Source organism: Neolamprologus brichardi, chromosome 23 (genome assembly GCF_056152115.1).
Source record: "Neolamprologus brichardi isolate AB-2024 chromosome 23, ASM5615211v1, whole genome shotgun sequence".
Taxonomy (NCBI): Eukaryota; Metazoa; Chordata; class Actinopteri; order Cichliformes; family Cichlidae; genus Neolamprologus; species Neolamprologus brichardi.
Genome location: NC_142125.1, coordinates 18,524,640 through 18,668,818, shown reverse-complemented (window position 1 = coordinate 18,668,818; position 144,179 = coordinate 18,524,640). Strand labels below are relative to the sequence as shown.

Here is a 144,179-nt window from a genome sequence, read left to right as displayed (position 1 = left end):
TCAGGTCTCCACCAACCTTACTCAAGAAGGACAACGTCAAGTCCTTGTCCTGGATTTCATGGAGGAGACACAGAAGCTGCTGGAAGCTCTCTTCACTCAGTCTGCAGAGATCATAAATATAAAATAAGATTTAATGTAAAATTCTACATTTTATTTGGCCTGTGATGTTCAGGAAAGACATTTACTTGACTGTTAGAGGACCATCATGGAGCAGCAGTGTAATCAGACCCTGAGCAGGGATGCAGGTCTCAGTCAGGTCTAACCGTCCGACTGTCCAGTATCTCAGCAGGGAAGCCAAACTACTGACAGCCCTCAACAATACTCTCTGTGATGGTCGGGCTTTCTTAGGCACAAGAGAAAGCTCTTCCACAGCCAGCGGACAGACCACTCTGCCTCTTCTTACCCACTGAAACAGGAGCAAGGACATGTCGATGGAAAGCCTGAAGATCACAGAGACAAAAGAGCAGAAATGATGAACACCAAGAACCAAAGATTCAAAGTGAACAGCAGATAAATGGTGTTAGAAGAACAAGAGAGTCATGATTTCACTTCCTGCCTCAGACTGTGTAGTTGTGTTGTCATCTTGCTGGGTGTGAGGATGAGATCCACTTTAGAGCCACACAGTTTGAGAACTCTCCCCACAGACCAGCAGCTTTTCCTGTGTAACTCTCCTGTTAACAGCAGCTGGAACCCCAGGAGCTGCAGCAGAGACTCCAGCTGCTGGGCCTCCTCTCTGGATCTTACAGACATGGATGTACACACTCTCTGGAAGAAGTCTGGATCACAGCTGAAACACAGTAAAGATGAACTCAGAGAACATGCTGGAAAAATTCTGCAAATGAAAATATTGCTTAACATCTGTCTTATTTACCTGAGCTGTGAGATATAAGGCAGACACTGCAGGAAACTCCTCACTTCACTCTCTTCATGTGAGCAGCCTGTCAGCTCCACTTGTTTCTTCTCTGGTTGGAGTTTCAGCACTTCCAGGAGGATGGAGGTCTTTCTCTCTGAGAGGTTTATGGACCAGACTGCAGGAGCTGAAAAAACTGACTGTAATGATGGAAGGACACTCAAGCCTGTTTTAGTCTCACAGTCCTTCACGTCAGAGCACATCAAGGAGGAGATGGCAACGATATTTCTCCAAATCATCATCAATGGCAACAAAAGGGAATTTATCAAATCTGCACACTGATGATAAAAGCTCCAGTATCTTCTCTCCTGTCTGCTGTTCTCTCTCTGCTGCTGCACAGAACAGATTAACAAAGAACCTCGTTCTGTCTTCAACACTGTTGTTTGTTGGATCTGACCTCCAAAAATCAACACTGTAACAATAAGAAGGTAACATTTAGTGATGATTTGATGTGAGCTGCATAAAAACAAACACACACTACTGATGGACTCCATCTCGTCCTTCCTGTACATAATGAAGCTCCATGTTAAACACATCTTCCATCAGAGCAGCTGAACACTGTTTTACACTCTTACAACACAAACACTCATCCTGCTCTAACACATCTGCTACATCTGCAGGTGGACACACAAAGTGATGAAGACTCTCTGCTGTCTGAAATCTTCATCTGCTGCTCACTATAGAGCTGCTACCATCATCATCATCATCATGCTCAGTAAAGAGATTATTCACTTGATTTCCCTGTATTGTACTTGTGGAAGTTCTGATAAAATAGGTCTCTTTTTATCAGTACAACAGATGGTTTACAAGTTAAATAATCATATTTTAAAGGCATTGTGATATTTAACAGCCACAAACAGTTTGAACTTTGACTTTAAACATTTGATGTCACGTTGTTGTTGTTTTAAGAGCAGCTTTAAACAGGACTGACTTGTTAGCACTGAGCTACGTTCTTCTTCTTCTTCACATCATTTCATGATTCTGCTGCAGGTCAAACATGCAAGTTTCCATCAAACACATGTGTGCACTCCAACACTCTCCTCTCTGCTGCATGAGCTCAGTCACATGCTCACCTTCATTCACACAACTTACATCAACTTATTGAATTTAACATGAAATCAATTCATTTCTTCACCTATCAAATCTAAATCAAATTCAACCTTTTTGATGAGAAACTTCTTTACTTTGGATCCTGTTTCATCTGAGAGTTATAGAAAATATGAAACTTCATAGCAACAAACAGCTGAACAAGTCAGTGAAACACAGTGGTGCACTGAGCACGTTTCCCTCTGAAATATGACAGAGTCTGAATACATTTACAATATGATCCATGTAGATAAAGTCACAAATATGAAGCTGATGACAAACAAACAGCACAAGACAAAATCATCACTTTACCATTTATGGAGCTTCAAATATTTCCATCATTTCTTGTCACAGCACATCTTTTCTTACAGATATTTGACTCATGTGAAGAACATTTCATTTACCTGAGCTGTGAGATATAAGGCAGACACTGCAGGAAACTCCTCACTTCACTCTCTTCTGTGAGCAGCCTGTCAGCTTCACTTGTTTCTTCTCTGGTTGGAGTTTCAGCACTTCCATGAGGATGGAGGTCTTTCTCTCTGAGAGGTTTATGAACCAGACTGCAGGAGCTGACTGGAAAACTGACTGTAATGATGGAAGGACACTCAAGCCTGTTTTAGTCTCATAAGAGTACAGATCCATGAGGAAGTCACACTGTTTCTCTTTCAGAGGACTGTTTTTGTATCTGGACACTGATGATAACAGCTCCAGTATCTTCTCTCTCTGCTGCTGCACAGAACAGATTCACAAAGAACCTGATTTCTTCATCTGGATCCTCAAAATCAACACTGGAACAATAAGAAGGAATCATTTAGTGATGATTAGATGTCAGCTGCATTAAAACATATATAAAGCAAAGCATATTGCTTTGCAAGTCAGCAAAGCAATAAATTGAGCAGAGGATCAAATAATTATTTCCCGCGCTGTAAAAAGTTAGAATACTCTGTGTGAGAATAGCTGTGATAGTGTTGTATCAATTCATTTATTTCAGAGTATTTTGAGAGTTGTCCATGTGTGTCCTGTATATAATCAAAGTCCATTTAAAGCCATCAGAGCAGCTGAACATTTTTTTTAGACTGTTCCTGACTCACAACACAAACATTAATCCTGTGTGTGAAATCACTGCGTGCTGAACTGTAACTGTCATTTTATTTGCTGTCTGACTTTAGACAGTAAAACACTAAATATCAACAATATAGAAACACACGGAGGGGAACAACAACATCTACACTTCATATCTTGTACAACAGCAGCTTCACCTGCTGGTCACAACACACACGTGGAAATCACATATTTACTAACATTTGCTGAGACATTAATTAATTTAAATTTTGATTCATTTACTTTTGAAAGTTTGCAAAATTATATTACATTAATATTTTCTGCAGCCAAAGAAGAGTCTTAAACACAAAGTGGATCATGTTGAGCCTCCTGTCAGAGTGTTTAGTTTCACCAAACCAGCTCTCTTTGTACCTGGCTATATCACCATGGTAACAGATGCTGAACACACAGCGTGGTTTAGATCAGGTTATGTTCAGAGTGTCAGATTAAAATCAGCTGTAAGTGCCACATTTTCTCTGATTCTTGTATTTCCAGTCTGCTCTGAGTGTGATGTAGAGTCTCTGCTGAATCAGTACGTGTTATATATACAACCTGTTGATCTGTATCAGTCTGACTAACAGCACTGAATGAAGCCCAGCTGTAAAGTTACAGCAGCACAGTCTGTGTGTCACATGGTCACACAAGTTTACATGTATTCAGCTGCTGATGCAGTGTGAAACAGATGTGGAGCCTAATCTGCTGTTTAGCCCATTTATCACAGAGAAGATCCCACCAATAACATGAACTTCACTTTGATGTGATGACAAACTAAAGAGGTTTCCTCGTCTCCCTCATCAGATTGTGTGTCAGACCTGAATGCAGCGAGTAACCTTTAATGTTTAAATGGATCAAGGTTAAAGTCTCACAGCTCTAATGTGAAGCTGTCAGCTTACAAATAAACTGCAGCACAGAGCGCTCAAACACATATATTCATTCATTCATTCACTTCATCATAGAGCTTCATCATCCATTCATGTGATCATGTTTCTTACTGATGAAGGCAGCATTCGATTGGTCCATTTAGTGTAGAAGAAGAGAGAAATAACAAATCAAACTCCTCCTTTTATGTGAGTGTGGACAGAGACTGAAGCTGAGTGAACACAAAGTTTTGAGCCCACATTGTGACAGCTGTTATCTCTGACTGCAGCTTTAGGTTTCATCAAGCCAGCGAACACAAAGAAAGCCTGGTTATGATGAACCTGCTTCATAGTTCAGCCCTCTGTGCAGCAACAGACGCTTGATCCTATTTTATCTTAAAGTTGATGTGACATGTTCTTCTTCTTTTAACATGGCTGTGTTATTGTTACTGTTTGATTCTTACTAAACATCATTTCATTATTGTCACACAGACAGAAGACTGTCACATGTTTCAAAGTGGAAACTGATTGATTTAGTAAGTCAGACAGTGAAGCTTCAAAAACAGCTCAGCTCTTTCATTTGACGGGACTCACGGGACTAAAAACTCAAGTGAGTGTTAACAACAAGTCAGTAAGAAGAAGAAAACATTGAACCCTGATCTTTAGTGAATTTACAACATTTGTGTGAAATGAAGGATCAATTCAATTCAATTCAATTTTATTTATATAGCGCCAAATCACAACAAAAGTCGCCTCAAGGCGCTTCATAGATACAGAGAAAAACCCAACAATCATATGACCCCCTATGAGCAAGCACTTTGGCGACAGTGGGAAGGAAAAACTCCCTTTTAACAGGAAGAAACCTCCGGCAGAACCAGGCTCAGGGAGGGGCGGCCATCTGCTGCGACCGGTTGGGATGAGAGAAGGAAGACAGGATAAAAGACATGCTGTGGAAGAGAGACAGAGATTAATAACAGATATGATTCAATGCAGAGAGGTCTGTTAATACATAGTGAGCGAGAAAGGTGACTGGAAAGGAAAAACTCAATGCATCATGGGAATCCCCCGGCAGCCTACATCTATTGCAGCATAACTAAGGGAGGATTCAGGGTCACCTGGTCCAGCCCTAACTATATGCTTTAGCAAAAAGGAAAGTTTTAAGCCTAATCTTAAAAGTAGAGATAGTGTCTGTCTCCCGAATCCAAACTGGAAGCTGGTTCCACAGAAGAGGGGCCTGAAAACTGAAGGCTCTCCCTCCCATTCTACTTTTAAATACTCTAGGAACAACAAGTAGGCCTGCAGAGCGGGAGCGAAGTGCTCTAATAGGGTGATATGGTACTACAAGGTCATTAAGATAAGATGGGGCCTGATTATTTAAGACCTTGTATGTGAGGAGCAGGATTTTGAATTCAATTCTGGATTTAACAGGAAGCCAATGAAGGGAAGCCAATACAGGAGAAATATGCTCTCTCTTTCTAGTCCCTGTCAGTACTCTTGCTGCAGCATTTTGGATTAACTGAAGGCTTTTCAGTGAGTTTTTTGGACATCCTGATAGTAATGAATTGCAGTAGTCCAGCCTGGAAGTAATAAATGCATGAACTAGTTTTTCAGCGTCACTCTGAGACAGGATATTTCTAATTTTAGAGATGTTGCGCAGATGGAAGAACGCAGTCTTACATATTTGTTTAAAATGTGCGTTGAAGGACATATCCTGGTCAAAAATGACTCCAAGGTTCCTCACAGTGTTACTGGAGGCCAAGGTAATGCCATCCAGAGTAAGAATCTGGTTAGATACCATATTTCTAAGCTTTTCAGCGCCGAGTACAATGACCTCAGTTTTATCTGAGTTAAGAAGCAGAAAGTTAGTGGCCATCCAAGTCTTTATGTCTTTAAGACATTCCTGCAGTTTAACTAATTGGTGTGTGTTATCTGGCTTCATGGACAGATAGAGCTGGGTGTCATCTGCATAGCAGTGTAAATGTATGCTATGTCTTTTAATGATGCTGCCTAAGGGAATCAATGTGGATAAAACTAATGTGGCACTATAAAACTGATAGCAGAGAAATATTATATTAAAAATCCTAGAACGGAAAATATTTTCACTGTTGATTTCAGTAAGCATCTCATCTTGTGTCGATTTAATCATGTGAAGAACATTTCATTTACCTGAGCTGTGAGATATAAGGCAGACACTGCAGGAAACTCCTCACTTCACTCTCTTCATGTGAGCAGCCTGTCAGCTCCACTTGTTTCTTCTCTGGTTGGAGTTTCAGCACTTCCAGGAGGATGGAGGTCTTTCTCTCTGAGAGGTTTATGGACCAGACTGCAGGAGCTGACTGGAAAACTGACTGTAATGATGGAAGGACACTCAAGCCTGTTTTAGTCTCATAAGAGTACACATCCAGCAGGAAATCACACCATAGCTCTTTAAGAAGGAATCCTTTGTATTTGTACACTGATGATAACAGCTCCAGTATCTTCTCTGCTGTCTGCTGCACAGAACAGATTCACAAAGAACCTGATTTCCTCTGAATGTTCTGATAACTGAGGAACGACACTGAAATCATATGGAAAATAAATATGCACAATATTGATGAAGGCACACAATAATTAGATTGAACAGCTGCTAATAAAAATAGATATCTAACACATGTACCTGAGCTGTGAGATATAAGGCAGACACTGCAGGAAACTCCTCACTTCACTCTTTTCATGTGAGCAGCCTGTCAGCTCCACTTGTTTCTTCTCTGGTTGGAGTTTCAGCACTTCCAGGAGGATGGAGGTCTTTCTCTCTGAGAGGTTTATGGACCAGACTGCAGGAGCTGACTGGAAAAATGGCTTCAAAGCCATTTTAAAGTCACTTGAAAACTCTTTCACGTGTTCAAACAAATCAAGAAAGATGTTGTCTATGTCCGTTTTAACTGGAAACAATAGGAGGAGCCACTTCAGTATATGTTTGTTTTTTTCTTTATATTGAATTGCTGCTTTCAGGCATAAATCCATGAATAGCCTCTCCTGCTCCCTCTCCAGTGTCCCATGGTATTTCTCCTGCCTCCATGAAACTGGACCTCTGAAGCTGAAAAACAAAATTTCAGATTGCTGTTAAACTTGATTTGATCAAACTTTAAGCACCCAATGTATAGCAGGGAGTAGACACAGGGTCAGTGTCATGCTGTAATACAAAAGGGGAAAAAACTTATTATAAAAAAACTTATTATAAATTTAGAATGCCCATGCTTGTACAAACCCAATTCTGAGACAGCTATGATACTGTGTTACATATAAATACAAATGTTAAAGTTAAAAGTTAAAATTAGCTACCTGTTAAAACATGGTATTGAAAATAAACAGCAGAAAATAGCCACCCCTGAGGGTTTTTTTTTGTGTGTTTATGGTTGTAATTGTTGACCCTGGAGTTGCCCACCCCTGCTTTAAACCCTAATCTGTCATTCAAACATTCTTGTTGGATTATGGTAGTTTCAGGTATTAAAATGCTATTACATCCGGACATAAGAGGACGCATAGCATAGTTAGTAAATATGCTGAGCGGTGATGCGGGGTCATCCAACACCAGCTCCAGGGAGGAGCATATGGCAGCGTGCTCCACGGAAGATTTTTCTATTGGAGCAGTCTTGAGATGACAACCTACGCTCAGCCTTCGACCAAGTGATAAGAAACGATGGTCGGTGTATTCACAATGGTCAGCCCTGAAGCGGTGCTGGGATTTTCTCCCTTTCAGTTATTGTTCAGCAGGAAACTGTGGTTGGCGCTCAACCTTATTAAAGAAAACTGGGGTTCCAAGCCCGGCTGAAAACGAGATTCAATACGCCCTGGACCTGAGAGCAAAGCTACAAGCGTTGGATAGGTTATCAGGGGAGGATTTAGTTCAGGCCAAGGAACAACACCAGCACCTGTACAACAGACCCAGGCAATTTCTACTGGGAGATAAAGTGCTGTATTACTCCCGTCTTCTAGCTCAAAGCTACTTGCCAAGTGGCAAGGGCCCTTCGTGGTCACATGGCAAGTGTGGGACGTGGACTACAAGGTGGCATGGTCAGACAGGGGCGGAACCACACAGATCTATCACCTCAATCTCCTTAAAGCATAGATAGGGGCTGAAACCGTTGCTCTTGTGAGCCTGGTTAAGGAAAGAGATGAATTGGGGCTGGAGGTGCCAAATTCCACCATTCCCACCTCCCTCCATTGTGATAACCATCTCACACAGGCCCAGAGAGCAGCGGTTAACACCCATTTCAACAGCGGTTTGTGGATGTGTTGTCTCCTCTGCCTGGCCATATAAATCTCATGGAGCATCACTTTGAAATGCAGCCTGGCGTGACGGTGCATTCACAGTCCTACAGGTTATCTGACCACAAAAGACAGACTGTTCAAAAGGAATTGGCAAAAATGCTAAAGATGGCATCAACAGAAGAAAGGTAGGTCTATACAGTTCTGTGTGGACTATTTCAAGGTGAATCAGGTGTCAGAGATTGATGCTTATCCCATGCCTCGGGTCGATGAGCTCCTGGACCGGTTAGGCAGTGCTCGCTTTTTTTTTGCTTTTTTACTTAATTGGATTTAACCAAGGGCTACTTGCACATTACCTTATCTTATTTGAAGCCCTGACCACTTTCCAGCACCTTATGGACCGGGTACTGTGTTTAAAAGCTTCATATGCTGCCGCTTACATGGATGATGTCATTATCCATAGCAACAACTGGGCAGAGCACGTGCAGCGGGTGGCCATGGTGCTGGAGTCCCAGAGGCAGGCGGGGCTCACGGGGAACCAGAAGAAGTGCACTGTTGGACAGAGGGAGGTACAGTATTTGGGGTACCACGTGGGAGTTGGGCAGGTGCATCCTCAGATGGATAAAACAACAGCAATTGCCCGCATCCCAAGACAAAAACGCAGGTGAGGCAGTTCTTGGGACTGGCCAATTACTACCACCGGTTTGTGCCCGGCTTTGCGAAGCTGACCAACACCTTGACCAATCTCACCCGAAAAGGTGCTTTGGATCTGGTCCAGTGGAGGAAGCAGTGCCGGGCGGCATTTGTGTGGGTGAAAGAAGCTTTCTGTGGGAAACCCCTGCTCCACACACCTAACTTCTCCCTTCTTTTTATTCTGCAGACAAGCACCTTGAACAGAGGGCTTGGGAGTGTTTTAACCCGGGAAGTAAGAGTCAACCACCCCATCATGTACATCAGCCGGAAACTTTAAGAGCAGGAGGCCAGGGACAGCACCATGGAAAAGGACTGCCTGGTAATTCAGTGGGCAGTAGACTCCCGTCATTATTACCTCCTGGGCTTTAAGGTTACACCATTATTTCTTAAAGAAGCAAAACAGTAATAAAAAAAATGGAAGTTACATTGTCAGTACATTAGATATTGATATAAATTATTTAGTTCTGTAACAAGTATTAAAATAGTTGAAAACAAGTCAAACTCTATTTTTTTCCATTTTAACAGTCATAATTATTTGAAAGCAAAAGCTACATACCTGAGTGAGCTGATGAACGGCAAAGCCTTTAACAGAGACTCACACTGACTGTGACAGGCAGGAGTTTCCTTGTCCCAGTAGAGGCAGACATTAACCTTTGTATGCATCCTCTGCATGACTTCCACAGCACTTTCAAAAAGCTTCTTTTCACCATCAACTAGAAGGTGAAGGTTTCCATCTAGGCTGAGTAACCTTACAAAGTCCATCTGCTCTTCATTGATAAGAAAAATCTCCCAAAGCTGTCGAGGCAGAGGGCCAGACCTACAATTGAAAAAGAGACCATTACCTCAGAGTAAAACTAACGAAGAATATGCGTCTCATTAAAGGATCTAACCTAAGCAGTAATATAAGCCTAAAAGCGCATGTTCATTCTTACCACTGAACATTTTTAAAGCATTCAAACAGCTGTCTCATTCCTTGTTCTGATATCACAACATCCTCGAGGTTCAGACATATTTTCTTTTTCTCTGACTGAGTGACCACATAGGCCACAGCACAGCAAGGGTAAGGATCCACACTCACTCCACTGAGGTCAAGATGGTAGTCCAGTTTGTCTAGAAAGTAGATGCACGCTTCAGGACTCTGGGACTCATACAAGCACTGACATAAGAACAGTATGTCAACATGGAGACCACTGTCCTCAGTATCAGCCTCTTCTTGCTCACACATGAGGAAGAAATGTGTTTATCAGCTCCTTGAAGAACCAGTTAGATGTATTCTTCAGGTCCTGATCTGGAATCAGATGCTTCATCAAACTTGGGCTCTTCTCATTCAACAGTCAACACATGAAGGGGATCAGATGTTTCATGTGTTTCTTCTCCTCTGTGAGGCACTGCTGAAAAACATCTCTGATTTTATCAGGATTCGTCAGGAGCCACAGTGCTGCAAAAAACTCCTGCACTGTGTAATGGAGAAATGCATATGTGGTTATTGTTTCAGTCGGGGCCTCCTTGATGAGAAGTGGTTTCAGGAAGGACAGGACACAGCTGTCTTTGCAGGGCAGGTCTGTCAAGTTCACAGATTTTTGTTGAGTTGCAAGAAAAGCAGCTTCAGCCAGAGACAGAACTTTTTCTTTCTTGGTGCTGATGAACAAATTTAGATCTTTGTTCTTTGTTTTGCTGTTTATCTGAAAGCAGAATCGAACAATATTGATGTAGATCTCAGTTACTGTACATGGCTGTGGAAAGTCATCTGAGTTAAAGCAAGCAGCCACCATCAGTGCATACATGGGAACATGACAAAGAGTTACCAACTCCAAGTTACTCAAAACCTTCTTCTGATCTTCACCAAGTGTTGCAGATAAGTATGTTTTTATAGTCTGCTCACTAAAGCTTTTCACCTCCACTCTGTCAAAGTCCCCAGAAAGGAAGTCTTCATCCTCATCATCTGGTCTGCATGTTATGATGATCTTTGCAAGAGGAAGTAGTTTCTTTGTTAAAACTTTCTTGACCACCTGTGAGGAGAGATCTGTGATCCCATCAAAGATTATTATGACATTGTCAGAGTGTGTCTTTATATCCTGTAAGACCTCATCTTTGCCTTCATCAGGTTCAGAGAACACACCAAAAAGAAGTTCCTCTAAGTTTTTGTCCCTTATGATGTCAGATATTTCCCTCATGTCAAAGTAAAACATGTAATCAAGCTCTTTGCTTTCTCTTTCTGCCCAGAGTCTCAACATTTCATGAGTCAGTGCTGTCTTTCCAATTCCAGGTTTTCCAACCAAGAGAATGTTTTTATCTGTTTCCAGCAGCTCACTGGGGGAAATGTCTGGTTTCTCCTCAGGAATGTATTTTCTCATCTTTTTAGGGCGACTCAGCTTGCTTTTCTTTTTCTTCACTTTCTTTATTTTAGACGGAGAAACACTTTCGTCTGTGTCTAATACAAGTGTTGTGTACGACAGATCAGGCTTCTTGTTTCCTCCAAACAGCTTTTTACTTTCTCCCCAAAACTTATTTGACATCTATTTTGCATTTGACTTTAACTTTTCCTGATATCTGTGGCATGGCCTTGGTCCTGAAAACAGTGAGAAAACAAAGTGACTTTGAATCAAATGTAGTTTTCTTACAAAATAATGGATACATATTTATACCAGCATATTAAAGCACATTTTATAGAATCAGTACATCAAAGATAACAAATAAAATGAAATGTAACAAATATTTAATCTGGATCTTTGCTTCAGAATACCTTGTAAGTAGTTTGCATTCGTTTCGGTGTCTTCCTTGAAGGAAAAGCAGCTGATCCAATGATGCAGGTCAAATGTCTTGGTGCCAGGATGAAGAGGATGTCTCACTAAAGTCCTCTTCCTTGTCATGTCAATAATTTTGAGGAACTCATAGCAGGCTTTTTCCCCTTTGTTTGTGACTGAGTCCAGTATTTTTCTGGTTTTGTCGTAGTCGTCCTTCTCTGCCTGTATTTTACTGACCTCTTCATCACAGAGAACTCCTCGCTGATATAAGTTCTCTAAAATCACAGTTAGATTCTTTAATTCTCCCACAAGGTGGCGTCTTGCACTTCTGATATAACCTTCAGCAGACTGTGATGTACAGGCCATGTTTCACGGCTTCTGTGTGTCCTGCACACTGAAACAGCTTCACTCATCTAGAGAACAGGATACCAGGTTAGAAATGTTGGAAATAATTAACACACCTCTGATGTATTTGAGATAACTAACACAGAATAAAACTGAACTAAATACTGTATATGGGAATGTAAAATAAATTAATAAACACATGCATAACATATAAATAAATCAATATAAACAATAAATAAATTGGGGAGACAGTTGTTTTGGGGGGTTTTTGGTTTTTAATCAACCTGTCCTGTCTGGCAGCTTCAGTAAAAAGAATCATGTTGTAAATGCCCTGTCCTTTTTGCTTTATTTTATTTTATTTTATTTTATTTTATATGTGTAGTGTGACGATGCCAGAGTTAACAGGCTCAATATAAAAAACTATTTAAAGACAAAAAAGGGGAAGAAATGGGGAACAGACAAAAAAGGGCAAAGCACTAGTAAAGCACAACAGGTCACCCACTGCTGCATCTGTAACAAAACACATTCAGAAAAGAAACAGCACCTAAAAGAGAGAGATTTTGATTTTTAAAAAATACTTTTATTTCTCAATAGATAATCGACATATTACCACACCCGTTATATTGAAGTGTAACACAAAATCAATCAAAAAAAGCACAATATATCAAATAATTACATTAACACCTGCCCAAAAACTAGGTGCCCCTCCACCACACTACAGATTGCCTCTCTGCAACCCCAGACCTGAGGAAAAGTGTGTAGGTCTGAGGCTGCCTTATAAACTTCAAATTCTAGCAGCAGCCTAGACTTCACCATGTTGACAAACACAGAGACCACCTCAACATTCGGCCCTTCTGCCATCTTCCTCCTCCTATTCATATACACTGGCAAGCAGTGTTGGTGAGTAATGGAATACATGTACCGGTGTTGCATATTTAAAATACAAAATATGAGTAACTGTATTCCGTTACATTTACCGTTTAAAAAGGTGGTATTCAGAATACAGTTACTTTGTTGAAATAAATGGAAAAATCACAGTGGTCTTCCTGTTTAATATGTTAGGCTATGCCCTCTCTATTTCTGGTAATTCCTCGCTGGTGGAAACTCAAACAAAACACTCATTAAGAGGCTCTAATGCCTGTGTCTCAATCTCGCGGCCCATGTCACCTCTACTTGCGACTTGCATAATGATGTGAAGAAATATTTTTTTTAATTATTATTCACAAAAATTATTTAATATGAAGGCAATAGGCAGAGTGTTACAGGCATAGCTCTAAAGAATGTAGCCTCATGGGCAGTGTAGTCCGTGCTGCAGGGAGAATGGACTGCCATACACGTTATGCGTCTGTTAGTGCGAGGGAGGGAGAAAAAGGAGAGTCGACCAGAAACGGGAGCTGGAAGCATGTAAATAGAATTATAACCACCGCAGCCAAAAAGAGTGCCTGACGAGCCCAGTTGTAAGTAAGCTATTAAGACTCGACTGTACACTGTGCTCGTGTTTTCTCTCTCTGTCTCTTGCTAGCAAAGTTGACCCAGACAACAAAGTAAAGCTAGTTTTTGGCTACGAGCCCAACACAGAACTCCATGTATTAGCCAGAGGTCCCTTTATGGTTTTACGGTGTGGCGGGGCGTGGCCTGCAGTGCCGTGCAGGGAAGGCGGATGCATCTGCACAGCATCCACAATCACGCCTGCCGACTTAAATATTGCACTGGGTCCTGTGGTTGGGGTTGTTGTTGTGTGTTAGGTTGAGCTGGCAGTGGGAGAGCTGCAGCTCTGTGTCCAGCAACCGTGTCCAATAAAGATGATCAAAATGCCACTGGGTCTGCCGGCTTTACGGTTCGGAGCCGCGGACCTGTTTTATATATTACATATATATTTTCTATAAAAGATTACTGCAAAAAGTGCAGCCTTACCCTACTGTTACTCATTGTATATTAAGATTTAAAAATCTAGTTGGTATTGGTATGGCGAGTAACCTTAAGTAATAGTAATAAATCCTGCAGCAATAGTACATTCATGTAGTTGTAAAAAGCATGATAATATATTAAGTAATCAAAAGTATTCCGTTCCGTTACTCTCATTGAGTAACATAACAGAATATGTTACAAAATACATTTTGGGGCATGTATTCTGTATTCATGTATTCATTTTAAAAGTAACCTTCCCAACACTGCTGGCAAGTTAATGTGAAACCACAAATAAAGACATTCAGTGTAAAACCTTCCCCACATCTAATGAAGATAGTGCTCAGAAGTACAAACAGAGCTGAGAGGGGAACACATTCAGAAAAACAATGAAACAGCTTCTCTCTCTGCTAGCAGATTTGTCTTCCACAGCAGGGTTAATAACAGAAACAAAAGAGTTTACAACATTCAGTGTTTACAACATTCAGCTCCACCTAACTTGTGTTTCCAATGATCCAAAAGCTGACCACCAACTCGAGTAGAACTTATTCCAACCTGGGCAGCGAGTCCATCAGGATTATCCAGCCGAGATCCAGCCAGCTCTAACACCCACTTCAGAGAAAAAAAACCTGTGCAGTGTGGAGCTGTCTGGATAAAGTAGTCCTACCCCAGACAGGGGAATTCAGCAAGCTGCCAAACTGTACAGGTTATTCCAGCAACCAGTACAGAGAATCAGCCTGCTGTTGCCTCCCTTTCCTCAGCAGAGCCCATACAGCTTGCTCGAGTCCATCAGAAACAGAGATGGGTCCAAACCCACGCCCCCAAGCTGCTGAAGAATACTGCACGATACCCTCCTCCACACTAGATCTGGGAGTCCTGTAAGTAGCCTCTGAATAAACTGAAAGCAAAAATCAGCACCTCTACTGCCCAAATGAACCAGACCTTGTCCACCTTCCTCCCTAGGTAGAAAAAGGACACTTTGAGGAATCCAGTGAAGCTTATCCCCAAAAAAGTCCGCCAGGATCCTTTAAATATAACTGGGGGATCAACACAAGACCACCGGTGCCATGGAGCGTCCGGGCAGACTGAGCTGATTCCCCAGCTGACCTCTCACGGTTATAGCCTCACTCTTTCCCAAATTTATTTTGGCAGAAGAAATACAACCAAAAAGAGAAACTGTGTTCCCTAAAATCTCAATATCTTTCTGTGTGTTGACCAGAACAATTAAATCATCGGCATAAGCTGACAACTTTAGAGATACATTGCACCCACCACACAAGACCTGTCTTAATTTGTGAAGCAAAGGCTCAATTGCCTGGGAATACAGCATCCCTCACAAAGAACAGCCCTGCCTCACCCCCTTAGATCATTGAATGGACCACTTAAGACTTAGTAGTTTCAGTACACTTGTAATGTCACAGTACAGAACCTGAATCATTGCTACAAATCCTGGGCTGAAGCCAAAAGCAGTTAAAGTTTGCCACAAATATTGGTGTTCAACCTATTCAAAAGCTTTTTCTTGGTTTATAGAAATGAGACCAATATCTATGCCCAAAGCTAGGGAGGTCCAAAATATCTCTAATCAAAGTGATGTTTTCACTTATCAGCCTGCTGGGCACGCACTATGTTTGGTCTCCATGAATGACAGAAGCCATCACGTCTCGAAGTCTGGTGTCCAGGACTTGGAAAACATCTTATAGTCTATACAGAGCAATGAGACTGGTCTCCAGTTCTTCAAATTGCATAACAGAGTGATAACCTCCCTTCTACAGCTCAGAGGTAGCAAGCCTCTCTGCAGACTATCCGTGACAACCTCCAGAAAATCCTCACCCATCAAAGACCAAAAGGCTTTGTAAAATCCAACAGGACCTCTCACAGTTACTCATCCATGCCAGGAATTCTACAGTCTGAAAACTAATCAGAGCAGTATAAAGTTCATGCAAAGTTGGCTGAGCCTCCAATTTTCGATTGACTTCAGCCGCCACCTGAGGGAGTCCCTTGAAGAAACTATTGCACAAACTGGGATTTTCTGAGAAATCACTCTTAAAAAGGTCCTTATAATAGCTGACAGCAAACTTCCTGATCTCAGAAGGATCTGAGATTGTGGAGCCACTGTCAGACATTAGAGAGTGAACAGTCTTTCTTTGCCCAATCTTCTTTTCCAGTTCAAAGAAGAAGTGAGACGGGGCATCCATCTCTGTGACACTGAGGAAACATGACCTGACCAAAGCCCCTATCTGGTTATGTCTCTCGTAACATTACGAGTGAAATGTTGACACAATTGTTTGACCTGACAGTTCCCAAAATCCCACGACTGCTGGATACAAATAAAATCTGATTTAGATCTTTAGTGACTGAGCCAAAAATACTCAAAGGTTGTTCTAAAAGCTTTGTCATTCAACAGGGCTGTATTGAAATGCCAGTAGGCACTCCATACATTACCATTTTTAATGAAAACAGAACAATAAACCAGACAATGATCAGAGAAACCAACAGGGGTTGAAAACCCTCCACACATCTGACAGATGCACAGCTGCAGCCAGCTGCCTGAGCCTGTGAGAGGACACAGGATGAGGTTCTGTGTGGTTCCTATCCAAAGGTGGGTTTTCATTACAATTGAAACCCTCACATAAGAACAAATACTCGTCATCACTAGAATCCTTAACAGTATCACACAGGACATTTTAAAAATCCATCCACTCCTTTAATTGGAGCATATACACTGAGAAAAACAAATTTCATATTTTCACATTTGACTTTAACTTTCAGTAAACACCCCTTGATCATTTCATTTTGAACAATTCAATAAAACAAAATTCAACAAAACAAAAAAATTCTTAGAGAACACAATCCCCATGCCTCCACTACAGCTCAATTTATTACCAAAAAATACCCCCCCCCCCCCCCCCCCCCCACACACACACACAGCCCTTCCTCCAGTCACTGTCAATGTCAACAGTACTCTGAGTTTCTTGAACCAACATCATATCTACGTTCTTTAAATCCATAAGCTTGAAAAAAGCAGTTCTTTTCACCTCATCTCTAGCACCATTCAAATTTAATGTGCCCATTTTGAATTCACACATGGAAAAGGAGAGACAGAGAAAAAAGGAGAAGGGACATATAGAGTATTTTCCTAAACATCATCACTGTTATCAGCAGTAAATGCTTGAGCTCTCACTTTAAAAATCAGTTTCTTTAAATGATAAATCTCCTGGTCTGTCAACACATCATCAACAAAACTTCCAGATTTTTTTGTCAAGACCCAAGCCGATTCAACAAAAAGCTTCAGGTCTGGAAGGTAGTCCTCCACTTTCACCATCCTGAGGCCTTTGGCTTTCTGTAAGAACCTCCTGATGTCAGCAGGAGAGCACAGATTCTGGTGTTGAAATCCTCTATTTTGAAACTGAAAGACAGGTTTGGCTCACTAGCGCTATCTTTGAGGATCATAAAAACCTGCCTTCTGTGACACACAACATGTTTAAGGAGCACAGTTTGCACCCCAAAGAGACCGTCTTTATGGGCGAAACTAGTTGGCCACACTGTGACAGCTCCTTGGATAAAGTTTCCTTTTTAATAAAAGGATGCGCATTAGAGATGGTAACCTTTTTAGCAGGGCTAACCAACGGTAGAACGGGCGTGAAAGTGAATAATGACACCTCTTTCCACCAAATCATTAACTTTAGTTACCTTATCAAGAAAGATAACAATCGCACCATTCATACGAGAGGCAGATTTCACACTGTCATAACCTGCCACCTCTCCTACAGCCAAAACAGCTTCCTCCACCGAACACTTCACAGTCAGTATGAGACAGCATGACAGCGTGTCAGCTTCTCAAACTCTGCACCATCCTCAACAGCGGGCATATTGCCAAGCCAAGCTGGCCGCAAAAGCTACAAAACCAGCCGGCAACAAACAAACCAACAACTGTGTGTTGACAAAACAATCACACTAATAGTAAAGAGAGAAAAAAGAACTCAAAAACAGAAATCCACTCATTCCGACACTCCCGTCCCCAGCTCCATTCACTTCGCCATTCACTCAGAGAGAGAGTGAGAGTGAGAGAGCCTTTTAACACAACTTTATTTACACCACATTAAAAAGAAAAACGACAAAACAAACAAACCAACCTAACACAAAGTTGCTACTACATTATCAGCAACATCAGTATGCACTAACCATTTACTAACCAAACACACACACTTAAAAATTAAGGACAAGTGTCCCATCTGCTCCTATGGAACACAAAACCTGTCCAATCCCCCACATAGTTGTAAAAGAGTCCAGATTTTTAGTCAAGAGAGTAAAAAGCATGCTCTACTCTCAGACGGGATCTGCACACAGCTGTTGCCACGAACGTCACACTCGCTTACGTCACTGTCATGAGACACTCTCACAAACAAAATCATGGCTTAGTAACGCAGTACTAAAAGTAACGGGAAAGTAACAGTAATCTAAATTTTTTTTAGCAATAGTAATCCCTTACTTTACTCGTTACTTATAAAAAGTAATCAGATTACCGCATTACTGCCCATCTCTGGTCCCGACTCTGAGTGTTCACCATTGAGCCCCACTTAAGTTAAGCTGCACCATCAGTTGCAAAGCCTACAAATTGTGCATCTAACTTTTCTTATTATTATTCTAACTAACTGAAACAACAGCTCTTGTGCAAAAACCCAGAGCAGTGCATGCAAACATGTGGCACAGTAACAGTATCTTGATTAACAGTTGGATGGCTCGGGACATAAGGCTTATATCATAAGCATATTATTCTCCTTCAGTTTCCTCTCATTAATCTGAACTCCCACTCTTTTTACTTTCAGAAACAAAAAAACATTAAAATTTATGGTTCAAATGCACAGGGCAGGTCAGGAGAGAGCAGTAAAACAGTGAGTGTCTACAGGCATCTGTAAAATACGACAGGCTCTGTGATGGTTTGGCGCTACATTTCAGCCTGTGGTGTTGGAGATCTTGTCAAAATTGAGGAATTATGAACACAGAAAAGTATCATCAGACTTTCATCCACCATGCAAAAGAGTCTGATTGCCAGTGGTTAAAATTTTCAGCATGGCAGTGATCCCAAACACAATGCCAATGCAGTAAAATCATACTTTACTTACAAAGTGTAACTATTCAATTCAATTCAATTAAATTTTATTTATATAGCGCCAAATCACAACAAAAGTCGCCTCAAGGCGCTTCATAGATACAGAGAAAAACCCAACAATCATATGACCCCCTATGAGCAAGCACTTTGGCGACAGTGGGAAGGAAAAACTCCCTTTTAACAGGAAGAAACCTCCTGACTATCAGTCATGGATTGAACTCCCCAGAGCCCAGACCTCAACATTATTGAAGCAGTGTGGGTTCATGTTGACAGAGAACAGAACAAAAGGCAGAAACATCCAAAGAAGAGCTTTGAATGTCCTTCAAGAAGCCTGGAGAACTATTCCTGAAAACTACTTAACGAAATGACAAGAAAGCTGCCTAAGAGAGCTCAGACTGTGCTGATTGTGACCTACACCCGTGGTCACACCTAATATTCACTTTCAAGCTCGTTAGAATTGTACAAACTCTAGTTGTCATACATACAGTGTTTCCAAGTACATTTTTACGTTTCGGTAAATTGCAGCTCCTATTTCTGATTTACTTAGAAAAATATAAAGAAAAGAGTCAGTTCAAGACTTTTGAACAATACTTTATGCACATTGTAATATTGTAGACCAGCTAGTCAAAGTGTTACGCTAACCACTCCCAGGTCATTGGAAGTCATGTTTATGGATTTTGAAAGATGTTCATACTGTTTATATGTTTACATTTAGCCAGCTAACAGTGTTTTGTAGTTATATAAAAACTTTGAATTGCACCTGATTAACTTTGATTTGTAGTTGGAGGAGGAAACATCTGTGGTCCCTTTGTTCCCCCTAGTTGCTGTCATCACACAGAGCTGCTGAGTGTCAGATTAATGCTCTTCAGCATCTGTGTTTTTTCCTTTGTTTGTTTGTTCCCTAATATGCTGCCTTCTACACTCAGGCAGAACTTTAACTGAAGATTTAATCCTTCAGTTAATCCTGGGTGGAGGTGGTGGCTGTAAATACTTTAACTTTGCATAACATCAAAAAATGTGCTTTTAGAATCTTAACTTGTCCTGAGTGTTTCCTTTATTTGTACATACTGTTAGGTTCACAACAGAGTTTTTAAAGGAAAGTGTTCAGTGTTTGTTCAGCTAAAAGATTTAAAGGGCAGAATAAACTACATTTATATTTCATTAATAAACATATGTAATAGAGCATTGAAGAGAAACATCAGTTATCTGATACCTGTAGACTTCAGAGTATCAGAGACACACTTACACATCAGCCTCAAAGTCTCCACTGATGAGAAACTCCATCAGCTCTTCAGCATCTTTGTGCTGTTATTTTCCTGATCACAAGAAATAAAAATCAAAAACTGTAAGACTGTTGTGTTACTGTGAGCTCAAAGACTGTTATTGTCTATTATTACAGTGGCTTTAATCCTCACACAGAATCTCACCTGTTCCTCTCTCCACCACATCACATCATGCTGAGTGTGAGCAGCTTCATTTTCTGTGACAGAGGAGTAAATTTCCTGTTAAAGCATTGTAGCAGGTGACATGGTCTAAAGAGTGCAGCAAAACATGGAAAATGTCAATAAATTAATTGTAACAGATTTATTTATTTTGTAATGTTTTTTTATTATTATTATCAATGTGCTTCTGCTCTACTGCAGTTTAATCCGAATTTAAAGAGCTAAAAAGAAAGAAAAAAGGCTGTGAACATGTACATTTAGTCACACACACAAACAGTTATCACAAGAAAAACTAAACAATAGGCAGCCTACTTCTTCTGTTTAAAACAACTCAAACTGCCCGTTTGAGCCGGTCGAGTTCGCCAGACAACCTATGTGAGTGTCGAAAACGGAGAAAAGAAACACACATGGATGTACACGACAATAAAGAGAGACGAAACACAAGGACATAGTACTAGACACCCCCCCCCACCCCCCCCACCCCCCCCCCCCCCACACACACACACACATAAAACATATTAAGGATTGTTCATTAACATAAAACTGTTGTCGAAACTAATTGATAATCTGTAACATAATGTATTGTTTGAAGTTTAGTCTGTTACTGTTACTATTTTTACCATTTGTTTTTGGAGCAACTGTACTCCACATTATTTCCTTAGGGATTAATGAAGTATTCTGATTCTAACTCTGATTGTTTCAGGATGACTCACCATTATCCAATGACACATCTGCTTACCTGCATCTTTTGCTCGTTTCTCCTCCTCTTCTTTTCTATTTTTTCTAAACTGAACACCTGATGGCTTTGAACTTTTCTTGTCCATCTTCCATGTGTTTTAATTTTGCACTCCAGTATGAAGACAAATCCCCCAACTCGAGGATCGCCACAACATAACCTAATAGACCTACACCGTAGGTCACATATTCACTTTGTGGTTTATTTCTGGGATTTCGCACAACCCGGGATTAAAATCATGAATACATAATGGGCTTGGATTTACAACATTATGAATGAAATGTGCTCTATTTGGAAGCAGCCAGCCCCCTCCCCTTTCGACAGGTTGTGTGTGAGATCATTAAACTGTAAATTATAAATTTTAAATTGTTATTGATCCCTTTACCCCAAGTCCTAAAGTGTATATTTATTTTCTTACTCTTCTTATATATATTGTTTGTTTTCTTGCACTGCTGTAACTGGAGCCTCGTCGTCTCGTCTCTCTATATACTGGACTGTATGTAGCGGAGATGACAATAAAGTTTACTTTGACTTCAGCAGCGAGCGGCGCACCGAGAGCTCTCGCGCTCACTTTTCACGTATAGAATTTAGAAAAAACATCTGTGCAAATTATAAGTCTGTATCATGATGTCTGGTGTTTTCGTGTTTGTTGTTTTGTTTTTATTTTGTTTTATTTTGCGAGTTGGTTATTAGATGCTGCTCCAGCCAGTCAGAGAATCCCCCACCGCCCCGCCCTGTCCTCCCTGTGCCGCAAGCAGCAGGCTCACCTCGCAAATGGAGGGCGCCCTTACTCCCAGCAAATGGGCGGTAGAAAACCGATTGGGACCTATGTCAACAGGCATAGGCCCCGATCGGGCAACTTTTTATTTTTTTTTTGCCGATGTCTGTGATGCCGCCCCCCACCACGATGCCGCCCCGGGCAACTGCCCGTGCTCACAGGGCAAGCGGATCCAGTTGACTCTTTACAATCTTTACAATCCAACCAACTGGACGTTTTACTTTAGTAAAACAGTGAAACATGAGTCTTTCATCACCGTTCAGGTTGTGGGTTACAACAGAAAGTGATACATTTATCGTTCTCAAGTGGAGTCAGACTATTTCAACAGAGGACGTTTTGCTGAATAAGAGGATAATCACGTCTGTGTGAACTCGAGTCATAGAAATTTTAACAAACTAAACCACGTTTGTCCATAATTTGGACTGTGGGGAACAGGGGGAAGAAATAGTGAGAAGGTGATTAGGGGATCACTGAAGGTGGGGCAGCCCCTGAGAGTATAAGGAGGTAAATAAAATGCATTAGCAGTGACTGAACTTTGACCTCTAACTTTTGTTATGGTAAATATAAATGGTAAATGGCCTGTATTTGTATAGCGCTTTTACTAGCCCCCCCTAGGGACCCCAAAGCGCTTTACACGCCCAGTCATCCACCCATTCACACACTGGTGGAAGCAGCTACAGTTGTAGCCACAGCTGCCTTGGGGCAGACTGACAGAAGCGAGGCTGCCATATCGCGCCATCGGCCCTTCTGGCCAACACCAGTAGGCGGTAGGTGAAGTGTCTTGCCCAAGGACACAACGACCGAGACTGTCTGAGCCGGGGCTCGAACCGGCAACCTTCTGATTACAAGACGAACTCCCAACTCTTGAGCCACGATCGTTATGTGGTATCATTTCAAATTACAGAGAAGTGTGCACAGTGTTTAAACAAATAGGACTGTGACAGGAGAGGGATTAACTAATGAAGAGGTTGTTTGTTTTATTGGGAGGGATATAGAAACAGAACATAGAAAGTTACATGAAATACACGTGAGCTGCTGGACAGACAGGTGAGATCCATGTGAATGACTTCACTAAGTTCTTTCTTTCGTTCTTCTGTTAAATCCAGATGATTTTTGTCATGGTTAGTGATCAGGGAAGGACTCAAAAAGCAGAATCTTAAATCTTCAGTACAGTGTGTTTATTTACAGTCACACATGATCACACAGAAAAGCAACAATCTTTGCGACTGGGTTCTGAGACAGCTGGATGTCCTGAAGGCTCCAACCCTCGCCATGGGCCTGGTCAGAAGAAACACCAGAAAAAAGTCCACAACTCAGTGAGAACATTTACTCAGCCTGGGATTCCTGCACAGACACAAGCAGAAGGTAATTATCAGGGAACACACAGGCAATGGAGAAAACTGATCATATGTTGGCAAACCAACTTTACTAACTAGCTTAGTCAACAATCCAGCATTGAATAAATGCCTTCCTCCGGCTTAAATGGGAACTGGCTGATGACCAAATCTCTCAGGTGCAGATTGGCTGTGACTGGAGGAAGACAGACGTCTACAGATAGAGAGACAGAGAGAGAGAGTAGGCAAGAGTGAGAAGGAGAGCGAGAGAATCATCACATATGAATAAAAGCAGGACAAGAAATCTATCAGCTCAGCTTAACACTATATTGTTGCTCAGTGCGATGTCAATACTGCTGTTTATTTCTGACATGGCAGCTGCACATTAGAGATCTGAAACTTTCAATTGCACACACCTAAATATTAAAGGTTACTCAGTGTGTTCAGCTCTGGCATTCTCACATAGCTTAATAAAAGAGTGTGAAAATCACTTCAGTGTAATTTTAATGTTATTTATTCACAGATATTTAATAAAATAATAATAATAAAATATGGGTTTAGCAGATTTGTAAATGATTGCATTCTGTTTTTATTTTCCACAGCGTCCAAAGTTTTGTGGAAATGTACGGAGCCCCGCAGGGGACATGGGAGAAAAAAAAATTAAGACGGACTTTTGCGAGATCTCGCAAAAGTTTTGTGAGATCTCGCAAAAGTCAAAGGAGCTTGCAAAGAAAAGCGTCTGGACTTCTTTAAGTTACTTGAAGACGTTTCACCTCTCATCCGAGAGGCTTCTTCAGTTCTAAGGTCAAATGGTGGAGAGTCCCAGATATAACCCTAGTGGGAGTGTCCCCCCACAGAGGGACAAAAGGACCCCCTGATGATCCTCTAATCGCCTGAGCCAAGGTGTGGAACTGGGTGTGGGTCCCAATCAGCCAGAGTTTCGGGTGGGTTCATTGTGAAACCTGGCCCCACCTTATCATGCGAATTCCTGAGGTCAGATGGCCCAGGGTGTGAGTGGGCGTTAAGGCGTCTGGGAAGGGATCTCAAAACTGGATTATAGATGGCAGAGAGTTGGTGTCGTAAACCACCGCCTCTGTTCAAAGATGGTCGCTCACAGTGGACATAGATGGCTTCTTTCACTCCTCTTTCAAACCATCTGTCCTCTCTGTCCAAAATGTGAACATTGGCATCCTCGAAAGAGTGTCCTTTATCCTTAAGATGCAGATGGACAGCTGAATCTTGTCCTGTGGAGGTCGCTCTTCTGTGTTGTGCCATGCGCTTGTGAAGTGGCTGTTTGGTCTCTCCAATGTAGAGGTCTGGGCATTCCTCGCTGCACTGTACGGCATACACCACATTGTTAAGTCTGTGTTTTGGCGTTTTGTCTTTCGGGTGAACCAGTTTTTGTCTGAGTGTGTTGCTGGGTCTGAAGTACACCGGGATGTCATGCTTGGAGAAAACCCTCCTGAGTTTCTCTGATACACCGGCTACATAGGGGATGACAATGTTGTTGCGCCTGTCCTTCTTATCCTCCCTCGCTGGTGTCTGATCTTCTTTTCTGTGCCTCTTTGCTGACTTTAAAAACGCCCATTTAGGATAGCCGCACGTTTTGAGTGCTTCCTTTACATGTGTGTGTTCCTTCTTTTTCCCTTCAGGCTTAGAGGGAACATGTTCTGCCCGGTGGTGTAGGGTCCTAATTACTCCAAGTTTGTGTTCCAGAGGGTGATGGGAGTCAAACAGGAGGTACTGGTCCGTGTGTGTGGGCTTCCGGTAAACTTCGATGTTGAGGTTGCCATTCTCTTCAATGTGCACAGCGCAGTCCAGGAAAGGCAAACAGTCATCCTTCGTGTCTTCCCTGGTGAACTTGATGTTTTTATCCACAGCGTTGATGTGCGCAGTGAAGGATTCCACTTCTTGTGTCTTGATTTTGACCCAGGTGTCGTCTACATATCTGTACCAGTGGCTGGGTACTCTTCCTTTGAAAGAGCCAAGAGCCTTGCTTTCCACTTCCTCCATGTAAAGGTTGGCTACAATAGGTGACACGGGGGAGCCCATGGCACAGCCATGTTTTTGTCTGTAATAGCCTTCGTTGTATTTGAAATATGTGGTGGTGAGGCAGAGGTCTAACAGTGTGCAAATCTGATCGGGTGTGAAGTTGGTCCTGTCCTCCAAGGAGTTGTCTTCTTGTAGTCGTTTTCTGACAGTCTCCACTGCCTCCGTGGTGGGTATGCAAGTGAAGAGAGAGACTACATCAAAGGACACTATGGTTTCATCTGGATCCAGGGTAGGTTTCTGGACCTTGTCAGTGAAATCGGTGGAGTTCTTGATGTGGTGTGGGGTGTTCCCCACGAGAGGAGCAAGGATGGTAGCAAGGTGTTTTGCAATGTTATAAGTGGCTGAGTTTATGCTACTGACTATGGGTCTGAGTGGGACAGCTTCCTTGTGGATTTTTGGAAGTCCGTAAATGCAGGGTATGGCATCCCCTGGGTAAAGGCGGTGATAAGTAAGGCGGTCAATGATTTTGTCCTTTTCCAAGTCTTGAAGGCAAGCTATAACTTTCTTTTTGTAACTGCTTGTGGGGTCTCGCTTTAAGGCTTCGTAGGTATTGTTGTCACTGAGGAGAGTAGTGATCTTTGTATGGTAATCTGTAGTGTTTAGGACCACGGTGCATCTTCCCTTATCCGCTGGTAAAACAGTGATGTTGTGGTCTTTGCTCAGGGAAGCGACGGCCTTCTTTTCCTGTATTGTGAGGTTGGACGGAGGGACTTTGGCACTGGAGAGGGTGGCTGAGACTTTCATCCTGATTTGCTCTGCTTCTGTCTGTGATAATTTATTAATCCGAATGGCAGATTCTGTGGCTGTGATGAGGTCCACTATGGGCAACTGTTGTGGAGAAATGGCAAAATTGAGACCTTTGGCTAATACTCTCTTTTCAGGTTCAGTGAGATTCCTGTCTGAAAAGTTCTTAACCCATTTCTCCTGACTGTCTTCAGGTGTGTTTTCTTCTATGGGTTGTGTAGGTTCAGATTCAGAATGAGGAGTGTGTGTTTTTGAAAGCAAGGTGTGAAATTTCCTGCGTTGTCTTTCTTTTCCTTTCGAGTGTTGGGCCCACTGAGCCTTGTCCACAAACTTGTAAACCTCTTCTAAGATTGGAGAGGGTAGAAGTGTTTCCAGTTCCTGCAGAGTCTGGCTGATCTTGATCTGGAGGGCATCTATAGTGAAATGGACCTGTCTTATCCTTTCACTATCCTTTCAACCTAAGATGCAGACAAACCAGAGTTGTTCCCAAGAGCCTGCGCCTGCGCCTTGGATCCACTGTCAGGGGATACAGAGCAGACTTGATTCTACAGAGAGCGCAAAATCACCTTTTAAGTGAAAGGATAAGACAGGTCCATTTCACTATAGATGCCCTCCAGATCAAGATCAGCCAGACTCTGCAGGAACTGGAAACACTTCTACCCTCTCCAATCTTAGAAGAGGTTTACAAGTTTGTGGACAAGGCTCAGTGGGCCCAACACTCGAAAGGAAAAGAAAGACAACGCAGGAAATTTCACACCTTGCTTTCAAAAACACACACTCCTCATTCTGAATCTGAACCTACACAACCCATAGAAGAAAACACACCTGAAGACAGTCAGGAGAAATGGGTTAAGAACTTTTCAGACAGGAATCTCACTGAACCTGAAAAGAGAGTATTAGCCAAAGGTCTCAATTTTGCCATTTCTCCACAACAGTTGCCCATAGTGGACCTCATCACAGCCACAGAATCTGCCATTCGGATTAATAAATTATCACAGACAGAAGCAGAGCAAATCAGGATGAAAGTCTCAGCCACCCTCTCCAGTGCCAAAGTCCCTCCGTCCAACCTCACAATACAGGAAAAGAAGGCCGTCGCTTCCCTGAGCAAAGACCACAACATCACTGTTTTACCAGCGGATAAGGGAAGATGCACCGTGGTCCTAAACACTACAGATTACCATACAAAGATCACTACTCTCCTCAGTGACAACAATACCTACGAAGCCTTAAAGCGAGACCCCACAAGCAGTTACAAAAAGAAAGTTATAGCTTGCCTTCAAGACTTGGAAAAGGACAAAATCATTGACCGCCTTACTTATCACCGCCTTTACCCAGGGGATGCCATACCCTGCATTTACGGACTTCCAAAAATCCACAAGGAAGCTGTCCCACTCAGACCCATAGTCAGTAGCATAAACTCAGCCACTTATAACATTGCAAAACACCTTGCTACCATCCTTGCTCCTCTCGTGGGGAACACCCCACACCACATCAAGAACTCCACCGATTTCACTGACAAGGTCCAGAAACTTACCCTGGATCCAGATGAAACCATAGTGTCCTTTGATGTAGTCTCTCTCTTCACTTGCATACCCACCACGGAGGCAGTGGAGACTGTCAGAAAACGACTACAAGAAGACAACTCCTTGGAGGACAGGACCAACTTCACACCCGATCAGATTTGCACACTGTTAGACCTCTGCCTCACCACCACATATTTCAAATACAACGAAGGCTATTACAGACAAAAACATGGCTGTGCCATGGGCTCCCCCGTGTCACCTATTGTAGCCAACCTTTACATGGAGGAAGTGGAAAGCAAGGCTCTTGGCTCTTTCAAAGGAAGAGTACCCAGCCACTGGTACAGATATGTAGACGACACCTGGGTCAAAATCAAGACACAAGAAGTGGAATCCTTCACTGCGCACATCAACGCTGTGGATAAAAACATCAAGTTCACCAGGGAAGACACGAAGGATGACTGTTTGCCTTTCCTGGACTGCGCTGTGCACATTGAAGAGAATGGCAACCTCAACATCGAAGTTTACCGGAAGCCCACACACACGGACCAGTACCTCCTGTTTGACTCCCATCACCCTCTGGAACACAAACTTGGAGTAATTAGGACCCTACACCACCGGGCAGAACATGTTCCCTCTAAGCCTGAAGGGAAAAAGAAGGAACACACACATGTAAAGGAAGCACTCAAAACGTGCGGCTATCCTAAATGGGCGTTTTTAAAGTCAGCAAAGAGGCACAGAAAAGAAGATCAGACACCAGCGAGGGAGGATAAGAAGGACAGGCGCAACAACATTGTCATCCCCTATGTAGCCGGTGTATCAGAGAAACTCAGGAGGGTTTTCTCCAAGCATGACATCCCGGTGTACTTCAGACCCAGCAACACACTCAGACAAAAACTGGTTCACCCGAAAGACAAAACGCCAAAACACAGACTTAACAATGTGGTGTATGCCGTACAGTGCAGCGAGGAATGCCCAGACCTCTACATTGGAGAGACCAAACAGCCACTTCACAAGCGCATGGCACAACACAGAAGAGCGACCTCCACAGGACAAGATTCAGCTGTCCATCTGCATCTTAAGGATAAAGGACACTCTTTCGAGGATGCCAATGTTCACATTTTGGACAGAGAGGACAGATGGTTTGAAAGAGGAGTGAAAGAAGCCATCTATGTCCACTGTGAGCGACCATCTTTGAACAGAGGCGGTGGTTTACGACACCAACTCTCTGCCATCTATAATCCAGTTTTGAGATCCCTTCCCAGACGCCTTAACGCCCACTCACACCCTGGGCCATCTGACCTCAGGAATTCGCATGATAAGGTGGGGCCAGGTTTCACAATGAACCCACCCGAAACTCTGGCTGATTGGGACCCACACCCAGTTCCACACCTTGGCTCAGGCGATTAGAGGATCATCAGGGGGTCCTTTTGTCCCTCTGTGGGGGGACACTCCCACTAGGGTTATATCTGGGACTCTCCACCATTTGACCTTAGAACTGAAGAAGCCTCTCGGATGAGAGGTGAAACGTCTTCAAGTAACTTAAAGAAGTCCAGACGCTTTTCTTTGCAAGCTCCTTTGACTACGATGACCTGGATGACTGAGAACCTTCACAGACAGATCTCGCAAAACTAACTCAGGATCTCGCAAAACAAACTCGGGATCTCGCAAAACTATTGCGAGATCTCGCAAACATTTTAGCCACATTCTTCGGACGCTGGCTCGAAGCCGACCGGGCGGTCGAGGCACGATGTGCCGGAAAAGACCTCCCGTCAGCTTCGAGCTAATGGGAAGAATGCGGCTAAAACCGAGTTTGTTTTGCGAGATCTCGCAAAAGTCCGTCTTAATTTTTTTTTTCTCCCATGTCCCCTGCGGGGCTCCGTAGAAATGGGGCTGTACTATAAGACTGTGTAAAATTGTATTTGTTTAACCCTTTCATGCACAGTGGTCACGCAGTGGACAGCTATTCAAAGACTGTTTTCTTGTATTTGTGTCAGTGTTGATGGTATACTTGCACATAAACCACTACATTGGACACTGATGTGTCACTCCCTGCCACTCACATTATATTTGTTATATTTGTTATATATATTGATTGTTACATTGTTATAATGTATATATATATATATATATATATATATATATATATATATATATATATATATATATAGATGCGAGTGCATAGCAAAAACACATAAAAATGCCTGACACTTGTAAATGAAGCAGCACATGGCTGCAGTTTAAAGACTTTTTTGTCTCGTCTCGACTTTGTCTTGGTCTTGACTCAGTCTGTCTTGGTCTTGTCTTGGTTTCGATATCCTCTGGTCTTGGTATTGTCTTGGTAATGTAATGCCTGATGCATTAGTTGTACATGGGAGACATCATGCTTTCTTTATATTGCCAGATAAAATAATTTAATAAATGATAATTAAAAAAAAAACTTGTATTAAATAAGAAACATGTTGAAAAATGATGGCGGTCACAGTGGCATCATCAAAATATAAAAACTAAAAAGTACGCAGAAAGTGATGGGATCTGACTACTTCCTGAAATTCTTCTTTAGCTGTCATTTAAGTGAACAGTCACACAACACATGGCCATTTTTATGCATAGTTCCCTGTTTTAAAAGGCTCAAAATTATTTGAACAATTGACTGAAAAGCAATTTAATGAGAATGTGAATAAGCCATACTTATAACTATATTTAGCTCTAAAAATTATTTTAGCGAGAAAGCAAAAGCTTCAGAAGCCAAGATTAAACTGGAACTAAACTAAAGGAGAGAAATAGATCATGATCTGAAGTATAGCATATCATCTGCCAAGAATGCTGGAGGCTATGTTAGGGCATAGGCATGTATGGCTGCCAGTAGAACAAGGTCACTAATATGTATTGATGATGTGACTGTTGATAGAAACAGGAATAACTCTGAAGTGTACAGGGTTATACTCTCTGCTCAGATTCAGACAAATGCTGCAAAACTGGTCGTACAGTGCTCCACAGTGCAAATAGATAATGTCTCAAAGCATACCTCTAAAGCAGGGGCTGGCAACCCTGGGCACCCGTGCCACAGCTGGCACGCGAAGGGTTAACTGATGGTACGAGACGCAGTGAATTAATCTGAGGAGGTGCATAAAAATAAATGGCCGAGCCAGCGCTGCACATCGCAAATTAGCTCGCATAGACACATTAGTTGTGCCGCTTCTTAATGACGGTATCTTAGCTAACAACCCCAAATACCAGATTCAACTTATAATTGGTTAAAAATAACCTACCAGTGAGAGGGACGCTGCTAGCTCGCAGGTTTTTCAAGCGATGTTGAAATTTCCACATTTCAACACTTCAAATGCTTCAGGAGCTGTCCGCTCAGCACAGCATCAGCACCGCGGAAATACATGGATACATCCGTAGACTCGAGACAGAATTCACAATGTGTTTTCAGTACTTTCAGGTTTATGGACCAATGTTTTCTTTTCTGATTAAACCAGAAAGCTTTAATGAGCAGCTGGATCTGTCTCGCATTAACTGGCTGGACACAAAGGACATCGAAATGCAGCTGATTGAATTGCACATTGACTTCTTAGGAAATTTTAGATGGCACTCATCATCAGAAAGGTTGCCGACAATCACCCACACATGCAGGGCTTTGGGGTAAAGATGTGTCACCAGGGTGCAGGGGAGGCACCCCCCCACCCCATCCCCTCTGTCCCCTTCTGGCTGCCTGTGCCTCAATTTTACATTACTCACATTCTCATAACACATACATATAGGATCTTGGGGGTGGGCACGCTACACGGAATCCAAACGACCATCAGGGTGTACAACCTCACCCCTGGCATCGTTGCCCACCTCTCAATTTTAAATACACGTAGACATTGAGGGCTATCAGGAGGGGCTATGCGCTTACCTGCTGCTCTCTGGCAGGTAGCTCCATTCCCTCCTGGGTTTTAAATGCACCTTAGAACACACATGCATCAACACTACATATGAGCGGGCGGAGGGAGGTTTGGAGTCTTCACACACCCCCGTTCTCTGCGGCCTGCTGGAGCGGGGGGGCTAGGAGGAGGAGTTGGCCGTCCGACTGGGGTCTGGAATGTGGGGCCTCCCTGCTGCTGCCAAGCCGGGGCGGTCTGCTTCTCCCCACCGCAGGGAAAAGGGTAGCACCACCTGGGTCTGGGTGCAGTTTCCCCCTCCAGGGGCAAGGGTACCTAGACCCGGTTCTTAGAGTACGCTTGGGGAGTGTGATTGTGTCTCTCTATGTCTTTCTCCACGTTGGGTGAGTGTTGAGTATTTGCATATGAGAGCATGACGGTGGGAATGGATGTTTGTATCTGTGTGTGCCTGTTTTTCTGTGTCTATATGTCAGGTTGGGTATCAGACCCCACCTCTCTGGGGACATCCCAGGTCCTCTATCTCCCCCACCACTTCCCCTACCAGTGGCAGACGCCCTGAGACATTGGTGCGTTGGTGGTTCTTTGTGTCCGGGGATGGGCATCCAGGTACACACCGGCTCACTCCTTGGTGGCTGCTTGTCAGGGCCTGGAGCCTGGGGCTCGCTCGGGCCACTTCGGGGGTGGGGTGCCCTCGGCCTCTCGGCCTGGGGCTCGGTCACTCTGTCACAGCTGGCTGCCGGCGGAGCTCACGGGCACGTCACTGCAACCCCCCCTGGCTTCTGCTCCGCGGCTGCTGAGTGACCCCTCATCTGGGACTCTCCTCAGCTCTTTCTGGGATAGTGGCGCGGCTGCCCCTCTGTTGGTCTTCCTTGGTCTCTTGTGTTCTGGGGGCCTCTGGATGTCTGGAGTTTTGATCTCCTCCATACCTGCTTCATGCCCTGGAGGACAGGGCTGTGGCTCCCCACACCGTCTAGCAGATCATTACATGAAGGAACCTTTTAAAAACAAGCGCGTTCATGCTCACAGGTGTTCACACGGGTGCTCACACACACAAACGACACCCTTTTTGGCTCCTACCTGAAAGCACACTGTGCGCTGTCGATCTTGCGTGCTGCACAATAATGTTTAATATTTAGTATTTACTGTTATATTCCCATATATCATCGTGATGTTGTTTATTCTATTGCTCTCGTTTTCTTCTGCTTGTTTTCTTTTTTCATTCTCAACAGGTGAAATTAAAAAAGTATCTACTGTTATCTACTGTTAGCTAGTTTATTGTGATGGTGCTGTTTTTATTATGTTGCTCTTTGTTGTTTGTTTTCGCTTCAGTTTTTTTTTTTTTTTTTTTTATCTCCATACAGGTGATCCAGGTGTTTTGTTTGTTTTTCTTTTTTTTTCTTCCCCCCTTTCTCACCATCTCTTCTCCCCTCTTTTTTTTTGTAGGTAGTACGTCTTCTAAGGGTGTTCTACGACACTGTGGTGGCGTCTGCTGTCTTTTATGTTGTGGTCTGCTGGAGTGGTGGAATGGCAGAGAGGGACAGGGGGAAACTTAACAAACTGGTCGGGAGGGCCGACTTAGAAAAAAGTCAGAATTCTGACTTTTTTTCTCAGAATTCTGAGAAACTGTAATGAATGTTTATGCGGATATTTCACTCAGAAAAATGGGTGGCGTTTATACACAGCCACCGACACAGCCCTGGTTGTTGTTCTGACGGTGGCCGACTGACGATCCCCTCACAACATGTTAGCTAACACAAACTAATGTAGTGCATGTAACTGTGTATATGTTAGTGGTACAGTGTTGGAAGAAATGAGCAAACTGTTAACTGTTTATAATGTCAGAATGACATCATCGTTCTCCTGCACTGTGTATTGTATGTCAGCTCAAGAAGGAAATGATATCTTATACTCTGAGCTGCCCAGTGCACTTAACGCCTACGTGTGGAAATGGTAGGCTACACTACAGTTCACTACCGGTAAAAAATAAACTTAATACAGTATTTGATTTATTTTTATAGAACAATAAAATAAAAAGTGCTGGCTGAGGAGCGTTGCCGCGTTGAACTTTGACCTCGGAGTGACGTGACGTTTTTTCGCACAACCAATAGAAGTGCAGAAAGTCGCAAATCAGGCATATTGTTCGCATAAACACAAAAATAAATAAATAAATAACGAAATAATCCCGATATTGTGCCAAAGACTGATTTACAATGTTAGTTGGGTTCTATGTGTAATACCTTTGCTTAAATGACTAAATGGACTGTGTATTTATGACTCTGCGTTATAGTTCTGCATACATAAGTAACATTCATATGTACAGATAAAAATGTACAGAGATATGTACACAAGCGTGTACACAAAAGTCTACTGCTGATCGAGCTGCTCAGTGGTCGTACAGTCTCATGCAGAGAGCGTGGAGGTGTTGTCCATGATGGATGTTAGCTTAGACAACATCCTCTCCTCCCCAGTCTGCTCAGTGGGCTTTAGCGGACCGCTAAAGCTGGCCCTCCCGACCAGTTTGTTAAGTTTCCCCCTGTCCCTCTCTGCCATTCCACCACTCCACCAGACCACAACATAAAAGACAGCAGATGCCACCACAGTGTCGTAGAACATCCTTAGAAGACGTACTACCTACATCATAACCAATCAAGTCCTCCTTTTTTTTTTTAAATACAGAAGAGGATTTATTATTTACTGAAAGGCTATGCCTTAGTTTGCTTCTTTCATTATTGTGTTTCGCCCTGCATAAAATAGATAGCTTTTCTGATAACTACAGTCAGTACTCTCCTACTGGCATTAGCGGTGACCTAAGAGGCTTAACCGTAATATTGCTTTGCAGTGTAAATGTTGCAGAAAATGACTGTGTGCAGATTGACTGTGACGTCATAGCACTGATGGATGACACAACTTTGGCAAACTACATTCCCTCGTACGGAGACCGAATTGCCCTCTTAAATTTCTGCAAAAGCAAGCAACCACTGTCAAAAAGAAAACTAGGACTTCTGCAAAAAGTTCACCTCTCAAAGTGAGAGAAACAGTGGCTGACATGTCAGATTTGGATGACTTAGATACACGGGTTTGGTTAATTCCACAAACATTTCTTCCATGTTTTTTTTTTCAGGTTTGCAGTATTACACAACCACAGTTTGCAAAACATAAACAAATGGACTACTTTCATAACCTTATTCTGGCTTCTGCTCTGCAAGACTTTGAAACACACTTCAACCATAAACTCTCCGTTTTTAATTACACCTCAAAACACATTTGTTCACACTTTATCATTACCATGGTCATGCATTTGTTCCCTTGATAAGACTTTTATAGTTTTGCTTTGTGGTTTTATTCAGTTATTTTATTCCTTTGTAACTGTATGCATTTTTAAGTTGTTGTAGTAATGTAATATCACTTATGGAGTCTAAATTGTGTCAAGGACACGTGTTTAAATGTGTCCTTGATTTAACCCACAAATAATTAAGTTATACGGTGATTATTCACTTTTTGTGTAGCTCGGCACACGCAGAGAAATCATTCAGGGGTCATGACTGTGAAACAGGCTCCTTTTCAAAGATATACACATCACAAATGTCCCTGGATACAAAAACATCAACAACACAAGAAAGAAATATCTGTTTAGAAACATCTGGAAAAACACAAGAAGACTCTCACTCCTCTTTAACTTTCATAGCTGAAAAGACTCAGCTGAGCTCCAGGTTTCATCATTTCCTCTTTTCTTAGTGGATCCTGTTTTTGTTTTTTACTAAATCTTTATTGCTTTGTGGTTTTCAGTCCATCGTATAAGTGAGGGACACAGACCAGAAACAGAGGGGAGCAGGTAATCATTATATCTGTGAGCTGAAACATGACTAGTTTAAATATTGATAAGATACTTTGAATAGGAAGAAGAAATCATCTGTGGTTCTCATGTCATAACATAATTTAATATTTAAAGAAAAACCTGACATTAAATTTGTGTATCAAACAGGTATTGTGATTTTTTTTTTAAATTTATTTTACAGTCACTAACTCATCCTGTAAAATAAGACACAGAAAAAACTGTCGGTTATGCAGCACAATGCAAAAGTTTTGAACCACCCATCACATCTTTATATTTTGCTTCTAAGGATTCAGATGTTTCTTTAATTTTTAATGTAATAATTCTCCAGCTTTCTTTGACTGGTGACCTAAATATTAGTATTAAAAATTAATTTGAATTTTTGAAGCAGACTGGGGCAATGTTTTAAGTAATATTCACTCGTCCTCCATGTGTGCAAGACATTGCCTTCTGCAGTTTTAAATAGTGCAGAGGGTTCATCTTAGCAAATCAAAATTGGCAAAGATGTATCCCCAGATTGACCCAACGTGCGAAAGATGTAAATTGGCAGAGGCGACCTTGATCCATATGTTTTGGTCCTGTCCCAAAATACAAAAGTTACATACATAACCTTTATTTATTTATCAATTTTTAATTATATTTGTTTGTTTATTTTTTCTTTCTTCTTATTCTGTATACCTTGGCTGGTGTTATTTTGCACTGATTGTAAGTTTTTCCTTTTAAACTTTTGATTACTTGACAGCGAGTAGGGGTGTTGTTTGTTAGGGTTTTTTTTATTTTTATTTTTTCCCCTCTTTTACTTTTATTTGATGCTTTGTATTTTTGTATTTCATTGTGGAAAATAATAAATATATTAAACACTAAAAATTAATTTGAATTTTAAAAGCTCCTTCGCTCTTCACTTTAAAGTAGCTTCTATGAAATTATCCTTCCCTGTCATTTATAAAACAGTGATGTGGACTCTGGCTGCTATACTGTTAGTGATGAAGACTCTTAGTGAACACATCTGTTTTATTTCTGCGTTTATTAAAAAACATTCTGGGACGACAGTTGAATAATTACTGGTTGATCTCCAGGACTTCACAAACAACATAAAGCATGAACTCTTTCTTTATTGTTGACATTTTGTTTTCATATCTTATTCTGTAGTTTTTATTTATTGATCTTAAATCACATTACTTCACTATTTAAACTCTTTCTGCACAAAGTTTGAACTAGGAAGTCAAAACCATCCGTGTTTGGCCTTCATAAAGGATTCGGTCGCTTCCTGTAATCATGACGGAAAAAATACAACAAACTCGAACAGCTGTGTCTGTTAGAGACCCTGCACTACTTTAATAATGGTTTTTATAAATGTATTAACTGATTATTATTATTCTTATAAACTGTTACACTGTCTGCTGTAATTTTACAATAATCCTTCCGCTGAGTAAATTGGGTGACACATGGGATAAAGAGCTACAGCCATGACCTTATAATGACCTATAAAAAAATCACGTATATCACATAAGTTAACATTTGTGTCTCTCTTTAAACGTGTACAGATCAGGTCATGGTTTCCATGTCGGCACAAACAAGTGTTTTTAGGTGATTACCGTGTAACGTTAGGGTCTCATATCCTGAACATATACAGAGAGTTTACTGTGTGGATCCGTTTTAAAGAGGAAATAACTAGTATCACCTTCTAACGCAGCGATGTTCCGTTATGAAACAGACTCGAAGTAACGGAGGAAGTCTAACTTCAAACCATCTTTTTAAAAAAAAAAAAAGTCGTAACATACCTGAGCAGCAAAGCAGGGCCTCCCAGCTGAAATAGCTTTAAGCAGACCATTCCTCTCTGAACCTGTGGAGCTTTCACAACAAATAACCTGAATTCAGCTTGATGAAGAGTCTCTCAGGTCGCTCGATCTGCTGTTTATAAAAGAAACGCTTCCAGCGGCTCTGTTTGTAGGTTCTGCTGGTGTCCACAAGATGGCGAGCTCGGAGCAGCAGAAAGATGACACGAAACACTTCTATGGATTTTTATACAATATTTTTTACTGAGAAAGAGAAATTATTTAAAAAAAACATGCAAATCACATGTACATGGTTTGGATACAAATAGATAATCTATAACAAGTTGGCAGCAGAGAATGTAAAGAAATATAGCAAAAATATTTATATAAAATATTTTAAGTGGTTAAAAAGGACTGGATTGGTTTTACTGTAGAAAACAGAGTATGTACAGCAACGCAGTCATAAAGATCCTAACATAATAGGTCAATTCTTTATTTGATATATAAATACATCTTAAAGCTTGTTGACTGCAGACTATTTATCAATATAAGCAAAGAGATGAGATATCAAGATGTAGAGCAACCATCACACTAGCCGCTGTTGTGCCAAAAAGTGATTTCCAATGTTTTTTGATTTTTTTTTTTTTTAATTTATTTTGTCATGAATTTGCTTATATTGTTAAACAGACAGCAGCCAACAGGATTTAAGAAAAGGTTATATATATAAACGAGCTGTTTTAGAAACATTTTTATGATGTTTTATTTGTCACAATATTGTGACTCTTGTGCACATCAGTCTTTAAAACAAAGATTTTCAGCTGGATAAATAAAGTCACTTTCACAGATTATAGAGCAACAAGTCATTTACAGAAGTTTAAATATGGAAATCGCTTTTTTGCGCACACAAGCACTCTGCACAGAAAGAAACTGAAAGAGATTTGTGATGAAATAGTTAAACGAATAAAGACTCAAACACTTTGTGGAAGCATAAACACTAATGCAAGAAAAACAACATCCATTATTTACAGGTGACCTACTCATGCCCAATTCTCATAAAGAATTAGATTTTCCAACTGCTTTTTTTATGCTTCCTGTGTAATTATCTCATAGACAGCAGGACAAAAACATGCAGGTTCACTATAGTCAGACCATCAGGGCAGCTTCTAGCTTTTTCTGACAGTGTGACAAGAATCTCCAGAAACCTTTGCTGTTATCACAAACACAGCAGTCTTCTCTCTGTGTGTTTTATTCTGTAAGTAAGTCTGTTGTGCATTGCATTGAATTACCAGTAAATGAAACAGCCTCATGTTTCCTAACAGAACAGGGAGACATCAGTATTATTAGGTCTGGAGTCATTACAGTTAACAGCCTGCTGGTTGTAATCATCTTAGTGCTTTTCTGTCCCTGTTTCTATGGAGATGTGTTAATCAGCAATAGTCTGGCACAACAAGTAACCTTGTGCTCAATTATGCAACTCTTTTCTTGTTTCACAGAGGATCCTTGTCAAGATATGACGACAGCAAAAGTTTTGATAAAGTGTCACTGTGGAGGTGGGTATCCATACAGCTGTGTTAGCTGAGCTGTGATGTCACACATGACTGTTTTTAGTGGTGGAGGTACATTGCACATAAGGTATAGATCACAAAGAGAATGTAGGATGTCTGAATACATATACTGTATCACACTCAGTATTTCCTGAATGACACAATCATTGAGACACAATCACATCAATTACAGACATCTGGCCTCTTATTATTTATTCCCTGAGTCCATATGCAGCTGTACATTGATGTGACAGAAAAAATCTTTATTTTAAGCAGAGAAAACTTGAATTGAATTATAAACGAGGTCCATTAACGAGTAAATTTTCATTAAAGTGTAACAAAGAGAAGAGAGAAAATTATAAACTAAAACTGATAGATATGTTTATGATATTTTCTTCCAGTTATCTCAACATACCAAACATGGTTTTATCCAGACTGTTTACTCATTACATCTTTACTCTCATTGGTCATTACAGAGTCTCTCTACTCTGTCCTGACTGAAACATGCAGACCAGAATAAATACAGTTATCACAGAAGTACAAAAAATAAAAATAGCTGACTCCCTGCATTGATAAAACAGTTGTCATCTTTGTTTTGTCTTAATAAGAAAATAACTGAATAATCATCATTACACAAGCATCAGATGTAAAACTGAAAAATTAAAGGAGTGAGACACAGCTGGGAAACAAACAAGACAACGAGGCACGGAAACAAATGTAAATACAAAGCAAAGAGACAAATGACTATCAAAATAAAACAGGAAGTAACTACACAGAGGATCACGTACCCAAGATGAAAACATGACGAAATGATACAAAAGGACACAGGTGAGGCTGTACTGAACTGAACCACAAATCAGTAAAAATAAAGATATACTCAAAATGTAAACAGAACACGCTGGGTGCTCTTTGTCTCCATATAAACTGTCCTCTTAATCATCAAAGATAAAAAGAAAAAATCTGACCTAACATCAAAGCTCATTTGATTTAATGTTGGTGTGTCCTTCACTGCTGACTCCATGAACAGTATCACACTCCACCCAATATTTTCACAAGCAGAGTAAAAACTACGATTCTCTGACGATGACAACTGCTTCAGATCTGCTCTGTGCACAATGTTGTTGGACTTCCTCAGTCCAATACTCCAAACCAGTAAAGTCAAAAAAGTCTTAATATTCACAAAACTGTGGTCACCTCACTTCATGTGAAACATACACAGTTCAGTTTATTCTGGGAGCTGTAGCAGAAAGAAAGCAGCATGAAGCTTCTTAGCTGCTCTTTACTCATGTTGGATCTCAGGGAGCTCCTCCGTCTTTTACACACATTGGTACTTATTTTTACCTCCAATACACTCAGCCCAGGAGTATGCATGAAATAGAGTGACCACACACCATCTCCGTATTCACTGGAAAACTAGCTTCTCTGTTCACACATAGAGAGCTGTGTACAGTCTGTGTGAGAGCACATATTTAATGTCTGAGGGTTGATAATTTCTTCACCAGGTCGTTCCTACATATCGTCTTTAAGATGTTCTCCATCACCTGCACAGCTCCAGTGATCTCATATGTCTGCACCATCAGATCTACTGTGTCATTTCTGTCTGCTTTGGACAAATTGTTTTCTTTGATGGGTGATATGTTGTTCCACACTTCAGTCTTCAGGTGCCATTTAAACTTCTTGAATTCTTCATCGTTTAAATCTTCGAGGATATCGGGAAGCATCACCATGATTTTCTGTTAAAATCAGAGCATACTGTCAGTCTGTAGAAGTCTGTAGAAGAGGCTTTGCAGGTCATAATGAAAGGAAGTTGAAACCATAATGGTGTACACAGTGAATAGAAGATAGCCTTACAGAGAGCAGATATAAGAAGTATAGTTCTTTAGTTCCTCACATGATCCATATCCTTATTGATAACAGCACACTCATTGAGTCTATACAGAAGTTAGCTACAACAGATTCAGACACTGACAATAAACTTTGTCTAAACTGAAATCAGCCTCACCTCTGCTGGGATTCTCCCATCTGCAGAGAAAGGTAGATGATCTGCAAGGAGCCAGGGATAAGAATTATAACACGCAAGCATTTAAAAGAATTGACGAATCTTGAAATTAAACGCAGTGTTTTTGTATTGCAAGTCCAAAATATTTACTGTAAATCACATGTCCTGTGTTTTTTTGAAAAAGGGTAAGTGACACATTTGGGAAAAAGAAAATAAAAATCTCCTACAAACAGCTTGTATTAAAAATGTGTGAATGTGTGAATGGCCTCCTGAAAATGTCTGACAGCCCTAGAGTCAAACAAAAAAAAGTTTCTATTAAAGGCATTTTAAGCCATGTTAACCCACTCAGATGTTTGGACAAGGTGCTGCCAGTCCTGCCATAGAACTGCTAAGTCTTGCTTTCCAATCTAAGGAACACTTAACTTCATGGCTTGTCTCTATTTTTTCTAATTTGTGCCTCCTTGTCTCCTCCTGCCTGTGAATCTCAGTTCATCATGCTCAAGGATGTCTAACGTCCTAAACTGCACCTGGACAAGAGAAGAGACTTGAAGGATGAACACATCTAATTGATCCTTTTACCTGTGGATATAGCCTAAAACTACAGCATAACTGTTGCCTTGTGTGTTGAGATTCGTGATCAGCAAAAGTGTGTTTAAACATTACTTGCAGACCTGCACATCTTTGGAATCAGCTTGTCAGGAAAACTCAGATTCGGCTCAGTGCTTCAATATGTTCACCACCTTCTCACTAACTGCTCTGCAGTTTTAATCATACATTTTTTTATGTGTTTGACCAAAAATGGTTTATTAGATAGTCACCCTGTTAAATTACAGCTGGCCATTTTTCTTCTTCTTCTACATTGTATTGGTTTTTTTTTCAGTGTTGATATTATATTGTTTTGTTTGTAGGTTAATTGCAGGAATTTCTTAAAGATAGAAATACCTGGATGACTTCTAGTTTTTGGGTTCTAAATTCAGATGAAACTGAGGTTATTTTACACGGCCCTAAAAATCTAAGAAATATGGTATCTAACCAGATTCTTACTCTGGGTGGCATTACCTTGACCACCAGTAACACTGTGGGGAATTTGGAAGTGTTTTTTGACCAATATATGCTCTCCAATGTACATATTAAACAAATATGTGGGAATGCTTTCTTCCATCTAATATCTCTAAAATGAGAAATATCCTGTCTTGGAAAAACACTGAAAAACTAGTTTATGCATTTATTACTTCTAGGCTGGACTACTGTAATTTATTATTATCAGGATGTCCTAAAAACTCCCTGAAAAGTTAATCCAAAACGCAAGAGTACTGACAGGGACTAGAAAGAGAGAGCATATTTCTCCTGTTTTGGCTTCCCTTCATTGGCTTCCTGTTAAATGCAGAATAGAATTCAAAATCCTTCTCATCACATACAATGTCAGAACTGGAACCAGCTCCTAGTTTGGATTTGGGAGACAGACACCCTCACTACTTTTTTTACCCTTAAAACTTTCCTTTTTGATAAAGCATATAGTTAGGGTTGGATCAGGTGACCCTAAATCCTCCCTTAGTTATCCTGCGATAGGTGTAGACTGCAAAAGGCCTCATTAAATACAAATAGGCATCACAGCTTCTTAAACACCTGGAGCTCAAAAAGTGCTAAAATATGAGGAAGAACTCAAAGTCAACATGGATTAGTCAAGATGAATATTCTGCTCTATTCTTTTCTAACATGTCCAAAGAAATTTCAGGATAATGACCTGTTAGATCTGCTTCATGCTCCCAAACCTCTGTGTCGGTTTGGTCTCGGATGGTTAGAGTCACTTCATCTGTGTTCATTGGAAGGCGGATCACAAATGTTGGGGAGTAGTTTGGTCCAAACTCCATGTCAAACTCAGCTCTCTGAAAAGAAGCATAGCATCAGTATCTTTAACTATGGCAGTCTCATTAAGTGATTGTAACCCCATTCCTCTTATCATCTCATGTCTCAATTCATGTGGATGACATGGTTTTGTACACCTAAGGCCCAGATTCTGTTTATAGTTTCCTCCACTGTAGACACTGATATTTCTGCCAATAAATCCTTACATGGTACCCACATGAACATAAAACGTACAACATCTTGATTCAAAAAGTCAAATTAAATGTTAAATGTAGAAAATATCTGCATTTCAGACAAAGGCTGATTATTTTTGATATTGCTGGTATTATTTTACACACAGCTTAATGCCTCCATTTCATTAAAGTACTGGACAACTTTTCTTCAGAGTACTTACTTTGGGTTGGATTTTATTGGCCACGGGACAGTGAACGGTGTAGGTCGTATTTTTGATGAGGTTACACGCAGAAGGCACCAGGATGAAGTGGGAAGCTTGATGATGCTTGCTTACCTTAAGAGTCATCAGAACATTTTATATAGAGTTTTATCCCTACATGAAACTATTTAGACAATGACACCAAATAAAATCTACAAATTTTAAGAAGGGATACACTTGAACCAGCAAACATTTGGCATTTTAATTGAAACTTCTATGATTTGTTATCATGACACTATTTTTCTAATTAACTTTTGTTTTTCCAGAAAAAAATGCAGCTAAACACAGCTAAAAGGGTTACTGAATAGCTAAGGGTAATATAAACAGGAGTTTATATTTAGGAGTTTGGTATTGTTGTGCCGTATACAGTAATGGATGCTTATAATCACTGCTTGGTTATGTTCTGGGTAGCAGTAGAGATATTAGAGAGAGAGATGAATGCAGTTAAAGTTCAGTTGTGACTCATTTGTCTGCATTTGGGTCCGAACAACACAACCTCCACGCCATCTGCCATCACACATTGTGACAGTTGGCGAATTTTGGTAAAGATGGTGGATAGAAGTTTAGATTACTGGAGAAAGTTTTTAAAACCTTACATGTGGGCAAAGTCAGCTAGCTTTAATCAGGTGCAACTACTGGTTTCATACAAGTGTTTCTTTTAATTTCCAAAACATTGAATTAAAGTTTATTTACATAAAGCTTTAAAGTAACTACCAAAGTAAGGAGCCAATTGTCTTTTAAATATGGCTGCTATGTAACACACTTGCTTTTACAAGGATTTTGATAGAAGTCATCAGTTTAAGATGACAATGTTTTTTTAGTAACACTTTAAACTGGCTGTTGGTTGGTGGGCAGCCATAATGTCTAAACACCATGTGCTCCACAAAGAAGGAAATGCTACAACAGCAACAGCACAAGTCAGCTTTTCATAGCCTGTCCACAAAGAAAATCAATTATTATTACCAGAAATTATGATGGGACTTATTTGTAAGTGATTCATTTCTCCCACTGCACATCTACACTGGAACACATTGTGGTTCCACATGCCACATCCAATTTTAATCAATGTCACACATTCTTTGTTGGTAGCTACAACTCCAAGTGAATATAAAGCTACAGAACTATGCACTAAACTGGATTCTATTGACACAATGAAAAAGATGAAGCTGTAACAATAATGAATTTTTACCTCAACCAGGGGGATGTTTCTTGGCAGAAGAAGCACATTGATGTTTTGAGTCTGTTTTGTATGGTTTGGTGGACTGAGGAACAATAAAACTTGCCCCTTAACTTGCTTGTTCCAAATGCCCATCAGGAAATCCAGGACAAGGCCAAAGGCAGAGAGGTGGGGGTTATCGACAATCACATGAGTATCTGTGATCTTTAGTGGTTGGATGAAGCTCATTGCATCATCAGTGAAGTGGGCAACAGACAGGAGGCCATCAGAGAGCAGAGCTGTGAAAACACAGAGTCAACAGACATGTATTTATCTGAACACCCACTGATCCACTCATTTTAACTACCCACTCTTACAAACAGCCTTTTTATCCCTTTTCTGACTCTCTTATCTCTTCTCTGTTCCTTTCTTTTCAACATGCTGTCTGGAATGAATTCATATTACTAAGATCATCATCAATCACTTCAATATGACCATGCACTTTCACTTTCTCCATTTTCAGTGAGTCAGCTCATGTGCACGACTATGTTCACGTGTGACTCATAGTGAGAATCTGTATGCATATTTGTGCCCATTCATATACACATATAGCGACACATACACACATAGTTGAGTACACGTAAAAGTCAATTAATATGAATTATCAAGGCTGAAGAAATATATTGGGGAAAGCAGAGAGCATGAAAATAAACAGCCTGCTCTCCAAAGATCTATCCAGCATGTACTCTCAGCTTCAAGAGAATAACAACACAACACAGCTGGAACTGAGCAATATTAGAAGAACATTTGGGAGAAAGAGGTGTCACACAACACCACTGCCAAGTGGCTGGTGGACCTAAGAGCAGACTGCAGCAACCACCCAGAGCAAGAGCCAGTCAACATCACAAAGGCAGACATACAACAAGTCTCTGGGGTGAGTGGGTGATTATTGTGGGCATTACTGTCAAAAATAATCTGCTCACCTTCCTGTGTTGCACAGTGTGGGAAGTGTAGCTGACGGACAGCATCCTCACAACATTTGATGTCGAACAGTGGCCCTGCAGCCACCTTTCCAGCTGGTTGGAGGACGCTCTCATCCCACTGGATGATTTTGTACAGGAGCTCTGCCTCTCGAGTCATATCAAACACCAGTCCAGTCAGAATACAGAGGAACAAACCTGAACCAGGACACTTGAACCTGCAGGATATAACATAAAGGTTGTATGACCTTAAACAGACTCCGCCTCACGATCACTGACCAAAAAGGGGAAAAAAAGAGAGAGAAATACTAAAAAAAAAGACTTTCACTAGTTTGTATTATTCTTTCAAACTGTAGCACACAGACAAAAGTAAAATATATATCAAAGTTAACGCAGGTAACTCCAGGAGCATTTAGTCCTGTAGCACCCTCCACTAATGATGAAAGAATGAAACAGAAATTGTAGTAGTTTCTGTTGGTTGTTCAAAGGAAAGCTTGTTTTATTTTTCTACATTTCCCTAATTTTGACTTCAATGAGATGAAAAACACAGCCTTCTCTTTTTTTTCTTTAGGTCACGAGCAGTTGTCCAAGCATTTCACTGCATATCGTACTGTGTATGACTGTGTATGTGACAAATAAAAAATTTGAATTTTGAATTTGAAAAGATTTTCCTGTAGTGTGCATTAAAAGTATTATCCAAAATTTAATGCTAAAATGCTCCCAGAGGTCTGCATAATCTGTGTTGTTCTAATTGTGAGACATGAGAACAACAGAAATTTACTGAGAATGTGACATGAAAGCTGTTACAGCTGTGGATTTATGATGTTGTTACCTGTAGGAGATTTGTGCACATTCATTTTTTACTTCAGGTATGAAGCTGGATGGAAGCTGGAATTTAGAAAGAAACATTTGTTAATAAATGGTGAAAACTTAACTTACGCATGCTTTACAGATAAATTGTACGTACAGTGTGAGAATACAGGGCTATAGAACCTGACAGTAAATTTACTAATCAGGATCCCACAGAAAGGGTATAAAGCTAAAGCTTGATGCAATATGATAATTATTCATGTGTAGTGTAGTGAAGTTTGTTAGTTTCATCTTACAAATTCACAACAGGCATTCAAAGAGTTTGTTAGGATCTACCAATCTTAGAATCTTCAGCTTATTCTGAAATATAAATATAGTTTCTTTTCTCACCTTCTTCACATCTTTGGGATTTATGTCTGCTGTATTTGGACCCGGTTTGACCTTAGAGTCATCTGATGGGAGAAGACAAAGAGCTGTTGGCAATATAAACTATACTCTAGCTCTCTTCATAAGATCTGAGTCAGTCTGACTTCAGCAGCTCAAGGTTTCCTGCCATCATTTTTCTCTCAGAAACTTCTGCATTCCACCTGTGGAAATACCTGCTGCTGTTTCCCCATTTAGTTAGTTAGCTGGGAGCTGTCCAATGCTGAAGCATGTTAGCTACAAACAATTTAGTTGAATATTTGTATTCTCTAACATTGTCTGCTATGTGGATAGACTCACTTTTCAGTTAGACTCTACAGCTACAGCCAGCGTTTTTTGTGTTTTCAATATAGACCGAGTGGGCTGTTGTGGTAACTGTTACTCTCAGGCTACGTCCACACGTACACGGGTATTTTTGAAAACTGAGATTTTCTGTTTTCGTTTTAAAAAATAATCCCGTCCACACGTAAAGGCAGAAATGAAGGAAAACGCTGCTAGAAACATGCCAAAGCAACAGGTGGCGATATATTTCTAACCGTGTAGAAATGTTGGCCAATCAGAAGTCTAGAAGCCTCGGTGGGAAAAAGTAAACAAGGATGGGGCATAGAAGCAGAACCGAGTCGTATGTGTGGAGGGACAGTAACTGTGTGTGTATATGTAAGCATTTAAACACTGCAGAGAGTACAAGTAACAGTAATAGTATTGTAGAAATTCATTTCACTGAAACAATAAAGTGGCGCACAGTGTGACGTCAAAAAATGCGCACACCTTTGACGCTGCGTTTTCTCCGTTTTTCTTGTCCACACGTAAATGCAAAAACGGAGTTTTCAAAAATATCCACCCTGGCCGGAGTTTTTAAAAATCTCAGTTTTCAGTGACCAAAAACGCTGTTTACGTGTGGACGAAAGGTGCAAACGCATAGAAAAAGCTGCGTTTTCAAAAATACCCGGGTACGTGTGGACGTAGCATCAGTTTCAAAAATAATGGTCTACTTACACTACTGTGGAAAAGTCTCATTCCAAACCTAATTTATTTATATTTGGCTAGGAAATGTGAGAAAAAGGTGTAGTGATTTATTTAGCTTTTTTATTTTTATTTATTCTTTTGCAATTTTAATTATTTCCAAAGTCGATATTTGGTATTACCAGTTTTATTCTTCAGCACAGTCTGAGCTCTCTTAGGCAGCTTTCTTGTCATTTCTTTAAGTAGTCTTCAGGAATAGTTCTCCAGGCTTCTTGAAGAACATTCAAAATTCCTCTTTTGATGTTTCTGCCTTTTGTTTTGTTTAAGATGACCCCACACTGCTTCGATAATGTTGAGGGTCCAGATTTGGGAGAGGTCAGTGTATGGCTGATAGTGTTCCACTGGGATCACAATGGAAAACACAATGTTCTCACACACTTTCTGTGTTTTCAATTCCATCAAGTTTGAAAAGATCTTCGCCACTGGCTGAATTACAGCATCAAACCATGACAGAGATTCCACTGTTTTACAGATAGCTGTAGACACTCAGTGTTGTCATCTCTCATGACCTTCTCCAAACATATTGACAATGATTTGAAACAAAAATTCTTGTGTAATTGAGCATACAGAGCCTTTTCTCTCCGTTTCCCTTCCTTAAGAATGGCTTCTTTACACCCATCCTTCCACTGAGACCATTTCTGATGAGACTTTTGTAACCAGTAGAATGATCAGCTGATGGTCCAGACACCTCTCTTAGGTCCTGTGTCAGGTCTTTGTTGGATTCCCTCCTATTTCTTAAGAACATAACAATAAATAAAAAAATAAATAAAAATGTATTTATTTATTTTTAGGAATGATGAAATATGCTAAGTTTTCTGGGAATAGCTGAGAATCCCCATGCTGGTACAAAAATACTATTTTTATGCCTGCCAAACTGTGTTATCTTTGAAAATTTTAATAGATTCAACTAAAAAAATGGGGAAAAAATATGTGATTTTGCAACAAGCTATTAGAAGAAATTGCCTAAAGATACAATTTAAAACTTTTTATTACACAAATTTGTCTAGTATGTGTAGACAAAACACTGGTTTATTTGTTGTTGTTTTTTAGCTTAAATACTTCATTGGTCAGTCTTAACTGGCTTAAAAAGAAACCCAAAAAATATTATTGTGAAAGTGTGTCACGGTTCTGGGTCATTTTGACCCGTTTTTTGCAGTTTCTTAATTTTGGTAAATTTCTGTATTATGATTTATGTTCTGGTTCTTTACTTGTGCTATTTTGATTATTATTCTAGATTTAGTTCAGTGTCAATCTGTGTCTTTGTAAATTGTTTCTTGTTTGGCTTTGAAGGTTCATGTCTGATGTCAGTATGTTCAGTTTTACTTCCACCCTGTCTCGTTAGCCCTGATCTCTCCCAGCTGTGTCTCCCTCCTGTTTCCCATTCCCTGATTACTCCCTGTGTATATAAGCCCTGTGTTTTCCTTTGCCCTCTGTTGCGTCGTTAATGTCTGCTCACCCTTATTTTCACTGTGTGTTCTGTTTGCCTGCCTGTTAGTTTATTTGTTTTCTCAGTTTAGTTAGTTTTCTGTTCTTCTTATTTTCCTGTAATAAACTGAGTATCTTAAGTTCACTTCTGCCTCCGTGAGCCCTGCGTTTGGGTCCAATCCTGCCTACCTGCACAGCACACAGCCATGACAAAGTGGTCATGGAAGCAGAATGAAAGGTGGCTGAAGATTTTTTGCATAGTGCAGTATTTTAGTAGTTATTTTCCTTTGTGTATCTGCTTCCTTAACAGTGGCTGTGTTTACAAAGATTCTAATATTCCCATTTATTGGCTATAAGACTAAACAAAATAAAAATGTAATAAATAGATACAAAAAGTCAGGATGAACACTGCCAAACTCAGTTCTGAGGTATGGGACCTTTTCATAACATAATTCAATCTTAATAATTGGTTGCTTCAAACTTGCTGGACAATGTTGCCATCTCGACATAAATGCACAGCGACATAAGCTTCAACTGTTTAAAATATGAGAGCGGCAGCTTTTAAAATTTCATCTGAGTAGAATTTAAAACAAACCTTTTGATGGTTTAATGTTATGTTTTATTTAGAGGTTAATCACATAAATATGGTGTTATAGATAGCTAATATTAAGGGCCTGTTCACTAGTAAATTTGAGTAAAGGCTGAAAGGGTTGTTTTAAAAGTTATAAAACACTTTTTTGGCTCCAAGGTCACACATTTACAAGAGCAGATCAAGTAATCTCTCTCTTGGGATATTTTTGTTGATGTTGTTACATTTTTCATAATTCAGTATAGCGCAAATCATGAGAAAAGTCACCTCAAGGAGCTTTATGTTGTAAGGTAAAGACTAGTGTTGGGCAAGTTACTTTGAAAATGTAATTCAATATAGGTACTAGTTACTTCTTCAAAAAAATAACTGAGTTAGTTACTGAGTTACAATATTATAAAAGTAACTAATTACCAGGAAAAGTAACTATTGTGTTACTTTAAAAACATGTAAATATGTAAAAGAACTTGAATCCCCTCTTAATGGAACTTACTGAAATACTAATATATAAACTAGAAAGCGAAAATTTCAGAAGAAATTTTAAGTGTGCCTATGCCGCTGCCAATGAGTGTAGTTTGCCATTCATACGGCTACAAAGAAAAACGCAGCAGAGCAGCCATTCTCCACCATGAACTATGGTAAAAAAACAAACACCGCTCGCGCCTCACAGATGACAGCTTACAGTTTTGTGTAAAGATGAGGTGACTTCGTACAGCCCCGATTTGCAGACGCTGTGCGCAGAGATTCATGAGCAGAAGTCCCATTGTACCATGGCAGACCCGACGATGTTTGCATGAACACGCTTTGTAGCATTACTTTATTGACCACTTTTCACACATGGTTGCTGTACCCACACAGTCGGCTTTAGCTTATCAATTCACAGCCCGACACACATCAAAACAACAGCCGAGAGAGCACAGACTTTACTTTACAGGCGTGATTGCAGATGCCGCTCAGGTGGGTCCGCCTCCCCTGCAGTGTCACTGCAGACCACGCCCCGCCACACACATCAAACACGTAAAATAAATATTTATGCACTTCTTATGCAATTTTTGTTATTTTTACAGTGTTCTGAATGATTAACAATGGTCTACAGCCAATCTTGTGTATTATTATACAAACTTTGGTTGTAAGATTCAGATAACTATTTAATAAAAGCTAGACATTTTATATGACAGTAAGAAAAAAAAAAAAGAATATCTTTGTGCCCCCCTTTGCCTGTTAATGCTTTGCTAGATCCGCCCCTGCACAGTTACCAGCTGTCAGCTACACAGAAAAGGATCTTGGTGTTATTTGTCTCTCAGAAACAGTTCATAACTTCCCTTCAACTCATTCATGTCACCTAAAAGGTAAACCTGTTTCTCCATCACCTGTTCAGCTCTGATGATTCAGTAAGGACATCTCCTGGTTTCATCTTCACCACATATCCACCCTCTCACCACATATCCAAACCAATATCACGACCAGCAGCTTTTACAGCTGTGGCTCCAACAAACATCAGCTGATACTAGAAAGTAATATTAAATAAATTCTAACAACAGCTTATCAAGCTTGAACGTGCTGCTGTTGTTTAGCGCGACATCTGCTGATTTCCTCTTTCTGGCGCAGAGTGGGTGATAAACAAACAAGAGAGATGATCAGCTGATCATTGATCAGTTTCATGATTGAAGTAGCAACAGGAGAGGGTGGGGAGAGAATGAGGGGAGAAGAGGCAGCTGTGCAGCTGTCAATAGAAAATTGTACTTAGTAGTCAGTATAATCTTTTAATAATATAAGTTTACACATGGTAGTGATAGGATGTGCGATCCTTAATAGTCTGCAAAAGCTTTGCATGCATTCCAGGGTGTTCTGGCATTCACACCCACATCCTGGGAGCATGGGAAAGGTCGTACCTTGTCTTATTGTTTTACAGTAGGATAAACGTAGCTATGTCAGTTTTAGTCTAAGTGCCCTTTTTTACATATAGATGAACTGTTTGATTTTCCAGACCAGCAGGTTAAGGGAAGTCGTTTATGGGGTCACACTCTGACACACACACACACACACACACATACATATACACCTCCACATTCCAATGTAAGGAACAAACACCCACTGATGTATAAATAAAGACCAGGGCAGTCTCAGAGTTGCGAGTCTCTGAGCCCTCACTCTCTTGTGCGAGCGCTCTGGTGACTGCCCTTGCTAGCAAGAAAACCTGTGTGTTTTTCCTCTCTGATTCTCTGCTGAATAAGTTTTTTAGAATACATCTCTCGACATTATTTTGGTCCTTCGTAGCCGGAGCAGAAAACATCAGAACTGTTATCTGCGACTCTGTTCCAAGATCCAGCACTGATTCCTGACGCCGTGGGAAGCCAGCACCGAAGTCTGTCGACAGCCCTCTTAGACGAGGAGAGAGCCCCAGGACGTGAATTTGGGTCTGGGCCGGTAGGTCTGGGCCGGTAGGGCTGGTCCACGGCGGTGGGATTCAGTCTGACGATCCAAACCACCAGTGAGACGTCCGAGGCTGAGAAACACTATTTTGGTATATAAAACGGCCGCAAAGATTTAAAGTAACAAAATAAAATAGGTTAGGATTCGCCGAAAGGAATCAAATTAAACTTAGGTTTCAGAGGTAGCCGTAATTACTTCGTAACAAATTGTAAAAGCGCGCAAATGTCTATGTGTGTATGTGTGTTAAGAGATATATTCTAAAACACTTCTTCAGCAGAGAATCAGAGAGGAGAAACACACAGATTTTCTTGCTAGCAAGGGCAGCCTAGAGTGAGACTCAGAGACCCGCCCTGAGGACTGCCCTGGTCCTTTATTTATACACTTCAGTGAGCGTTTGTTCCATACATTGAAGTAAGTGTGTGTGTGTGTGTGTGTGTGTGTGTGTGTGTGTGTGTGTGTGTGTGTGTGTGTGTGTGTGTGTGTGTGACCCCATAAATGACTTCCCTACACCTGCTGGTCTCGAAGTCCAGCAGTTCATCAAACCAAAAGGCACTTAGACTAAAACTGACATAGCTACGTTAATCCTACCGTAAAACAATAAGACAAGGTACAACCTTTCCCATGCTCCTAGGATGTGGGGGTGAACGCCAGAACACCCTGGAATGTTACAGACCTCCTAGGATGAGACATTCTTTCAATATGCCACCAACTATATACTTCTAAACACAAATGATTACATGCAGTATTCTACCATATTCAAACTTATATCATTAAAAGACTATACTGACTACTACGTACAATTTTCCATTGACAATGTGTCTGGAAGTAAGTTGATTTTACAGCACAATACGCTGCTGAACTACTCCCATTTTTGTTTTCTTTGCTGAGGCTCACGTACTGGTGACAAAGGAGAACAGTTGAGTTTCATCTCATAAAACTGATACCGCTTCACGTTTAGGGTGAAGTAGAAGGCCGTATCAGTAAGCCACTCTGAAGTCAAGCGTGCCGGTGACGGCCCAGCAAAAATCTTTGAAAATGGAGAATAAACAAGCAAATTTAACACCTGATGAGAAATGTTTAGAAAAACAACAAGCCGGAGCAGGACTAATCCAGAAGAAAGGGAGAGGAATGCATAGTGGAAGAGCAAGAGGTAGAGGCAGACCTACACACACACACCAAACAGTGGCTTTAGCACTACATGCTGGAGGTGTGGAAAAGAGGGACATTTTGTATGTGACTGTAAGAAACAAAGAAGACAGTAACTCAGAATAGGATAGCAGCTCAGGTGAAGAGAGCAGTTCAGACTAGGAAGAACATAATAATTCCTCACCAAGTGAAAATTAAAGATCAAAGTAGTTTAAAGTAGTTTAAAAAGGGTTGGAAACAGACCCGACTGAATAGATATAAATACAAGAGGAATAAAGTAAAATAAACAAAAGGCTAAATTAAATTAGAACTTATCTTTAATGTATTTAAACTAATAATAGCAAGGATAACAACCTGTAAACTGGTATTAATAATGAAACATAGTTGGGATGAAGACCATGCCCAGAATGAATAGAATGAATGAAAGCAGATAATTCACACAAACACATATTAAATGAAATAGAGAGATGCATAAGGTATATTAAGGTTGTGTCATTGTTCAGCCAAGGAAAGTGTGTGAAAAGGAAAATGTCTCCAGCTTGGGAAAGGGTGAAACTGCAGATCACCCGAAGCCCTTGGTGGATACAAAATAAAATATAAATAAAATATTGTAATATACCATTGCTGTTATATAAAAAAATAATAGCATTAATAATGAAATAATATTAATATGAAGAGGCACCTCAGTCAGTTATGATGTGAGGTGGATAACTGTTAAAAGCAGTCTGCATTAAGCTTAAGGTTAAGCTCAAATTCAGTACAATAATATGTGAGATGAAGAAAATAAAGAAAATACCTAAACTAATTAAGTGCATAGAGGCACTTGACCTGGTTGAAAACCTGTCATCCTAGATGAGACATTGCTGAAATATAGAGCACACCTATACTAACAACTAATAAGCTAAACCCTGTATACAACATCTAAAGCTACATGATTGAGAAGCTGAATTAAATATGTGGTCACTGCTAAGCTGATGAGCAAGTAACACGTTTTTAGAGCAGGAGCTGCATGAGAGCTCAAACATTCAGCTGTCTGTGAGCTCAGTTTTTTCCCCTCATACTTCTGATTTGTTTTTGGCAGCAGCCTTTTTTGCATGCTGACTCATCTGTGTAAAGCATTCATGCCATCAGCAACTTGTTTTTGTTTTTTTGTTTGTTTGTTTTTTGTTGTTCTGTTTTGTTTTGAAAAATAAGTAAATTTGTGATCACACTCGTGGATCACAGTGACATATAATGATTAGGCATATGATTTACTATTGCAGTTTTTGTTTTTGACGTGTTGCTTGAGTGAGGAGTACTGTGACTTCTGAAGTGGCTCTCACCATGTGACCTTGATGATGATAAGTTCAGAGCCAGCTGAGAGCTGGGTTATCTGCTTTGTTTTAGGTGACAAATCAGAAAAGTTAAAACTTAGTTTCTTGTCTTGGAAAAAAAAAAAGAAGGGGTTTTTGTGTTTCTCAGCAAAGAACAACTACAACTTCATTTTCTGTTTTTGAGAAAGGAGAATTTGAAATAATAATAATAATAATAATAATAATAATAATAAAACAAAGAGTGATGTTTTGTTTAAGTGATGAAGAAAGCTAATACTGCAAAATACCGTCTAGTGCATGATCTGCGAGCAATAAATGAAATCACTGAAATGATGCCACCAGTAGTAGCAGATCCCCACTCTATACTGAATCAAGTCACTCCAAAAGAACAATGGTTCTCAGTGATAGAATTAGATTATTGTATAAGATTATCAAACGCTCAACTCTAACATAGATGACATTTTAGTGACTGGCCACAGAGTGTAAGCAAATTACTATGGCTATGTTACGTCACTTGGCTGAGTTAAGGCCACAAGGTATCTTTAAATAAACTCTAATTATGGAGACCTGAAGTCACATACTTAGGGAACACCCTCTCAGGTGAAGGCAGAAAGCTACTAAACAAAAGAAAAGAAGCTATACAAAATGCGCCACAGCCATAAAACTAAGCATTCACATTCTTTCTGTCGGTGAGCCTGAGTTATGACCTTGGCTCCCTGTTTTTCTGCATCCAACAAAGGTGGAGGTGACAAATGTGCTCTGTTGTCTCTACTATCAGAAAACAGTGTAACTCACTCACAGTAAGTCAGCAGTATAGGATAATACAAACTTATCTAATGAATCTAATGATTTTCACGTTCTTTTAACTCAGAAGTATGATGCAAACTAAAACTACATACTGATTACACAAGAAGTATGATGTGGCCTACAGCAGTATCAGTACTCATTTTGATTACAGGTATAATGTAATATATAACAGCATACTAATCTCACAACTGCTACAAGCACATTTGCCTTTCTTAACACACGCGAGAGAAAGGCAACTGTTAAGAAAATGCCCTTTTGGGTGAGACAGGCCTACAGGCCCTGCATGCAAGCATACTAACACACATACATGCAATGAAGAACAGCTTACACTATAGCACACACTATACATGCGCCTATATCTCCCATTGCTGTTAAAGCAGGGAAAACTTAACAGAGTTTTGTTATCAAATGTTGAATTTATCCACTGTTGACATTTAACTCTTTAGCTTGACAATAGCTGAAACGTTTGTGAAAACAGAGAAGGATAAAATAAAGACAGAGAGAGTCTGGTATGACCAAGCAGTAATCAGACAATAAATTTAGTTGGTAATACAATAAATTGTGAGATGCTTTCTGTTTGATTGATGCAACACAAGTAATTTACTGTATGAAGGAAATTCTCTTTTGTGATAATATTTTGAACGTGCATTTCTGTTGACCTGTCAACTTAGCGCATTATAAGTTGATATGCAAATTAGTTTATTGATACTAGATTTGAAAAAATTACTGGATTATAACATAAGTGAATAAGATGTAACAGAGGGTTGAAATTAGTTTCTTATTTCTAGTGTGTGGAGGAAAGTTTTATCACGGCACACATGTTTACATGGGAGGAAACTCCTTATGTGATGCGACATTTAGCAATTTGCAAATGTGCAGCACATCAGAAGGATGACTCTGAAATTACAAAGGGAAACAATTTTGCTGATAAAGCTGCAAAAAGCAGCACCATCAAAAGAACAAAAGCAATGGCTAAAACACGGAGCAGTACTAGACACTGATGACATAATGAAAATAGCAGGAAAACCCATTCTTCCAAATCATTACACGAAACAGCTGCTCTAGTGAGCCATGGTTTAAGCCATGTCTCATCAGGAGGGATAATCTGAGGGATGGTCTTTATAATAAACCAACAATTCTACACTGTAAATTTTGAAACTTTAGCAAAAGAATATGTGAGAACATGTATGATCTGCCAAAAAAATAATACCCAAGGTAACTTAAGACCAAAAAGAGGACATTTTCTTACTCCACCTGACCCATTTCATACAATTCATATGAACTTCATTGAATTGAATGAGTGGCAGGGTTCAAAATACGCTCTAGTAATTATAGATGTTTTCTCAAAATGGCCAGAAATATACCCAGTGAAAAAAGCAGACGCAATCCCAGTTGCAAAGTGTCTATGCAACCATTTCATTCCAACATATGGAATTCCTACTCTGATAAGATCAGATAATGGAACCCATTTTGTAAATGACGTGATCAGCAAAGTATCTGAAGCACTAGGTTTCAGTTTGAAACATCATTGTGCCTACCATCCACAGAGTGCAGGATTAGTGGAGAGAACAAATGGCACTATAAAACAAAGGCTCAGGGAAACAATGGAAGAAACTGGCAGACCATGGCCAGAATGTGTAGGCCTAGTCAAGATGTGGATGAGAATAACACAAGGAAATAATAAACTGTCCCCATTTGAAATTCTACATGGGCGACCTTTTCCACTACCAGTTACTAGCGAGCCACTAGATAAATCAATAAATCAATAAATCGGATTGGATGACTCGATTGTCGATAAACAGAGTAGTTGTTTTGAACAATAAACTGCCGCAAGACTCTTTTTCACCCATTCCTTGCAGGTTGAAGCCAGGTGATTGGATCCTTGTCCGAGTACTCCAAAGGAAAAATTGGAGCTTGCCATGGTGAGAGGGTCCATACCAAGTGCTTCTGACCACTCCAACTGCCTGCAAAATAGCGGAGAGACCCTCCTGGATACATCAGAGCCACTGCAAAAAGGTTGAGGTCCCAGAGGATTCCACTTCCTCCACAGAAATCAACTAGTAGGGGAAAGTTTCACCCTCACTTGGTTGCTTCAGTGGTGAGGGGGAAGTGCTGATTGGGCGCCCGTAGGGAATTGCTCGCACTTCAACCTCCAGCCATTGGCCAACTCTAGAGTAACCAAGTGGGGCGATCGTGGCTCAAGAGTTAGGTGTTTGTCTTGTAACCGGAAGGTTGCCGGTTCGAGCCCCGGCTCGGACAGTCTCGGTCGTTGTGTCCTTGGGCAAGACACTTCACCTACCGCCTACTGGTGTTGGCCAGTGTATGAGTGTATGAATGTGAGAGTGAATGAATAGTGGAATTGTAAAGCGCTTTGAGGGGTCCCGAAAAGCGCTATATAAATGCAATCCATTATTATTATTAGTAGTAGGGTGTGACGGACCTGTACGTAGCCATGGACCCTCCTGGTTACCTTGACTACAACGCTCACCCTTACAGGACTCCAGCTGATGCCGGAAACAGCTGAACCACGAGGCAGACAGAAAAGATGGACACACGACAACTCTCACCTAAGAGACATGACGCAAGACCACATCCATCCGTGGATGAACAATGGCTGGTACCGTTATATTCACGACAGAACAAAGGCAGAATCAGCAAATACAGACTGTTATGTCTGTTCTCATATGCCCAGCACGTCGACACACCCCACACTATATGTGTTCCTGGACCAATTGCCAGGGAAGAACCACTCCATGTGTTATCAGCAAGAGAAAGGTAACAGACCCCTTGGAAACACCACAAACTGTGTCCAAACTGCAGGCCACGGAGAGGGCGCCCCTGTGAATATGAGTGGACCCTCTAATAGTACTGGGTGCAAGGAATGGCCTGGCTATGTGGACAACGGGGATATTTCATATTGCCCCCAGGCTGGACAGGAACATGTGCTCCTATATTCCTGTCAGACCACACTTTCAGGATGACCGCAGTAAACACCACTTCTACAGCACGCCGGAAAAGAAGATCAACGTTTCCTAAACTTCAACCACATGACCTGATATGGGGAAGCGACGTGCCCAAGGAATTCAAATTATGGACTACTGGAGAGAAAGTACTCCATTCATTGTTCCCCTGGGTGGGAGCTGGAAAAAACATGCTGAGGATTGAAACTCTGGACTACCGTTTTGGACGCTTCTTGAACGCTTCGTGTAAGATCAACGAACAGCAGAATCAGGAAATCGATGCATTACGGATTGCAGTGATGCAACATCAAGTAGCTCTGGACATGATATTAGCAGAGAAAGGGGGACTTTGTGTCCTGTTCAACAACACCTGCTGCACTTACATACCAGACGATGTACACTCATCAAACATGACTGACGCCCTGAACACCTTGAGACAGATCCAGCAGGCCCAAAATCAGGACTATGTAAGTGATACAAGTGACTGGTTTTCTTGGCTTTACACTGGCTCCTGGCTACAGGTGCTAAAAAGACTACTCATCGGAGTTGGGATATTTTTACTTTTATTTTGTGTCTTTGTAACATGTATTCTGCCAAGTCTAAAACTCATGATTAACCGCATAATATTTTCCACTGTTGCTGCATACATAGCCGTGACAAATGATGATGATGACTCCGACCTGTTGGAACATGAAGACTTTGTGTGATTAATGACGATGTGACAGAAAATGTAAAACAAGATGTTACATACTGATATCTCACTAAAAGTTATACGTGACAACAGGAGGAAATGTCAATAGAAAATTGTACTTAGTAGTCAGTATAATCTTTTAATAATATAAGTTTACATATGGTAGTGATAGGATGTGCGATCCTTAATAGTCTGCAAAAGCTTTGCATGCATTCCAGAGTGTTCTGGCATTCACACCCACATCCTGGGAGCATGGGAAAGGTCGTACCTTGTCTTATTGTTTTACAGTAGGATAAACGTAGCTATGTCAGTTTTAGTCTAAGTGCCCTTTTTTACATATAGATGAACTGTTGGATTTTCCAGACCAGCAGGTTAAGGGAAGTCGATGTAAGGAACAAACACCCACTGATGTATAAATAAAGACCAGGGCAGTCTCAGAGCCCTCACTCTCTTGTGCGAGCGCTCTGGTAACTGCCCTTGCTAGCAAGAAAACCTGTGTGTTTCTCCTCTCTGATTCTCTGCTGAAGAAGTGTTTTAGAATACATCTCTTGACAGCAGCAAAGACAGAATAACTCCAGCTTTGTGTCTTTTTCATTGTAGCTGAAGTCCGGGACGAATCGCGTTCCTTTTCCCTTCAATACGGATGTATTGTAATTGGTCCAGCCCAGAGTTGATCATGACCAACTGGCTAATCCACCGCCTTTCATTGTTTATACCGTCACAAAGACAAACAAACAAACATAAAAATAAAAAATCACCATCGGCCCACCGGGCAAATGTCCAGTATGCCCAACGGCCAGTACAGCTATGTGGTCAGCTGGTGGGTAACAGGCATCTCCGAAAACGTTAGAGCACATATGTGATGTCTTGATAACTCGAGCAGATATTAGAAGTTTACATAGCACCATTCTCGCATGAAAATATCTTAAAAGTTTATTTTGTGACCCAGACAGAGAAATAATTCAAACTCCGCCACTCTGTGTTCCTCCGCCACTGCCTCGTTTGAGTTTTGGACGAAATGGATTCTGGGATATTGACGAAATGCAATATCCCAGAATCCATTTCGAGCTGATTGGACACCAAAACAGCCAATCAGATTTTTTTTGCATCCAAGTCTGTGATTGGCTGGTTTTGTGGCACAAATATAACAGCGTACAGAAAGAGTTGAGCGCGCACGGGCAGAAATGTTGAAAGCGCAAGCAACACATTGCAAGCGAGCGCAAGTGCAAAAACTGAGCGACAGGGGCTATTGTGTGTGTGTGGATAATAGCAAACACTGAAATACATTTTTTGCACGCAGCAATGAATTTTGTTCACTCAAAATAAATTTCTCCTCAAAATGCAACACTTGCACCTGCAATTTTTTTTTTTTTACGCGCGCTCAATTTTTTTTACGTGCGCTCAGAATAGTGGCACAAAAATAACGCCTTAAAGATTGAGAATAATAATAATAATAATATGAAGAAGAATAAATCTGATGAATAGTAATAAGTCTGCCTCTTGGCATAGGCACACTTAATTACTAAATATACTTGAACATACTAAAATATATATTCAAATGTTTGTTATAATTTGAATATATAGTTGAAATAAATGGGCACTTAATAGAAGGGACTAACAGGAAACACTGTACACTAATCTAAACTATTCAAATGTTACCCTGTGATAATATGAAATAAAACACCAATCAGATAAAATTTTGTAATTGTAGATAGAGCTATTTTTTTCTATTTGCAGTAAATAATACAGTAAAACACAATAGATGTTTTAAACCTTGTCTTTGATCTGTTTAAGAGAAAAATATTTTTTTCTACTTACTTCCACTTAAAAATTGCTACCTTTGAATTATCCAGGCTCTCCATGACAGTGTCTCATCACTGTGCGTATGTACAGTGATGAGACACAGTTTGTATGTGAACACCCGCCCAAGTCTGCCTCTTGTGGGTTCACCAGGTCTACTTTACTCTTCCTCAGCCAATCAGCAGCACTTGTGCGAAGAACTGACATTTGTAAGACTCAGATACTCGTGTTTGTTCCTTACTTATCTTCTGAGAGAAACTACTGAAGTCGTACCTATTGATGAAGCTGCCGCCTGGATTTCCAGCATCTCCACTTTCAGTTCCTTTGTTTGCTCCCCCTCTGATCTACAACAACACAAGAAAAGCAAACTTTAAATGTGCATACATTAAATGGCATCACCTTGTATGTGAGGAGACTGATTCTGGATTTAACAGGGACCCAGTGAAGAGTATCCTGTCCTACCATCACTTTGAGACAGGATTTTAGAGATATTATGGAAGAAAGCAGTTGTGCATATTTCTTTATTATGTGCACTGAAGGACATATGCTGATCAAAAACTACTTCAAGATTCCTCACAGTGTTACTGAAGGCAGAGAAAATGCCATCCAGAGAAAGTATCTGGTTCGATATAACGTTTCTAAGATTTTTAATAACCAGTTTAATCTGAATTTAGAAGCAGGCAATTTGAGTTCATCCGGGTCTTTATGACTTTAAGACATTACTGGAGTTTAAATAATTCTTGTGTGACAACAGCAATCTAACATTAGTACAGAGCAAAGTGAGTTGGATAGTTATGCCATAGAACCTGAACAGGAGCTTTTAAAAGGTTTTTTAAAAAGCATAATTTTTTAAAAAAATCTCAGGTTTCTGCTATAGATGCTTGTCCTCGAAAACAGCTGAGTGCCTGTTTGTTTTCTGAAACTGGCCAGACGTTTGGATTCCTGTTGACGTTTGTCTGACGTTTGGATTCTGTAGCTGTGTACTTCCCTCTGCCTTCATTGATTAGTAAGCTAATTAGGAATCTGTCATAACTATTGTGAAGCAAATGAAGTTAAAAGTGACGTACCTAACAGACTTCTTAACATTTCTTTGTTTGTTTTTTCTTAAGTGCATCTTTTGTTTTTCTACTTTTTCCTCAGTACCCCTGTACTCTTTGACTGTCGTTTCTGCCACTGTATGTCTTTGATCAACTCAGAATAAAAACTGACTTAAGTGCTTGAAAGCTCGTCTCAAGGTAAAGCAAATATGTTGTTGTTATTATTTTTTAGGGCATTCTACATTCTGTGAATGATTCCTCTGAGAGTCTGAGGAGAAACTCCTTCACTGATGGAGACTGATTCATGTTGGCTCACCGCACACAATCGATGGAGGGGTTGATGGAGAGCAGCTGCAGTAACACATCAGTCGAAGCATCAGTGATCCTATTGTGACTCAGACTGTAACACAAACACAACAAGTAGCTCTAATTGATTACTGCACATTAGCTGAAATATGCATAAAATCAATGAGGTAAACTCACAGTAATGATACAACTGATATGTTTGTCACTGTGATAAAGCAAAACAAGACAATCCATTGTGTAAATGTCAGGATGACAGTCATAAAGACTCTGCAACACTTTAGAAAAAAACGATAAAAACTATGTAAACTTTGCTTTTATATAAACCACATTCTTAATTATGATATTAAAGAAAAATATCTAATTGTTATCAAACCTCTTTAACCTGATTTTACTATCTTACACTACTGACTAATATGATCACAGTATTGATGCTTTCGAGCCAATATTTTTTATCTAATGATTATCAGAGGACTGTTAAAGAATTCCTCCCTAACGATGATGAGGAGTGCTTCACCAGATCTCAAACTGCTTGTGTTCTTTGAAGGCTGCTCTGTGCACGATGTTGTTGCTGTAGAGTCTAGAAAGAGACCAAAGCAGAGAGAGCAGACGTCACTCATTGACACAGAACAACATGAATCCATGTGAGCTCAGACTGTGAATGATTCCTCTGAGAGTCTGAGGAGAAACTCCTTCACTGATGGAGACTGATTCATGTTGGCTCACCGCACACAGTCGATGGAGGGGTTGATGGAGAGCAGCTGCAGTAACACATCAGTCGAAGCATCAGTGATCTGATTGTGACTCAGACTGTAACACAAACACAACAAGTGGCTCTAAGTGATCGCTGCACATTATATTATTGTAGTGTGTTTGAACAGGCTGATGGTTATTGGTGCCTCCCAGAGAAGGATCAGTGTGTGACACTCACTCCAGGACTTGGACTTTGTGCAGATGTGTGATGAGAGGGAGCAGCAGCTGGTCAGTGAGCTGACAGTGACTGAGGTCCAGCTCTGTCAGCCCTTCACACGAGTCCAGCATCTGGACCAAAGCTCCACAGGCCCTCTGATCCAGCGTGCTGTGACTGAGATCCAGCTCTCCACCCAGGGCTCTACACAGGGACACCGCCCGCCTCACTGTGTCCCTCTCACTGTTCACAGGAACCAGAGACAGCAGCTGGACGAGGACAGTTTTACTGACTCTAAACAGAACAAACAGAGCAAAGAGAAACTATCAGGATGCAACAGCACCAGTGTGAACGAGCTTCTCTGTGGTTTAGAGTCTTCAGTGGTCTTTCCCACCTGAGGCGGACCCTGTGGAGGACAGGAAACAGCAGGTCCAGCACGCTGTCCTCCACCTCACAGTCTCGCAGGTCGAGCTGTGTGTCCCGGCTGCTGTGTGTCAGGATGGTGGAGACGGCCCTGCAGTCATCAGCAGTCAGACTCAGAGGCTCAGGCTGATCCTCCTCTGGTAGCTCCACACAGGAGGAGCAGGACAGATCCAAGCTGTGCTGCAGAGTCCTCAGCAGGCCTGACGCTGCCTCCTGCTGGACGTCACAGGCAGCACAGCAGTGGATGAACCTCAGCAGCTGATTCCTGTCAACACTGCAAGGAAAAAATGCCAAAATACCAAATGTTAAAGAGTAAATGGTAAATGGCCTGTATTTTATAGCGCTTTACTTAGTCCCTAAGGACCCCAAAGCGCTTTACACACATTCAGTCATCCACCCATTCACACACAGGTGACGGCAAGCTACATTGTAGCCACAGCTGCCCTAGGGTGTACTGGCAGAGGCGAGGCTGCCGAACACTGGTGCCACCGGGCCCTCTGACCACCACCAGTAGGCAACGGGTGAAGTGTCTTGCCCAACGATTGAGACTGTCCGAGCCGGGGCTTGAACCGGCAACCTTCCGGTTATAAGACGAACTGCCAACTCTTGAGCCACAATCGCCCCACATGTTAACAGAAATGTTAAAGAGTGTGTTGTAGATGATTTTAATGGGTCTGATTGGGCTTGTTTAGATTAACCTAGAAGATTAACCTATGTGTTCATATTACATGAAGTTTACCACCAATATCTGACCTGAGATGAGAAACTTTGTCCAGCATGAAGAGGATGGACTCTACTCCCTCTGCTGGTATGGAGGTCCACAGGAGGTTCAGTTTGACTCCGTCTCCGTGTTTGAGGATGAAGATCAGAGCAGCACAGTCCACTGAGTCCAGCTCTCTGCAGCTCAGGTTGATCACATGACCAAATGACCTCAGTAAACTGGGTACAGCGTGATTGTCATGAGCTCTGTAGAGCTCTCTGATGGAGCTCATCACAAAGCTGGGACTGGGCCTGAAAACAAACAGTTTATTTCCAACTTTGTTTAAAGGATCCATAAACTGCTGATTAAAGATGAGACAGCATTTCAAATCCTCCTGATTAAACAGCAGAAACTGTGTTTGGTAAAAGATCAAACTACATTCAGCACCTTTTAAACACAATCCTGTCCAGAAAGGGAAGCAGACGTGTGGTTTCCTCCTGTAAGAAGAGGTTCTTCCTCAGGTTCACAGTGATGGTCTGAGCTGACGACTGCTGCAGCAGATAGTAAAGAAGCTCCCAGTTCAGACAGCAGGAGGTCAGGTCTCCACCAACCTTACTCAAGAAGGACAACGTCAAGTCCTTGTCCTGGATTTCATGGAGGAGACACAGAAGCTGCTGGAAGCTCTCTTCACTCAGTCTGCAGAGATTATAAATATAAAATAAGCTTTAAAGTAAAAATTACATTTTATTTGGCCTGTGATGTTCAGGAAAGACATTTACTTGACTGTTAGAGGACCATCATGGAGCAGCAGAGTAATGAGACCCTGAGCAGGGATGCAGCTCTCAGTCAGGTCTAACCTTGCGACTGTCCAGTATCTCAGCAGGGAAGCCAAACTACTGACAGCCCTCAACAATACTCTCTGTGATGGTCGGGCTTTCTTAGGCACAAGAGAAAGCTCTTCAACAGCCACTGGACAGACCACTCTGCCTCTTCTTACCCACTGAAACAGGAGCAAGGACATGTCGATGGAAAGCCTGAAGATCAAAGAGACAAAAGAGCAGAAATGATGAATACCAAGAACCAAAGATTCAAAGTGAACAGCAGGTAAATGGTGTTAGAAGAACAAGAGAGTCATGATTTCACTTCCTGCCTCAGACTGTGTAGTTGTGTTGTGTGTCTGAGAGCTTGAGAGAGGGTCCTGGTAGAGGACCCGAGCTCGAAGGATAAAGATTGCCCTGCAGGAGCGAGAGGGGATTTTTTTTTTCATATATATTCTCCCAAAAATTATGCAGTTCAGTTTTCAACAGTTTAGGTGAGGGGGTTGAAGGTGTGGTATACTCAGAATATAACAATCCATCCCCAATACATTTTGTAGTGGTTTATTTCTAATAATAAGCATTTTTTTCAATATGACAGCCCGTATCTCTGAAATTGTCACTCAAAGAACTGACAATCACATCATGCTTTCTTTAACATTGTTTTTTTTTTCCCCAAACTTCTAATTTTTCAGTATGCAAGCAGGCAGCTTGGTGCTACTTGCTGCAGGAGGCTGGATCTTTGGATGTCTAGAGGTCAATCAGTAATGAAGGCGCAACAGGACAGTGGTGTTGAAACCCCCACAACCCTGAAATGGACAAGCGGAAGAACATGGATAGCATCTTATCCTTTTAACTACCACACCAAGAAAAATGAAATGGAAAAGTTTTTGTTTGCATTTCTCATTGACTTGGGTGAGTAATAACCACAACCACTTGTACTTTTTTTTCAATAGACTCTATAGTTTTTTAAATACCAAATGGTTGAGATGTCTCTTAATGGTTTACGTATAAAATGTAATTCAAGTCATTGGATATAGTTTATTTCTAGTAGAATGCGACTGAACTTTGCTGGTTTTCATTCCTTCAAAGGATAATTTTGTATTGAATAACAAAATATTGCATTTAAAAAAATGATTCAGAACAAAAATACTCATATTTGTCCCTCTGATTAAATGCTAGTGCAAGTTCTGAAACTTCAGGGAGGGTGGGAGCAACATTAAAGTTCATGGATTCCCCTTGATATAGCAGCAAGTCGTGGATTTAAAGCACCACTTATCTTGTTTGTTGGCAATATAAACTGAAACTGAGCTATAGGCGGAGAGACCCAGCCCTTTTGCTTTTCTGGGAGAGAGTTCTGTAACTCTGTCTGCAAAATACAGTAAATAATGACCAATGTTGGGCAATTAATTATGTAGTTACTTCTTCAGAAAAGTAACTGAGTTATGCAAACAACAAAGTTTCTTGCAGCTTCTTTACCTAAAAATGCAGCCAAGGCGTTTTTTTAAATAAACATTTCAAACTATTTACTGAACAATCAGCTTTTCTGCATCAAATTTGATGCCACACAAATTATTTGTGCCACTCCAAAAAATAATTTCTGTCCACTATGAGATAAAGGAGAACAACAGCCTGATACCTGCAGGCCTGACAACAGGAGATGTATCACTCCTGTAACACCTGTAACATTCAGCAGTCGCCTCATTGTTCTGACACACACACACAACAAAACTACTGAATACACTACACACTCACTTCACAAGATTTGTGCTAAACGTCGCAAATCTCTCACATCTCAAAACACCGCCGTCACTCCTAAAACCTCCCCCCTTCCTAAACAACTAAATGCCATGTTGCCATATCATTTTTTGATTAGTCGACATGGTACTTTTTTCCACTAGTAGGAAAGGGTTTTTTTGGTTTTGTTTTTGCTCATAGGCGGAGAGCGCTTTTGAGCGTTTTCCTTATAAAACGCTGTTTTTACCGTTTCTTCAGTAAATATAAACAACAATAGTATTCAGGAAGAAAACCAAACATTGCATATATTTTTATCATAACTCTGGTTTTACGTGGCCTATCAACACAATTTAAAAACTGGTATAAAGTCCACACTTTTTCCATCAATTTTTCCTTCTGTCTTGCTCACTTCTCCAATGGTTGTGCACGTTGTCATTAACGTGGCTTCACTCCACATCAGCCACGCCACTTTGCTAGCTAAAACACCAGTGTTGGCACATAAGGACGCTGTCATAGCCTGTCAATGACGTTAATTAGCTGCGTAAATATGAATGTGAATCGCATCACTGGCTGGAGCAGCCAGTCAACGGTCACTTACTGACTCACACTGCAGGACAGAATGAATTGTTAATGTATTTATTTTGATTTCAATTCAGGTTAGATTTTTTTTTGTTCGCAATGCAGATTTTCTGTGCGCGGAGACCGTGCCAGTGGTGCGCGATTGCGCATGTGCGCAACTTAGAGGGAACATTGCTCATGAATCAGCCACAGGAGCACATGGTCTTGAGCCATAGAATTGTTTAGCGTCTGTCTAGTAATTGTGACACATTAAATTATAATTTTGACAGTTTGCAATATTCATTTACCAGCTAGTGCCATTTAATTAAAAAGGAATTATTATTATTATTTTATTATCATAGGTGATAATCATGATTTCCATAGGTTTACTTTTTATTTTTACAATATTTACTAATGTTAACTCAGAAAGTTAAAAATTTTCTGAGTATTTATTCAGGAAATTATTGAGGAAATTCTTTCAGCATATTCTTGCTGTGCTAACACTTAATGTGATTTATTAACAGCAATTTATAAGGAAAATGGGTCCAGTAGATTGATTTTATGGCAAATAATTAATTTTAATAACATTTATGTTAATGTTTGAATTAGCAAAATAAAGTGAAAACTTAACCATTTGCTTGAGAACTTTCTGAAGAAATTTTAAACGTTTAATTTCTTTTTTTTCCTGTCAAGTCAAATACTTCTGTTCACTAAATTCTCTAACACTATCATATGTCAAAATTATTACTATTCTTAGGTACCAAAGTTTAATCAAAAACTTTGCAACAACAAATTTAGTTTTTTGGTTTGGAGAACTTCTTTATTTTAGATCTTGTTGTCCTGATTCATCTGAGATTTATAGAAAATATGAAACTTCATAGCAACAAACAGCTGAACAAGTCAGTGAAACACAGTGGTGAACTGAGCACTTTTCCCTCTGAAATATGACAGCGTCTGAATACATTTACAATATGATCCATGTAGAAGTCACAAATATGAAGCTGATGACAAACAAACAGCACAAGACAAAATGATCACTTTACCATTTATGGAGCTTCAAATACGATACTTCCATTGCTCCTTTTACAGCACATATTTTCTTACAGATATTTGACTCATGTGAAGAAGATTTCATTTACCTGAGCTGTGAGATATAAGGCAGACACTGCAGGAAACTCTTCACTTCACTCTCTTCATGTGAGCAGCCTGTCAGCTTCACCTGTTTCTTCTCTGGTTGGAGTTTCAGCACTTCCAGGAGGATGGAGGTCTTTCTCTCTGAGAGGTTTATGGACCAGACTGCAGGAGCTGACTGGAAAACTGACTGTAATGATGGAAGGACACTCAAGCCTGTTTTAGTCTCACAGTCCTTCATATGGGAGAACAGATCCAGCAGGAGATCACACTGACATTTCTTAATATAATCATCACCTATGTATCTCTTATTAAAAGGGAATGTTTGATATGTGCACACTGATGATAACAGCTCCAGTATCTTCTCTCCTGTCTGCTGTTGTCTCTCTGCTGCTGCACAGAACAGATTCACAAAGAACCTGATTTTTTCTTTGTGTGGCCACCAAGCATCAACACTGGAACGATATGAAGGAAACGTTTAGTGATGATTAGATCTAAGGTGCATAAATAAAACCACAAACTACTAATGGACTTCATTTTGTCCATTTCCGTCCTGTAATAATGAAACTCCAGGTTAAACACATCTTCCATGACAGCAGCTTTAAACAGGACTGACTTGTCAGCACTGAGCTACGTTCTTCTTCTTCTTCACATCATTTCATGATTCTGCTGCAGGTCAAACATGCAAGTTTCCATCAAACACATGTGTGCACTCCAACACTCTCCTCTCTGCTGCATGAGCTCAGTCACATGCTCACCTTCATTCACACAACTTACATCAGCTTATTGAATTTAACATGAAATCAAATAATTTCTTCACCTATCAAATCTAAATCAAATTCAACCTTTCTGATGAGAAACTTCTTTACTTTAGATCCTGTTTCATCTGAGATTTATAGAAAATATGAAACTTCATAGCAACAAACAGCTGAACAAGTCAGTGAAACACAGTGGTGCACTGAGCACGTTTCCCTCTGAAATATGACAGAGTCTGAATACATTTACAATATGATCCATGTAGATAAAGTCACAAATATGATGCTGATGACAAACAAACAGCACAAGATAAAATCATCACTTTACAACTTATGGAGCTTCAAATATTTCCATCACTTCTTTTCATAGCACATCTTTACTTATAGATATTTGACTCATGTGAAGAAGATTTCATTTACCTGAGCTGTGTGATATAAGGCAGACACTGCAGGAAACTCCTCACTTCACTCTCTTCATGTGAGCAGCCTGTCAGCTCCACTTGTTTCTTCTCTGGTTGGAGTTTCAGCACTTCCAGGAGGATGGAGGTCTTTCTCTCTGAGAGGTTTATGGACCAGACTGCAGGAGCTGACTGGAAAACTGACTGTAATGATGGAAGGACACTCAAGCTTGTTTTAGTCTCATAGTCCTTCACGTCAGAGCACATATCCAGGAGGAGATAGCACTGATATTTCTCCAAATCATCATCATCATCATCAATGGCAACAAAAGGGAATTTATCAAATCTGCACACTGATGATAACAGCTCCAGTATCTTCTCTCCTGTCTGCTGTCTCTCTCTGCTGCTGCACAGAACAGATTCACAAAGAACCTGATTTCTTCATCTGAATCCTCAAAATCAACACTGGAACAATAAGAAGGAAACATTTAGTGATGATTTGATCTCAGCTGCATAAAAACAAACACACACTACTGATGGACTCCATCTCGTCCTTCCTGTACATAATGAAGCTCCATGTTAAACACATCTTCCATCAGAGCAGCTGAACACTGTTTTACACTCTTACAACACAAACACTCATCCTGCTCTAACACATCTGCTACATCTGCAGGTGGACACACAAAGTGATGAAGACTCTCTGCTGTCTGAAATCTTCATCTGCTGCTCACTAAAGAGCTGCTACCATCATCATCATGCTCAGTAAAGTTCAACAAAGTCAGGAGATAAAGTGCAGCTTCATGTAACTCATTCATCTACTGAGTTACTTCACTGTAAGGCTCATTGAGTTTGATTTCATGTTGTTTCCATGGCACTGATCAGTTGAAGTATAAAGGATGTATCACGCTGTATCACTGCAGCATAGAGATGTGTGCCAGAGGTGTGGTCTTTGGCTTCGCTGCAGGGCAATGCTGTGGAGGCTGAAGGGGCAGCTCAGCACTATTTTTACAGCACATATTTTCTTACAGATATTTGACTCATGTGAAGAAGATTTCATTTACCTGAGCTGTGAGATATAAGGCAGACACTGCAGGAAACTCCTAATTTTACTCTTTTTGTGAGTGTATTGTGTCAGCTCCACTTGTTTCTTCTCTGGTTGGAGTTTCAGCACTTCCAGGAGGATGGAGGTCTTTCTCTCTGAGAGGTTTATGGACCAGACTGCAGGAGCTGAAAAAACTGACTGTAATGATGGAAGGACACTCAAACCTGTTTTAGTCTCACAGTCCTTCAAATGGGAGCACAGATCCAACAGGAAGTCTGATTGATATTTCTTCATATCGTCATTTATGTATGTATCATCAAAAGGGAATGTTTGATATGTGCACACTGATGATAACAGCTCCAGTATCTTCTCTCCTGTCTGCTGTTGTCTCTCTGCTGCTGCACAGAACAGATTCACAAAGAACCTGATTTTTTCTTTGTGTGGCCACCAAGCATCAACACTGGAACGATAAGAAGGAAACGGTTAGTGATGATTAGATCTAAGGTGCATAAATACAACCACACACTCACTATAGAGCTGCTACCATCATCATCATCATCATCATGCTCAGTAAAGGTCAACAAAGTCAGGAGATAAAGTGCAGCTTCATGTAACTCATTCATTTACTGAGTTACTTCACTGAAGGACTCATTGAGTTTGCCTTTATGTTGTTTCCATGGCGATGATGGATTCAGGTGTAAAGGATGTTTCTGGCTGTATCACTGCAGCATTGAGATGGTTCACAGCTGCTTTGATTTTGAAGCTGCTCTCATTTTCAAAAAGCCACAAACAGTTTGAACCTTGACTTTAAACATTTGATGTCACGTTGTTGTTGTTTAAAGAGCAGCTTTAAACAGAACTGACTTGTTAGCACTGAGCTACGTTCTTCTTCTTCTTCTTCACATCATTTCATGATTCTGCTGCAGGTCAAACATGCAAGTTTCCATCAAACACATGTGTGCACTCCAACACTCTCCTCTCTGCTGCATGAGCTCAGTCACATGCTCACCTTCATCCACACAACTTACATCAGCTTATTGAATTTAACATGAAATCAAATAATTTCTACACCTATCAAATTTAAATCAAATTCAACGTTTCTGATGAGAACTTCTTTATTTTAGATCCTGTTTCATCTGAGATTTATAGAAAATATGAAACTTCATAGCAACAAACAGCTGAACAAGTCAGTGAAACACAGTGGTGCACTGAGCACGTTTCCCTCTGAAATATGACAGCGTCTGAATACATTTACAATATAATCCATGTAGATAAAGTCACAAATATGAAGCTGATGACAAACAAACAGCACAAGACAAAATCATCACTTTACAACTTATGGAGCTTCAAATATTTCCATCACTTCTTGTCACAGCACATCTTTACTTATAGATATTTGACTCATGTGAAGAAGATTTAATTTACCTGAGCTGTGAGATATAAGGCAGACACTGCAGGAAACTCCTAATTTTACTCTTTTTATGAGTGTATTGTGTCAGCTCCACTTGTTTCTTCTCTGGTTGGAGTTTCAGCACTTCCAGGAGGATGGAGGTCTTTCTCTCTGAGAGGTTTATGGACCAGACTGCAGGAGCTGAAAAAACTGACTGTAATGATGGAAGGACACTCAAGCCTGTTTTAGTCTCATAGTCCTTCATATGCGAGCACAGATCCAACAGGAAGTCTGATTGATATTTCTTCATATCGTCATTTATGTATGTATCATCAAAAGGGAATGTTTGATATGTGCACACTGATGATAACAGCTCCAGTATCTTCTCTCCTGTCTGCTGTTCTCTCTCTGCTGCTGCACAGAACAGATTCCCAAAGAACCTCATTCTGTCTTCATCTGATGTCTTTGTATCAACACTGGAACAATAATAGGGAAAAATTCAGTGATGAACACATCTTCCATCAGAGCAGCTGAACACTGTTTTACACTATTGCTACACAAACACTCATCCTGCTCTAACACATCTTCTACATCTGCAGGTGGACACACAAAATGATGAAGACTATTGCCTGAAATTTACATCTGCTGCTCACTATAGAGCTGCTACCATCATCATCATGCTCAATGTTTTGTTCCCTCTGCTGCTCTATTGATGAGATTCATCAAGAGATCAGAAAAATCTTTAAAGTCAGAGTTTTAATTCAATGTAATAATTTCTGAATGACACATTCGAAGTTAAAGACAGATGAAATATAGATGTGGGCATAACTAGATAATTATGCATATAAGCAGTATACCTGAGTGAGTGGATGTTGGGTAAACACTGTAAGAGAAACTCGCTGACAGATTGGTCAACGGAACTTCTGTGATCCCAGTGGAGGCAGACTTTAACCTTCTCTGCACTTTTCTGCAGGACTTTTCCAGCTCGGTTATAGAGTTGTGGCTGACTGTTTACTGAAAGGTGCAGCTGGTTTTCAGCAAAGTAAAGTAAGCTGATGTAATCCACCTCCACCTCGCTGAGAAGACAAATGGTCCAAAGCTGCCATGATAACTGGGAACTGGAAATTTATTGGAGAGCTTCATATTAATTGACAAGTAATGAGATGTTAACAACCATCAAGTCTCTTGACAGTTGTTTTAAAACAAAAAAAAAGCCAAGAAAATAAGAGTCCACAAAATAGGTAAGTATGTTTGTTATTGCCTAAACTGAATTAAAATGTTTGCTTTTTTCATTCTAGTTTCCACATCTCAACACCAAGACTCAACTGCAAGAGTCTGCATAGACAACTCAGATTCACCACAAGTGTGCTGTTAACATGTACAGGCAGGGGTGTCCAAATCCAGGCCTCGAGGGCTGGTGTCCTGCAAGTTTTACATGTGTCCTTGATCCAACATAGCTGATTTTAATGGCTAAATTCCTCCTCAACATGTCTTTAAGTTCTCCAGGCCTGGTAATGAATTAATCATTTTATTCAGGTGTGTTGACCCAGGGTGATATCTAAAACCTGCAGGATACTGGCCCTTGAGGCCTGAAGTTGGACTCCCCTAGGGTACAGACTAATGCACAGAACTTTAGTTTGTACTTTGTAATTTTTGCTTACCCTTAGTTTGGCCACTGACTTAAAAATCTGCAATCTTGTGTTATGATCCTTGGTCAGTCTTTTTTTTTTTTTTTTTTTTTTTTTTAGGCACACTAACATATTTAATGTATCAATAGTTAATTATTGTTTCACAGAGAGTTAGAAAAATATTCTTAATATTATTATCCTGATATCACTTGAACGTTTCCCCCAAGTTCTTATGCTCATCTTAGGCAACCATCTTATAAAAAACTGTTATTTGGGGAACAACGAGACAACCTTTAAAAGAGGAATAGTTTTACAAGTGGAGCTCACTTACTTTTTTCTCCTCCTTATCTTTTCCTGTCAATCTTTTCACTAACTCTGCATTTGGATAGGGTCAGTGTCACTACGGGTAGCATGAGGAGATACCTGGAACCTGCAAAGGTTGCACAGATAGTCTAGCTTCTCCAGGATTGCACATCAATATGTGCCATTCCCAAAAGGTTTTCTGTGTCTCCCAGGTGAGTCCCAAGTTCACAGAGAAGATTCCAAGAGTTAGGTAGTTACCTAGGAGAGCTGGACAGGACCCTAGAAGGTCCTTAACCCATCTGCAGGACTGGAATCTGCTCCTTTTTGCAAGGAGAAACAGGATGAAGACTGCTAGTGCCCTAGATAAATAACCTCCACCAGGGCCCTGGAGGGAATGTCTCTGACCAAACAAACAATCAGAAATAGACCTCAGGGCCTGAAATCATCTAGTGGGCCTTACTGCCTGGCACCAAGAACCCACTTGCCATCTGCTACTGGTGCCCTGTTATTTTCAAAGATGGGAGCAGTATCACCCTGAGCACATATGACAAACATGAAGGGGTCTGGAGAAGCTGTGGAGAACATTATGCTGTTTGTAACTTCGTTCAGAATGACCGGTTTGGTGGTGGGTCAGAAATGATCTGCACAACCCTCTATAGGCTAGGCAACTACACCCTGACTACCACAAGGTATCAGGATGAAACTCCTGAACCCAATGTCAGACCCCGCATTGGTGCACTGGGTCCTGGGCTCCTCCTTCTGTACGACAACATCCAGTTTCATGTGGCAAAAAAGAAGCATGGAGACCTTCAGACTTACAGCAAGTTAATTTAAGTAGATTTTATGTGACCTTTAGCTTATATTCATAAAATTAAGGAGTGATTTTAGCTCGTCTACCTCAGAGAATGTTTTCTAGTATTAAAAGTCAGAAAATGTCAAAAAGTCTACAGATATTTAGATTAAACAAACATGTAAACTATATGTTCTTACTTACCTTTGGAGTTTGCTCAGACATCCTAGTAATGGTCTTATTCCTTGTTTTGATACTTTTGTCTTTTCCAGGTTCAACTGTATTTTCCTCTTCTTACTCTGGCTGATTATATAGGACACAGCATAGCATTGCTGAGGATCGAGAGCCTCCCCACTCAGATCAAGACAGTAGTCCAGTTTATCCAGAAGATAAACACAGGCTTTAGCAGACTGAGACTCATAGAGACACTGACATAAGAACAGCAAGTCTATTTCACAGTCCTCAGTGTCACTACGATCTACAAAGGTGGTCACCAAGTGTTTGAAGAACCAGCCAGATGTTTCTCTGAGCTGCTGAGAAGGAATCAGACTTTCTAGCAAACCAGTGTTTTTATCATTTAACAGTCCACACAAAAAGGGGACTAAGTGTTTCATGTGTTTGATGTCATCAGTCAGACACTGTTGGACAACACTTCTGGTCCGTTCTGGATCCTTCAAGACCCACAGTGCCGCAAAAAACTCTTGAACAGTGTAGTGGAGAAAGGCACACAAGGGTTTCTTTGCAGTTGAGCTGACTTGAGATACACTCCTGCTCAAAAAAGCTAAATAAGCACAGCTTTCTAATTTGGGCAGTGATTTCGGGTTCACATTTTTTCCTTCTGTCGCACAAAAAGCAGCCTCAGATAAAGACAGTACTGCATCCCATTTTGTGCTTTCATTTTCAGATGTCTTGCAAACATTTCTCTGAATGCAGAAATTGAGGATATTGAGGTATATTTCGGTAACTGTGCAGGGATGTGGAGAGAACTCTGAGCCCTCAAAACTAAAGCAGGCAACCACCATCAGGGCGTACATGGGGACGTGGCAAAGAGAGAATAACTCCAAGTTACACAAAACTTTGTTGAAGTGTTCCTCACTCAGATTGTTAGATAAGTATTCTCTGAAGCCCTGCTCACTGAAGCCTTTCACTTCCACTCTGAGACAGTCCCAACCTAACAGGAAGTCTGCTGACTCCACCTCTGGTCTGCAGGTGATGATGATCTTTGCTTCAGGTAGAAGGTTCTTCTGTATGAGCTTAAACACCACAGAAGTAGAGGGGATATCTGTAACGCCATCAAAAATGATTGTAACACTGTCAGCATTATTCTTTAAATCCTCTAAGACCTCATCTTTGCCTTCATCTGGTTCATTGAACACACTGAAGAGAAGATCCTCCAGTTTATGGACCTCTGTGATGTTGGGTGTTTCTCTCATATCAAAGTAAAACATGTAATCTAGATCCTTGTTGTCTTTCTCTGACCATAGTTTCAACATCTGATGGACCACAGCCGTTTTCCCAATTCCAGGTTTTCCTACCAAAATGATTTTTCTTTTATACGTTTTCAGCAGTTCACTGGGGGAAGTTTCCTGTTTGTCCTCAGGTATGTAGGCCTTTAGTTTTTTAGTACGAACCTTCCTGCTTTTCTTGATCTTTGACTTTTTTATTTTGGATGGTGAAGCCTGTCCTTGTGTGTCTAACACAAGTGAAGTGTACGACAAAGATGTCTCCTTGTTGAACAGGACTGCTTTACTTTGGATCCATGATCTTTCTGAAATCTTCTGAGTTTCTGATTTCAGCTTTTGCTGGTATCTGTGGCACGGACTGGGGCCTGAAAGTAAGGAGAAATTAATAAAAAAGTAATTTAGTGATTTAACTCATGTGTCACTGAACAACACTGCATTTTAAATGAGTGTGTTCACATGAAATTATGCCACGGACTTCAGTTTGTTTAAAAATACCTTGTAAATATGTTACATCCATGTTGGTGTCCTCCTTGAAGGAAAAGCAGCTGATCCAGTAGTTCAGGTCAAATTTGTCTTTCAAAGAAGAGTCTGTCTCTGTATTTTCCAGAACAGACTGTGAGCTTTCTGTGGATCTCTTTATTGTTATGTCAATAATCCTGAGAAACTCATAGCAAGCTGCTTCCCCTTTTTTATGACAGAGTCCACAGTTCTGCTTTTGTCAAAGTCGCTACCCTCTGTCTTTATATCACTGGCTTCTTCCTCTGAGAAAACTCCTCTCTGGTACAGATTCTCCACAATCACAGTAGTGAGCCCCTTTAATGTTCTCACCAGGTTGACGTACTCCACTGCTGACTGAGATGTACAAGCTATGTTTTCTTTATTTCCTGGATTTAAACAAAATATATTTCATTTCAAAGATTCAGACTATTAAATATAAAGCATGCCAAAAGAAACAGACTTGATCTCCACCCAACACTAATTTACCTTAGATTGGTGTCCCACTGATCACATCCTGTGTCAAACAAGCTGGTTTAAAGTGGGGAGGGACTAAAACTGCATTTAAAACAAACACACACACAACTGCTTAATTTTAAATTATTAATTAAGAATGATTGTAGAATTTTCTTTTCCACAGTTTTATTTCATGCTTAATTATTGAGCCACTGTTTTATTTTTGATGTTGCTTTTGATCCTAGCACTGCTCGGCTTTGTTTTAAATTGATGTGTCAAGTGCACTTATAATTTATCTTCAGGCTTTGACTTTTTTCCCCTGTGTCTATTGATTTTATATTCTTTGTTCATTGCATGTTTTGTTTTTTGTTTTTTTGCAAATAAACTTGCAACTCTGGTTTTTAAAGTGCTATGCATTTTCTCATTTTACATCCTCACTACTTACTCAGCACACTGCGAGTCTTAGTGACTTGCGTAGTAATCTCTTTAAACGTCTGTGTCACATGCTCATGTCAATGATTATTTATTAATTCACTCATTTATTTGTTCTGGACTGTTAACAGCTCAGCCATTCTTCAGCAAGATCTACACTGATGTTGGAAACTTACTCCAAATCTATGCCATACATGTTATATTTTTTTTATGAACCATATTCATCGCAACTCCGTTTTTTAAACCTTTTATGCTTTAAGCTGAATTTATATTAACTCCATTTTACAATCATCCAGTTAAGAATATATGGTTTCTTAAAAGATTCAAGATATTTGTCACATGCATAGTTATATGAGTACAACACGCAGTGAAATGAAATGTTTCCGGAAATGCTCTTCAATTATGCATAAAGAGGACATTATATACAGTAAGTAGTGAATTATATACATTAAGTTCTGGTTTAGGACTCGGATGGCCTGAGGGTAGAAGATCCTCTTGAGCCTCCCCGTTTTTTGCTCGGATGGTGCAGACGGAATCTTCTGCCTGATTGCAGAAGTTGGAACAGTTTGTTGCTGTGATGGGATAGGTCCTTTAATATCTGAACTGTTCTGGACCAACATCTCCTGGTGTAAATGTCTTGTAGGGATGGGAGAGCATTGCCGCATTGATCACTCTCTGAATAACTTTTTGGTCCTTAACACAGCTATTCACATACCAGGATGTGATTGTCTGTGTGAGGATGCTCTCCACAGTACCTGCATAGAAAATCCTGTGGATCACTGGAGAGACCCCGAACTTCCTCAGTTGTCAAAGATGGTACAGGCGCTGCCTAGCCTTTTTGGACTGGACCTGAATGGTAATGGAGAAATGGTAAATGGTAAATGGCCTGTATTTGTATAGCGCTTTACTAGTCCCTAAGGACCCCAAAGCGCTTTACACAGTCATCCACCCATTCACACACACACATTCACACACTGGTGATGGTAAGCTACATTGTAACCACAGCCACCCTGGGGCACACTGACAGAGGCGAGGCTGCCGGACACTGGCGCCACCGGGCCCTCTGACCACCACCAGTAGGCAACGGGTGAAGTGTCTTGCCCAAGGACACAACGACCAAGACTGTCCAAGCCGGGGCTCAAACCAGCAACCTTCCGATTACAAGGCGAACTCCCAACTCTTGAGCTATGATCTAGAAGATGAGAGTTCTGCAAGTTAGGTACATGTAAACAGTTGTGCCTGAAACAAGTGACTACAAGGGTTTAGTAAATGAGAAGCAGCTATACTCCCCGTGTGTGGTTCAGTGATTCCATTTTTGTTTTTTGAAGATGCAACATTATTTTGGCAATGAGGACGTTTAGGGGGAAGGAAGTGGGCAATTGGACACACAAAAAAAGAACAAAGTGATAGGAGTCAGTTACAGATTTCGCTAGCTTTCAATGAATGCAAGAGTTTTCCACTGAAAATAGAAGGCAGTAATTTGAAGCGGAAAATGGCTATAATTGGCATGGTAGCAGCATTCGATCCAAAGAATCAGACTTGGGATGAGCATATGGAAATACTCAAGCAGTTTTTCACAGCTAACTGGATCAAGCAGAAAAGCAAAGAGCTATAAGTGTCGTCAGAGCAGCGACCTACAGCTTGATGTGAAACCTTCTCAGCCTGGCCAAGCTGAAAGACAAAACCTTCCAAGAGCTGGTACTTCTGAAGAATAATTACTTTGATCCAGAGCCCAGTGAAACTGTGCAAAGGTATAAATTCGACTCTCGCTTCCGCAAGCCATATGAAACTGTCATGGAATATGTAGCGGAGCCGCGTCACCTGGCACAAGATTGTAACTGTGGCAACATGTTACAACACATGTTGAGAGATAGGATTGTCTGCAGAATTAGGGATGATTGAATTCAGAGTGTCTCTTGGCATAGAGATGCAAATATGCGGCTTTTCAGAGGTCTTGTCTTGACGAAGTTTACATGCACACAACATCATCCAACACAGGAGCTAGGTCTGCTGGTAAAGTCTTGGTAACGAGCGCCTCATGCTGCAGAAAACAGTGCGTAACAATAACATCTGGGTGTACCGCTTTCACTCTGCTAACGAAACCTTTGGTGCGCCCAACCACAGTTGCTGCTCCATCAATGCAGACACTCAGTTTTTCCACTTAATTCCTCCTTGTTCAAGATATTCAGATGTAACCCAAAAACTTTCCTCTCCTGTTGTTTTTTCTGGTAGTACCTTGCAAAATAGAAAGTCTTCTCTGATAGAGTCTCCATCCACAAAACACACATTGGCCAAGAGTTGGAAATGTCCACTTATGTCCGTAGACTCATAAAGTTGCACCGCAAACTTCTCCAAAACCAAACTTTCAATGTCTGCAGACATGTCATCGATACGTCTGGCAATTGTGTTATCTGAGAGCGGGACTCTGGCTATTTCTTTAACCGCATCAGGGTCAAGCATCTCATTCACAATGGCTTTGCAGGTAGGTAGGATTAAAGTCTCTGCTACTGTGTGTCGTTTTTTGGATTTGGCTATAAGTTCAGCTACTAAGTAGCTAGCTTTGAGAGCTCTTTCAGACACCTTTGTGTTTTTTTCTCATTAAAGTTAGCCATTTCTCAGTGTCTTCACGCAGGCGAACAAAATAGTCTGTGTTCTTCTTTTGAAGTGGGGAATGTTTTGTGTGGAGATAACGTTAAAGCTTGCATGGGACCATTACACTGTTTGAGAGCTTTTCCTCACACACCAAACATAACGGAGTTGGTGCAGTCAGATCTCCAGTGAAAGTAAATCAAAACGAAAGATAACTTTTGCTGTATTGCTTCAAGCTCACCGATTTAGCTTTCTTTTGACTACCACTCATGCTAGGCTCTTCTTTGAATTTTGTCCAGGGCCCAGTTCGGAGTTTGCAGGGTTTTTTTTTTTTTCAAATATTCATCCATCTTTGTTGTACGTCTTGCAACTGCCACATACCACACGCATCACTATTTCTATTGTCTTAACTTAACAAGGTCATAATGTGCTACTCACTGCCACCCACTGCATGCAGGGCTCGCAAAATCGCTAGCCCGACGTCCCGGGGCTAGCAATTTCTCCAGTTGGGCTACCAAAATCTATCTCTGCCCTGCCCGTTGGGCTATCTTATGCCGGGCTCACACTGTGCGATTTTGTCAGTCGCGCGATTCAGCTCCTGCTCAAACTGCACGATTGACTCGCAGGGGTTAAAAGTTCGTAGGTCACGATGCAGGGTCTAACACTATACGGCCCGATGCTCTGATGCGACCCGAGTGCTCACACTGTGCGTCCATAAAATGAAGGTTATAACAGAAATTCTGTCGCTCGCTCTCCCTCTCTGTCTTTCACTCACACAGACACGCACACCACCGCCATCAACTTTGCTAAATTGCTAATGAAAAACATTGATCAGGCAGCTGTGATTGAGCAGCAATGTCCATCCAACTATTTTCACGGTTGTTGTGTTCGTGATAATTTTGTGAGGCCACATCGAAAAGGCTCGGATGAGCTTTCCAAAGTTCTACAAATGCCTCCATCGCTTGTGTCCAGATCACACGTTGCACTGCCGTGCTGCGCCGTCTTTTTCGCTGACATTTGTGTTTGCGCGTGCGCAGTGTGAGAAACTACATCCTCACGACGGTCGCGAGGATTTCAAACATGGTTGAAATCCTCACGACCAAGCGATTGATGATCGGGAGCTGGTCGTGAGGTGTTAATCGCTTCTCGTTACCCCACGTATACTACACGATGCACGACGCACGATGAAGGCCAAAATCGGGCCGATCGCCAAAACGGTCGCACGACTCAAAAATCGGCTCAAAATGGGCCAAAAATCGCACAGTGTGAGCCCGGCAATAGGAAGGAAAAAGATATGTCAATGCTTTTGCATTCTTTCGGAAATGTATCTGGGTAATTATGTCATTGGCATCGGTGAGCCAGAATTTGCGCTTGTTTTTTGCTTTCACTTTGCAATCGCGCGAACTGTGTATAGAGAGCGACAGTACTGATTGGTGAGTGATGATAATTTGCGCACCAATTCCTCTGACATCGTCTTATCAATCGTTAGCTTACTATGCAAACATGACAAGTGAAATCTCCTGCAGCAAGCTTAAACGTGTGAGAGTTTGATCGTGCAGAGAATCGCTGAGCGTGAGTGCGTGTGTAAAAGCAGCAGGATGTATATTTTAGTTCTGCTGAGACAAATAAGACACATCAGGGTGAAGAAGTGACAGCCAAAGAAAAGCTTACCACAAAACGGAAAAGTTATGACAAATCAGACTATAAGGCAAAAAGAAAGTGCAGCTTTATGGTTTCATGGACAAAAGAATTTCTGTGGCTGCAATATGACGAGCTAAATAACCATAAATAAGTGGTCCGCAGGTGCGCATTCGCTGTCAAAATAAAAAGAGCGCACAAGATAAGAAGTTGCAACGCGTGTTTGCGTACATAAGATTTTCTGGAGGAGGACAGACATTTGTTTAGAACTCTTAAAGATGTTGAAGAAGCAAGCTCCTTTAAGCAATTACTTTGGTGTTCCTCCACCTCCAAAGAAATGTCAGAAGGAGTCCGAACCACAAAAAAAGCGCGTATTCTCGGAAAAGTGGTTGCAGGAGGTGAGCTGGCTTCAAACAAATGATGAACGCACAGAGATGTGGTGCAGAATGTGCCGTGAAAATCCCACTCTAGCGGACAAAAACAGCCTTTTATATGGACGCAAACGCGCGTTGCAACGTCTTATCTGGTGCGCGTCTTTCATTTTGACAGCGAATGCGCACATGCGGACCACTTATGTGCACCCGTGTAAATAACATAATGTTCTGCCGGGTGTGTTGTTGGTTTTCCCTCGATTTCTGAGTCGACAAGCGCCTTTGTTACTGGGACCAGTAATTTTAAGAAAGGCCCCCATTAGAACCCATGAGAAATGCATTATTGCTCAGTCTGCAATATCTTTCCCAGAACCAACACCAACTGCAAATAACATACTAAAAATAAACCTGAGACATCTGTTTAGATCAGCTGTTGTTGCAAAGAGTGAACTACCACTGGCACAATTTAGCAGTCTTTGCAAACTTCAAAAAGCAAATGGCCTAGATCTTGGTTCCACTTGCCTCTTACCTGTGACTTCAGTGGAAATTTCAAATTCAGGATCTGACACAGACCAATTCATCTCCTACACAGTTCTTACAAGTTCATAGAAATTTCTGTTCAATTAGAACCAAGTATTTGAGTTGATGATTGTAATTTTTATACAATGTTGTAATTTGTGTTTTTTTGATTAATGTTTTGTTTCCGTTACAATATTATACTTTAATGTATAATATTGTAAAGGAAACAAAACAGGAAACAAAGCATCAATGAAAAAAATTGCTCTCTTTTTTATTCGGGCTACTTAAATTTATTTTGGGCTACCAAAAACTGAAGAGTACCAGGGATTTTGAAATTTTGCGAGCCCTGGCATGAAAGAGTAATTACTCTACCAGTCACTGCATTGAAAGCACAGATTCCCAACAATAATTTTATTATTTGCAGTGTTACATGCGTGTGTTGTTTGTTTGTTTCTGAATGAATGTATGCCAACTCACTTGTGTGGGGGCTCGGCTGTGATTGGTGGACGGAAGGAACGGCTTGATGGAACTGGCTCCCGTTGTGGACGGAATCAATAAAAGGACGACAGAAGAGCCGCAGTGTGTGGGGTGTGGAAAACTTCCCGTGCACTTCCCTCAGGTCCAGATGGAGCAGCCGCAGCCATAGCTAATTAGTTAAATTCGGGAATGTGTGTGAAGTGTGGAGCAAGTAGGGGTGAGCTGCCAATTATTTTGGGAAGCCTTATTTTCTCCTGTGTTGTTAGACCAGGGAGGTCAGACGGTGTCATTTCTTTTGTTGTTTTCTTGAAGAGGTCAAAGGGGAACCGAAGTTTAGGTTGGGTTTTGTTTGTTGTGTTGGCCTTAGCTCACCCTGAAATCATAAACTCCCACTATCGTTGTACTGAGTGCCATTGCCATAAATAAATTATTGTTAAAAGCCCAATGATGCAGCTGTGTCTGTTTGGGCATGGGAAGTCACGGGATACCCTGCTCTCGTTACGGTCATTCCGAGCCAGATCGTAACATGATTTGGGGGCTTATCCGTTTTGTCTCGTTTTTTGGCTGGTTTTGTGGTCTGTAGTTTGTTCGGTCAGCCTATCGTTCATGTGTGTGGAGGGGAAGTGAAGGATGAATGCTTGAGGATGGAGTTTTCTTTAGATGATTTTGTTACCTTGCCTTCCTGGGATAAGATAGAGCAGATCAGACGGTCCACTCTGTGGTGATCTGCCTGCAGCAAGACCGCACCCACTGCAGTTGTGCTGGTGTCAACCTCCAACTTAAAAGGAGATGCAAAGTTAGGTGCTGCTAAAACTGGGGCACTGCACAATAAAGTCTTCACCGACTTTAAAGCAGTTTGGCACGCCGTAGTCCATATGAAGGGTTTGGTCGGGCTGACCAGGTCAGTCAGGGGAGTGACTACGGAGGTAAAGTTTTTACAGAAACCTCGGTAGTAGCCACACATTCCTGAGAAGTGGCATAACGCCCTCCTTGTTTGTGGAATCGGAAACAAAATAATACCCTCTACCTTCGTGGTCACGGGGCACACTCGCCCTTGACCCACCTGCTTTCCGAGGTGATGGTTGCTTTTCGAACTCACATTTGGTCAGATTTACGGTGAGCAATGTTTCCTCAAAACATTTAAAAACCGTTAAGAAAGTTTGGAGATGATCACTCCAGGAAGCAGAAAAGATGACCACATCATCTAAGTAGGCATCACAGTTAGGTACCCCGACCAAAACCTTAGGCATCAGGCACTGAAATCTGGCACATTACGCAAGCCGAAGGGCATCACTGTATACTGAAGGAAGTGATCAGGGTAATGAATGTGGAGATCTCAGATGCTCTAGCAGTTAAAGGAACCTGCCAGTCTCCCTTTAATCAATTCAATTTGGTCACATAAGTAGCGGATCCAACCTGATCAACACAGTCATCCATCCAAGGTAATGGGAAAGAGTCGGCTTTAGTGGCCGCATTTACCGTTCGATAATCCGTACAGAATCGAGGAGTATTGTCAGACTTTGGCACTAACACACATGGAGAGCTCCATGCGCTAGCACTTGGAACGGCTAAGCCGTGCTCTCGGCAATAATTGACTTCTCTCTGCATTATTTCCCTTTGCGTCATCCCTCCCAGATAATCCATTATCCGACAGTTTGTAAGCGGGGAGGATGGCAACAGCGCACACTGGAGGCGCTGTTGTATTTTGTTCAAGTGGATAGAACAGTTTCAATATATTCACATTACAAACTCTGGTTTTTCACCGCCGAGCTAGAGTGCGAATCACATAGTTGTTATTGTCGAGTTTACGTTCAACACTGTAAGGACCAGCAAACTGCGTTAGTAAACTGGACACCACCACAGGCAATGACATGAACACTTTGGCCCCTGGTTGAAAACTTCTATCCACAGATTTTTTGTCAAATTAAGATTTCATTTTAGTTTGCACTTGCTTCAGGTTTTCCCCGGCTATTTGCCACGCTAGCCGATGTCTATCTTAAAGCTGACTCACGTAGTTAAGAACACTACACTGCTCCTCCGGGGTCTCCGCCACTTTTCCCTCATAAGTCGGAGAGGGCCTCGGACCACATGTCCGAAAACAGCGGACTGCTGTTTAGCCTCTCTAATGGCAAACAACAATAGGGGCAACCCTCATCCCACTCTTTACCAGACTCTAAACAGACTCTTACTTATGTAACATAACTTTGAGAGTTTGGTGGAACCTTTCCAAAGCACCTTGACTCTCGGGGTGATATGGGATAGATGTAACATGCTTGCCATGTAGTTATTTAACAACCTGTGCAAAGACTTTAGACATAAAGTTGGTGCCTTGGTCTGTTTGAATGATTTTCGGCAACCCAAACATAGAAATAATTTGATCAAAGCCTTAATTACTGCTTTGGCTTTCACCGTACGGAACGGAATGGCCTCCAGAAATCTCGTTGCTGAACACATTACAGTGAGAATATACTGATGACCGGCTTTTGTTTTCGGCAACGGTCCCACACAGTCTAGTATTACTTTTTCAAAAGGTTCACCCATTACTGGAATAGGAGAAAATGGCACAGGCAGAATAGGCTTATTGGGTTTGCCCACCAACTTGCAGGTGGCACAAGACCAACAGTAAGCAGCTACATGTTAAATCAGGCCAAAAGAAGTTGTGCAGCACTCGGTAATAAGTTTTATTTATTCCGAGATGCCCAGCCAGCCGGCGTCATGTGCTAAGCTTAGCACCTGATCCCGATGCTGGGATGGTACCACCACCTGTGTAACACTCAATGTTTCACGCTGATCTGAGGACCACCACCTCATTAACACGCCATCCTGCAGGAAAAAATGAGGAAGGATGCTTTCCCTAGCAGTGACAGCGGCTGCAAAACAGGAACTCAAAGACTTGTCATTTTTCTGAGTGCTTACCAAAGCTTCTTTATTCACATCTCCGCCCAATTCCGGCATTAGATTTATCAAACTGCGTTCCTGTTTCATACGGTCTTTCTCCCCTACAAAAGGCTTTTGCTCCATAGCCACAAACGTATCTGCGATACTAACGACATCAGCAAATGTGTGCGCCCGCGTAACAGTGCAAACGGGAAACACTGTCGCTTTCAGATCAATAACATCTGAGGTGGTAGCAACAGGGGTATCCATCACTTCAGGTGGTGGAAAAACTTTCCCTCCGGCCTAATCATTGCCCAAAATAAATAACACACCTTTAAACGGCAACTGTTGTCTTACGGCGACATACCCGGTGGAGTGGTGCACAAAGAACACTCATTTCAATTCCCCACACTAACACATCTGTGTGGTAGGCAGTTTTATCCGACAGTGGCAACACATCATCTAACATAAAAGACTGATGTGCCCCGGTGTCTCGGAGAATAGTGATAGGAACCCTGTCCTTCTCTTCTCCTGTCACCAAAACGAAGCCTTGGGAAAGGAATGTTTTAAAACGTGACTCTACCTCCATCTCTGGGTTACACCCCTGTGTTCGATCAGGACATATAAGTGGGGAAACTACTTTAATGAGCCCCACGGGTCCCTTAGACCCTCTGCGCTGCTCTTTCTTCCACAGCGCAGGACAACGGGCAATCAGGTGACCAGACTCATGGCAATAAAAACATTCCCGCCTTCAGTTTCCTCCTGTCTCGCCTTTCAGGCCTGTTTAGGAGATTTTATTCTCTTTTCCTGGCTTCCCCTCACTTCTCGTGCTACCCCAGCTAGGAAAATGGTTTTATGTGTGAGGGGAAATTCGTCCGCTAAAACTGCTGCTTTTGCCAGGGACGTCACCTTCTGCTCATTTAAATAAACAACTAACTGATCAGGGAGACACTTTTTAAATTCTTCTCAAAGAAGCACTTCCTTTAATCCTTCACTTTGCTTGCTTGGATCCAGTGTTCAAACAAGTGATGTTTCTCACAGGCAAATTCCACAAAAATTTGATCAGCGGTCTTTTCAGTTTTACAAAATTTCTGAAAGTAAGCCTCAGGGACAAGTTCAAACGTGTGCAGAATGGATTTTTTCACAATATCATATTGGAGGCTGTCGTTAACGGAAAGGCTAGTACATACTTCTGGAGCCTTGCCGATTAACTTACACCAGAGTAGCAGCGCCCAAAACTCCTTAGGCCAATTCAATGCGGCTGCTATACGCTCAAAAGCGCTGAAATAAGAATCAACCTCAGCCTCCCGAAATGGAGGGACTAGTGTAACATGCTTGGTGATGTCAAAGCCTGTTGAAATAGCTGTGTCTGTTTGGGCAAAGTAATTATTAAATTGCATTTTTTATTTAATTGAAATTAAATAATTTACCATGGCACACCTAACGATCTCTCATGGCACAGTGTGCAGCGGCACAGTGGTTGGGAAACACTGGTTTATTGGTCTGTGTATGGAAGACTATTGATGTTTGTTTATGGTTAAGTGCGGGCAAGTGCTGGTTGTAAAATATTATTGTCTACTGGACTTAAGTTCTAATGGAGATTGGCCATTTGATTTAACACTTTTTTGAAAGCAGTATCCTTTAAGCTTGTGTGTAGAGTGGTTAAAACAGATAACATAATTTGAGCATTTTAAAAATACACAAGTGAATATTGTACTACAAAGCTTTTACACTGCTATTGATGTTTTTGTAGTTGTGATAGAAATGAATGTTTTGAAGAAATGTTTAAATTAGGGAAAGATATTTTAATAAGGGTTTGACTGCTCACAATATTCACAGATGTGTGATAAACATGGTTTTGTATCTTTTGGTTTGTATTTAAAGGTTTTCCACCTGGTTTTTATGACTGTATTAATTAATTATTATTATTATTATTATTATTATTAGTAGTAGTAGTAGTAGTAGTAGTAGTAACATTATAAACAGTGTCTACTGTAATTTTACAATAACACAGGTCTGCAAAAAATAAAATACATTTTTGCTGCATGGGATATTTATGGTAAATTTGATGTATTTTTAGGGTGCTGAATCCAAAAATGATCTCCATTTCCCTCCATCACCTACAGTTTTTTGCAAAACACGAGGAGTTGACATTAAACAAAGCACAAAAGCATTAAAGAAAATCAATATTCGGTTACAAGTAACTATGCGTTTTTTTCTTAGACTCCTTACCTTTCGCTATGAACAAAATAAACCTGTTGGAACATGCATCTGAGCTCCTCACAATCCCCCCCCCCCGAACTCCATGAATTCCTGGCATTTTGTATTTGTAGTTCTCTTGAGTCATTATTGTTTTGTTTGTTTTTTTGTTTTTTTTACTTAGTATAGGATAACAAGTTTCAGTTTTAAAAAGGAAACTGTACGCTTAATTACACTTAAACATGAGTTTTGCAAGAACGAGATGGAATTTTTAAAATATTCTTCGTGGTTTTTGTGAGTAAAAATCTATAAGAAACAGTCAAAAAGTCTTATGCAGTTTTTCGGTTGCAGACCTGTGTAATCTTTCCCTTGAGTAGTCTAATATGGCTGACACATCGCTAGGATAAAGGGTGGCAACATGACCTATATATTCAAAAAAACAAAACGTAAATCACATAAGTTACAGTCGGAACACTTGTGTCTCTTTAAACGTTTACAGATCAGTTTATGGTTTCTATGTCGGCGCGAAAAAGTGTATGCAAATGATTACCATGTAACATTAAAGTCACATATCCTAAACATATACGAGTCTATCGTTTACGACGAAGTTCAGTTATGAAACACAAACTCGATGTAACGGCAGGAGTCTGAGCTCAAAACATCTTTAAAACAAGTCATAACATACCTGCGCAGCAACACAGAGCCTCACAGCTGAAGACACTTTCATTTAAAATAAACACTTCCTGTAGTTTAGCCTCAGCTCTTTTTGTAGCTGCTGCTGGTGTCCACATGATGGCGCCATTGTAGTAGCAGAAAGATGAAACAAACCACTTCTGTGGACGTTGAAAAAATGTTTTTATTGAGAAAGGGAACATATTAAATGATTTCAATAAAATTAAAAAGCATTCTATAAATACACTAACAACAATAAACACCATGAAATACACAAGGACCCAAATGTGAAGAATGTAGTCAAAAGCTTTACTTTTCACTGTGAGGTTTCACCAATACAAACATCGAGCAGATGAAAAACAAGTACCAACAAAATATCAAGGCTCACTTTGAAAGCAAACTCAGTAAAAATAATAATAATAATCTGAAACTGTAATTTCTTTTAAATTTCCCACTCATTTCCTCACTAACTGCAGTGATTTTTTCCCCTATGTAGATCTGACCTTTTCCTCCATAATAATCACAACAAACTGGACACTAGTCCAAGCAAAGAAAGATCAATAGATTTAGGACAGAATGAGGAAGGACTGCAGGAAAGTTAACAAGTACAAACAGCTGTTTTACATGAAAGACCTGAAAATACCTAAGGAAACTTCTGCTTGGAGAGCAGATAAGATGTGGTCTTCCCACTGAGTTTGTTTTGTTCACAAAAGAAAAATGACACAGACAAACCACAAAGAGATCCAGAACATACAAACATTTATTGCAAGATACAAACATATCTGCAAACCTCAGGTTTGACAAACCTGACAAACATACAGACAAACGTACAAACATACATACAAGACAAACATACACTGAGCAGTTGGGGATACAGGATAGATTTACTTAAATATGCTGAAGCTTCTTCCTTATGTGGCAGCACGAAGGAGGAAAACCAGTAAAGTTGACACCCACACTTTTTAGGTAGAAGGACTGACAATACAAAACAGTTAATTAAAATACTTTATCAACAAACATTAATTAAAAGGACAAGATTCACTGCCACCCTAGTTAAAATGGAACTCAGTAAAATAATTTAACAAAATGGTGGAGACTAACCACTTCGGGAGGCAACCTACAGGAAGGAGTGCCCAAAGGTGCCACCAATTACTCACCCGTGTAGTCTCTCTGCAATCCTCACTGCCACTCTCACTGCAATTTAAATGGTTATACCCATTTCCCGGTGTGTACACTCACATGCAGTGGCGGTCCTAGCCTGTTTGGTGCCCTGGGCGAACACTGCAACAATGCAACTCCTTTAAAAGCATGATTAAAATATAACAAACAATTAACACTAAAACAGCATAAAACAAGGAACCAGCTAATGCCAGTAGTAAATGACAGCAAAGCTACAACAAGACAGCAGCAGTGTTTAGGCCACCCTTTAATGGTTATACAGATTAAGCAGTTGCCAGGAGAAATGAATCCAGTCTGCAATACTTAACAACAACCTGTAATCTTTGCCACCTTGAACAGGAATGAGTGCAAGTTGCCAGAGCTCAAGAGTAGATGACAGCTGGTCCTTATAACTAACCTCTGATTAACAGCTAAGGGAAGGGTGAATATTAATGCTAGTGTTTTCAGTGGCAGAAGTGCAGTTTTGGGTCTCTTTGAAGAACGAAACATTATTATAAGGTCTGCGATAATGTTTTACACTGAGGAGAGACACTACCCTCTACAGACTGACCCAGTGGACAAATTAAGCATAACAAATAAGAAAACTACAGTAGTTATAGCAGTTGCTTGAAGGTCACTGGACATTAATATTTACATGCATTTAATAAAATCAGCATGGTTGATCATCCATATCATTGATTGATATTAAACACAAATGTTGCAATGACACAAGTTTATTCAGGTTGCAGGAATCAATCAACATCTTCCTGCTTCAGTATGTACGACAATGTTGATCATAAATACAGCCATAAAACTGTGTCATAAAAAGATGTGTCAGGGTTACATCTTAGCTTTAGAGCAATGCTATGGAACGCCAGGACTGCCATAATGAATTAATTAAATACACCATTAAATAATTAATTAAATGTGTCAATAATTAATTAAAATGGGAAATAATTAATTAAATAAATAGTTATGACACATGTAATTAATTAATTATTGACACATTTAATTAATTATTTATGTATTTCACATTTTAATTAATTATTGACACATTTAATTAATTATTGACGCATTTAATTAATTATTTATTGACACATTTAATTAATTATTTATGTATTTCACATTTTAATTAATTATTGACACATTTAATTAATTATTTAATGATATATTTATTTATTTCATTTTGGCAGTCCTGGCGCCTGGCTCTCATCATGAAATAATTTTATCTGTCAACCTCACCCATCAAACTCAGGGGGCGGGGTTAACGCTGATCGACTCAAAACCATTGCTTTGGCCTGGTGGCTATTGTTTTTAGCACGCAACAACCAGCATGTGGAAACTAACAGAACTGAACTTTGAAAAACCCTGTTTGTGTGTGTCACCAAATACAGTTTTAATATTTTTTTAGCCGAGTATGTAGTGGTTTAATCTTCATGTGTCTGGTCGGTTTCTCAAGATAGAGCCTCTTTGCAAAAGTGCTTCGATGATTTCGGAGATGTCTGCCCAGTCTCACGGCAAAGCGTGGATAGACCCGCTCGCCTCGCAAGCAATCGAGCTGTTATTACCACCGACAAAGCGCAGGCCCCGGTACACAGCTGTAATAACCCCCGCTGACACGGACTTCTTTTACTGAGGTTATATTTATCAGGGTTTTATTTCCTGATGTTCTTATGTGTCCTACGTGTTTCAGTCGCCAATTCTGAATTATAACTAACATTAAAAACATGTTTAAGGAGGAGAGAGAGCAAATATATTCGATTAACAGCTGATCTTTGGGTTTTTGTTCAGTAATCAGCGTGACCTGTGTATAAACGCATAAAAGAGATAACGTTGGTGTTTCCTCATGTAGTAACTGCTGGCTTTAACTGTACAAAGGTTGTTCGAAACTATGACACACATACAGACTTCATGATGTTCGGCTAATATTTTTATTGTGAATATTAATCATGAGGGTAAACTGACCTGTACACCACAGAGCGAGGTCAGCATATCCACGATATCTTCAGCTCTCTGAGTTAACCCAGAGTTTCCCAGCTGACAAATCTAACTGTCATCTACGTTTAATTCACGGGTCATATCAATATGATTTTACAGAAAATCATCCTTAATACTGCCAACTATTCCAGAGACGTGAAAATCTACAGCATAAAGAACAAAAAATATAGCAGTCTAACACAACACTGTAACAGAGATGAACCGTCAGTTTGTCGCAGATCAAAGTGGAATGAAAGTGATTGGTTGAACAGGTGTTCGTGATCTGTGTTTTCTACATTTTCATCAGCGTAAGAGACTCAGCAGCAGATTAGAATAACAGTTATACATTTAATAAATTACCAAATGAACGCAAGAAACGAGCAAACCTGTTCCGACAATTTGAGTTTGTGTTCCCTCAGCTGCAGACTGTTTAAATGTTTGAGAGGAAGATTAGATATAAAGCAATCGTCAAACATAGACTCAGTCTGCGTTCACATTTGATATGAGGCCAGGACGGATAATGGCTGTGTCCTGTTTTAAGATCATACATGTAAAATTGTTGTCTGACCTCCGTCGATCCAGCCGCTCAGAGTTAACTGAAGTTAACCTGGATAAATTATAGTTAAGGAGTATCACAGATGACCACGTGAGCTGTGTGACTGTTCACTACTACACTGAAATCAGTAGGCTATTACTGAAATACACGTGCTATTTCATAAACTATGATGTAAAGTCCTACTAACATGTTTAGTTTTAAAGGACACCTTCCTGCCTTTAGTCTAATTCATTAGCAGTATTAGTTTTCTTCTAACATCCAGAAGTCTGCACCATGTGTTTCATAGTTTGTAACAAACCTTTGACAGTTAAACATAACATGACCGAAAAAGCAAAAAAATAAATAAATGAATAAAAAGAGAGAGAGAGAGAAAAAAAATCACACAAATTATATGTTAACCTCATTTATTTTTAGTTAAATAAACTCTAAAAATTCTAACAGATCGCTGGTGCCTAGAATACAGTTGAATAACTATTAAAAAACAGATGATATAATATTTCTGTCCAGGTTGCAGTCTGCATTATGAACATGTAGTTGGAAACTCTGCTCCTCTCGGTGGAAATGCGCTTTCTCTTTCCTCTTTGTATAAAAACATTTTAAAAGTCAGTTTAATCTCAAAATTTACTGTTAAATCCAAAACACACCAGATAAAGAAAAGCGAATTGTTCAGTCTAACACATGTGCCAGTGAACCATTAAACGTCTGTAAAACGGTGCAGTTATGAAACGTAACTTTAACCTCAGCCAAACCGATTTGCTCAGTTGTAAATAAAACAGCGAAGTAAACGTGACCCGACAGACAGAACCTGAGTGAATTAAGTCCAGCGTTTAACCACTGAGAGCTAAAACTCAGGTGAGGTTTCAAAGCTGTGTGCCGGTGATTGGACATCAGCCACTGATAAAGTGGGTTCGCCTATAAAGTGCTCTGTTGGGAAACAAGCTCCAGCAGCTCTGCGCTCGGGAAAAACTATATTTACTTATCTTGTGCAGAAAAATGTGCTGAGGTTGCGTAATATCGAGCACCGGCTGCCCAGTTAAACTGTGACTATCACCAGGTAACGTGGGCGTGTTTCTTGAATTAGCAGCAGGTGTTAAACAGCTGACAGGTGAGGAGGAGGATGCATGCAGGTAAACTGAGGGCCTGTTGAGCTGATCGCTGGTTTCGTGAGAAAAATGTCAGCTCGTTCTTTATGTTACAGAAGCACAGAGACACAAGACCAGGTGGAAAGAGACAATCGTTCAGTGAAAATGAGAATCTGCGAATGCAACACGTGGAACACGGAGAGTGGAATATGTAAACAAACCGGTTAACGTAACCCCCTCGGTGCACTCTGCATGCTGACTGTTAGCAGAGCTACTGAAATCTCTGAAAACATCTGAGCACAAACATGTTCTGACAACCTGACCAGACATGTGAAGATTACAGCGCGACATTCGCAGCTAAAACACAGTTAAAAGTGTAGTTGGTGACAGAAAAACGGGGTATTTTAAAACTACACCACCAACATTGCTGCCTGTGATTTGAAATGCATTCTGGGATACCTGGCTGCCCCAAGTCTACACAAGCAATCGATTATCTAGGATCGACCTGTTTTGACTTACTTTGCACGGCAACCAATCAAATGTTAGAGAAGCTGCATGGGCAGCGTTAACCCCGCCCCCTGCGTTTGATGGGTGAGGTTGACAGATAAAATTATTTCATGATGAGAGCCAGGCGCCAGGACTGCCAAAATGAAATAAATAAATATATCATTAAATAATTAATTAAATGTGTCAATAATTAATTAAAATGTGAAATACATAAATAATTAATTAAATGTGTCAATAAATAATTAATTAAATGTGTCAATAATTAATTAAAATGTGAAATACATAAATAATTAATTAAATGTGTCAATAATTAATTAATTACATGTGTCATAACTATTTATTTAATTAATTATTTCCCATTTTAATTAATTATTGACACATTTAATTAATTATTTAATGGTGCATTTAATTAATTCATTATGGCAGTCCTGGCGTTCCATACAATGCAGCATTAGTTATTAGTGTTTATTCTCCTTTTGGAAATTCATTTTTTGCGTCTATGAAATGTCAGATAAATATCATCACATCACAGACGGCATCACACACACACACACACACACACACACACACACACACACACACACACACACATACACACAGGTTCATTTAAGTCATTAATTATGAATAAAATCTGGATAAACCCCGGCTGGTCTCTACACTTTTGTTCACTGAAGAATGATGTGTGAATGTCTCCGAAGAGTTTGTAAATTCATCTTCTGGGTTTGTGTAGCTCAGTGATTCCTCCCTGATATCACAGTTTGTCTCATGTACAGCAAACTAACTGCAAACAGCAAACGAAATAATCTCAGGTGAGTTAAGTTTAGAGAAACACAGCATACTTCACTATAAACCTGTGAGTGGAGGAGGAGGACAGAAAAACAACATGCGGATGCTGGAATAATTGTAGCTTTCATCGATAAAGGACTAAAGAGACAAAGTTTACAAGGAAAGTGACAGACATGTACAGACTGCATTATCTGTTCAACAATTTCTGTTTGCCTGGAAAATCTCTGACTCTACAGATTTACACAAACACAATGAAGAAACAGGCCTGAACGCAAACCCAGCATAAAGAGGTTCAGTGAATGTGGTGTTGAAGGTGTGGAGGTGGATCAGAGTGTCAGAGGAGACTCTGTAGAAGGACAGAGTGCCAGCAGGACAGTCCACATACACTCCTACTCTGTTAGATACAGAGGAGGAGGATGAAGAAAAACATGTCTTTTGGTTATTGTGCCAGACAAAATAACGATTTTCAGAGCAGCTCAGACTCCAGGACTGATTATTTCCACCAAACAAACAACTAACACTGTCTCCTTTCCTTCTGATTCCTCTGTAACTCACTGAAATATCAACCCTGCCTCTCCACTCGACCTCCCAGTAGCAGCGACCAGTCAGACCATCTCTGCACAGCAGCTGAGGACGGTCATCAAATCTGTCTGGATGATCAGGATATGACTGAACCTCCTCCACATGTGTCACCTTCCTGTTGTTGTCAGACAGTTGGAGGTTTGTGTGTACTGTGTTTGTGTCGATTGTGAGTTGACAGGAATCTGATGGAGAGAACAAACACAATACAGCTGCAGTTATTGATCCATCATCTGTTCATTGATTGACACTTTGATGATGAATCCTGACATCAGAGATGTGAATGAGTGATTTGACAGTTTGAAGATGGTTGAATGTATGCTGCTTTGTTTTCATGAATCACATTAAAAACACACTTACACTTCCTCAGACCTGGTCTCAACCATCGGACTCCAGCAGGCTCCACCCTGAAAGAAGGAGGGGGGTCAGACCAGCACAGTCTCTTTCACCATAAATAATATGTAAATCATTATGTTGTGTGTGTTAAATCATTTACTAATGGGAAATCATGAAACAGTAAGTTAGGCACAGAATTAATGTCCCAGGTGTTCTTCTGAGAAATCCCCTGCATGTAAAACAGGTCCTATTTGTGTGATTGTTCATATAAAGCTCATATTCTGGCTTAAAGAAAAGGAGAAAAAGCTACCAGCACTTAGTGAAGGACAAAGAAAAAATTTCCACCCATTTATGCTCTATCAACATTGTACATGGCTGCAGCCAGGCACTCCATACCTGAGAGTCTCCAGAGTCAGCTGCTTCAGGAGATTCACTCCTGTCTCTCCAGGATGATTGTAGCTCAGGTCCAGCACTCTCAGATGAGTAGTGTTGGCGGTTACAGCTGATGTAAGGGAATCACAGCCTTTCTCTGTAACCAGACAGCCTGACAGACTGTCAGACACACAAAACACCACAAGTGGGGAAGAATTTATAAAAACTTGTACCTTGTCCACATTTTAGTTAAAGACTCAAACTTAAATAACTAAAATGTTTTAACAAGAGAGGGGACAGTATGGGTCCCTCAGATTTTGGCAGTGGAAATTGAATTTTGATACTTGGAAAAACACTGATTTTGTGAGTTTTAGACACAAACATAGTTAAATATCACCTCTACATTCAGTTTACAGTGTTGGGAAGGCTACTTTTAAAATATATTCCAATACAGATTACAGAATACATGCCCCAAAATGTATTTTGTAACGTATTCCGTTATGTTACTCAATGACAGTAACGTATTCTGAATAATTTGGATTACTTAATATATTATCATGCTTTATCATCCTGCAGGTAAGGCTGCACTTTTTGCAGTGATCTCATATAGAAAACTATTCCGCACGTATATAAAACAGGTCCGTGGCTCCGAACCGTAGTAAAGGGACCTCTGGCTAATATGTCGGGTTCCGTGTCAGGCTCATAGCTGAAAACTAGCTTTTCTTTGTTGTCTGGGTCAACGTTGCTAGTGAGAAAGAGAGAGGCGTTGAAAGGCTGCTCCAACGGAACTTATTGCTTCGGAGGAAAACACGAACACAGTGTACAGTCGAGTCTTAATAGCTTAATTACAACTGGGCTGGGTATGGCAGTCCATTCTCCCTGCAGCATGGACTGCACTGCCCATGAGGCTACATTCTTTAGGGCTATGCCTGTAACACTCTGCCTATTGCCTTCATATTAAATAATTTTTTGAATAATCATTTTTAAAAATATTTCTTCATGTCATTATGCGGGCCACAAGTAGGGGTGACATGGGCCGCGAGATTGAGACACAGGCATTAGAGCCTCTTAATGCGTGTTTTGTTTGCGTTTCCACCGGCGTGGAATTACCAGAAATAGAGAGAGCATAGCCTAACATATGAAACAGGAAAATACCGCCATGTAATCCATTTATTTTAGTAACTGTATTCTGAATACCACCTTTACCAGTTACTCATATTTTGTATTTTAAATACGTAACGCCGGTACTCCCCAATACTGACAATTTAGAACCAAACTTTTCAGTAAGTGATGCAAGGATATGTTTTATATTTATTTTTCCATTCAAATGGAAAGCTTGAACAGATAGACACGCAAATGGAATTTAGCCCTATAATAAATGTTGACTCACGTTCTTACTTGCTGATTAACAGATCTCAAATCTGTGATCATTTGTATTTAAAACCCTTTCAAATGTTCATAAGGACTGGTTTTCATTAGTAAGTCTAAGCTACATTTTCTGTTTCTGAAGTGTCACTAACAATGCCCATGCACAGCTAAATAGTATTATTGTGTACTGGATACTAATTGCAGCATATGGCCTTCAGGGTACCCATTTACTTTTGCAAGCACATCATAGAACACATAAACACCGATGGTTGAGTAAAGTGAATATGAAATCCAAACAATTAAAACAATGTAATTTTGAGTTCATGTGTTTAACAGTGTGATGAACCCTGACCTTAGAGCTTCCAGTTTGCAGTGTGGACTCTGCAGTCCAGCTGACAGGAGCGTCACTCCTGAATCCTGCAGGTCGTTGTTACTCAAATCCAGGTCTTTCACACTGGAGAACTGGAAGCTAAGAACTGAGGACAGACTTTCACAGCTTCTTTCAGAGAGGTTACAGCCGTTCATTCTGAAAATATATTGTACAAAACTTTTGATGGAGACGAGTCTGCTTACAGAGCAGAGGTGAGAGCCCTGACATCACAGTATTGTACAACAACCTGCTGCTCAATGTATGCAAGTCCTCGGAGCTCATTGTGGACTACAGGAACGTGCAGGGTGGAGGACACATACCCATTTTCATTGAGGGGACAGTGTCAGATGCTTCAGGTTCCTGGGCATCAGCATCATTGAAGATCTGATCTGGTCACATCACGTGGATGTGATCACAAAAGCAGCAAAAGAGCGGTGGGGAGGTTTGGCATGGACCCTTGAAAACTCCCCAACTTTTATCGATGCACCATCGAGAGTATTCTGTCTGGCTCTATCATGATGGCAGTTGTAATGCTCTGGACCACAAAGCTCTATGGCTCTATTATTGTACAATCTACTGTACAATATAAAGCGCCTTGAGGCGACTGCTGTTGTGATTTGGCGCTATATAAATAAAATTGAAAAGATGAAAAAAGAAAAGTATGAAAGGTGATCAGATCAGCCCAACATATCACCGGGTCTGAACTGCCAGCCATCCAGGACCTGTTCAGAAAGGGTTGTAAGAAGAAGGTCCACCGGATCCTCTCTGATTCCAGCCACCCCACCCATACACTCTTTATGGTCCTGACATCAGGTAGGAAGTATATGAGCATCTACAACCACACCAATAGATTCAGGTACAGTTTCTACCTGAACTGCAGAAATATAGGACAGTTTATTTTGCACAATCATTGTACACACTGTAACAGCAGTCTGGAAAGGAAGTAGCGACTAGCAAGTCCAGCAGGCATGTGGTGTGGAGGTTAACCGGATAATTCGAAGCCAGTCAGTTAAATCAAACAAGAGACCTTTATTCGTTGTCAGCAACATAAGACCATACAAGCTAGGTCTCCACGGCTCTACTCTGTCCATACATACATGTGAGGGGATCGGTAGTCGCTGACACCAGCCCGTTACAACAGTAAGGTTTCTCCTGAACAGACACATGAACAGCAAGTAATGGCTGCCACTATACTCTCACACACCCACTGGGAGACACCCCCCCCCCCCCCCCCCCCCCAACCCCTATTGCTATAATACAATAGGGGTTGTTACAACACTCTACATGTATATGCCATTACCTCTGCACAATTGCACAATAGCTACTATAGCATTTTTAGTAACCTGTATTTATTTATTATACACTTTCTTTTTAATGTGTATTTTTTTTCCCTTTATAGTTTATTTTCCTTGTTACTTCATGCCTTTATGCCATGTGCTACAGTTGCCTTTATATGGCAAATAAAACTTGACACACTAAGTCTAGCATTTCTCATTGAAGCCAAAATATAAAAATGATATTAAGCTATTTTATTCTTTACAGTTAAGTAAAATTAACAAAAAAATAATTTCTTTTCATTATATTTTATTTGTATTTTGTTCCTTGTTTGCCACTAGGCTGTATGCTGCTGCATAAATACCTGTGCTTCTTGTCTTTAATTACTTTGTCGCTGATCTGTACTTGTTGTAACTTAAAGAGATTTATGAATCTGAAACTTTAGACAAATATCTAAAAAAACATATAAAACAAACTGTGAGTTGCTCTGACCTGAGAGTTTCAAGTGTGCAGTGTTGACTCTTCAATCCAACTGATAACAGCTGTACTCCTGAAAGTTGTAGGTCATTGTTGCCTAGTTCCAGCTGTTTCAGTCTAGAGGACTGAGAGCTGAGAACTGTAGACAGAGCTTCACAGCTTCTTTCTGAAAGGAAACACTCACTCAATCTGAAAAGACATAAAGATGAAGGCAAGTTTTTTTTTTTCCCCAATCACTGAACCAGAGCAATGTATTAAAATAATGTTAACTTTACCATAACTTACAGAGCTTTCTTGGAGGCTTTGACCACTGGCAGCAGTCTCAGTAGAGCCTCTTCTGAAACTGAGTACTTCTTCAGGTCAAACACATCCAGATCTTCTTCTGCTGACAGCAAGATGAAGACCAGAGCTGACCACTGAGCAGGAGACAGTTTATCTGTGAAGAGACGTCCTGATCTCAAGTACTGTTGGATCTCTTTTACTAGAGAACGATCATTCAGTTCATTCAGACAGTGGAACAGGTTTATGTTTTTCTCTGCAGACAGATTCTCATTGATCTTCTTCTTGATGTACTGGACGGTTTCCTGATTGGTCTGTGAGCTACTTCCTGTTTGGTTTAACAGACCTCGTAGGAGACTCTGATTGGTCTCCAGTGACAGACCAAGAAGGAAACGAAGGAACAAGTCCAGGTGTCCATTTGGACTCTGTAAGGCCTTGTCCACAGCACTCTGGTAAAGGTGTGCACCTGTTTGTTGTTCTTCCAGCAGATTGACTCCAGAGTTAATGAAAGTCAGATGGATATGAAGAGCAGCCAGAAACTCTTGAATGCTAAGATGGACAAAGCAGTACACCTTGTCCTGGTACAGTCCTCTCTCCTCTATAAAGATCTGTGTGAACACTCCTGAGTACACTGAGGCTGCTCTGATATCGATGCCACACTCTGTCAGGTCTGATTCATAGAACATCAGATTTCCTTTCTGCAGCTGATCAAAAGCCAGTTTTCCCAGAGACTCAATCATCTTTGTATTTTCCAAACTCCAGTGTGGATCTGTCTCAACTCCATCATCATACTTGACCTTCTTCACTTTGGCCTGAACCACCAGAAAGTGGATGTACATCTCAGTCAGGGTCTCAGGCAGTTCCCCTTCCTCTCTGGTTTTCAGCACATCCTCCAGAACTGTAGCAGTGATCCAGCAGAAGACTGGGATGTGGCACATGATGTGGAGGCTTCGTGATGTATTGATGTGGGAGATGATCCTGCAGGCCTGCTCCTCATCTCTGAATCTCTTCCTAAAGTACTCCTTCTTCTGTGATCTAGTGAAACCTCTGACCTCTGTCACCATATCTACATATTTAGGAGGGATCTGATTGGCTGCTGCAGGTCGTGTGGTTATCCAGAGGTGCGCAGAGGGAAGTAGTTTACCCCTGATAAGGTTTATTACCAGCACATCCACTGAGGTGGACTTTCTAGGATCAGTTAGGACTTTAGTTCTGCGGAAGTCCAGAGGAAGTCGACACTCATCCAGACCATCAAAGATGAACACAACTTTAAACTCTTCAAAGCTGCAGATTCCTGCTTCTTTGGTTTCAGTAAAGAAGTGGTGAATAAGTTCCACCAAGTTGAGCTTTTCCTCTTTCAGCACATTCAGCTCTCTGAAAGTGAATGGAAATATAAACTGAATGTCCTCATTGGCTTTGTCTTCAGCCCAGTCCAGAATTAACTTTTGTGTTAGGACTGTTTTCCCAATGCCAGCCACTCCCTTTATCAGCACTGTTCTAATTGGTTCATATCTTCCAAGTGAGGCTTTAAAGATGTCTTCTTGTCTGATTGTTCTTTCTGGTCTGTCTGGTTTCCTGGATGTTGTTTCAATCTGTCTGATCTCATGTTCATCATTGAACTCTGCAGTCCCTCCCTCTGTGATGTAGAGCTCTGTGTAGATCTGATTCAGAAGGGTTGGATTTCCTGCTTTAGCGATCCCCTCAAACACACACTGGAACTTCTTCTTCAGGGTAGATTTAAAATCATGGCAAACAACACCATGTGTTCCTAAATGAAAACGAAACAGATGAAAGAAATAAAGAAATTTATTAATATTTTATATATATAATTCACTCGCAGTGTGGTTGCTTCAATAAAATTAAGATATTGGTAAATGTCCCATTTAACCAGTGGTTTAAATTCTACAAGAAATCCTCTTACTACTCTGCAGACGGTCAGCCAGCTCCTCCTGGTCCATTTTCCTCAGGAAGTCCAGTATGATTTTCAGAAAAGCCTCTTTGCTGCTGCGTTTCTTCTCTTCATCCCTACCTTCCAACACCTCCTCATCCTCCTTTTGCCTCTTCAAGCATTCGCGATAATCCGGACTGAGAACCTTCTGGATCTTCTTCAACTCATTTTTCACAAAAGTGATGACATTACCCTCCAGCTCCTAGAATAGAACATTGTTTGAATGACCAAATCAAACTGAAGTAATGCAGTGTCTGTGTTGGAACTGACTGACAATCTGCTAGTTTACAAACTGTAGCATGGAGATGACAGTGAGGAGAATGGGTGTGTTTGTACAGCACTTTGGTCCATTGTAGTTGTTTTATACCTTTTTAGTCTATTCTATGTGACAGTTCATGCTGACAATGTGATGAGATATAACCCAGCATAGGAATTGCAATGGACAGGTGATCAGATTGGCAAAGACTGGCGAAGATTGGCAAATCGTGTATGTGGATTATAGCGTGTGTGTGTGTTTTTTTTTATTGCATGCGCATTTTACATGATTTCTGCAAAACCCTTAATGGAAAGATACCATGGCCTGGGACATGTTAAATGGATGCTTTATAAATAAAGATGGCACAGCATTGTTTGGTATATATATAAAAGTAGTTGGTGTACTTGTACAGACCATAAATATGGAGTCCATATGCATTTGATGCTGCTGCACAGACTGACCACTTTGAGACTCAGAAGTCCCCTTGTCCACTCTGTGGAGGAATCATAAAGAATTTGTTCAGATGGTTTCTGTCGACATAGGTCTATAAAGTAATGTTTGTATTAGAACAGAGAATCGGGTCAGATACATGAAACTAACAAGCCTCAAAGAAGTGAAGCAAAATTGTAAAGAAGACTGGGCCATAATTCATCCACTCTGATGTAAGTAACTGATAAAGTCGTAAAGAAAACAGTGACTTTGACTCATTGCTGCTAAAGATTATTCTATAAGCTACTGATTCAGGGGTTGCACTTTCTGTACAGGAGTGCAAAGAGTCATGTGAAAAACTTTCTTTTTCATTTTCTTATGACACGTTACACTCCCGTAGATAATATTTACTCTGTGATGTTGAGGGAACTCAACCCTTCAGAGATGGGCTATACATGTTATTCATCTCTACACTCAGTCTTCTTTATGGTAGACTGTTTAAGTATACAACAGGTAGACATAAATGGGAAGACTGCAAGATAGAGACAAGTGAGAAGCGATAATAACCTGTCTGATCACAGTATAATTTGCCTTCGTTTTTATCAAAATGGGAGGACTGTAAATACTCTGTGGAAAAGAAATGTAGGTATGTTCAACAATCAGAGATTCAGAGAAATTAGAAAGGAGAACAAATGATTCATAGCAGAAAACATAGAGAGTACAATAGTTCCACCATTTTGTGACACAGAGTTAAAACTGTTATGAGAGGGAAGTTCATTTTAAGGGAAGCTTTTGAAAATGAAAAGGAAGCAAACACAGAAAAATGGATGATTTGAATGGATGGATTTTTGTACAGAAGCAAAAAAAGAATTGGAAACAATTTTACAGCAAATAGCTATTTTATCAAAATGAAGCTAATATGGTCTATATAAAGGCGAGTAAAGGGAAAGAACTTTGGGCTATAAGGAATAACTAGAAGTAAGAAAAATAGAAGTTGGCTGCATTTCTTGCTGAGATACATCTTTGAATGCTGAACATAAAAAGGACTTCTGGAAATATAATAGCGCTCTTTACCACTGTTAGGCTGGGATTGCAACAGTATGTGTGCTTCTTATGTAAATGGTTTAAATGATTTGCAATATTTTGCTGTTTCTAGACTTTTAATGGAACAACACAAAGCATCTCCCTTGGCTTCTGGTATGTTGCATCTCAATTTTATGTTTAAATCACCATGTATCTATTATAAAATGATCAATCCATACTTGCCAAAAAAACAACAACCCCTTGTTATTTCTCAATATAAACAGATTGACATGAGCTCCTGACTTACAACTACAGTTTTAAAAATCAAATTAATGCTGGTAACATCATGTTGCAACATCCAAGACTGCCTCTCCCACACTGTCTTTCATTTTTCAATGCAACAATCCAAAATCATCCATAAACCTCTATAAAGATGAACTTCCCTGCTTCTCATGTGGTGTCATGCTCACCAAACTTTTTAGCATCTTCCAGTCATCGACTGCTGGACCAATTGGAGTCATAAAGCCACTTTACTTCAGAAACACCCCCTACAGCATTTATTATTTAAACTCTGACTGCTGTGTTTGTCAAGGGTGAAAACAACAGACACTGTTGCAACAAATCAGAAATTACCTCTTTACAGCAGAAGGCCGTGCTTTAAAAGTTTCTCCAATGCCCTTGGACTGGTTGCTCTTTAAGGACACGCAGCTAAGTTCAGGTCCAGGAAAGTCTTTTCTCTGAGGGATCCTGACAGAAAAAGAAATAGAACAACTTTAAAAGTAACTGATATCAACCTACTTGGATTTAGAGACATGCTGTCTTTAAACTTGTTGCTGTTCTTTAATCCTATATAATTCAACCATGCTGTGTTGATGGAGGATATTATAAGACATTTTCATGTTGGTCACAGTATTCTAAATTTGTCATTGTTATGTTGCAAACCAAGTTATGGTTTATAGTGATAGTTAATAGCTGCTGCCAACTTCAAGTGTCCAAGCTGAGATGGTAGATATCTTGTAGTTAGGTCTGTAAGCTTTTGTACATTGACAATTTTTTCATAATGTAGCTTCTATACACATTTAAAATAGATTTTACATCTAACAATAAAGATGTGATTGAAATGCAGACTTTCTGCTTTAAACTAAAAGGTTTAACTAAAGTATTGTGTTAACTGTTTAGGAATTAAAGACATTTTTCTATCTAGTTCCACATTTTTACTATAAATATAAGAATTGTTTTAATAAGTCTACAACACATGGAGATTATCTGCTGGAAGAGCTGGAGTCCTACAGATACTCTTCCCTACATAAATGGCTCCCATCATGTCGATTCTTTACACTTAGGGGGGAAAAGAGCTTCAAACACAGTTACAGCTTTAGGTACAGAATACCTCTCTATCTCAGAAAATTCCGCTTTAAAGGTTTCTCCAATGCCCTTTGACTGGTTGCTCTTCAAGGACACACAGCTGGGTTCAGGTTCAGTAAATCCTGGACTCTGAGTGATCCTGAAAGCAACAAAAAAAATGAACACATATTTGCAGCACTTTAACTACATTATCCCTGGGTTAATAACAACTGTTCTAAAAGTAACTAATATCAGCTTACTTAGATTCAGAGGTGCACTGTCTTTTAACATCGTCATTTGTTGACATCTCATTTTTGGCAAACTCACAGCTGGATCCAGTTTCATGTTTGCGTTTGATTCTGTGTTTTTTTCTGTGAATAATGATGGAGCAGGGATGTTAGTGCTGAGCTGTGATGTGGAGAAGAGTCATGTACAGTTAGAGATGGTCATCTTACCGCTGATCTTTGGTCTGGCTCTCATGTTTCCCACACAGAGTGGTTTTAGAGGGAGGGACTCCCTCCTCTCTGTCCTCCATGTTCCTGACATACGGAGTAGAAAGAGGACATTTAGAAATATTTACTGAAAAATCTCTTTGTCTGACTATTTCTTAATGACACTTAATTCTAAAATAATGGACAACACAGCACCATGGATTGTTTTTCTTTGCAGTAGATGTCTATCTAAAAATGCTGTAACTAATGTTAAAGAAATAATTCCACCATTAATTTCTTCAGTGCCATCTCTAAACACAATGCAGAGCAACTAATAGATGTCAATTATCTTGTTAATATTGTCAAAACCTCACTGTATATGACTCTTGATGCTCTTGTTCCTCTGACAAAGAAAGCGGCTAATTACTCCCTGATGTAACTCATAAAAGTTTACCCTGAAGCAGATAACTCATAAACTAGAGAGAAAGTGGTGTTCTGCTTGTTTAGCAGACCTTTGCCTGACCTGTCTGACCTGTCAGTGTTTGTTTCTTTATAATCTCCATCTTTGCTCATAGAGGATCACCATATTGTTTGGTGTTTCACTGTATAATTTTGGGGTCTTTTAAGTCACATCTACATCACTTTCTACCTTCACCTGCAGATGAAACACAAATCATTCATGTGCACATCAAAAGAAATCCTCCTTTCCATCATGTTTGTTGTCCAAATATCAGCTGCTTCTTTTCTGCTTCATCTCAGCAGCTATTTTTATAGAGCTAGCTCACAAAATCAGTATCTCAATGTCAGGTTAAGGTGCTGACAACATTAGACAGAGAGCCCCAATGATCAAATAAGCAGCACTTGGTGGCTTCACTTTTAACATGAAGAAAGTTCCCCTCACGGAGGAAGTTTGATAAGATAAGTTTTGAATTCTAGAATTAGTTTAGAAAATTGTTCATACATCTATTTTCTACTGCTTATCCAATTGAGTGTTATGATCTGGCAAAAGCCTATCCCAGCAGTTATAGTTTAAGAGGCACCTTAGAGTCACCAAGTAACCTAACATGCATGTTTTTGGACTGTGGGAGGAACATGAAACTTCACACAGAAAGTCCGACAGGATCAAACCTTGGACCTTCTTATTGGGAGACAATGTCATGAACCAGCACAGCATCATGCTACCCTAATAAAATTGCATATATGTGGTTGATATTCTTGTTTGAATTTTATGTTTTTTTTAAATGCAAGTCATGCATGTAAACCCTAACATGATTTGCTGGAGGCACACGGATCTGTTAGAGATTATTAGTGATATGCACCAGTGAATGCAGCCTAATCCTGGTTTGAACAAACATTAACAGGAAGTGAAGTTGTGTTTATTGCCTCCAGCTGTTTGAGTTGATCAGATCCCTTTGGTATATCACAGTCCACCTTTCTTTAACAAAGAGACACAGAGTCCAAGCTTTGGGGTTATGATTACATGCAAATCTTTTTCATTTTAAATCAATAAACTAATAAAAATTATGTTGTCAGAAACACAGGCATGAGATTTAAGGTTTTATTGACATTCTTTCTCATATCTGAAATGGCATTGCTTCACTATTTAAAGTGCCAGGTTCACCACTACGTTGTCCTCTTGCATTATGGTACGTTTGAATTTTGCAGTTCCTCTATTCTGGACATTATGGTACAAGCATACAAGCAGGAATCCATGTCATGGTAGTCTTAAGAGTTTGAAAACAAGGCAGTCGGACTTTAACTTCCGGATTTTGTAAAGGCATTTCATCTCTCATTCAAGAGGCTTCTTCACTTCTGAATTGAATAAGAGTCTTGAATCAAAGGTGACCTAAATGTCCCGTCGCCTTCTTTTCAAGCTCCAAAGAGTTGAAACAAGTTTAATATGTAAAAATAATTTTGCACCAAACACTATCTTTCAGCCTATCCATGATATATTTCATGTCATATTACTGAACAGTTTTTGAGAAAAACAAAATGCCAGTTTTTTTTTCTTCTTAAAATGGTAAATGTCCCCAGTTTCAACATTTGATGTTTTCTTTGTTCTATTGTGAATACAATATAGGTTTGTGGGATTTGCAAAGTATTGCATTTTGTTTTTATTAACATTTATAGAGCATCCCAACTGTCTTGGAACTGGGGTCGCATATCATATTAAGCATTTCATAAAGGGGAGGCGTGTGCAGAAACTAGGAAGTAAATTTGAACATGCAACCGATAATGCAATTTTTTTTCCATTTAAAATTTTCAAACACTTTGCTGTAATATAAAAAGACAGTTACCAGTGACAGATGTCAAGTCAGCCTGAGTCAGAATCCACTGAGGATTTTGAGTCACCTCTCAGTGAATTCTTCTTCCAGTGCTAAAATATTTTATAATGTAATCTGAGCAGAATTTTCTATTCATTTGAATTAAAATGATCACGTCTCTGTAGCGCAGTATTGTTTTTACTTATTACAAAAGCACTGCTTTAAAATTGTCTGTTTGTTTACCGTCACCTGTACTGTAATACCCAGAATAGAAGAGCAACACATTTGTAGCCGCAAGTAGCGTTACTGCGTCTTTACAAACTGGTTCACTTAATTACACTAACTCTTGAATTATAACCTTTGATATCAACACCACCCCCCATTGTCACTCCAGCTGAAGGTTTGAACTTGACATCACTACTGTAACACTGCTTAACCCACCCAGACCTGTGGTGTAAATATGCCGACAAGCATATATAAACAGCTTTTCCTCCACAGCAGGAAACAACAACAACAACAACAACTTTTGCTCCACGGGAGAAAGAGCTGCCCTTCAGTAATCAACAGTGGATCCACACTAACAACGATTCAGAGATCAGCTGCTGACCGTCAACTTATCTTTGCTGAGCTGGTCACGTACACAAACATTAAATGGCCAGCTTTCCCAGCCCCTGCTTCCCAGTTCCAGCTGGAGCCGCTCCATAGTTCCAACTGAACTATGGAACTAAATTTGTGTTGTTTGTGGTGGAACTAACCTGTACACAGCTGATGTTAGCAAGGAAAACATTACAGAGTGCTTCACTTACCTTTCACGGAGCTTCCCACAGGAGACGATCAGCTGCGCCACACAGTTCTTGAAAGTGAAAGTTAAAAAAAGACGGGCATATATAAACAGCTTTTCCTCCACAGCAGGAAACAACAACAACAACAACGACAACTTTTGCTCCACGGGAGAAAGAGCTGCCCTTCAGTAATCAACAGTGGATCCACACTAACAACGATTCAGAGATCAGCTGCTGACCGTCAACTTATCTTTGCTGAGCTGGTCACGTACACAAACATTAAATGGCCAGCTTTCCCAGCCCCTGCTTCCCAGTTCCAGCTGGAGCCGCTCCATAGTTCCAACTGAACTATGGAACTAAATTTGTGTTGTTTGTGGTGGAACTAACCTGTACACAGCTGATGTTAGCAAGGAAAACATTACAGAGTGCTTCACTTACCTTTCACGGAGCTTCCCACAGGAGACGATCAGCTGCGCCACACAGTTCTTGAAAGTGAAAGTTAAAAAAAGACGGGAGTAAACACCCAGCCCAACCCATGACACAGACAATAAAAGATACACTGTGTTTTCGTGTGCGTTATTATTTAAGGTGGAACTTCAATTTAAATCCACAGACCAAAAATTCAAATACACAAAGATAACTTTTCATAAGTTAGTGGGTTAAAGGGTTAATCTATGAAAAATAAGAAGCAGTGCGAGAGCACAAACCTCCACCAGGCAGCTGTCTCTCTGGGCAGTATTTGCTTTTAAGGGTATTGTAATTTATTTTGTATATGTCCATTTTGTTTTCTTTGTTCTTTTTAAATGCACTTTAAGAAATTTCAAAAGATTTATCAAAGGTTGACCAGACATTACACAGTTAATAAAATGTCAGAGGTCCAAAGTAATGTGGTATTTAGAATCCCCATTTATATATTATCCCTTATATTCCTATATGTTGTCCATAGAAACACTGGCGGCAAGAGACATAGTTTTAAACGGCTCTATATGGCATTATTATCACTCTGACTTTCAGATCAATATATCGAACTTGAAAGAAATGTGACATATTATAGTAAATATGTACTTTCTATAAATGAATACCACACTTGTATGAATCACTCAATGACAGAAAAACACCAAACAGAATGCTGTTAAGATCTGGTCTGTATTCTGAACAGAGAATACAGACTCTATATTCAGACTCTAACTCCCTAGCAGGCTTTAATCTCAGTTATAAAAATCCAGAATGTGTTTCTGAGAAAGATTATTCACTAAAAGGCAACTGCTTCTCTTTTCAGGAAGTTCAAACACTAACAAGTTTTTAATGTGAACATATTTGTACCCCTAAATCAACACCTGCCCAGCATTTTCTAGATGGTTTTAACATGGCTAAAGAGTTTAAAAACTTTTTTTGGACTTCTCTTATGATACACTCACATAGAGAGAACAGGACCAAACGTGTGCAAAAATCTAAGGCGCTGGTGTGCTTGTGGTGGTCGTAAGCACAGATATCAATCAACAGACTTTTTTCTATTGTAATTAAGAGTTTGTCAGCATATTTGAGAGGTGGCATTAATCTATTAATGTAGTGTTTAATCTTTTATTAATCTTTATGTTATGTCAGTTTCACAGAAACTAACTTTAAAGCATGAAAGTTGTGATAATGAACTTTACCCAAAGAGGGCAGTGTTAGCTCTCCTTCACCCAGGTAACTTGAAGAGTAACAGTTATACCTGAAGCCATCATATTAAACACACATGACTGGAATTTCCTGATATATTTATTTGTGAAGCGTAATGAGCATTATTTTTTATAAAAATGGGTCCATAAATTGTAATTAAACTTCGACCTCTGACCTCTGACCTTATAAATATATCAGTTGATCAATTGATCATAGATCCCTGACTGTGTGCAGTTTTATTTGCTGACAACTGTTGAAGCACCATCAGAGACCGCCCTGTCCTGTCTTCCACTTGCATTGTTTGAGGTGCGATCTGGTGTCCTTTTGTTCTGCCTGACTCAATGTGAAGCCACAGGCTCTGGTTGTGTCAGACCACTGATACATGTGGTATAAGGTGCCCTTTAAAACAGTAAATCACAGGACTGTGTGTCAGGACAGAGCTGACTACTGGAGCTTTGTTTCTGAGCCTAATTTTATTTTCAGAAGCTGGTGGTGAGATCAGGTACCAACAGCCTCTTGTTCAGGTTTGTACATCAGTATCAGACATTTTTTCAGCTTCTCCATGCAGGTCATATGTGAAGAAATCTGCAATTATATCACGAAGTTTTCATCATTCAGAGAATCCACAGAATGAAGTCGGTTTGGCTCCAGAGCCTCTGGTATATAATCTGCTGATGGCCGTTTAAGCTTCTGCACTTCAGGTGAAGTTTTCATGGTGGTGACTGTCCTCTAGTGGTCACCATTAGTAACTACAGTAGGTGTGGCACACTGATGGTTAACACGAGCTGAAAATATTACTTAGAAAAAAAAACCGACTATAGTTTAACCAGTGAACTAAACTAACTCTGTTTGAAGTAGTTCAAACCACATGAAGCGCTAATAGTTACAGTGGACTTGGTTGTACTTGAACTTCGGTCGTTCGGCTGAGGTAGACTGGTGGGCGGGGCGATCTCCTGTAACAGGTCAGTCTCTGTTTATTTCCTGGTTAGTTAAACTGGCTTTTGCCATGTTTACGTGGATACTTATACTTTGGTAAGTGTTTGTCCGTGGTTTATTATTTGCTTTTGTTTGCAAAGTTGCTCGTTTGTTTGTAAGAGCGGATTTGTAGAGTGTTTATTTTATGTGATTATCAGAGCCCAGCGTGCGGACTGGTTAAGTATGATGGAGAGATCTGTGAAAGCAAGCGCGCTGATAGAAGTGTAGCTTTAACAAGGGAACCTTTTAAAATCGTATCTTGAGGCCAAACCATTAAACTTGTAAAGCGGTTTCTATCAGAAAGTGAATCTGGTGACAAGGAAATTTGGATAATGACTCAAAATAACGTCCCGGAATGAACAAATGCCTGGAGCGAGTAAATGTCTGCTCGGTGCAAAAAAAAACAAACAAACCCTATCAGCTCTGTGTGTTTTTATTCAGGGCATAAAGATACAGTGGTGTCAAACATGCGGCCTGGGGGCCAGAAACAGCCCACTGGACGACTTTGCACATTTCAAAGTTTAAGACAGATTAACACAAGCAGGGAAACTGTGTTGAAGGTATTTCTAGATCTTGGCAGTTTGTTTGATCTGTTTTGTAAATGTAAAAATATTCTTGAACGTGTTTATATTAAAACACAAAAAAGTGTGTTATTGTGAAATTATTTTACTCTTTCAGCCCACGTGAGATCAAATTGGGTTCATTACTAAATCAAGTTTGACATGCCTGCATTACATGTTCTGTAAACAGTAATTAGGCCAATATTAAAGTTTACAGTGTTACAGTTATTGCCCTGAAAAAGTCCTGGATTGTAAAACAGAGAAAGAAATGTGAAACAACACATTTAGCCATGATACCATTATTTGTCCAAGTAGACTGACTATAGACCGTGTGACTGTTAGCATTCACATCTTCGTACTTATTAAAATCTATAAATAATTATCTGTAACTTACTGAAGATTTGTCAGGATATTTTAGCTGCAGTGCTGAACAAGTTTATCAAACCACCTCCAGTGTAAGGTTTATGCCACAGCTGTCCTTAAATTAACAGTAATAGTTATTACCAAAATAACCGTTTATGTTTCTGTAACAATTAATCAACCAGTATGCAAAACCTCTGCAATCCAAATTATATTTTTAATGCTAGAATATAATTATCCATGTTATCCATATCCAAATGTTCTCTTTTATCTATAAAAATGTGGATTCAGTTTGTAATTTGCCCGATAAACAGCAATTTCATTATAACATCATTTAGTTTTAAACAGGTTTTTGTTTTATTTCTCAAGTCTTTGTGTTTTCTTGTTTTTTTAAATGTCAGGTAGTCTAATAAACTTGTTAAGCACAAAGATCAAAGTCTTAAACATACCTAAGAATATTTTACAGGCAGTGTTTGATTGTTATTTTTGCTACATTATCTGATTTAAGTCCAGTTACATGTTTGCTGTAGTTTAAAACCTTGTTGAACTTGTTAAACCTGCTGTATACAAACATTTAACTACCTGTTTTAACCATGCCTGTATACACAGCTATTAACTGTCTATTTGCCTCACAGTTAGACCTAAAAGCCACACAGTGTCAACAGAATTGTCGCTGAACAGTTTATTTAGCTGTAAATCTGTTTCAACCTGACCAACAGATGGGCAAAGTTGAACCACAGTTGAAACTATTTTATTGAGTTTCATCTCACAGTAAAAACTGCATAGATCACAAGGAAGCAGAGTGTTAGGGCTGGCAGCTCTACACAGCACAAAAAGGAGGACTTCTCACCATCTGCAGACTCTTCTTATTTGAACCCTGATTCACTGTTTTGTTGCCAAAGTAAATACATTGATGTCGACCCATGTAAGACAAAAAGCTCCTGCAGGTGAAGCATGGACATTGAGTACTCAAAAAAACATATTAAGAAAATGAGAGAACACAATCACATTAACAACTAATGGATGCATGTGAATCTTACTGAAGTCATATGAGAGTTGCTAACAGGTGGGATAAAAACCTAACTGTGACATACGTGTAATTATCTGACAGCTGAAAAACCTAAACCTTGTAAAATAATGGAGAAAAAAGAACATTAAACACGTATGAAACTAGTTGTGATGTTCACAGATGGCCCACATGATGTTTTGATAGTCTGACCTGTCTTAAAGAAACTTATTGATAGTCATTTCTGCCTGGATGTACTTTAGATTACTCTGTTAACAGATTAAGATCATAGTTTATATCAGTATCAGTATAGCGCTCAGGCAGAACGCTGTCCACCTATTATCTGTTTTTCTTTTTATCTGTCTCCTACTATTAGCTGCTGTCCCTGGTTCTCAATTCATCTCCAACAAATCTGATGTTCATCCACTCATGAAGTTTTGTTTGTGTGAAGGAGTGGGCTCTGCTATGGATCAGTGTGAGGACAGAGAGGAGGGAGTCCCTCCCTCTAAAACCACTCTGGGTGGGGAACATGAGAGCCAGACCAAAGCTCAGAGGTGAGATGACCATCTGTCCATGACTCTTCTCCATGTCACAGCTCAGCACTCACATCACTGCTCCATCATTATTCACAGGAACCAACCTGAACCCAGCTGTGTGTCCTTAAAGAGCAACGATTCAAAAGAACTTGCGACTGATTTCAAACAAAAAAGTTCCTCTAGTAAAACGTAAGTTGTTATCAATATTAACTGATTTAAAGAATTAACTTCAAATCCACATATGAAGTTTTTTCATGCAAGAATATTTATTTTTAGGATCCATCAGACGCTGAATTCTCCGAGACCTGAACCCAGCTGTGTGTCCTCAAAAAGTGAACGGCCAAATAATTTAAACACCAGTTTTAGACATACTGCCAAAAAGTAAGTTACCATAATATGAAAATGAATATTTTACATAAAAGTGTATGATTGTATAGGCTTCATAGAACAGCATTGATCACAGAGTCGACTCCTCTGAAGCTGAATCCAGCTGTGTGTCTGTGAATAGCAGCCAGTTCAAGAAGCCACTGCGACATTTTACACAGAAACTTTCTTCACAGGTAAAGTGAGTTAACCCCTCTGTGATGGCGAACCTCCTGTGTGTACAGAGTTTGTGAAAGATGTTCTGAATAACTCTCTCACAAGTACTTTCAACTCTAAAACTACAAATAGATTTGTAAAATTTGACAAATAGATAGATTTAGTGTTATATGTGCCACTGTTTATATCTTCCAGGAGAGTATATGCACTTTAATTATTTTACAAGATCCACAAGAGGCTGGAGCATTAAACTTAGAACTGCTAAAGCTGTAACTCCAGTTTGTGCTAGTTTTCACTAGTATTTTGGTCCTACATTGGGCCACTATTTGCTGTTTTAGTTGCACATTGACGCATTTTTTTTTTTTCAAGTGTTCAAATCTAACCCACAATAAAAGAAAGACAAAAATTTAAGCAAGATCTGGTCTAAAGTGAATAAAAGTCAGGAACAATGATTTACAGTTTTTTGCATGTGCTTTTGGATCCTTGAGTATTTTACTTGTACACCTAATTAATTATTATGACATAAACGTAAAAGACCTGATGACTTTCAAACAAGTGACTGGAATTAATTCATACTTTCAAAATAAACAGAAAACTCACAAGTGTCAGAAAACGTTTGCATTTTCTCCGAGAGATAATGGTTATTATTTCGTTACACTGATGTCATTACTGTAGCATTCCAGCCAGACTTTAATCAGACGATGCACTCAATGATCATTACGGATGGACCATGGTGGGGTACTCCAACCCATTTATTTACAAATTACCATAGACACATCGTAAGAGCTGTAATCATGACATAAAACAAAATAAACATTCACTTGATAGATTGATTCACGTTTCCGTTATGCTAATTAATTCACTGAAAAGGCATAGGAGGTGCTAGCATCAACCTGCTAGATCACTCATAAACTTATTAACAATCAAATAATACATTTACAAATTGTCCGAAATGTAAACAACAAGTACAACAAACAAACATACCTGTTCGCCTTCCAGCTAGATGCTAATTTAAAGATGGATGGAAAACGGTAACTTTTTCATTAACCGTTTCTATGGCAAGCAGTAGCAGTACGATCTTCCCGGAAGTTGCCCGTTCCGAATTTCAAAATAAGAGTTGAATCTATATTATACGGTATAATTCGTTCGGGGATTTAACTGTTTGAAAAATATCAATAAGATAAATAATCTGGGTCATTTACACTCCCACCAAATCATTAGTGTAACAAACATCATAACTCCATAACCATAGGAAGAGAGAACACAAATGATTTCACAATACAAATAATGACCAAACAACAGAAGCATAGTATGCAAGGAATGAACTAGTCATTTTCCAACAATAAGACTAGTTTTTGAACTGGCCGTTCGAGCACTGACCGCTTAGTAAGACGCTCACCATTTTTGCCAAGTGTCCTGTCACCCAGACAGAGCTTCACTCTCCTAACCAGTCCATCTCTGTCCATTGTAGTCTCTACGACCCTTCCCAACCTCCATTCATTTCTGGGCAAGTCTTCATCCTTCATTATGACTATATCCCCGATCTGCAGGTTTCTCTTTGGGGTGTGCCAGCGTTGTCTAAAGGCAATGTTGGCCAAGTACTCTTTCCGCCAACGGCTCCAGAACTGCTCGGCCAAATATTGTACGTGGCGCCATCTCTTTCTCGCATACATATCTTCCCTTATGAACTTGCCGGGGGGAGGAAGGGCCATGGTAGACTTCAGGGTAAGTAAGTGGTTTGGTGTCAGTGGCTCAAGACTGTTGGGATCATGTAGGTTTTCAATAGTGAGAGGACGACTATTAACTATCGTCATTGCTTCATAGAAGAATGCTCGGAGGGAAGCATCAGGTAGGTTTCCAGGTGAGAGTCCAAGGGTCGCGTTGAGAACACTCCTGACTGTTCTAATTTGACGCTCCCACACTCCACCAGCATGACTTGAACCAGGAGCATTTAGGATGAAGTCACACTGCTTCTTAGAAAGGAAGTTCGTCAGTTTATCACCATCTAATTCCGTGAGGGCTACCTGCAGTTCATTCTTGGCTCCTAGGAAGTTACTGCCTTGGTCAGATTTGATCTGGCGCACGGCTCCACGTATAGCAATGAAGCAGCGCAGTCCAATTATGAATGAGTCTGTAGATAGGTCCTCCAGCATTTCAATATGGATGGCTCTAGAGGAGAAGCAGGTGAAAAGGAGACCATATCGTTTTCGCACACTACGTCCTTGCTTGCTATAGAAGGGTCCAAAGCAATCCATTCCACAGTAGGTAAAGGGTGGAGATGGATTTACTCGCTCTGGAGGGAGATCGGCCATTTTCTGTTCTTCTGTCCGTCTCCGAAGCTTCCGACAAACTACACATCGGCGAAGATAAGATGCAACCGTCCTACCAATTCCTGGTATCCAGTAACCTCTTGTCCTGATTGCACTGAGAGTCATCCCCTTGCCTTGATGCTTGACTTCTTCATGACAGTATGCTATGATCATTCTTGTAACATGATGTTCCTTTGGAATGATGGTAGGGTGTTTGACTGAGAGAGGAAGGTTGGAATCACAGAGTCGACCTCCCACCTTAATCACACCATTGTTGTCCAAGAAGGGGTTGAGGTGATGTAGCTTGTTATGAGGTGGCAGCTGACAACCTTTCCTCAATAGCCGCACTTCCTCCGAGTATGTTTGTCTCTGCAGATCTTTGATGATGAGGCGCTCTGCTTCTTCTCTTTCCTGCACTGTAGAGAGGCCAATTGACTTATCCTTGTTGATCCTTCGAAGAATGCGAGCCACTGCACAGATGGCGCGAGTCCAGGACGAGAACTTTGTCAGCCGATAAGTAAGAGAATCTTGTTCTACAGTTTCCGTGTTTAGAGTCCGTGTTTCCTTAACTTCTGGATCTCCGACTGACAGTTCCGGAGCCACCTCTTCTGAGAGGTCACCTCCCTTTTCCCATAGAAATGCAGGGCCAGTAAACCAGTTCGATGATATTAGCTCATTGGCAGAACAACCTCTAGAAGCACGATCTGCAGGATTCTGGTCGGTAGGGACGTATCTCCATTGCCTTCGATTCGTGTAGAGATGTATCTTCTGGATACGGTTGGCTACGAATGTGTGAAAACGTCGAGCCTCGTTATTGATGTACCCTAGTACCACCTTGGAATCGGTCCAAAAAAGCTCTTCAATGTCCGCATATCCAAGTTCTTCCTTCAAAACATTGCTGGTTTTCACAGAGATGACTGCAGCCGTCAACTCTAATCTTGGGATCGTGGTGACCTTTGTTGGGGCGACGCGAGATTTGGCCATGACTAGTGCACAGTGGATGTCTCCTTCTTCATTGCTAAGCCTCAGATATGAACACTGTCCATAGCCAGTAGTGCTTGCGTCGGAGAAGTGATGTAACTCACGTTTGATAACCTTTCCGAAATCTGCCGGGGCGTAACTTCGGGGTATATTTATTCTCTCCAAGTTGTTGAGGTCGTTTTTCCATTTCTCCCACCGTGGGCGAAGTTCGTTGGTTAGAGGGTCGTCCCAACCTGTTCCATGGCAGCACATCTGCTGCAGCACTTCCTTTCCACTGAGCAAAAAAGGGGCTATGAGACCCAAGGGATCGTACAGGGATGCAACAATGGACAATATGCCTCGACGCGTTGCAGGCTGTTCCTTAAGGTTGGTGCTGATCTTCAGGCAGTCTGATTCAACGTGCCATTGGATACCCAACGCTCTCTCTGAAGGTAAGTTATCAAAGGCAAGGTTGAGGTCTTTAATGTCTGATGCACGTTCAGTTGCTGGTATGCTTTCCAGGACAGCTTTGTCGTTGGACACAAACTTGTGGAGCCTGAGACCACCCAGGGTACAAAGTCTTCTGGCTTCTTCTGCTAACTTGATAGCCTTCTCTGAGCTGTCTGTACTTGTGACTCCATCGTCGACATAGAAATCTCTCAGAATGAACTGAGAGCCTAATGGGTATTGGTCTTTATTTTCTGTAGCCAAATGCTTCAATCCGTAGTTCGCACAACCAGGTGATGAGGCTGCGCCAAAGATATGCACCCTCATACGGTATTCTTGGGGTTGTGCACCGAGATCTCCTTTCTTCCACCAAAGGAAGCGCAGGTAATCCTGGTCCGACTTCCTCACATGAAATTGATGAAACATTTTCTCTATGTCGCACATCAATGCAGTGGAGTGCAACCGGAAGCGAAGAAGTACGCCGTTGAGATTGTTCATCAGGTCAGGACCAGTGAGCAGATGATCATTCAGACTGGTTCCCTGGTACTTGGCAGAGCAGTCAAACACCACGCGCAGTTTGTCTGGCTTCTTGTCGTGGAATACACCGTGATGAGGTATGTACCATTTTTCGCCCTCTTTCCCATCATCGTGGACTTCCTCTGCATCACCCTTTTCTATGACCTCCTCCATGAACTTGACATACTGTTCTTTGTACCCTTCATCCTTTAACAGCTTCCTCTTTAGATGGCTCAGACGCATGACTGCAAGCTGTTTGTTGTCAGGTAAGGTAGGTCTCTCCTTAAAGGGTAACGGCATCTCGTAGTGACCTAGACTGTTCTTTTTGATGTGGTTCTTGAGTTTGTCCAGGAACAGGATGTCCTCCTGAGACACTGGTTTGCCGTCTTCCTTAGCATCCTTAAAGTCAGACTCTAGAATGCGAATGGCATCTGCTGGGGTGACTGGTGGGAGCTCCCTGACTGCAACTCGGAAGCACTGTCCCGCCGTACTTGAAGTGTCGGGGCATGTCGACGCACCACCAACTATGCTCCATCCTAAGTCGGTACGAATTGCGTAAGGCTCATCGTCTCCTCCCGTTATGACGTCTCTTGGTGCCATTGCTCGTGCACAGTTATAGCCTATCAATAAACCAACCTCACAGTCCTGTAGAGGTGGAATCTCTTCTATGACCTTGGAGAGATGATTCCATCTTTTAGCTGTCTCGCTTGTTGGGATATGGGCTCTGTTTACCGGTATGCAATCCTTGGTATAAGCAGGAGGAAGGTTGATGAGGAGGGAAGAGCGATAACCCCGAACACAAAGCCCTGAGACTCTTTGGCTCTTTACAATCACGTCACGTCCGATCATAGTAGTTAACTTCAGCTTAACTGGACAGGAATCTGCCTTTAGTACATCACTCAGTTCCTGGTCAACAAATGTTGTGTCGCTTTGTGTGTCCAGCAGGGCGTAAACCAGTTTCTCAGTTCCTGCATCCTTTTTTGACACCCACACAGGTACAATCATTGATGTGTTAGTTGGCTGCCCAGTAATCACTGACATTGAAGTTGCAGCAGCCTCCGTTTGGCCGGCGTTGCTCAGGATAGTGGTTTCCTGTGGCAGGAGCCTTTCCTTCTTTACATAGTTGTCATCGTGTAAACAAGTGGGATGTTTACCCTTGCACGTGTTGCATGAGTGTCGATGTCGACAGTCTTTTGCACTATGTCCAGGTTTGGTGCAGCCATAGCAGAGCTTATGTTCTCTGACAAAATCTCGGCGCTCCTCCAGAGTTTTAGCAATAAACTTGGGACATCCATGTAGTCTGTGTTGATTATTTTGACAGAAAGCACAAGGAGGCCTTTCCTTTCCTTTAACTGGCTTGAGCCTCTCGGTGTCAGCCTCAGTCTGTGTGTTTAGAACGCTTGCCTTGTTCCTCTTAGGATCTCTGCTGCCTTGTTTTGCAGTGCTCGACTCAGAGCTGCGGAGGGCATAAGCTGAGGTGATCGGATTGCAAGCGATCTCTGCCTCTGTCGCCACGAATGCGGTGAAGTCCTTAAAACTAGGGAATTCCTTATTGCCCTTTAAGGCTTCAGTAACCTTCCTGTTCCAGTGAGATGCTATCCACTCTGGTAGTTTGAGGATTAGCTTCTTATTCTCTTCACAGTCGTTCAGTATTTCAAGGCTCTTCACATGTGTCATTGCATCTTGACAAGCATTTAAGAAATCTGAGAAGTCTCTTAATCCTTCTGCATCTCTTGGTTGGATCTTTGGCCAATCTGTGAGCTTATCTCTGAAGGCTTTCTGTATAATAAAGGTTTGGCCATATCTGTTATCCAGTTTGTTCCACGCATCCTTATAAGCGTCGCTGTCATTTCTATAGAAAGTTCCTTCCAATGTTTTACGAGCTGGGCCACCTACATACTTCCTCAAGTAATAAAGTTTGTCTGCTGGGGAGATGGCCTTTTTGTCAATAAGTGACATGAATGAAGTTTTCCACTCAATGAACTGAATGGGGTCCCCACTAAATACAGATGGCTCTGGAACTGGAAGTCTATTTAGAGCCATACTGTCTTGTAGGGCTTGGGCAAGGGATGACACGTTTAGGTCGGGTGGCGATGCTGTGATGGTGGGAGTTGGAGGGCTGATAGCAGGGGGAACATGATGATTTCCCACTGAACTATTAGAGGAATGGAGACTGCCTTCCTGTGAGGCTACCTGGCTGTAGACTTGCAGTTTGGCCCGAGCAGCCCTCAAATTCTTTTCTGCTTGAAGGCGTTCAAGTCTGCGCTTTTCTACTTCCATTTTTCTCTGCTGTTCCTCTATCTTCTCCATTTGTCTCTCTTCTTCCAGCAACCCTTCAAATTCGACTTCCTTAGCAGCCAGCTCTGCTGCGGCATCCGCCTGTTTGAGTGTTAGAGAAGTGCTTTTGTGACTACGGATTGACTTTGTCACTCTAGATGCAGTGGATCCATAGATGGAGCGTGCATAGCTGTTCTTAAGCAGCTCCCTGAGACGGCAATGTACTTGTTCTGCATCATAATCACCATCGAGGTCTGACATTCTCTCGTAGGTAAGTTTCATAATTTCGGCTGTAACTGCCTCACAACTGTCAACGTGACGTCTTAATTCTGGAGAAGGTGTAATGTGACTTCGTATTTCAAGGTAAGTATTTAACACAGTTTCTTTCTCTTTCTCCAAAGCATCCATCAAAGATGCCAGCTCGCCTTTACTAATGTCTGACTTGAGCTGCTCTCTTGACTCCCGGGCTCGAATCTTCCATCTTTCGTATGTTAAGATGAACTTTCTTTCCCTTTTTCTTGCTTCCTCCTGTTGCATTTCGAGCGCCTTTGGAGTTGGGATTTTTGTTCGAGTGGAGCGTCGGAGGCCTTCTTTAAGCTCGCCTTGAAAGTTGTTCAACGTTTCTTCTCTGTGTTGAATTTCCTTCTCCAAAAGTTCTATTTCCGTAGTTTCTGATGTGTCTTCAAGAGACGCCTTAAGCCTTTCGATTTTATTCTGCAGGTCGACTATCTGATGCTCTAGTTCTGTTTGTGAGGAGGGATTCTCCATTTCCTTCATGTTTATGTTATTTACTTATCTAATTTGCAGGCTTTAGTTAATGAGCTGCTTGTGGTTACTATAACTTACAGGCTGCGTTAACAGAAGGGAGAAGAATCTTTGCACTTTAAACCAAGTTGAAATAGAAGCAGATAACCAACACAACATTGAGAAGAAATGTATAAAATAATGAATGCAACCTGCTAGCTGTTGCAAACTGATGTGGTAAAGTAAACCTCTTATGCTTAACACAAATCAATACACCATTAAGACTGTACAGTTACAAATGGAACTAAATGCCCCCTCTTTCACCCCCTTTTGGGTCAGTAGAAAGAATGATAAATATACAGTAGTGGTGGTAAATACCAATAAACAAAATTACTTCACTTGTTATTACTTCATGTCCGTTGTGTCTTAATGCAGCAGATGTCCACAGTAGTTGATGACCTTCTCTCTCCCTTTAACCACCACTGATGAGAATGAATGTCCTTTCCTTGTCGATGAAATGAATGAAATGTTCCATACCTTTTCTGACCGTCACATCAAACCATTAAGCCAGCTGCATGATGATTATAAAGTCTCTGTCGAGAAGACCCATAGAATGGCGCTGAGCTGCTCCGTGAAATGTCTTGTCAATCCCAGACGAATAGCAACACAGCTCCGTGACTCGTCCTCGTGGTTCCGTGGTGCAGAGTGGCAGCAGGATGATGCGGGGGATCAGCTCTTACTGTAGCATTCCAGCCAGACTTTAATCAGACGATGCACTCAATGATCATTACGGATGGACCATGGTGGGGTATTCCAACCCATTTATTTACAAATTACCATAGACACATCGTAAGAGCTGTAATCATGACATAAAACAAAATAAACATTCACTTGATAGATTGATTCACGTTTCCGTTATGCTAATTAATTCACTGAAAAGGCATAGGAGGTGCTAGCATCAACCTGCTAGATCACTCATAAACTTATTAACAATCAAATAATACATTTACAAATTGTCCGAAATGTAAACAACAAGTACAACAAACAAACATACCTGTTCGCCTTCCAGCTAGATGCTAATTTAAAGATGGATGGAAAACGGTAACTTTTTCATTAACCGTTTCTATGGCAAGCAGTAGCAGTACGATCTTCCCGGAAGTTGCCCGTTCCGAATTTCAAAATAAGAGTTGAATCTATATTATACGGTATAATTCGTTCGGGGATTTAACTGTTTGAAAAATATCAATAAGATAAATAATCTGGGTCATTTACAATTACTTCAATAAGATTATTTTGTGTCCATTAAACACTAATTAGTTTCCTCAAAATAACGCATCATTTTGTTGGCATCACAATATGAAAGTAAAAATAACAAATTATATCCTATCTTCACAATTAGAAGTCACATTATTCACTAAAAGTTCTTTTGTTGCTGCTGTGAAGGCAAAATGCAAAATCCTTCAAAGTAAAGGGTCGTCTATTTTTTTTGTATTATTTGGCAACTGGCAACCTGTAGAATATTCAAACAGTGCATTTAAACAGAAGGTCAGACATAATAGAAGCTAAAGGAAGACAGTAAAGCTGTGTTGATGATTTTTGCTTTTTTTGAGCCACCGAAGTTTGGTCAGATTTTTGTTCAAATGTTTAGTTCAAGTTTACATCAAATATTAACTAATAGTTTATGTTTTTACAGGATGCATCAGGAGAACTCAGAGGTTCCTAGTGGTCAGTCTGAACAGCAGGATCAAAAACACCTGGACTCCATATTTAGGGTCTGTACATGAACAGAAACGTCCTTCACTTGAGCTACGAATCAAACAGGACTGTGTACTAATATAACATCAAGCAGCACATGTCTGTGAAGGTTCTCGGTCATCCAGTCATCATAGTCTAAAGAGCTTGGAAGGAAAGCATCTGGACTTCCTTAAATTTCTTGAAGATGAACAAGCCAAAAGGGCTTAGGGACACTCCCAACGGGGCTTAAAAATCTGGGACTCTCTCTTGCACCGAAGAAGCTTCTCGGATGAGAGTTGAAACGTCTGCAAGAAACTTCAAGAAGTCCAGATTGTTTCCTCCCAAGCTCCTTACACATCAAGTAGCGCAGTTTCATCAGATTAAATCAAATTCTTGTTGACGTAATTCAGTTCAACAAAATTCTCTGGCATTGTTAATATGAAATCATAAAGAGGACCAACCTAAAACTCTACAGTAACACCTGTTCTCAGTGTTGTATTGTATTTAACTGACTGACTAGCTTATGTAAAGCTGTGTAGTCATTATTTCTATACATCCAGTATAGATTAAGTGGCAGGCTTTGTAATAAAGTTCCTTTGTAGTAATTTGTAGGCCTGTAGGTTGAAATTCTGTACAAGACCAGATACAATGTTTCTGGTAATTATACGATTCATGTTAAAAATATATATAGTATTCTGTTCTAGTTGCTGGAAGAAAACATCATCACTTTTGTGAAGAATGAACTGAAGAAGATCCAGAAAGTTCTGAGTCCAGATCATCCAGAATGTTTAGCGAGTCAGTGGAAGGATAAGGAGATGTTGGAGGGTGAAAACCAGAAGAGGAGCAGCAGAGAAGCTCTTCTGAAGATGGTAGATGACTTCCTGAGGTGGATGAAGCAGGAGGAGTTGGCTGACTCTCTACAAAGAAGTAAGAACATTTCTATACAGTTCAAGTGTAGTGTCCAGATCAGGCATGTTTTTTTCCAACTAGGTTCATAAAAAAACAACACCTGGCTGCTATCACATTATGTCCCACTCCCACCACTCATTCCACATCTGGTTATAAAGTTCTCACTGTGTTGTGGTGTATGTTTGTGATTTCATCAAACCCACTATAAATCTCAGCTTTTCTGACCTCACTTCATCAATGAAGAGTGAGAGGTGTGTTACCAGGAAGAAAACAGTTTTTAGAGTCTGGCTCAGGCAGTATTTACAGTCCTGAGCAGCACCGTCATTGCAACCCTACAACCGCTTGTGGCAGGGTTTGGGAAACAGGGGTGGGCCAGTCGTCTAAGAAGCTTGAAAAGAAAAGCGTCTGGACTTGTTTTCTTGTTTCTTGAAGACGTTTTCACCTCTTGTCTGAGAAGCTTTTTCAGTTCTAAGAGTAGGGTAAGGTGTCTCATCATAGCCAAAAGGTCTAATCTTCACCTGAAATTTCACTGGCAAACCATAATTTTCCTCTAATCTTTGTTTTGGACCATAAAATTATTTTACCCATATCCTTTTAAATAGAGCAAATAATGTTTTAACATAGTCTTGCCAAATATGCATAATTTCAGTGCATAAATTATTTTACTGTGCACACAGAAATACAATTATTTCCCAAATATCAAAAATCACCTTGGTTGAAATTATGAACCTGGATACTAACAGCAAACTGTGTATCTTTCCAGAGAAGAGAGGCCAGAAAGCTGAAGGCTCTGCCTCCCATTCTACCTTTAAATACTCTAGGAACCACAAGTAAGCCCATCAAATTTTCTAGATTTAACTGCGAGCCAATGAAGAAAAGCCAATATGAGAGAAATATGCTCTCTTTCTCTCTAGCCCCTGTCAGTGCAGCATTGTGGATCAGAATGTTCTCCAAACATAAGAACCAAAGAGCCCTAATTTCGTCTTATCTGACCTTAGGATGTGGTTTCAGTATGGATTGTCTTTTTCCAGGTTGTGCTTAACATACTGCAGTCTGGCTTGAAGATGTCCAGTCCAATTCTGCAGAAGTGGAGGCTTTCTTGGTCTGCCACTAATTATTTGGGTTTCACCAATGACTGTATAGGCGTTGGCTGAATAGCAGTGGTGCCGGTCACAACTAACAGGAGTTCAAATTAGGTTCTTCCTTCTTTACTGTCATTCGTTAACACCACAGCACAGTAATGCAACCACAGGCTTACAGATGGGGCGTACAAGGACTTGTAGGTGCGGGAGTGGATGTCTGTGGTCTATAAACAAAACATATACAAAAGTGCTGAGTATAATAAACAATAAAATCATGAATTGTGTATCATTCACTGTCTTCCAGTATAACCAGATAAACCAATAAACATTGCACTTCTATATAAGCTGATTCCCTAAATGACATAAAAGGCCCAAGACTGTCCTTTCCAGACAGGTAATGATGTCATTTGTCTTTTCAGTAGTGATGTGCGATATCACTGATCTCCTTTCCGATCCGATACCTAGTAAAATTCAGGGTGGTATCAACGATACTGATCCGATACCGATACTCTGTACAAAAACGTATTTTATTTATTGTATCTTTTATTGTATCTCAAATTATAGCATCATAATGATTACAGGACATCAGATTACTTGTTCTTATCACTTAATAATGCAGAGTTCATTACATAGAAATAAAAAAAACTGAACTTGTGCGCTATTTGAACACCTTGCCTGCCTGCAGCACTAAAGGACTCCGTGAGAGACAAGGTTAGTGGTGTTGCCACAACACCTCACTTTCTTGCCACATGTATTGCAAACCACGTCTCGGCTGTTTGTGGATGTAAAATACGTCCGCACAATACGTCCGTTTACGCTCAGCCATTGTTGTGAGTGCACACGCCAGAGGGTGGACACATGTATACAGCCGTATTTCGCACATGACTATGAAAGGCGGAAGAGGAAGTAGTTCCTTTGAATGTAGACAATCTGAATGATATAGTTTCTTTCTACTGTGTTCCTGTTAATGATAAACTACAAATTTACCATAAAATTACTAAAATATTGATATTTTAATGTGAGAATCGATTCTAGAACATAAATGACTGGTATCGGAGGAATCGATATTTCAGTATCAATCTGCACATCACTACTGTAAAATCTTTCATTCTCACTATTAGATACTATTATTAAATATTATTAGAACTTTGTATATCAATATCTTGGAGAGTGTCAACAATTCTTTTAATCAAGTCTAAGCTGTTTCTTTTGTCTTTGGTATGCTTCCTCAAGTGACATCTCGAAGCCTTGCTGTGGTTCTTACATTGTGTGCAAATTAGAAGAGGATCCTCAATTTTTAACTGGATTTTCTAAGCTGCGAGACTTACAACGTTAATGCTCAAAAATCTTTTTTCAGGGGGTTAATAATATTGAGCCTAGTAGTTTTTGTTTTTTTTTCTGAAATCAGTCTGAAATTGTGTACAAACGTAAATCATTCCTACTTTCTAACAAGTAGTATGTTCAGAAATTTTATTTTGAAAATCCCACTTAACCCTTTTACGCATAGTGGTCACTATAGTGGACAACTATTCAAAGGCTGTTTTTTTTTTTTGTTTTTTTTTGTATTTGTGTTAGTGTTAATGGTATAGTTGCACATAAACCACTACATTGGACACTTATGTGTCAGTCCATACCCAGTCAAGACATCACAGAGCCTCTACATATATTTGTTACATTTGTTATATTGTTATAAAATATATTTAAAATATATAAAAACATATTTTTGTTATGTTATAGTTTTTATACAGTGTATATTATTTATTCGTTTGTGAAAGTCATAAGTCAAAACGCATGTTGTCCACCTAAGGGGACATGTAAAAAACTGAAAACTTCAAAAATCTTTTTTTCATGCCTAAAGATGAATAAAAATACTTTTAAAAAATCCTGATTGAGGTTGTCATATTTCATGCATGAAATGATCAAAATAGCAATTGGGAAAGATCTGTATGTGAGTCATCCTGTTAGAGAATTCAGGATGTTCCAGCTTTCCTCTTCTTTCAGTATTTTCTGCAGAAAGGCATTGTTCGGATGTTAACAAAACATCTTTGGTCCGAGCATCGCTTACATAAAATGGTGCGTAGCTCTTAATGACATTCATGGAGCTATATTTTTTTGTGATCTTGGAAGCCATACTGATGAATCTTCTCTCATGAGCTTCTCATTCTACAGATGCTCTCTGTGCCAAGTATTGCACCCTGGTGCTATGCCTTAAGTTTGTTCAGCACCTTCCTCCTCAGGTGAAGTACCCAGAATCATCTCACCTGATGTTTGCCTTTTCTGCTCACACTTTGCCCATCTGGTCCTACAGATTCCCACTAAGTAGTTACACTACTGCACTTCTGTGGCAGTTTGAGCTGATTTCCCGATCTTCACAACACTTTCTTTTCATGAACTTATAATGCATATTCTAGGTGGTTGAAGACTGGTTGGCCTTTGTTTTAGGGAGATCCTGGCATTCAACATATAAGAATAGGTGTTTTTTTGGGGAGAACAATTTTCTTTTTCTTCTTCACTGTGTCAGTGGATGTATTGTTTTGGTTTTGGGCTGCTAGTCCATTGCCTAGCCTCTCTTATCTAGGGTTGGGATGTGAAATGTCAGAGTTACATCTTCTACATTAATATCAAATGTTCAAATTTATGGGATTTGTTCTTTGTTCAATCAGGAACTCCAGCTACATGCCAACAACATGTGAAATGTACAATAAAGAAGAAGTTCCAGTGCATGTTTGAGGGGATTGCTAAAGCAGGAAACCCAACTCTTCTGAATCAGATCTACACAGAGCTCTACATCACAGAGGGAGGGACTGCAGAGGTCAATGATCAGCATGAGGTCCGACAAATTGAAACAGCATCCCGGAAACTAGACAAACCAGAAAGAACAATCAGGCAAGAAGAAATTTTTAAAGCCTCACCCAAAAGAGATGAACCAATCAAAACAGTGCTGACAAAAGGAGTGGCTGGCATTGGGAAAACAATTTTAACACAGAAGTTCACTCTGGATTGGGCTGAAGACAAAACCAACCAAGACATCCATTTCATATTTCCATTCACCTTCAGAGAGCTGAATGTCATGAAGGAGGAAAAGTTCAGCTTGGTCGAACTTATTCATCACTTCTTTACTGAAACTAAAGATGCAGCAATCTGCAGCTTTGAAGAGTTCAAGGTTCTGTTTATCTTTGATGGTCTGGATGAGTGTCGACTTCCTCTGGAATTTCAGAAAACTGAGGTCTTGACTGATATCACAAAGTCCACCTCAGTGGATGTGCTGCTGACAAACCTCATCAAGAGAAAACTACTTCCATCTGCTCGCCTCTGGATAACCACACGACCTGCAGCAGCCAATCAGATCCCTCATCAGTATGTTGATATGGTGACAGAGGTCAGAGGGTTCACTGAACAACAGAAAGAGCAGTACTTCAAGAAGAGATTTCAAGATAAGAAGCTAGCTATCAAAATAATCTCCCACATTAAGACATCACGGAGCCTCTACATCATGTGCCACATCCCAATCTTCTGCTGGATCACTGCGACAGTTTTGGAGGATGTGCTGAAAACTAGAGAGGGAGGACAGCTGCCCAAGAACCTGACTGAGATGTACATATATTTCCTGGTGGTTCAGGCCAAAGTGAAAAAAGTCAAGTACGATGGAGGAGCTGAAACAGATCCACACTGGAGTCCAGAGAGCAGGAAGATGATTGAATCTCTGGGAAAACTGGCTTTTAATCAGCTGCAGAAAGGAAACCTGATCTTCTATGAATCAGACCTGACAGAGTGTGGTATTGATATCAGAGTAGCCTCCGTGTACTCAGGAGTGTTCACACAGATCTTTAAAGAGGAGAGAGGACTGTACCAGGACAAGGTGTTCTGCTTTGTCCATCTGAGTGTTCAGGAGTTTTTGGCTGCTCTTCATGTTCATCTGACCTTCTTCTGCTCTGAACTCAATCTTCTAGAAAAACAAACACCCTCCAAAAAGTATGAATCAAGAGAATCTGCAGAGACACATTTATATCAGAGTGCTGTGGACAGCGCTTTACAGAGTCCAAATGGACATCTGGACTTGTTCCTCCGCTTCCTCCTGGGTCTTTCATGGGAAACCAACCAAGCTCTGCTACAAGGACTGCTGATGAAGACAAGAAGTAGCTCAGTGACAATTCAGAAAACAGTCAAGTACATCAAGAATAATATCAGTGACAATTTGTCTGCAGAGAAAAGCATCAACCTGTTCCACTGTTTGAACGAACTGAATGATCATTCTCTAGTGGAGGAGATCCAACAGTCCCTGAATTCAGGAAGTCTCTCTAGGGATGAACTGTCTCCAGCTCAGTGGTCAGCTCTGGTCTTCATCTTACTGTCATCAGAAAAAGATTTGAATGTGTTTGATCTAAAGAAGTACTCCCCCTCTGAGGAGGGTCTTCTCAGGCTACTTCCAGTGGTCAAGTCCTCCAAGAAAGCTTTGTAAGTACACAAATTTTAGTTGCTGGATTTTCTACAAACAGCAGGAGAACAAGTTAGTAGAATTAGTTAACGTGTGTCAGTAAGTGGATCGTTTTACTGATCATTTGTCCTCTTTTTCTTAAAGAATGAGTGGCTGTAACCTCTTAGAGAAAAGCTGTGAAGGTTTGTCCTCAATTCTCAGCTCCCAATCCTCACATCTGAGAGAGTTGGACCTGAGTAACAATAACCTGAATGTTTGGGGAGTGAAAAAGCTTTCTGCTGGGCTGGAGAGTCCACATTGTAAACTGGAAACTCTCAGGTGAGATGTTTATTATTTGAGCTATGATACCTAGAAGCAGCCTGATGACCACAACAAAGAAACATTTTCTCTCTTGCTATGCTTGCTAACTTGTCAAAAAAAGTGCATTCAAGACCTCATTCTCCTGTAGGGTAAAGCAATTTGAGTCATGGAGGACATGTGCTTTATTCAGTCTTAAGCAACTGTTAGTAATGTCTTGAGTTTTCAGGCTCTTTAGTTTTAGAATTCTATTAGTATTCTATTAACACATTTTCAAAGAAAGGAAAAGCTAATTGTCACAATTTAAATTAAGAGTTATCATCATTTTAGCCATAAGTATGCTGTTCTCTAATACCATTAAATTGTACACTGGCATCCCCACATGAACTGACATGTATCTCATTTTGCATGTCTGCAGTCTGTCAGGCTGTCTGATCACAGAGGAAGGTTGTGCTTCTCTGGCCTTAGCTATTCATTCCAACCCATCATCCCATCTGCGACAGCTCGACCTGAGCTACAATCATACAGGAGACGGGGGGAAGCTGCTGCTATGCGGACTTGAGGATCCACTCAGGAGACTGGAGACTCTCAGGTATCTGGGTGATCTTGTTACTAACATTATAAACACACCACTTTATAATATAAAATGATAGGATGATCTGAATTTATCTAAACGTATCACTTTAGCTTGGAACCGGTTGGTGTCGAGTGGTTGATACCAGGTCTGAGGAAGTGTAAGTATGTTTTTGTTTTGTAAAATCACGAATGAGTTTTTCCCTCAAAGTAGTGACAATTTTCATTGATATCCAGATGCGATGCAGCTCAGCAGTGAGTAGAATTGAAATTAGTTTGTATTTAAACCAGAGCATGTGATATGATTAAGAAATTTCAGTCAGTCAGGTGATTTTTAATCACAAGATAAACAGTATAAATAAATAGTTTTTATTGGGTGGTGGCTCTTTATTCTTGGTATCTGGATTGGTAGACTACCCTCCAGTTTTGCCAACAATGTATTACTGGCTGTCAAGTTGTCTGCTGAAATTCAGTTGGCACCAGAATATGTGAATACTGGAACACCACAGTAGGCTCTACATTACAGACAGCATTAGGTTCACTAGAGGGAAGATATGACTACTGTTGCAAGATCAAGGTTATAAATTTGCACTCATATCCACTCTGCACAGATACATCCTCTCTTCCAACAGCTAGTTTAATGTGTAGTTTCATGTTGTGATTTTTAGTTCGTTTTGTGATGTTTATTTCTGTGAAGAGTTTTCCCAGCAATAAAGCTGCGCTTTAAGTTAACTTTCCTTTTCTGAGTCCTGCATTTGGGTACACAACCTGCCAGCCACACAGCACTCATCATGACATCATGGAGCTTTATTTTGAGTTGGATATGGATAACATCATGGAGAAGAAAAACGGGAATTGAGAGATATGGTGACCAGTGATGGACATTAGACCTACTGTAAAATTGGAAGCAGTTTGTTCGCACTACCATCTTCATCTCATGCGGCTCCCCTGGCGCCAGCTGGATGCTCAAGGCAAAAGCTGACAGGAATAACAAAAATTCTCCCTTAGATAACAAGACTGTGTTGTGACTCTTCCCCTTCCATGAAGGCTACCCGCGTCGACCGAAGACTGTTGACAGTTTCCTAACCGAGTGAAGGGACATTTTCTATCGGCTGAACACGGAACACACGTACACATACGCATATACACTGACACAGACCTACACTCACCCCCCCCCCCCTCCCCCACCCCCTCCAAATGCCTTCGAAGCTTATGTCTTCTGTGTTGTGAGATGTGCTGATTCATGTGCTATGTGCTGAGGTGGGTTTTTTTCTGTTCACAAGCTGTTCTCCCTGTTGCAGCTCAGTCTGGGGGAGTTCTTTTTTTCTCCTCGTCCTTCCTCGTGTTGTGCATTTTCCATTTTTTCCATTGTTATACTTCTCTGACCGGTCATCCCCATGTGATGTTTGTGTAATGTATGTATGGTCGGAGGGTAAGATGGCGCTGACAAGGCTTGCAGCCTTAACCCACCCAATCAATCAACTAACCTCTTGTCACCACTGACAGACCTCCACTCATTTTACTTACATAATCAATATGTTTAGACCGTGTTCATTTACAATCCACCATTAAACCTCATAGTTTTGTGACAGCTTAACAGCAGCTGCATTCTTTTTTCTCCATCAGATTCCTGTCAACTCACAATCGACACAAACACAGTAAACAGAAAACTCCAACTATGTGACAACAGGAAGGCAACCCATCTGAAAGAGGATCAGTCATATCCTGATCATCCAGACAGATTTGACCGTCCTCAGCTGTTGTGTAACAATGGTCTGACTGGTCGTTGTTACTGGGAGGTCGAGTGGAGAGGAAGGGTTGATATTGCCGTGAGTTATAAAGGAATCAGAAGGAAAGGAGACAAAAACCACTCATGGCTTGGAAGGAATGATCAGTCCTGGTGCCTGGGCTGCTTTCATGATGGTTACTCTTTGTGCCACAACAACAGTGTAACATTCAGCCGTCTCCCCTCCTCATCCTCTGTCTCTAACAGAGTAGCAGTGTATTTGGATGCTGCTGCTGGCACTCTGTCCTTCTACAGAGTCTCTTCTGACAGCCTCAATCACATTCACACCTTCAACACCACATTCACTGAACCTCTTTATCCTGGGTTTGGGCTTCAGAATGACACCTCACTGACTATATGTGACTTAAAAGAAGACACAGAGAAAAACTCTGAAATCATCTAAAACAAACATTAGCAATAAGCTGCAATAGTATTTTTTTTTTTTCAAAAGAGAACAACAGGCAAAGCTTTGTTACTTTAAAATCCTCCTGATACGGCTGCTCCTTTATCGTTAGCTGTGGGACCAAACAGAAATGGCAGTGTGTGAGGACTGTCCTGGTATCACTCTGTCCTTCTAGAGACTCATGGCCTGATATCCTCATCCACATTCAGGCCATGAGTATCACAATAGCTGAGCCTCATTAGTTTGGCTTTAGGTTTCAGAATGACACCTCAGTGTATTTAAAAGATTTTAAGATGTTTTTAATAATTAGATATGATGGTTCAACTGTGAGTGCCAGCATATCCAATGAACAGTACTGGCTTTTTGTTATGTGCCTGCTGTGTATTATGGAGGAGCTGTTAAAATAAGAAGACAACCAACTCTTTTATTGTTTACCAATAATTTTAGAGCTGTTTTATAATGAAAGTCAGTTGTTGGTGTTTTTGAAAAATACATAAATACGTATGTTCATACATAAATTGTCAAACCGTGAGCTTTGACAATTTATGCAGAAACCCAGCAGATGAAGCTCGGAAACAATCGAGCTGCACTAGTTCTCCCAAACAAATTATCCCAGAAATGTTAGAATAAGTATGCAGTCTAGTAAACTCTGCTTTTCAATGGCTGAATCATGGGTAACTGTGGTGTAACACCACAAAAAGGCTCATTTATGTCTTAAAGACTTTTATAGTATGTTGAAATAATTCATGTTAGTCTCTGCATCAGAACTTCAAGTGCAATACTTTGATTTGAAAATAAATAACTTGATGTTATTTAAGATTATGTAGGGTTTTTTGTTATGGATGATGTTATATAGTTTCATGTTTATTTTATTTATTGAGTTTATTGTTTGAGCTGGATTAATTCCACACTCTGCAACAAGCTTATGTGCCATGCTGTGTAACTACCACCGGAGGGTAGTGTTGGCCTCCATGGGAGTGGGGTGGGCTAGGAGAGATTCAGCTTTGTATTTATTGTATTTTTTTTTTTAAGTCTTTTCTTATGTCCTGTTAAATCCTAAACAACTTTTATATTACAATGATCAGATCTGAAAGAATATGAATAAATAAATAATAAAATAAAAGGACTCAACTTCTTTATTACTCAGATGCAATGAGAAACACCTGTCACTGTAGGGTTGAAAAAAAAAGTTTTAGTCTTATTTCAGGTTGGTTTGTGAAGTATGTGTGACCACAAGCTGAACACCACTGGTAGACTTTCACCTCAGTATCAGCAGGTAAATATTTGATGTGTGAGCTGTCCTAAGTCAGGCAGAAGCCAGATCAATACTAAGAGGTTGCTGCATGTCTCTTTACCTTCATGTTTTTATTTAATCACTCCTGCTTCTTCTTCCCAATATGCTGTTTGCTATATGAGTTCATAACATGCTCATTGAGACAAGCTAAAGCATTAGATTCTGAACATGACCTCTGACCTCAGCAGCGGCCTTTATTTACACAAGTGACGTATGTCTGAAAGCCTTAGGAACAAAAGTTCACCCAGTCAACACCGACCTCTGAGTCAAAAAAGAAAAAAACTGGTGCAAACCACAAATGTAATATAGTTGAGTTTAGTACCAACAGCAGACAGACAGAAATCATGTAATGACCAAATAACATTTTGAGGTGAATGTGCATGACATTTTTTACACTTAGTATTTTAACTTTTCATAAATTATCTGGACAACTGTGATATATACGAATATATACGAATACTGTGAAAAATCTGAAATAAAACTGCAAACAGTAGCATCATAACATAGTTTGTGTCAAAATTGTCTGAATATGTTTTCTTGTTCATGTTTTAAAATGTCTTTAAACTTCCAAACTGTAGTTTCACTCAGAATTTCAACATGAATCCACACAGATTACAGCAAATGTTTGACAGCAGCACAAACTGCACCCTCTGATGGGACCATGGAATTACACATTCACTGTTACTGCAAACTGAACATCCAGACATTTTCTGAACTGATTGACATATTGAGGTTCTGAGAAGGGTTGGAGACTGTCCCTGTTGGTGAGAGATGTGACCTTCAACTGATCTCCAGTCACCAATCATCAGACGTTGAAAACCGATTGATGGTGATCTTTTCTTGATGTCCTGCTATGGTTGAAAAACTGACTTACTGGAAGGCAAAGAGCTAAGGGCCGTTTCCACACCCAAATGAAAGTCTGATGTCAAAATGAGTATTTATTTGAAATGTAACATCTAGTTTCTGGAGTGTTGCTTACTGAGCACATGGCCAAAACAAAAACCCTTTGTAGCCCTAACACATTGGTACATATTAACTATGGGTGGTGATGCCTAACTCCATACTTGTGTTTTAGAGAAAACCAAAACAGGTCTGTGAAGTACAAATTTGGGGAACATCTTTGTATTGCATAGGGTTCGGGTTTGTGTCATCACCGATAATGAACTTGACCTAGCTTTTAACAAACTCTTATTATTTTAAATGTTTAATCATTTTTGTGTATGATGGGTGTACAAGGACCCAACACACTCAATGGTTGACTCACTGATTTGCGCTTTATTGTCAGTTGCACACACAAAGACAGTCTCCTCTCAGCCCAGATGTCCGTCTCCTCCATCTCCACTCGTCTCTTCCTCCACTATGAAAAGAAACGGAGACTGTCATCAGTCATAACGCCACCACCTTTGGCCTCACCTGCCTCCTGGCACCGCCCCCTTGAGCTCACTGCACCACTCCTCTCCTGCAGCTGATCCAGGGACCACACCTCCACCACAATGGGTTTGGACAGAACAATGGATCTTTAAACTGACTTTAGGAACCCAAGACTGTGATAACATATGTCTGCACAAAAAAAGATAAAAATATTTTTTTCTGAATGGGATATTTTTGATAAATTTTCATGTTTTTTAGGGTGCTGAATCCAAAAATGAGCTCTATTTTCCTCCAAGTAATTTTTTTTTGCAAAACATTAGGACTTTACATTAAAAAAGCGAAAACAGCAGAAAATGAACAAAATAAACCTGTTGGGACATCATCCATTGAGCTCCTCACGCCAAACCCACACCACCTCCCCCTCCTACTGACCCCCCTTAATTCCTCACATTTACTATTTGTATTTCTCGGGACTCTCACTCTTAGAAATATTAAGTTATTGTAAGAAATCATTAGTGGTTATGTTTTTTTGACTCAAGTATAAGATTCCAGATTTCAATTTAAAAAGGTAAATTGGATGCTTAACTAAACCAAAAACTTGAGTTCTGCAAGAAAAACTGACAAAATGGAATTATTAAAATATTTTTTCGGGTTTAAGTGAGTAAAGATCTACAAGAAAAAAAAATCATATGCAGTTTTTTTGGTTGCAGACCTGTGTGATTTATCTATCTACTGCCACGTGATAGTTTTTGCCTGTAATCAAAGACAACTGATCTTATTATTATTAAATAATCACAAATTCTGCAGGTGCTCGAATGGAAGAAATGTACCAAAGATGGTATTTTTAAGACATTTTAAGATTTTTTTAGGGACTTGTTACACTTGTTAATTGTGACTTGTATGTTCATATGTTTCTTTTTTTTTTTACCAAACAATGATTCAGTATCAACAGAACTGATCTTGGGTTGTGTTAAACTACAGCAGTATTAACTCACAGTAGGACTCGAGTTGTTGAGAAAAAGTAAACATGTAGGTTTAAACATAACCGACTCATCAGTCTGGCTCAAACTTTGACCCTTTGGTCAATAATCCCCCCCTCCAGAGGACGGACAGAGAGACATAGACGGGCAAACAAAGAAGGACACACTGAGTACTGCTGGATCTGGTTCTGAGGTTCTGCTTAGAGGTCTGGATCATGATGGAACCAACATCAAAACCTGCTGCTGTTCTGCTGCTGTTTCTCCTGCACAGCTGTGTGGCAAACCATGGTAATGAACTCCTTTCTTCTTCAATGTGTGAACTGTTTTTAGTGCTCATATTAGTGGTACTAAATGTAGGATCATCATATGACTAATCTAGATCAAAATTGTACTTTGGTTTGAATATAAGTAGATTTAAGTCTTTTATGAAAGTTCATTAGAAGACAGAAAGTAACCCTCAGTCTGTGTATCTGTACATTTGATTGTTTAACCAAATATCACTTTTTTTTCTTCTTCTCTTGTCTTGAATTTGATGAACACTAAACCAAATGAACCATTTTAAATCTGATGTGGAAGTATAATTACAAGGACTGTAAAAACAGTCTTTGTAATTAGTACTACTATTACTTCTACAATTACCTGATAGAAATACGTGTATAATACGATTGAATTAAATTCTCAAGTATGTAAATTACTGACCTTTACTTAAGATATGTTTTCAGTCCATTACTTTTATTTTTGGAGTGCGTAGTTAATACAGTATTTTTATATGCCATGCATTTTGCCAAAGGGGGGAGGTGGGTGAAACACAATCACCTGGAAGAGGCAGACCCTGTAAATTATTTATAAAGCCTATTGTGTCATTTGACAAAATCTTCCTCATTATTAGACAGAAGATAAATGGAAGAATGGAAAAATTTTATACAAATCCAATCCCAAAAAGTCGGAACATTGTGTAAATTAAAACATTAAAACCATATCTCATGTTGAATTTGATAGCAGCAGCACATCTGAAAGGACTGTGTTTACCACTGTCTAGCGTCTCCTGTCCTTTATAAACGGTCTGTAAACGTCATGGATGAGGAGAGCAGCTGATGTAATTTTGGAAGAGGCACTTTGTCCCATTTTTGTCTGATAGAGGATTCTAGCTGCTCAACAGTCCCAGGTCATCTTGGATTTGATCATTTGTGTGACTACAGAACAGATTTTAAATTAAAGTGGAGGCTGAGTGTTGGTGATGCTGGAAGGGTTTAACTGATTTTCTATCTTTGTTGTAGTTTTTCTCAGCAGCCACCTCGCGTCACAGGTTTTGGTCCGGAACAGACGAGCCAACCAGATGTTTGAGGAGCTGAAAGCAGGTGACCAAACAGCAGCTTTTCTCCTCATTATTACATCCACTATGGTTTGACATCTTGACCATTCATATCATTCTGTGTCTACTGAACTCATAAAATCTCCTTGATTAAAATAAATGTTTGTACAGGGAGCAGGTTCATTTCTCTCCCTTTTCGTATCTACTTTAGATTCAATTGTAATCACTTACTTTAGCATGCGCTGCAGGTTTGGAACAATATTAGCTTTGAGTCTTTGTTGACTGGAGGTGGGCAGAGACTGCTAAATGTTAGCATTAATTTTGGAAAGTAAATCAAAAAGAAACAAAAAGAGCCAAACAGAGACAACAAACAACTGTGAAGTGACACAAAATGACTATAACATGTTTTACAGGTGCTCTCTATGTTTGTGTCTCATGATACTGTCACGATTATAGTGTGTTAATGTGGATTATTTCATATCAGGGAACCTGGAGAGAGAGTGTGTGGAGGAAATCTGCGACCACGAAGAAGCCAGAGAGGTGTTTGAGCAGCCAGATAAAACAGTATGTTTTTACTTCTCTCTGCTGTCAGAAGTTTTAACAGCACTGAGATCAGTTCAAAGTCTCACCGCAAAACAATCTCTCTTCCTACAGGAAAAATTCTGGAACAAATACCTCGGTGAGATATACTGGATTTAAACATGGAAACAAATATGTTCAATACTAAGAGATAAGTATAAGTATATGAACAGTATGATTTTTTTTATTACAATAAATTAAAAAAAACATTTCTTTCTTCAATTTTCTTGTTTTGTGTAACCAACAGTTCCACAGTCTTTCAGTTTATCAGAGGAAATTCTCATATTAAGTGATTTTAAACAAACAAAACATCCATCCATCGAACCTTTTTCTTCTGCTTCTCTGTGCCCTGGTCATGAGGGCAGCAGCCTACACAGAAGCCCAGAGTCCCCCCAGAAAACTTGTATCCTCCCCCTCCGTGACAGAGATGTTTGTGTTTGGATGGATGGATGTTTTGGTCCAGTTTAGATTTGATGTGTTTCTGAATAGAACTAGAATTGGTTGAATGTTTCTGTGCTTTCTGTTGGTTTGAATGAATTTTATTTTGATTAATCTTGTTATTTTTTTATTTTTTGCTTCTGTTAAACTTTGTGCAGTTGGATGAACGCAAGCAGAGTTTGTTTTTTTCATGTTATTTGTACACCAGAGTTTATTCAGCTGTGAGCTGCACTGCAAACACGAACAAAGTCAAGAACAGCACACAAAGGGAGCACACAAACATCTCACTGTGTCTGTCTATTTGTTCTGCAGACTGTAAAGGAACTCAAATGTCAAGAACAGCAAAAAACATCAATCTCATCAGAAAATGCATAGAAGGTGAATATAAATGAACACAATAAATAATAAAACAGTTAACTAGTGTACATTAATGCAGAGTGTGTGTCTGTCCTCAGGTCAGTGTATTTCTGGTCAGGGTAATGGTGTGAACTACGAAGGAGACATCAGCATCACACAGTCGGGCAGAGTATGTCAACACTGGAGGCACAACTTTCCACATCCTATCTTTAGGTAACTGAGCAATTCCCCACATAAAAACAAAAATTACAGTCCTGGAACTAACTAACGAGCTTCTTAAATTAGGTAAGAAATAACCAAAGCAAAGCAACATATTACTCATTACCTGAGCAAAAGCAGAAAAACGCAAAGGACATCTAGTTTAGTCATATTTAAAGGGCTAGCTCACAAACTAACTGGTAAAACACAAATTATTAACCACCCAAATTATAACTCAGTAATGTCGTGATGCATGCTCAATCATCCAGGTAAATAAATCTCCAAAAGTTGATTCTGTTCATCTGGACGTAGCGTTTTGTGGGAGAAACGTTTCGTCACTCATCCAAGTGACTTCTTCAGTCTCAGCTGACTGCAGGTTTCCCCAAATCTTATAAACAGTACATTTGCATAATGACTGAAACCAGCCCACTGAAGGAACAATGAGCTGGGAGGTCAGTTCCTTGATCATTAATATGCAAATTCTCATGACCATCAACAACCACTGACCAAAGGCCATTATTAAAGTACTATTCACAGAGAGTTGGGGAATGGCAGCAATCACAGCATTGTAAGATGGCGAAAGATGTACCCTTAGGCCCCCTCCTCAATTCAGAGATGATCTTTCCCTTTTCACGTAAATGGCCTCCTTGACTCCGCGCTCAAACCAATGTTCCTCCCTGTCCAGGATATGTACATCCTCATTAGGTGTAAATGTCGGTGTAGCTGTAGGTATAAATAGAATGCGGAGTCCTGGCCCGACGAGGTAGCTCGTCTGTGTTGTGCCATCCTCTTCGCGAGAGGTTGTTTGGTTTCCTTGACGTATAAATCCTGGCAATCCTCCTGGCAGTTAACAGCGTACACTGTGTTACTCTGTGTCGGGGGACCCGATCCTTGGGGTGGACCAATTTTTTGGCGCAGTGTGTTTTGGGGTTTGAAAGTCACAGAGACACGATGTTTAGAAAATGCATCAGAACTGTTCTGATACTCCTGACACATACGGGATCATTACAGGTTTTCACTTAGGCAGCAGTTGTCCTTCTCTCCTGGATCAGCTGGAGCTTTCTTTTGGCGCGTTCTTCAATGATCAAGGAACTGACTTCCCAGCCCATTGTTCCTCCAGTGGTGCTAGTTTCAGTTATTATGGAAATGTACAGTACTGTTTATAAGATTTGGGAAACCTGCAGTCAGCTGAGACCGAAGAAGTCACTTGGATTTACTTACGTGATTGAGCATGAATCAAGACATCTATAGCTTTGCTTTTGCAGATGATCAGTACAGCATCCGCATTAGTGCAGAGGTCATGCCAATCTGACAGTCTTCCCATTCCATTCTGTTCACACTGGTGAACAACACACTGAGATCCTTCCTCCACTTGGGGAAGTAATTCATTCCCTGTTTTCCTGTGTGTCTGCAGAGAGTATAACACTTCAGAGCCAGGCAGCAATTTGAAGGAGAATTTCTGCAGAAACCCTGACCATCGTGCAGAAGGACCCTGGTGTTTTACCAAAGACCCATCTGTCCAGAAAGAGACCTGCAGAGTACCAATATGTGGCAAGTATCTGCTACAGACACTGAGTAAAGATTATGAATACAATGATAATAATTAATATTCTCGCACCATTTTAGGCTAGTTGACACTCTTGTGCTAGTAATGTTGGAAAGCCATGTCGGTACCTAACATGAGCTGCTCAGAACTCACTGAATTTCTTCCATGTGGTCTCTGGTTTCCACATCATTGCTGAACTCATCTTACATCCTGGAGTGTTTCAGGGCTCATATACAATCTAGGATTATATTTCTCTATAGTTTGAGCTCCAAGTTCTGTCAGCTGATCTGTCTTTTTTTTTTTTTTTTTTTTTTGTTAAAGGTGAAGACTTTGTCACACCCACTGTGGCCACGAAACCACAGAAACCTATAGTGTGCTTGCCCAATTATGGTATAGAATATAATGGGGACCTAAGTGTTACCATAGGAGGTCACACCTGCCTGCCATGGTCATTACCGGAGGTAAAAACCCTCAGTCGGGACAAAGAGTTCATCCCTGAAGTTCAGCTGCAGACCAACAAGTGCCGAAATCCTGACGGTGACGCTGAGGGCCCCTGGTGCTATGTCAGGATTGCTGGAAATATAACAATGGACTACTGTGATCCACAGCTATGTGGTAGAGTACAAACCTACAATCCACTATTAAATAAATCCTCCTGTTTACCTGCCCCTTACCTTTCCAATTGGCCACCTGTTTCCTGCAGATGACCCACTATTAGGGCCTGAGCAAACAACTGTGACCGAAGGCAGGGAGCGCTCCGTCTTAGGCCAGGCCAGGAAAAACCTTTTCAGTCCTCGCACATTTGGACAAGGAGAGGATGGTGAGTGCACTTAATGGGCAGTGACAGCAAGCATCAGGTAATCACTGTACCCCAAAAAGCTGAAAGAGAACAATTCAAGAAGCAGGTGATCCATCTAGCCTGTTAATAGTTTTGTTGTGTTTGACCATCTATCAAAGTTTTTATTGACTTCTTGTATTGCAGATTGTGGACAGCGTCCCCTGTTTGAAAAGATAAGCCAAAAAGATCAAAACGAAGCAGAGCTTGTGCAGTCATACGGACGTATCGTTGGGGGTGATAACGCTGAAGTGGGCTCAGCTCCATGGTAATGACACTAGATAAACAACATGACTTTAAGGATGGTTGACAAAATTGTTCTGAATGTCTGGTAAAACAGATCAGACTCCCATCAGGAGATTATCAAGATAACATTAGATATACTTGATTTATCCCAACATTCAGGAAACTGCAGCACCATAGCACCCAAAACATAAAAACAGTAAAATACATAAACCACCACAAAACCAAATATCTTGAAAGGTAAATAAAATACACACAAGAAAGAGCTGAGGTAACAAGGAAACATAAAAAGTGAAGGACTCAAAAAGTAAAAATGAAAATATTTAGGAGCTTGTAGTACAATCAAGCAAATAAATACAAGTATGACACAGGGAACTTTCAACATCTGTCTCTTCAGCTTAGACAGATGTTGAAAGTTTGTATGCTGCCTGGCCAGGACATAATGCAAAGGGTGGGCCAGGTCATCCAGTTATTATGCATAGCCATACACCACAACCATACTCATTTGGGTGACCTCTGTGTCAGATGATAAGAACAGATTAGTAATATGGACACATTCCACAGTGAGCAGTTAAATATTGTAATCCTGACACATTTGTTCTTCCCATTGTCCATTCTGCCAGTCAGAAACAAATAAATGAACCATTAAGAAATGAACTGTTTCTGTCACCTTTTGAATGACTTTTTATTTCTAACTTAGATAATTCCGTTGTTTGCAGGCAGGTGATGCTGTACAAGCGTAGCCCACAGGAGTTATTGTGTGGAGCCAGTCTGATCAGTGATCAGTGGATCCTCACTGCAGCTCACTGCATCCTTTACCCACCCTGGAACAAGAACTTCACCATCAACGATATACTGGTCCGCCTGGGAAAACACAACAGAGCCCAGTAAGAAGGCGTGTCTGTCTTAATTATCATTAGTTTCATTTGAAGGCCTGTTGGAATTATGTCATTTTTTTCTAGGTTTGAGCGCAACATTGAGAAGATTGTGGCAATTGATGAAATCATTGTCCACCCCAAGTACAACTGGAAGGAAAACCTGAACCGTGACATCGCTCTGCTGCACATGAGAAGGCCGGTCACATTCACTGATAAGATCCATCCTATCTGCCTGCCCAGCAAGCCCGTCGCCAAGTTGTAAGATAAACGCAACATTTGCAACCAATTACAAGTTAACTAGTTCAGACCAAATTCTTTAATTATATTTCCCACACAAATCAAAAGAAAGGGGTGAAAATGTGTCTTTTGCCTTTTATCTAGCTTGGCACAGATTATTGTTTTCTTTCAGGACATGGTAGATTCCTCTCTTTAGGACAGACTCCATCTCTGCTCAATGTGAAGGAGTTAAATCGCTACTGCGGTGAAAAGCAGCGCCATAGATTAGCTTAAAGCTGAGTGGTGGACCTATATTGCCTATTGGTAAAGCAATTTACCAACTTACTGCTATTTGTGCCACTCATCTAAACTGACTAAACACAGACATCCAAAATCAGTTTTGTCCTGATGGGGTTAACTAAAACATTCAGACTGGTGTTTTTACCTTTCTCTAACATGAGTCTTGTGTAGTGTTGGCATAGCAACAAAACTGAACGGAGAATTGAATTTCCAGTTCTGTCATGTGATCTGGAGCGTTTTCATGTGGGGGAGACTCTGGGTCCGACATAGAGCTCACTGGAGAGATTATTTTGTTCATATGGTGTTGAATACTGCTAGAAATATTAATTGGGGATGTATCAACACAAGGACTTTGCTTAAAGTCCTCAGTAAACAACAATTTGATTAAATCAAGTCAGGTCCTCAAACTTGGTCACATAGCTATTTCTGCATAGATATCGATTTTCCTTTCTCCAGTTATCCTGCAGGGGGTTAAAAGATTCTTCAGATCCCACAGATTCCTTCTGTCTTATTGGAAAGTCAAAAGTAATGCAAAGACTGCGCCAGTAGAGGGTGCTATTAAGAACTGTGGTCAGAGACACTTTGGTTCAGTGAGGTTCATACCTTGTGATATATCTGACTGGTATTTTTTCCGGCAGTCTGATGTCTGAAGGCTTTAAGGGCCGAGTTACCGGGTGGGGGAACCTGAAGGAAAGCTGGAACCCTGCAGTGAGAAATTTACCATCAGTGCTTCAGCAAATCCACCTACCGATAGTGGACCAGAACATCTGCCGCAGCTCCACTTCAGTAAAGATCACAGACAACATGTTCTGTGCTGGTAAAACAAAACAAAAGATTTTCCACATTTGTTCAAGAAAATGCTTGTTTATATTTTATTTTTGGCTTATTTTTGGTCCAACTGTTTGATCCTGAATAAACCCCTGGTGTGCTGAGTGATGCTGCCGTCTCATCGGCTGTACTGAATGGAATTTGGCTGTTTCTCTCAGGATGATCCTGCATCTCCTGAAGGTGTCAAAGTTTCTCTATAATTACAGTCTGTGGTTGTTTCAGGTTATAAACCAGACGATAACCATCGTGGAGACGCCTGTGAGGGAGACAGCGGTGGACCTTTTGTGATGAAGGTGAGAATCACAATGAAAGAAGAACAAATGATAGATTAAGTCTCCTCTTTACCATTTCTTATCATTAGATAACATCTGGTTTATATCTCAAGCAGATGTTTAATAAAATATTTGTTAAATAAATTATAAGGCCGACGGCACGAGAACACACAGAAGTGACATCATGTTTTAATTAACACATAGTAATAAATTATGTAGA

The 144,179-nt window shown here is 40.4% G+C and overlaps 5 protein-coding genes, 1 long non-coding RNA gene and 1 pseudogene across 9 annotated transcripts in view; 3 read left to right on the top strand and 4 right to left on the bottom strand.

Annotated features, from left to right (window-relative positions):
- Positions 1-11,426, bottom strand: part of LOC118454870 (uncharacterized) — a 14,040-nt pseudogene extending 2,614 nt beyond the window's left edge. The window contains exons 1-8 of the transcript XR_015717224.1: positions 9,828-11,426; positions 9,452-9,712; positions 6,611-7,030; positions 6,121-6,511; positions 2,377-2,784; positions 872-1,286; positions 186-440; positions 1-101 (exon numbers count right to left, since the gene is read on the bottom strand). The exon at positions 1-101 is cut by the window's left edge and continues 148 nt beyond it. The product of XR_015717224.1 is annotated as an uncharacterized LOC118454870 (transcript). The remainder of the gene's footprint in view (positions 102-185; positions 441-871; positions 1,287-2,376; positions 2,785-6,120; positions 6,512-6,610; positions 7,031-9,451; positions 9,713-9,827) is intronic.
- Positions 11,427-23,118: 11,692 nt separating this feature from the next.
- On the bottom strand, positions 23,119-23,625 carry LOC102782463 (uncharacterized). Its single transcript, XR_437241.3, has 2 exons — positions 23,389-23,625; positions 23,119-23,299 (listed from the first exon to the last, which is right to left on the bottom strand). It is a non-coding gene; the product is annotated as an uncharacterized LOC102782463 (long non-coding RNA).
- A 15,254-nt stretch (positions 23,626-38,879) lies between these two features.
- On the bottom strand, positions 38,880-69,672 carry LOC118454872 (uncharacterized). The gene is made up of 19 exons (XM_087836814.1): positions 69,284-69,672; positions 68,117-68,563; positions 64,647-64,901; positions 64,315-64,563; positions 63,921-64,178; positions 63,139-63,441; positions 62,769-63,038; positions 62,564-62,647; positions 62,355-62,417; positions 61,851-61,934; positions 60,771-60,841; positions 46,281-46,342; positions 45,913-45,968; positions 45,084-45,298; positions 44,134-44,399; positions 42,906-43,019; positions 42,390-42,531; positions 40,649-40,689; positions 38,880-40,379 (listed from the first exon to the last, which is right to left on the bottom strand). The coding sequence occupies exons 1-19, from the start codon at positions 69,526-69,528 to the stop codon at positions 40,116-40,118; spliced, it is 3,489 nt and encodes a 1,162-aa protein (XP_087692940.1). The 5' UTR covers positions 69,529-69,672; the 3' UTR covers positions 38,880-40,115.
- LOC148096083 (syncytin-A-like) lies at positions 57,762-58,713 on the top strand. Its single transcript, XM_087835737.1, has 2 exons — positions 57,762-57,821; positions 57,913-58,713. Exons 1-2 carry the CDS (start codon positions 57,762-57,764, stop codon positions 58,711-58,713), a joined length of 861 nt encoding a protein of 286 aa, XP_087691863.1.
- Positions 69,673-93,185: 23,513 nt separating the features above from the next.
- Positions 93,186-108,694, bottom strand: LOC102794360 (uncharacterized). Its single transcript, XM_087836779.1, has 14 exons — positions 108,640-108,694; positions 108,226-108,272; positions 105,180-105,263; positions 104,985-105,095; positions 104,771-104,884; positions 104,014-104,127; positions 102,343-102,421; positions 101,646-101,874; positions 99,731-101,492; positions 99,461-99,634; positions 97,676-97,849; positions 95,980-96,135; positions 95,608-95,654; positions 93,186-95,432 (listed from the first exon to the last, which is right to left on the bottom strand). The coding sequence occupies exons 3-14, from the start codon at positions 105,257-105,259 to the stop codon at positions 94,864-94,866; spliced, it is 3,609 nt and encodes a 1,202-aa protein (XP_087692905.1). The 5' UTR covers positions 105,260-105,263; positions 108,226-108,272; positions 108,640-108,694; the 3' UTR covers positions 93,186-94,863.
- A 2,137-nt stretch (positions 108,695-110,831) lies between these two features.
- Positions 110,832-133,392, top strand: LOC102782855 (NLR family CARD domain-containing protein 3-like). Of its 3 annotated transcripts, none has more exons than XM_087836784.1 (11): positions 110,832-110,895; positions 113,216-113,318; positions 113,397-113,489; positions 113,577-113,681; positions 122,787-122,865; positions 123,532-123,754; positions 127,482-129,273; positions 129,398-129,571; positions 129,969-130,142; positions 130,238-130,284; positions 131,750-133,392. In XM_087836784.1, exons 2-11 carry the CDS (start codon positions 113,230-113,232, stop codon positions 132,310-132,312), a joined length of 3,339 nt encoding a protein of 1,112 aa, XP_087692910.1. In that variant the 5' UTR covers positions 110,832-110,895; positions 113,216-113,229; the 3' UTR covers positions 132,313-133,392. The 3 variants fall into 3 exon arrangements, with proteins under 3 accessions (XP_087692910.1, XP_006800396.3, XP_087692911.1); XM_006800333.3 differs by having other exon boundaries at positions 110,846-110,895; positions 113,141-113,318; XM_087836785.1 differs by lacking the exon at positions 131,750-133,392 and having other exon boundaries at positions 110,846-110,895; positions 113,141-113,318; positions 130,238-131,265.
- A 2,691-nt stretch (positions 133,393-136,083) lies between these two features.
- f2 (coagulation factor II (thrombin)) overlaps positions 136,084-144,179 on the top strand; it is a 9,468-nt gene continuing 1,372 nt past the window's right edge. Inside the window, exons 1-14 of the mRNA XM_006800334.3 lie at positions 136,084-136,245; positions 137,235-137,315; positions 137,754-137,833; positions 137,924-137,948; positions 138,599-138,664; positions 138,742-138,856; positions 140,256-140,392; positions 140,709-141,002; positions 141,091-141,207; positions 141,370-141,490; positions 142,185-142,352; positions 142,428-142,601; positions 143,498-143,676; positions 143,910-143,980. Of these exons, the coding sequence (XP_006800397.2) occupies positions 136,173-136,245; positions 137,235-137,315; positions 137,754-137,833; positions 137,924-137,948; positions 138,599-138,664; positions 138,742-138,856; positions 140,256-140,392; positions 140,709-141,002; positions 141,091-141,207; positions 141,370-141,490; positions 142,185-142,352; positions 142,428-142,601; positions 143,498-143,676; positions 143,910-143,980 (1,701 nt within the window). The 5' untranslated portion in view covers positions 136,084-136,172. The remainder of the gene's footprint in view (positions 136,246-137,234; positions 137,316-137,753; positions 137,834-137,923; positions 137,949-138,598; positions 138,665-138,741; positions 138,857-140,255; positions 140,393-140,708; positions 141,003-141,090; positions 141,208-141,369; positions 141,491-142,184; positions 142,353-142,427; positions 142,602-143,497; positions 143,677-143,909; positions 143,981-144,179) is intronic.

Bases quoted from the DNA above. Each gene is read 5' to 3' on its own strand.
- LOC148096083 (XM_087835737.1), top strand. From the start codon at position 57,762: ATGTGTTCCTGGACCAATTGCCAGGGAAGAACCACTCCATGTGTTATC. The intron at 57,822-57,912 runs GTAACAGACCCC...ACCCTCTAATAG, and splicing joins GTGTTATCAGCAAGAGAAAG to TACTGGGTGCAAGGAATGGC.
- LOC118454872 (XM_087836814.1), bottom strand. From the start codon at position 69,528: ATGTGCTCTGACGTGAAGGACTATGAGACTAAAACAAGCTTGAGTGTC. The intron at 63,039-63,138 runs GTGGGAAAGACC...TGTTCTGTTTAG, and splicing joins CTCCACAGGGTCCGCCTCAG to AGTCAGTAAAACTGTCCTCG. The intron at 46,343-60,770 runs GTACGACTTCAG...TTCTCCCATCAG, and splicing joins GGCGGCAGCTTCATCAATAG to ATGACTCTAAGGTCAAACCG.
- LOC102794360 (XM_087836779.1), bottom strand. From the start codon at position 105,259: ATGGAGGACAGAGAGGAGGGAGTCCCTCCCTCTAAAACCACTCTGTGT. The intron at 101,493-101,645 runs GTAAGAGGATTT...GTTTTCATTTAG, and splicing joins GGCTGACCGTCTGCAGAGTA to GAACACATGGTGTTGTTTGC. The intron at 95,655-95,979 runs GTATGGAGTGCC...TCCTTCTTTCAG, and splicing joins CTGACTCTGGAGACTCTCAG to GGTGGAGCCTGCTGGAGTCC.
- LOC102782855 (XM_006800333.3), top strand. From the start codon at position 113,194: ATGAAGTTTTGTTTGTGTGAAGGAGTGGGCTCTGCTATGGATCAGTGT. The intron at 122,866-123,531 runs GTCTGTACATGA...ATTCTGTTCTAG, and splicing joins ACCTGGACTCCATATTTAGG to TTGCTGGAAGAAAACATCAT. The intron at 129,274-129,397 runs GTAAGTACACAA...TTTTTCTTAAAG, and splicing joins AAGTCCTCCAAGAAAGCTTT to AATGAGTGGCTGTAACCTCT.